The 143,053-nt window shown below is 47.4% G+C and overlaps 2 protein-coding genes and 2 long non-coding RNA genes across 12 annotated transcripts in view; 2 read left to right on the top strand and 2 right to left on the bottom strand.

Moving 5' to 3' along the window:
- The window catches only part of LOC132023591 (urea transporter 2), a 20,190-nt gene extending 925 nt beyond the window's left edge, over window positions 1-19,265 (bottom strand). Inside the window, exons 1-11 of the mRNA XM_059409571.1 lie at window positions 18,886-19,265; window positions 13,276-13,398; window positions 11,159-11,241; window positions 10,295-10,454; window positions 9,394-9,583; window positions 8,900-9,028; window positions 7,858-8,050; window positions 4,966-5,113; window positions 4,173-4,307; window positions 3,039-3,088; window positions 1-143 (exon numbers count right to left, since the gene is read on the bottom strand). The exon at window positions 1-143 is cut by the window's left edge and continues 925 nt beyond it. Coding sequence (XP_059265554.1) covers window positions 1-143; window positions 3,039-3,088; window positions 4,173-4,307; window positions 4,966-5,113; window positions 7,858-8,050; window positions 8,900-9,028; window positions 9,394-9,583; window positions 10,295-10,442 — 1,136 coding nt within the window. The 5' untranslated portion in view covers window positions 10,443-10,454; window positions 11,159-11,241; window positions 13,276-13,398; window positions 18,886-19,265. The remainder of the gene's footprint in view (window positions 144-3,038; window positions 3,089-4,172; window positions 4,308-4,965; window positions 5,114-7,857; window positions 8,051-8,899; window positions 9,029-9,393; window positions 9,584-10,294; window positions 10,455-11,158; window positions 11,242-13,275; window positions 13,399-18,885) is intronic.
- Window positions 19,266-27,410: 8,145 nt separating this feature from the next.
- On the bottom strand, window positions 27,411-51,958 carry LOC132023589 (urea transporter 2-like). The gene is made up of 10 exons (XM_059409570.1): window positions 51,706-51,958; window positions 51,353-51,537; window positions 46,413-46,593; window positions 45,248-45,437; window positions 40,536-40,664; window positions 36,318-36,510; window positions 32,025-32,172; window positions 30,830-30,964; window positions 29,048-29,097; window positions 27,411-28,549 (listed from the first exon to the last, which is right to left on the bottom strand). The coding sequence occupies exons 2-10, from the start codon at window positions 51,500-51,502 to the stop codon at window positions 28,367-28,369; spliced, it is 1,359 nt and encodes a 452-aa protein (XP_059265553.1). The 5' UTR covers window positions 51,503-51,537; window positions 51,706-51,958; the 3' UTR covers window positions 27,411-28,366.
- LOC132023592 (uncharacterized) lies at window positions 50,774-96,777 on the top strand. 9 transcript variants are annotated; one of them, XR_009405997.1, is made up of 11 exons: window positions 60,964-61,104; window positions 61,273-61,376; window positions 61,961-62,289; window positions 62,992-63,263; window positions 71,515-71,761; window positions 72,664-73,146; window positions 75,701-75,864; window positions 76,891-77,024; window positions 81,333-81,436; window positions 81,915-82,038; window positions 95,820-96,777. It is a non-coding gene; the product is annotated as an uncharacterized LOC132023592 (long non-coding RNA). The 9 variants fall into 9 exon arrangements; XR_009405993.1 differs by lacking the exon at window positions 81,915-82,038 and having other exon boundaries at window positions 95,820-96,776; XR_009405999.1 differs by lacking the exons at window positions 60,964-61,104; window positions 81,333-81,436; window positions 81,915-82,038; window positions 95,820-96,777 and adding exons at window positions 50,774-51,080; window positions 51,209-51,388 and having other exon boundaries at window positions 76,891-77,567.
- A 7,999-nt stretch (window positions 96,778-104,776) lies between these two features.
- On the top strand, window positions 104,777-108,627 carry LOC132023942 (uncharacterized). The gene is made up of 2 exons (XR_009406104.1): window positions 104,777-104,903; window positions 107,665-108,627. It is a non-coding gene; the product is annotated as an uncharacterized LOC132023942 (long non-coding RNA).
- The last annotated feature ends 34,426 nt before the right edge of the window (window positions 108,628-143,053 follow it).

The raw sequence follows: 143,053 nt of genomic DNA, 5'->3' as shown, positions 1-143,053 counted from the left end.
TGGGATAGGTAGTAGATGCGGTTGGCCTCCGGGTAGGTGACTTTGCTGAGCGGAAGCTTGTAGATGGCCGGGTTGTTGGTCGTCAGCAGCAGGAAGGTGAGCGCGGAGAGGCAGAAGGGCCAGGTGCATGGCGGCAGTCCAAACTGAGCAAGGGGTGGGGGTCACACAAGAGAAGCCTGGTTATATCACATGCTTGTGTCTGTTTCATCAGCCTTTACCAACCCCCTACAGCCCTAGGTATAGGACAGGAGGATTTGTGGGCAATAGTAGGAAGAATACTTAATTCTTAGCCAGTGTAAACACATGTCAGTGCTCTCCACCTGATTGCAACAGGTGGATGAGCATTCTTCAGAATGCAGCCACTGGAACCCTTTTATAATATGGCTTTATGGAGAAATCCTGTTTTGTCTTAGGCTGTCTGGCCAGGCTATTACTCCAACTCTAGGAATATGACCATTGTCTGCCTTCTCTCATAGCCCCTTTGAAGGAGTGGCTTTGGCAGCCATTTTGTAGTTCATGATCTTTTTCTCTTTGGTCACAGCTGATTAAACTAGAGCAAGTCACTTGACCCAAAGGCAGCTTCCACAGGCAGATGGCCTGGATATTGGATCCTTTTTTGAGAATTTGAACTAAGACAGACTGAGCACCTGGTCTGAAAAGACTGGAGAACCAACCAGTACTGGGTGGTCACTAGGGACTGTTTGCACTGCAGAAAGACAGAGGGAGATAGAACAGACATTTGGAAAAAGGCAGAGACGTGACGTCCTTGTCCCAGGGGCTGGAAGCAGAGGGCAGCCATCTCTCTTCTCAAGAGCTCTCCCACTCCCAGCTCCCCTTCTCATGGTGTTGACCTATTTTTTATTCCTCAGATGCCCTGAGCCTTTTTGCTATGCTTCCCCAATCTTCCTTGAGATCACTTGAGTGGAGAGCTCGCTGACAAGGAGCCTGCAGACTCAGCTATGAGGCAGAACAAATAATGTTCCCCCGACCCCCAACCTCACTTCATTATAAGCAGTAAAGACCTCAGGTAATACCGCGTGCCTACAATGTGTGTGTTCAAAGATGGCGCTCCCAGATGGGACTTGGGGAAGAACAATGGCAGCTAGAATGGCCTAAGAACACTCAGACATAATGAATTACACCCAATGAGTGTCCCCAAAGCCCTGCTCACACTACACAGTGTGTTTTGGGAGGCACCCCCTGAAGCCCCACAGTGGGAAAGGATGAAGGTCTAGAGTCCAACAGGCCCAGATCTATGTCTCAGCTCCAACCACCTTGTTAAAGGCATTTCAATGGTCTGAGACCTATTTCCTCAAGTCAAGTAGGGATAACCATGTCTATTCAGAGAGTTGGTACCTCATGCCTACTAAGGACCCCATAAATAGCCCTCAGCACGTGGCCATGACCGTCCAGCAGAGGGTGGCACTGTGGAAGACAGGCCGTGCATATGTGTGCTGGCCAGAAAGCAGAGGAACAGAGGAACATTTGTGGAGGGCTTGAAGGGGCTCAGAAATGTCACTCAACATTTTTATATCCCGTTCCTCAAGGAGATTAGAAATTCCTTCAGAGTGAGTAAATAGCCTGCCCTTTTTCGTATCCGGGAGAGTGATCGGCACAGTGTCTTAAACATTATAGGCACACGGAAAATAATCTCGATTAAAAAAAAAAGCGTGAATCGAGCAGCATAACTTCTAACGTCTCAGCACCACACAGAAGAAAGGGCCAGCCATCCCGTAAGCGCCCGCGTTCAGGAACAACAGCCCCGGTTTGACATCCCTTTAGGACCTTGCCCAAGGAGGGCACGTGACACCAGGTCACTGGCTGGACACTCAGGTGTAAGGACAGGCACACAGAGGATGTGAGAGCCAGGGGCGCCCAGAGCCGCCGAGCCCGTCCTCCGGGCGCTTGTGACCGTGCGCGCTTCTGGCGGCCGACTGTTCAGCCCCAGCTCTCACGCTCCCCACGGCCACGGCTGGCGCCCTCAGCGTTCCGCTCATTCAGCATTTCCTGAGCCCTGTTCTGTGCCGGGAGTGCAGTAGGTGCTAGAGATGAAGATGAGGACACGACCGGCCTCGGCTCGGAAGGAGCGCGCCGGCGGAAGGTCAAAGACGGAGAAGGGTACCGCGCTCGTCACCCGGCTGTGTGCCCAGTGTGGCCGGAGAGGCGCGGACACAACTGGCGGGGCCCAGAGGAGGATTGAGTCCACCAGGGGACATAGGATGGTATCAGAGAAGGCCAGTTCTCTTGCTTAGAAAATTCCTTCCTAGGCGAAGTTCAGCCTGCCCGGTTTCACTAAGGGTGAAGAAGGGATTCAGACAGGTGTGGCTCAAATGCCCACCGTCCTCCCCACTTTCAGGACTACTGGGACTTTTTCTGGTTGTTTTTATAAGATGTGCCCTTGAACCCTTATCCAAAAGGGGGAGGCATTGACTGCGGGCTGAACCCTGAGCCCTCTGCCCCAGGCTGTGGGCCCTAACCCAGGGTATGTGGGGGCTGGGGCTGGCCAGGCAGCTCCTCCCGAGTTGGACATCACGGCACACCAGGCCTCAGACAAACAGGGTTGCACGTGCTCATAGCCCCCAGCTCTGACTTCTATCAGGTACGGCTGGGGCTTGGATGCTTGTCTTCCCTGAAGGCTACCCTCACGACCCCCTCAGCACTCAGTTGCCAAGGGATGAACAAAGACATACACTGACCCATAAGCTAGTCGGGAACTTGATCTATACACACACACAAAAATTAAATAATAAAGATTTAAAACTAGATCTAGAGGATGAGGCCACAGAAAGAATTCAATTTAAGAGATAATGCTTATCCAATTGTCCTTCTGTGAGAAGCTCCCCTGGCCCAAAGCTAATCTGAATGGGCCAACAGTGGACATTTAAACTTCCACAGCCGAGCTCCTCCTGTCTGGCAGGTGCCGAGGCAGGCCGTGTGATCTCAGACGGGAGGGCAGAGCTGGGGAAGGGCTTCTGGAGGAGGGTCTCGCACTGGCTTCAGGGAGTGTTGTGGCACATTGTCAGGCCACGTCGACTCACCACAGACAGCACGTTGGCGAGGGCAGCGCCCAGGTAGGCCGCGAACAGTGCTGCGAAGAGAACCAAGAAACAGGCCAGTGATGAGCGGTGTCTCGAGATCAGTCCACACATCCCCCCGCCAAGACATGGAGGTCATAAATTCTATCTCTCCGAAAAAAAATGGAACTTGAGTTAGGATTCTGTGACTTGACAGCTTTGAAATGTCTTCAATTCCAGGCAAATGTCAGCACAGCAAAAACGGCAGATGAACTTTGTTAGGAAGGGCCAGAATGGAGCCGTTATGGTTCTCTTGGGTCCCACCACCTTGCATTCTAGCAAAGGAGCATTTAGCAGCATAAACCATAGATGAAAATTGTACTCAACGACCAAAGCACGTGGATTCCAGAACTCCCTGCTGGAATATTTCATCACAAGTCATTAACAGAATATGGATTTCCAGGGAGGAGCAGCACCCTGAAAGCATGAGGAAGACCATGGAGGCCCACTGCCTCGTCTCCCGGGCTCCGCCTGCAGAGGGCACGGCCAGGCTGGCCAGCTGGGAAGAGCCTGGTACTGGTCAGAGGTGAAAATGCACCAGTGGAATTGGGCTTTGCTTCTAAAGCCTGTTTCTCAACTGAAAACATCCCAGTTGTCCCTAGGATATTAACAACAGCAGACTTTTATTAGAGAGTCACTGAGTACCCCTACCCTTCAGCATTCCTGAAACACAAGCATTATTTGAAGATCCCATGATCAGTGTTTGGGTGCTTAAGGTTAATTACCATAACTGATGTAAATTGCCTAATTCTATACATAAAGATTAATTTGTGGAAGTGTTGCTCTGTTGGTTAGCTTCAGTCACCAGCCAGGAGAGCAGCCATCACAGAGACAGCTCACGGACAGCAACCAAACAACCACCATCTCAAAATTTGGTCTTCATACTGGCTGAGCACTTGTGTTCCATGAAAATAATTTTTACTGAGTGAATCATTCAGCAACCATTCAAAAAACGTTTTATATAAAACCCTTTTACCAAGCAAACAATCCTCCCATTTATCTTTGGAGGAGCCACAGAATTTTCAGGGCAGCTTTCCCAGCAGGGACAGGCATGGGTAGGGCGTGCAAGGTGCAGAGGGGTGTGGTGGTGGTCCCTACCGCAGGCGATGGCCAGGACATGCGTCTGCCAGGTCAGGACGTAGAACATGCCTCCGATGGCGATGCAGGCCAGCGTGCTGTTGAAGCCACACAGGCCGAAGTAGATGGAGTCCAAGGGCGTTGCTATAGTGAGGGCTATGAGAGAAGACAGGCATTGGTGTTGCGTTTGGGGGGTGCATCTCATGGGGCTCACCTGCCAGCCCTGAAAACCACACAGAGCTCAAAGCCCGGACCAGCCATTCTCTTAGGCATTTGTAGAAAAGATCTTATTCAGTGAAAAAAATAACTAAAAGGAACAAACGGCCATTGGGCCACATGAGTGCTAGTGGTGAAGCTGTTATGGGTAGAAGAGAGCTTTCAGAATAAGGACTCTCTGCAGTGCTTCTAAGCGATCCAAAGAAGTTCTTGTAAAAAAAGAGGGCTTTTCCTTCTTCACTGATATCTTAATGTTCTCTACTGGAGTATCATCCATCAAGATATGACGTAAGACACAAACATGCCTGGAATTGATTAACTTCTCTTAGGCTTTAAATTTATACTAAGGTGTAAATGGCTAACCACCAAAGACTTTCTGTTCTCTGTTTGCTGGAGGGCGGCTTTTGCTCAGAGAAATATGAGGGCACTGGCACCCGAAGTGGGGAAACAGGATATAATGAAAGGAGCAAAAGTTGGCAGGAATCAGCACAGGGCGGTGGGAGGGGATGGGTATTGAAGACGTGTCACCGTTGCCTTGGAGCTGACTCCAGATATTAACAACCTTATGGCTTTATTAAGGGGTAGTGGTGACACTAACCTGCTAACATCCCCACGGTGGAGCCGATGGCAGCATGCAAGCAAATGAGAGGTGACGAGATGAACAGTGCTATGAGGAAGATGCCTCCGGTCCAGGGGTTGTCGCAGCCGTAGACCTGGCCGATGCCTACAGGGATGGCTCTCAGAAGCTGCAGCGACAAAGATCACATGGGGTTGTAGGGTGAGACCAGAGACAGCTGGAACCTTGGCTGGAAAAGAGTTGTGCCAAAGCCTCTACACCAACATTTTACAACAGATTTCCAAGATACTTGTATCCAGATAGATGGGCTCTAGATGGAACACAAGCTTTTGTGTTTTAATCTGGAGTTCTTAAAGCAATAGGAGTTTATAGGATGTCAAGTTTCCTTTATTGAGGAAACTTAAAATATTTAGAAACCTGACTGTAAGATACTGAACTTAAAATATTTAGAAACATGAGTGTAAGATACTGAAGCCCCAGTGAAGAGAAACTAGAAACTTAAAATGAGGGTCTTATCCATTACAAAATTAAGAGATGCCTGATCCAAGTTGGTGTTTAAAAACTCTCTTGTAACTTTAAAAAAAAAAAAACAACCTAAAATTATGACTAGAAGGTTGAATATGCTATGAAAAGTGGTTGTTCGTGTTTCTGAGAATAAGGTGTCTGGGCTGTGGTCACGTGAGTCCGGCCTGGGTGAGCAGCTGGCCACACAGGAGAGTCCCCGAGGGGGTACGATCATGGTCTCTGCTCTTCTGGTTGATAAGCCAATGCAGTGGTGGCCAACAGATGAATACCTGGCTGTGTGAGGCCTCCATGTAGCTCAGGGGAGTGGGGCCTATCTGGGGAGGTGAGGTACTGGCTGAGGCAGGGTCCATGGCCAGCGGACGCTTGCACATGTGCTCTCGAGTTCGAGAAAAGGATCCTGGGCAGGCAGCCTTCCCCAGCAACTGGGGTTGGGTCCCATGGTTTGGAAGGTTGGCCAAAGGCCCTTGAGTTCAGAGGGCGCATAGGGGAGGGGTCTCCTTGCAGGGCACACGGGTTTGTCTCGCCCCTTGGGCTGGGAGCTGAGAAGAAGCAGAGTCCTGGGCCAGGGAGTGCATGTATTCCAGGGAGACAGCTTTTCTCTCAGCCCATTGCCTTCCGGGGAGATGCTGCCCCTGGAGGTGTGCAGAGATAGGCAGACACTGCAGGAGCCTGGGGTTGGCCTAAGGGGCCCTCCAGATGCAATCTCCCATGACCCCAGGAACGGAGACCAAGGTAGGGGCTCCGGCATTACCATGCGGGTGTGGACGGCAGGTGGGACAGTTCAATACAGAGCCCGTGGTGTGGGGTGGTGTAGACCAGCTGGTGACACCATCCAGGGAGCCCTCTGGGAGCCAGAAAGCAGAGGAACTCACGGGGCTTCGACCCTGTTGGGAGTTTTAGACCCTCCTTCCGACATTAACTTGACTTCTTAACACTTAGGGCTCTCATGAGTGATCAGAAAGATAAAACACATTAGTCATTATCATAATCCATTTAATTGGCTAGAGAGTTACTTTTTAAAAGGCAACCACCAAAGACCGAATTTTTCTTTCCTGGACCTTTGGGGTTCTAAAGTATTTGTTCAAGATTCCTTAATTGTTTTTCATTTCTACAAAATGTCTGGATATATTTTTCATTGAAAATGTGGCATAAAGAATGTATAATGTGCTCGTCTTGACTTCTCTAGCACCATGGCCCCATAGCTAGTTAAAGAGATCGTGCCTTTAAAACTGATCGACAGAGTAAGTACCAAGAAACAGGAGCCTATCGAGTAAATTGCCAACATTTTCTCACCTCTGGTTCATGAAGGTCCTCACATACACACACACAAATCAACAAGGATGAGGCCAATGCGATTATTTCTTTTCCTAAATAACGTTTCTTAGTGCAAACGCAGGGCCTTTCTACCATGCTGTCGTCTACTATGAAATGCTTTGAGAAATGACGCTTTGTTATTTCTGAAAGTTCTTTCAACAAGCCCAAATGGCTTTGTGGTTAAATGACAGTAAGAAAGTTCCAGGGATGCCTGGGTGGCTCAGTGGTTAAGCCTTCAGCTAAGGTCATGATCCCAGGGTCCTGGGATCGGGTCCTGCATCAGGCTCCTTGCTCAGCCAGGAGCCTGCTCCTCCCTCTGCCTGCTCTGCCTGCTGCTTCCCCTGCTTGCGCTCTCTATCTCTGACAAATAAATAAGATCTTAAAAAAAGAAAAGTTTCAGAGCAAGCCCCCAACCGGGGGGGGGGGTAGTCTAGTATAATGGAAAACAAGGAGAACCTCAGCGAAAATGTGTCTTGTTAATTATCTTGGCTAACATGCAGTAGGCCAGCATTACATACAATATACTTGAAAACATGTGAAAAGCTCTGCTATCTAGATGTTTCTTCGTGGAGAAACACCTGTGCTTTATGGTGTCACCATGCTTCAGAGAGGGAATGCAATTCACTCGGGGTGGCAACAGAGATGTCGTTTGCCCACAGGTGGTCGTATGAGGTGTGTGTCTTTCATGATTCAGTGAGGCGGATGGAAAATATGTAGCATAAGCTGGAGAAAATGGGAGAAAAGCATCAGAAAGACTTTTTTGAGAAGGAAGAAGGAAAGGAGCCAGGTGTAATCGTCAGGGGGCCAGAGTGCTGAACTTGACTCTGCACTTCACTGATTGGCTGTGTGACCTCAGGCCTCGGTTTCTGCCTCTGTGCTAGGACCTGTGGGACCAGAAACAGTCCTGTTAGCTCTTATAGAGAGGAAGGAAAAGGACGGTGGCCGAAGAGAGACTGCACGTGAGCCCCTTACGCTGTGTGATTGTTAATAGCCATTCCCCGTGGAGGACCCGTAAAGGCCACTTGAATGTCGCCTTTGGACAGATGCTGTCCTTCTGCCTTTCCCGACACCTACCAAGGGCACTTGGACCTCTGACCAGGTGATGTTGGGCGTGGAAGACGCAGGCTGCAGCAGCATCGTGGGGAAGAAGAGGTTGTAGTGGCCGGTGGCCGCCAGGTATAGGGTCACGGCGATGTTGAAGGGCAGCGTGAAGACCGGGAGGTCCCACTTGCTGAAGACGGTGCCCAGGGCACTGGAGAGGATGGGGCTGTGGCAGAAGCACAGGAGACTGTTCAGGAAGCTCCAGCTCTGACGCTAGGCCGAGCAGGAGCGCTTTCCTCAGGAAAAGCAGCCTGCCGGGTACGTTCTTGGAGCCTGGCCCGCCCTGCGCACGTCTTCCCCGGCCTCCATGGGCCTGGTGCACTGATAGGGTGGACAGGCTCAGCTTCAGAAAGAGGGCTTTCTGGGGCTTTCTGGAGGAAGACCTAAGGCAGAGAGCCACAGAAGCTCCTTGAAAAGTCCTACAGCTCCACTTTCAGGCATGAGGAGAGTGAGGGAGTGGCAGGGAGTGGAACAGTAGCCCCCCTTCCTTCTGTCAACAAATGTTTGCAGAGCAGCTGAGAGCACCGAGCCTCCTGGCCAGAGCGCCCCATGGCTGATTTCTGGAGGTGAAGGGGAGCCGAGCCCTGGCTCTCTGAGGGCTCTGCCCAGTGCTCCTTCAGTCTACATAGGAGGCTGTCTTGCGCAGGTCAGGGGGTCCCAAGGATGGGGGAAAGCTGGGTAGGGGGCAGCAGAAGGAAGAAGAAGTTTTCTAGAGACTGACAGGAGGCTATGGTATGGCTCTTCACCTACATATGGGCCTCAGTTCCTTTCTCTGTGCTCTGGCTGAGTAGGACCAGAAACCCTTTTACATCTTAAAAAAAAGCAGAGTGAAGGATGGTGGGTATGGAGATATTGTCCACAGACCACCTAGCACAGTGCTGTCACTGTAGGACATGACTCATTATTTCCAATGGATGTTTCTGATATGCCAGCTAAGCCAACGCCCCCGTAAATTTGAGTTTAGACAGACAGGGAGCTGGGGTGAGAAGGTTGGCAGCCCCAGGAGCAAACTTACCACGACATGGACATCACGATGACGGGGAGCAGAAGCCACCAGTAATAGCTGCCTTTGTCTGAGAACACGGCCATCAACAGCCCCACCAGCACCCCGTTGTAGCCATGGAGTCCTGCCATGATGGCAGACCTAGGGGGACAGAGGAGGGCTGGTGGAGTGGGGTCTTCCCAGGGCCTCCGGGGGGGGGGGGTACTGTCTCCTTGACTGCCCTTCTGACCCAGATTGTTCTCCACTGGGGCTCGTCTGCACACACCTCCCCACGGATGGCCCCCCTGGGAATGGGAAGGCAGGACATCAACCCTTCGGGTTCCCCTGGGCCATGTGGAGCTGTTACCGAGTAATGAGGGAGTGACTGTTGTCAGTTATGAGTGTCCGTAGTCTGAGGAGTTTCTGAGCTCGGAGGACAGCAGTGAGGGGATGGGAAGGTGGCACGGGGTCCCCGCAGGAAGTGACCTCTGACCTCATTCCCGGGCGCTCGGTGTCCCAGAACTTACCTGTCCTGGCTCAGGATGAGGGCTGTTAAAGTAGACACAACAGTGCCCAAGCAGCCCGAGATGGCCCACCAGGGGTTCTGGATGAAGAGGCCGAGCACGATGAGGATGCCGCTGAGGGGGTTGTTCACAAACATCACCTGGGACGTGCCCCGGAGGACCCAGTCGAGGAACTGGAACACTGGGGATTTGTCTGAAAGGCAGCCAGGGCAGGGAGTCAATGTTGGGGTGCATCGGGCCTGCACGGGACCTCGGTGGGTGGCTGGGGGGTGCGGGAAGTTTCGCTTCTGAAGTGGGTTCGCAGGGCGCCATGCCCTCCCGGCCCCTGCCACACAGCGGGGGGTAAGCCGAGAACCCAAGAGGGCATGTGAGGCCCAGAAAACTCTTCAGACCCATCGCCAGCTGGTTGTGGTCTTAATGTTGGTTTTCTCAAGGAGTGGGGGGATAAGGTACCCTGAGCTAGCTGTGCCCTGCGAGAATTTTCAAGGAGACCATCAGAAAATGCTCTTGCGGCACAGAGGGTGTCTAACCTGTGGGCTGGGCTCTGGGAGGCTTGTGAGAGAGAAGACTTAGTCCTCCCGAGAGCCATCCATAGGGCGGGCATTTTTAATTTAATTTTTTTTTAGAATGCCGATTCTAGAATCCCAGGCCTAAACTCCCAGTGGGATACGTGTGAGAGCACGGCCGCTTGGTTTGGAAATGAGGGCTCGCACGCTGACCCGTCCTCACATGCCAAGAGTCTGTGTGTCTGTGGTGACAACACCACTCTCATCCCAACAACACCCTCATCCCACAGACATGGCCTTTCCCTCAGTGTAATCTACCAAGGACCGTGTGCTTGGGGGGACGGTCGGAAGTGACACTCTAGGAGCAGGGTCACGGGCTTCGCTCACAGGACCTCTACCTTTAAGCCCCTCGCCGCACTCCTTCATCTCCCCTGTGATGTAACTGAGGGCTCTGCTGACCCTCTTCCCGCTGGCAGCCATGTGGCTCTGAATCCAGGAGGTCTTGGACGTGTTCGCTTCCACCTTTATCTCAGCGCTGTCCTCCATGGTGTCCAGATCCTGTTCGGGGGCAAGACAAGGAGCTCTCCCACATCCTGTGCTTCCCACGCTTAGAAGCCACATCTGCGCTTGCTCAGGGACCGAGCTAACGTTTTCATTTGGTACTTAGTGAATCATCTCTGTGTTTCCATAGACAGGAATAACTTTTATTTTGTCTGATGTGTTACTGCATTGACTACGGGCAACAACCCCGCAGTACGAGACAGTATTTATCCTCATCCTAAGGATGAGGGCTTGATCATGGGTGGAACTTCAAGGTCAAGGTCAAACAGTAGAACTGATATTTAACCACAGATCTTTAGGCTTTTTCTTTCAACTATGACTACCCTTATACCACATTCTTTCCAGAAGAAATCATTCCCCCCACCCCACCAGCATGTCTCGTCTTCAAATTTTAACTGTCCATAAAATTAAACATGTAAAGATTCTGTGTTTGAAAATTGGCACCAGCTTGTTTCCTAAATTCTTGAATGCTAGATTTAGGGGAAGACAGATAATAACTAATTCAAATCAAAGGACTATGAAATTCTATAAAGTAGACTATGAAAAACAGGCACTTTTATCCCAGGTAATAATGTTTCTGGATATATGAATTCAAAAAAACTGCCTACGTCAGAGGGCATCTTTTCCAGATGTCTGCTCCCTAATCTGCCGCAGCCTCCGTGGCTCAGGACCCTGCCCGAATTGGGCCACTCGTGACTCACCAGCAGCTCGACCGTGGGCTTCCGATACTGATAGGGACAAGGATCTTTGGTTTGTTTCTCCTGGTGGTCGCCTTTTCCAAACACTGGAGTTGAAGGAAAGCACATAATCAATTAGGACACCTCTAACCTGGCACATTAGCAGCAAATTTCTTGCAGCTGAGTTGATATATTCAGTATTTCCTATTCCACTTGAGGAAGCCCAGAACTACTGTGTCTTGCAGCCGGAAGGACCCATTTGATTTTTTACTGGTCAAGAACCCATTTGGGTAAAAAATGTACATCTGCATGTAAACAGGACATTTTACAGGAATTTAGGGAATTCAGAGACTTGACTGACCTTTAGTTAGGAGCCTCTGATTTAGCTCAATCCCTCTATTTTTTAGATGAGGCAATAGTGCCTTGGCCGTGATCCCCAAATCTAGGGTTCTTTCCTGCACAAACTTGTAAGTGTAGAAAGAAATACTCCTAAAGTATTAAGTTGCCTGAACCAGGTAAGGTTTGGGTTTGAATCTATGACTCCAACTGGATGACCTCAGGCTCTGTGGTCTCTTTTTTTGTATGTATATCTGGGAATTTCTGGTATTTTAGCAGCAACTGCTGGCTGGATTAAATGATGTCCACGTCATGCCTTGAAACAGATTTTGGCATGTTCTTGTAATTCTAGAAAACTCTTGTAAAGTTGCCATAAACATATTTTTGTTATTACCAGATAATTTATTTTTAAAGATGACCAATTTTAGTAGGGTTTTAGGCATCTTAAAAGACCTTTGGAAGTTTTGGTCTTGGTGCTTTGGTTCCCTCTGGTGGTCATGTGTGAGGATGGCAGGCTGGGCTCTGAACTGGTATTTTTAGGCTGGATTGGGCCTTCCCACAGCATTCATGAGGTTTAACAGTACCAACGCACTAGAAGGACGGCACTACGCTCCCATTTTTGAAGAGACAGGGGCTGCAAATACCTGTGTGATTGGGAAGCTACACAATGCAGGACAAATTAATTTTGGAAGCTTTGAAAGAAAGTGTAGAGCAAAGATCCCTCTAGATGCTGAAGCCAGTATGCATGGCGCCCCAGTGGACCCGCTGCTTGTGTGTGAAGCTTCCTGTGTCCCAAGCAGTCGTGCTCTCACACATATCCCACTGGGAGTTTAGGCCTGGGATTCTAGAATCGGCATTCTAAAAAACTGTTAACCTTTTGAGGAAAGCCTCACTTTCTTCTTGCCCTGCCGGTGACCTCTGACAAATACAAACCCCTGGGCCAGAGGGTCCCTTAGATGTCTCCATGTCCTCTCATGGATGTTTGTATGATGTTTTCCTACACCCCCAGGCCCGTTTCTCTGGGTTGGCCACTTTTGGTGAGAAACAAGGTTTAGATGAGCTGGAGCAAGAATTCAGGGCCACATCTTCTGGGAAGCATGGGGTGTTGTGAAAAGGACTCTCACTGGTCCTCCCTTACCTTGTCCCTTGCAGGCTGTGTGACTCTGGGAGAGGCGGTTCCCCTCTCTGAGACTCAAGGGGCAGAATGAGATTGCTCCTCTGCCCTGGCTCTTCACGTGGCTACTTTTGCCTCTGACTGGGGAGGACTCCTCGTGCGTCCCTCCTCTGCCCGACTCCTGCCACGCTTCCCCCCCTTGCTTATTTTGGCTCCCTCATGGCCTGTGGGAGCCACCTCCCTTCCATGGCTCTCCAGCTGTTTCCTTGGCCTTGACATCTTGACCACTGTGGGCGAGAAATTTCACCTCTAGTCTTGTAAGTGGACCAGTGGTTTGTGGGTTTGTGGTTTGACAAAAATTAGAATCTCATGGGGGGCTTTGGAATACCCTTATGCCTATCCAGGCTGCCCCTCAGATGAATTAGATTAGTGTCTCCAAGGATGGGACACAGGTGATTCCAATATGCAGTCAAATTAGAGACCTCCTGAGTTGGCTGCTTGTCCCAGTTCCAGCATCATGCCCCCCCAACCAGGCCATGGCTACGGTCAGAGGTTGGGTGTGATAAGAATGAGCCTGGCTCTTGTGGCTCTCCCTAACACCCTAGGAAGTAGGTACTGTAGGTACTGCTACTGTCCCCATCTAGAGATGAGTAAATTGAGGACCTGGGAGCGAAGGGAAGGCAGCACCCACCTTTGCTCCTCCTCCGAATGGACGACCACTCAATGTGGAACACACTCCTGGGCTTGGGGGGCCCGGCCTCTGAGCCCTCATGGGCCTTGGGGCTTGCTGTGGCTGGCTGCTCCCTACCGCCACCTAGCCAGGGGCAGAGCAAGACAGGTTAGTGCCTGCCCAGGTGCGCACCCGCTGAGAGCCAAGCAGGCGGAGTGGGGAAAAGTCACAAGCAGAAGCTGGAAAGGCGGGAGCTGCAGCTCTGAAGTAGCAGGTGGGAATCGCATTTGTGTCTGTGTCAAGCCTCCAGTTTCCCCATCCCCCACCACCTCGCTACTGGTAAAGCTTGCACTTCCTTTCCCCCCAGAAACTGTCACAGACACGTATACATGTTAAGAGAAAGATGAGCCCTATTTCTCCAGCAGAGAACTACTCGAAGACCTACTTGGCTGGCCCTGGCCAGTGTGGATGGCGGACCCTCGTTGGCCGCCGTTCCTGTGCATCAGCCTGTGCCCTGTCCTCCGTTTGGGGCAGGGAGTGTGTGTGCTGGGAGTCCTCGATGCTGGCTGCACCTTAGAACCACTGGGTATGTTAAAAGATGCCCGAACCCTATCCCAGACGAATTAAAAACATACAAGTTTTTAAATGCCCATCATGTTTAAAAGATGGCTCTGACATGCACCTTGGGCTGAGACCCACTGGCCCAGGTTCTTCCCACTCAAGATGTGGCCCCGGGACTGGGGGCACCAGGCTCATCTGAGAGCGTGTCACCAATGCAGAGTCTCAGGTTCCAGCCAGGCCGACGGAATCGGAGCTTGTATTTCAACCAGATTCCCCCAGGGCATGTTACTGTTTGAGTGTACCCCATCTATAGAGGTAAGGGTCCTCCTGGGGCTATGATCAGCTACAGTAAGCTCTCTGCTGGCCTTTATTATTTCAGATTTCCACACATGGGGAGAGCACGGCACATATCCCTCGGGACAGGGTTTCTCAAGGCAGGGCCCGAGAATGACGGTATCCAGTCATCTTGGTGCTTCCCTGCAGTGCGCGATCCAGTGTTCACCCCATGTCGATCCCGTGTTCACCCCATGTCGTGATGGTCCCTCAGGTACGCAGGTTTAACACTTCCTGCTCAGGGCTCTGGTGTACTCCGGAGCTTGAGGATCTAGCGGCTGCCTGGAACCATGGATAGGAATTACACTTGGGCATTGCTACCTGCACGAACTAGAAAACTGAGGTTCAGAATAGTTTCTGAAGCTTCCTAGATCCTGCCTGTGCAGTGGGCACTGGGCCGTAACTCCCTCGGCTGGAGGACCTCCCTGATCCCGAGCTTCAGAGACACCTGGAACATCAGCCTGCCCGCATACAGCCCTGCAGATGGGTTTTGTGCCGGGGACAGGGACTGAGAGGGTGGCACTCATCGTCCGACCCGGCGGGATATTCTGAGGGAACGCCAGTCTCAAGCGCCCTTCTGCCAGCTGGAAGGGCACCTCTGCTGGCCCGTCGCTTCTCGTTTCTCACACGCCGAGTGTCAGCTGCCCCAGCCACCCCTGGGCAGAGCGACATTCTGACGTTAGCCTCCTAGACTGAGAACTGCACAGAACTCCAAGATCACAGTCTACCTCCTGTGTCCTGAGAAATCAACTGAGTCACACGGCTTAGGAATCATGGCACAGCTGGGACTTGCTCCCAGGTCTCCTGACACCTGATTTGAGGCTCTGGAAATGGCAGGAGGCCTGGCTGTCCTTTCATGCTCTGGCCCATCACTGTTAGCTTCCCAGATGGGCTCCCTGCTCCGGGCCCGGGAAAGTGGGGGCATGGCCCATATTACTGTGTGTTCCTTGGGTCGATGTCCCAGCCGCAAAAAGCAAAAGCAAAAAGTATTTTTCTTTCCCTTGAACACTTTTTTGGAGGTGGCATCAAAGAGGGTCTGACATGGGGTCGGTCCCAGCTCTCCCGTGGGTATGACTGAAGTGGCCTCACCCGACATGCTGGGCCAAGAGTTGAGAAGGAAAAGTGGTAACAGCTGCTACCAAGGACACGAAATAAATTCACAAATTTCCCGTTTTTGAAAATACTTAAAGCAAGGATGTTAGCCATTTACGGCTACCTTTGGGACAGATTCTTAAGACTTTCCTAATGGAGAAAAGGCGATTTCAAGACTATCATGAACACATCTGTCAAATGTTCTAGAAATAAATATTCCACTGGTGTGGTGGGGAAAAAAGAAAGCGGCAGTAACTCTGGCCAGGAACCAGAGTCACTCATTTCCGCAGGCTGTTTTCACTGCCAGGCACGGCTCTCAGAAAGAAATACACAGACCCCCATCGGCAGCCCTTGCAAACTCAATCTACAGAATGATGGTGGATATTTTGGAGGGATACCCTCTATTTCTTCCTCATCTGGTTATGAAGATGAGGCAATGCTTGCAAAAGGCTCTGGAAAACAATTTTGCCAGGCTCACATGTCAGATCCCTTTCCAGAGAGGCCACTGCCCTCGGATGGCACATGGCCCTCCGCAGCAAGCAGGAGGGCTCACTGTCCCAGTGCACAACTGCCTGCACTGACTCTAAGCGCACCAAGTGTCAATTACGTGTTCTTGTCTGTCACCTTCACAGGACGGTGAGGCCCTTGGCAGCCCGGGTTATACCCCATTATCTTGGCTTCCCCAGCACCCAGCATAAGCCTGGTATTCTGTAGGCACTCAGAAGTATTTGCTGAATAAATTAATGAGGAATAATTATACTACACACTTTAGTTTCTGAATGGTATAAGGAACAGTCATTGGCTATTTCAGGGTCTGAGCTATTTTTAAGAATAATACATCTCATTGTCGTTAAATCCTTGATAAATATTGACATAAAGGTGAGAGCCTTTCATTGGTTGACAAAGGTAATGGCTGAGTCGAGTAGGGTTTTGCAGTTCACAGGATAAGAGCTGATTATTTTCAGGGGCACTTGGATAAAAGAAAGGGAGTTTACAGATGGTGATACAATGCTGGGCCATCTGTGACCGACCAACCAGAAACCCAGGAATCCTGCAAGAGTGGCTGGGAGAACTCAGTTAATGAGACAGAAGAAAACAGACCACTGAAGACAGAGATCTTGCTCCATGGGCTACGGGAACTACATATTACAAGGTCCGTTCTGTGTGGCCACTAATCCCTAAGCACTTTGGAGGTGGGGCTGGGTGTTCTACAGTCCAAGAGTGATTTTGTTCATTATAACTTAATTCCTTGGTTTCCTTGAACTTCTCTCGCCCTAACATCATGGCACACCTGGAAAACAGTGTGTGGCATGGTGCAGTGAACAGGTAATGTTGTTTATGGCCAGAGTGCCTGCTCCCATGGAGTTAGGGCCCACCAGGCCCACCTGGCTCCTTAGAACGCCAGTGAGGGCTCTGTGGGTCCAGCTTGGAGTGCGCTGTGGCCCATCGTTGGAAAGGCTCTGTCGTTGGTAGCCCATGGGTAGACTTAATGGCTGAGGAACTCCTTGGCCTGCCTGCATGGTGTAAGAGTCATGACTCTCCTTCTCTGATGAGCCTTATTAAGTAACCCAATGCATGTGGCTTCCCACTGCCATTTCAGGGGCATGGTCCCTGCTGTTGAGGACTGCCACCACCCTGTGTTTTTAAAGGCAGGGGTCCAGCGCCTTTCTTCCCACTGACTCACAGAAAGAAAGCCCAGTTACAAGGCACAGTATCTGCTCAGAAATGCGGCTCCGGGAGAATTGGGTCCCCTCGTACTCCTGCCTCTTCTGAGGTCAAACATACAGAAATAGTCAACTGTTCAAATCCCAGGGGTTAAAATAGATTTTGTAGAGGGTCCCACCTGCCAAATACAATTTTGAAACCTAGTCCATTTTCTTTGAAAGGAACTAAACCAAACCATGTATGACATCGTTCAGAAGAGGAAAACTGACCTAGTCCATCTTACTGAAAATCATTCTTTACTTGGACAGGCCCATGCTTAAATCCTTTCTGTAAGCTGTCTTTCTCAGGTTTGGAACAGATGTTACTGTCTCTTGCAGGTGGTTCGATGCCATCCATACACCGCTTGCAACGTCCAACATACGGAGCATCTGGAACCCACTATTAAGACCCATTTGTCATCCCCAAAAGAGTTGTCTTCCCCAAACCCCACTCCAAACCTACTTGTGTATCATTACATTTGTGACACCCAATAAAAGGCCAAGGAAAGTTCTGGGCCATTGTACACCAGCTCCTTCTCTGGTAGCATATTTCCATATTCCCTTTCCCTACATCCTCTTCCCTGCCCCCTTCCTCTCGATTATCTATGGCGAACATAGCTAATTAGTGATAGCCGTCTCTCCCAGTAAGTTCCCAAACAGCCTCAGACTCCTTCTTAACCCACTGCTCAGACAACCAAAACTAATTAGGTAGAGTTAGCATTTGAAAGTACACTTGAAAGTATCCCACCCTCTAGCCTTAAAGGAAGGTGTAGCCACTGTACACTTTGAGAGAAGGGATGTATCAAGGCCAAGGTGTAGCTTTCCAGCAGACACCAGGCCACAGGAACTTCAAGCCTCACGGGATAGCCTTTTCTCAGCAAGTTCACCAAAGATCCTTTGGTGCCAGTTTTGGAGGAGATCACATATCACACAAGGTTATCCAAGGAGATCACATACCATTAAAGGTCGTTCTCTGATCAGATAACTTGAATATCCTGGAATGTTCCAGAAACATCTACTCTCTGTAGCTACACAGAATCTGTCTACAGTAATCCAAGTTGGCTGTGTAAGAGAGGGGCGCCGAAGAGAAAGGTTGTTAAGCTGGTAGGTTAAGATGTTTGTAGATGCTCAGATAGTTTAGTTCTACTGGCACGTCTGAGGAAGGGGTTCAGGACCTGAGGGGAAAGGCGAAGATGCCTGGACCAGGTACCTCCACCTTGAAAGCAGCAGGTAATGATCCCTAGGAAGAAAGTTTTCAAATTCACTGCATTAGCCTCCCACAGGTCAACTCCACATGGTGCTGCCTTGGGAGCCATCCTGATGTCAGAGTTGTGGGTTACAAAGTTGTGGAAGGGATGACAAATAGTTTGAAGATTGACTCAGAGAACAGCTAGCATGGTAAGGGGATTTGAGGGCTGATGGATTAAGTTGGTTCCATCACCAGGTGAACAAGAAGAGCTCAGAGCTGTAAGTTAGGACCCCTGGACTTATGTCCAGGCTCTTTTATCACCTGGACAAGTCTTTGGATAAACCATGGCTTCCTTATCTACACGGAAAGGGCTTTGAACTGTATCTATTTAAGATACTGTATCTATTTATTTGGATCTATTTAAGATGTATCTATTTAAGGTTAGATATTATGATAGAGATATAGATAGATATAACGTATTAAGATACATTAAAATGTATCTATTTAAGAACCGTATATATTTAAGATAAGCTCTTCCAACTAGAAGCTTCCAGAATCTAAATTCTCTTTGGAGTTCTTAGTAATGCTCCCTGTTTTAGGATGAGCTTCCCCAGACACCACAGTGCAGCAGAAGAAACAGAAAAATATCAGCCTTTCTTTTTTTTTTCTCTTCCTCTGAAAAGTCAGATGGTCCATTGGCTGCGGGGAGTGAGGGGTCTCTGTGGTTCAAGTCTCCCCCGCAAGACCTCTTACCTGGGTTCCTTCTGACTTCCTGGAGGAAATCCACAGGGCTGGCTGGAGGAATCTAGATCATCGGGATGTAGGAAGAAGCTTCTTTCCAATTAGGTGGTGTTTCTGGTCCTCAACTCTGGATGTTGGACTGATCCCTAATCCCAAAGCCCTTCACTTCTTGGAGCTGTCCTGTCCATCTTCTTGCTGTAGGTTCACTTTGCATTCCCTGCCCCTATGCCTGGCACACGTCTTCCAGTTGAGAAAGGGTATCATGGAGGAAGAGGGAGAGGAAAGGCTATATGTTCTTTCTGCAGCTTGTTCTTACTCTGGCCTTCCTGACAGAAGATTCTTTCTACACTCCCTGAGGAAGACTGGCTCTGGCTACCATGGTTCCCCCACCTGGTTTGATCAGCAGGTTCCCTTTAAAGGGCCAGAGCCAGAGATCCTGTAGTAGGAGCTTCCCTGTCCTCCCTCAGCTACTCTTCTCATTAGAAATTCGCTCCAGCACTTGCCTTTAAAGCATCATCTAAGTGTTGTCTCCTCAGGGGGCCAATTTGCCTTTCAACCTCAATAAACTCCCTTAATTCCCTATACACACAGGGCACAGACTGGGGAACCCTTTTGCCATCTCCAAGGAAATTTCTGCACAGCCTGATACTAGATGTTGTCTTTCTGGTTCTGTGGAAATTTTCAGACCTTTCCTCCTTCTCACTTATGCTGACAGGGGTCCTGAGGACTCACCACTGGATCCTCTCCGAGCAAGAAGGGCATGACCTAACCACTGCCTACAGAAAGGACTTGAGGTCTATATATTAAGAAAGGCGACCCTCCCATATCTCATGGGGCTGTGGGGTCCGGTGGGCTGGGCCAGTTTGGGGGGGCAATCTAAACATGTTTTGTTTGGCTTTGTGGTATGAGGGGTCAAGCATCACTCCCCCGCCTTCAGTCAATCCCAGGTTTGTGTACTTTCCCCCATACACACATGCATGCACACATACACATCACACACTCATTGATGGGGTGTGAGGCAGCCTACCCAGGTTTAGAAACAAAACCTCACATTGAGGAAATAAGCTACACCTGAGTAGACAATCTCCCTACTGACGTCAAAGGCCCTCTTCCTACCATGCCAGGTGTTTCAGAACTGCCAAAGAGGGGACTTGATCACAGAGGTCCCTCTGAAGAAGGAAAGCAAACAACCAGGGGAGGAGCTGGGGGGCCCCACATTCCAGGGACAGGTGGAGCTGAGTAGAGATCAGTCCCCTGCACAGGGTCCTTACTTTGGTATTGCTAGTTCAGGGCCCATGGATGTCTGCCAACCACACTTTTCCTTGTCCCCCAGCAGGCAGCTCTTGGATCAGTTCTGCATGCCCTACCCCTTACCCTCTTGCCCTGGTCTTTCCTGAGGGTTCCTGAACTTCTTGCGGTGTGTTTCCTCCAGCCCCCAATCATCCATCTTCCCTGGAAGTGACAGGAAAGATGCCATCATGGAACCAGTTCGAAAAGACTGGAAATAAGTCTCCCTGACAAGTTCATATGCAGCCCAGGAGCCAGAGTAGACAAGTAGAGTGTCTTTGGTACACACCAAGGGTGGGGCAAGCACGTGTTGTCCTGGAAGAGAGAAGATCAAGATGGAATCTTGTCCCAGGTGAGTCTCACTGAAGGCTGCAGCTCATATAACAATGGCTCCCCAAGACCTCGGTCTATGCCTACAGATTATTTCCTTGAAGGCTCAGTCAGAATTCACTTCAGAAATGAGTTTTATTCACAGCCTCCTGGTTCCCTTCAACTTCACATTACCAGTCTTATAGAAGCAGGAGGGCTGCATTGACCACTGGGGAGGTGAGATTTCTCCAGAATTGGTCAGAGTTCAGGTGGAGTAAGTGCATGCTGGGCTAGATGTTCTCCAAAGAGCTATGGCGTCCTTTACTTCTGTTCCAGCAGCCTGATCAGCGGTATGAGGGGGCTGAGGACCCCTATTTATCAATTTATAGGGGGCAACAAACACTTTTCCAGCAATCCCTCATCTCCCTCCTTGGGGCCTTGCAATTTTAGTTTCATTAGGGACAGAAGTGTTCCCTATGGGTTCTTCTGTCTTCTCTGAATGGCAAGAGGTGTGAAAAGCCAGGCAAGGAAAAAAAAAAAAAAAACTCACATAAAAAGTGAATGCTTTTCAAGTTGCCAAATGAGAATGTGGTTTATTGAGTAGAAATCACACCCTCACTGAAACTGCCAACTCCTACCTAGTTTAGATTATAGTTGTCCCCAGACCCTCACAACCTTTACGACCCAAGGAAACAAAGCTTGGACTCATGTAAGAAGCACAAACAAACTGGGGCACATGGGTTTAATGTAACCAAAAATACAGGCCATGAAGGTTTGAGTTTCCAAATGGGAAGATCTTAAGAAAACTGACCCAAAGAAGAACTCCCTGAGAGGGGAGAGTGATAGAGGAGAGCCGTTCAAAGACAAGGCATGGTTGAGTGATGTTGGCACCTCAGGCTGCATCTTGTGTGGAAAGGGACGTTGAAAATTTTGGCAAACTGTAGGAAAAGCTGTAAAGGCAAGAGTGGTATGCTCTTACTACATTTGATCTCCATGTTATTAACTTTTTGCCACTTCTGTGATGCCTCCTTCCCATTCCTCCATAGGGATTCAGGGCCAGAGTATCAGTGAAACTAATGTTGGAAGAGAGAGGCTTGCTGGTCAGCTGGTCTACCCCCGGCCACAGCGAGCATTCCCAGCAGGCCTCTAGCCCTGGTCCCTGCACTGTTAGAACAGGGGACTCAGGGTCTCACAGGACTACTTCTCAGTCAACTTCCATTCTAGAAATGTGCTCTTCTCCACGGATTCCAAGTCTACCTGCTTATCAGTCCCACTTAGTTACTCTTGCTCTATCCTCCGAAGTACTACTGAGTAAGCTGACTTCTTCCACATGCTTACTCCACACAGCAGACAGCATTTACGGCTACCTTTCTTTCTTCAAGCCAAATATAACAGTGTCATCATCTTTCCTGATGAAACAAGGGGCTTCAGACCTCATTCACCCAGCTTGGCCTCACCTAGCATTTCCTCCATTGCCAAAGACTCTTTCAAGGTATGCTACCCATTTTTTTTTTTTTCTCTTTGTACTTTCCCCTCCTTTTTTATCTAACCTATTCTCAGAAATGACTCCTACAACTTAAGATGCAAATGATTGATCATGCTTACTGTGTTACCTTCCCAGCGCTGTTGACATTTTAACAGGTTCAAAGCCTTGAACTGAAAGGATGGCTGGGAATGTTTGGGTATCAGGTAACACATTTTAACAGGTTCAAAGCCTTGAACTGAAAGGATGGCTGGGAATGTTTGGGTATCAGGTAACGGCAAGATAGAGGATAAGAGACGAGGTACAGAAATCTTCCTGGGACCCTTAATGTCATGCTTGATACTTTTCCTAAACTGAAGACCAATCCAACCAGATAATTCACTCAAAATAATGAAACTGTGAACTTCCATGGTTCAGGCAATCTGTGCTGTTACCCCCTTCTTCACCTCAGGTGAGACTACTGGCCAGATGAATTCCCATAAAATGAATTCCTTGAAGGCAGAAACTAAGCTGATTCTTTCCTGGCCAAGCAGCGTCCTGAGTAACATGTTAACAGTTCCTCATACATGTCTTCTAGATGAATGAGTGAATGACGTCAGACAATAAGGCAAAGTTTCCAAGGGGCTGGCTCATGAAAATTGGCAAGTGGCCTTGGGCACAACAAAAGAATAATATAAACAGACATGGAGATTCAAGATTCAAAATCCCAAAGATTTTCTGAAATGAAACACATGATTTTTGAACTAAGAAATTCAAGTCATTTCTTGAATTGAAGAAAAGAAAGGTTACTGTTGGGATCTGAATTGGTGGCCTGGAAGATCAAATGGAGGAAGTATCTTAAAGCAAAGCAAAAATACAAATGGTAAAAATTGTGAAGGAAGCAAGCAACTTGGAGCAGAGGTCGAGGAGACTGAGTATGTGGATAACAGGCATTCCAGAGACAGAAGAAGGACAAGATGGAGGGAGAACCAAATGTTAGAAGAAAAGCTACTGAGCTGAAGAAAAACTTGAGTTTGCAGACTGAAAGGCAGGTCTGCTGAGACAAGACACACATTTAGGCTTGACTTAATAAAATTCCTGAAATCCACTGGAGAACATCTTATGATCTCTTAGAAAGAAAGAATATGCTATTTATAAAGGAAAAAGAATGAGATTGACATCAGTAATTTGTAACACCTGGAAGCCAGAGAATGGAAGGACAATGACTACAAACAGCTGAGGGAAAGTCTGTGGCCCAGGGATACTCCCCTGGCCAAAATGTCACTAACTTGCAAGGGAGAAACTTTGTGGATGTTCAGAGTCAGAGAGCATGTCCCCCATATTCTGTCATATAGTATTTGAACAAAATACTCAATACTCAAACAGGAATCTAAACAAGTACTAAATGAATCAGAACAAAGACCATGAAATAAGGGAAGGTGAAGAATAAAGGAATGGTGATGAAAGGTAACACGTCCACTCTACATAGTAAACTCCAAATGAACAATGATAGAATTACCAGGAATCTGGGGCACCGGGGCCACATAAGGATTTTGGCAAAAAAAATAAGAGGCAAGGGGAAAAAATTAAAAAATGATAAATAATCTCAGCAAGATCCAGGGGTGGGTAAAACTGGAGAAGTGAGTTGTGATAAAAGTAAAAGTGGGGGTTCTGGCGGGGGGAGAAGAGTGAATGTAGTATATAAGGCCTTTAGTTCCTCAGGGTGGGGAAGGAGCATCAGAGAAATGGGAACTCTTGTCACAGTAAACTATTGACATCTTGTTTTTATATGATAGAGAAACATACTTTTGATCATGAGTGTTGGGAGAGAAGCAGGACCAACTAGTGAAAGGGAAAAGAATGGTAGACTTCCAAAATAAACAAAGGGAAGAAGGAAAGAGGTAGTAGCATGATCATACTTGCAAAATGAAGAAAGTCAAAAGCCAAAGTAGTAATAGCTGATACACAGTAAAAAATAAAGCAAGGCGGAAGAAGTAAAACTAGCATATTGAAGGTTACACTAAATAGAAAGTGGCTAATTTACCTATTCAATTACAGAAACACTAAGATTAGTTTAAATATAAAACATTGCAAAATGCTATTCTTAAGAAAGATAGTTAAAAGAAAATGATAAAGGTTGAAACAAAGGGTTAAGAAAACATTAGGAAGAAAGTAGGTATGGCAACATTAAGACCAGATAAGTTGGAATGAGGTTAAAAGCATGAACAAGGATAAAATAGGTAGTATGTAATAGTAAAAGATAACATTAATGAAAAATCAATGATAGTCATTGTATAGGCACCAAACAATATAACTGATACATATATGAGACAAATGTTACAGAAATGCAAGAGAGTTTCATGAAACTCTACATTTATAGTTGTTGTTTTTTTGTTTTTTGTTTTTTGTTTTTGTTTTTGGTATGCTCCATGCTGGGCCCAGTGTGGCACTTGAACTCATGACCCTGAGATCAAGATCTGGGCTGAGATCGACAGACATTTAACCAAACTGAGTCACCCAGATGCCCCATAATTGAATTTTAATAAACCCTTTTCAGAATTAAGATCCCATAGACAAAAAAATAAGCACATAGAAGAATTGAATAAGGCAATGAACAAATCAATTTAATATGTATTTCCTTCAAATCAAAAGTTAGCACTTTGCATTTCCAAAATCGACCAAGTACTTGTCTACAAAGAAGAATTCATATAATTCTAAAATAAAAGTTTTACAGGCCATCCTCTCTGCTCATAATAAAACTAGATATAGAGAGTTAAAAATATAAAAGATCCCAAGTGCTAGAAACTAAGAAATCGCTCTTAAATAATTTTTGGGTCAAAGAGGAATCAAGACTAAAATTATAAACTATTCAAAACTGATCAAAGCAGAATACTTTATTCCCAAACCTATAGCACACAGCTATAGCTATACTCAGAGGAAAATTAATGGCCTTAAAATGCCTTTGTTGTTAAAGGAGAAAAATCTAAAATGAAGAAACTTTACATCAATTTTAAACATGAGGAAAAAGGAACATTTAAATTTGAGAAACCATGGGAAAAAACCCAGAAAAATAAATCGATAAAATAGAAAACAAACCAGAATTGTAGATAGCCAGTAAAATGGATGAGCCCATCACAAACTTGATTAAGGAAAAGAGAGAGCCAAATTCCATGAATAACAGTAGGGTAACAATGTTTTAAATCTAAAGAAAATGGATTATTCCCTAGGAAACAAACTGAAGTTTGATCAAAAAGTTAGAAAACTTGACTATGTCAGTTAACATAGTAGAGATTGAAATATGAGTCCAGATTGATGATTTGAAAGTACAGCAGGACAGCATCACTTCACGGCCGACAGCAGAACTCATCCATGGAGGAGAGCAGATGGAAATGGGTGGGGGGAGATGAAGTCAGAGGGAAGAAATGAGAAGATCTGGGGAGGGGACAGTGGAGAGAGGGAGAGGATGGTGTGATAGGGACAATTTCAGACGGTACCTCCTCTACTGCGCCCTGCTGCCCAACATATTCCTACTCTCTTTAATGACTATGTTCAGCCATATTTATGTTCAGCTACCATTTATACAACCAGGAGCTGCTATCCAGAGTCTGGGGGTGATTACAGCAAAACAACCAGGATTTGTACCCAAAAGCTCTTCTCCCTTCTCTCCTGGTGGTTCACTCCTGTGCAACCTCATGTTGGTGGTGTCTCTCTGGTTAAGATTCCTGCCCCTACATATCTATCCTACTCATCATTGGGATGGGAAGGCTCTGGTGAAGGCAGGACAGGGTCAGTCCAGGGAGCTCTCCAAACTGCCTACCACTATTTGGGCTACTTCAGAGGCCATCTGGGCATCTGTCCATGGCCCATGGGCAGGGTGAGCTGCACAGGGGTGACTTTTCTTAGAGGGGTGGGGATTTTCATTTCCGCCCCACCCTTGTCCATGCCCACAAGAGAGATGCAGCATCTGCTTGCCAGATTGGCTTAATAAGATTTGTTCTGCTCCAGAAGGAGCTTGTTTGACCACATTTGGGAAATACCATCGATTTTCTGCTTCTTAGCCCCAAAAGATGTTTTTTAAAAACACTTCCTTACTCCTGGACAACATCTCTTGGCAAGTGAATTCAGTGATTGACAATACTTCATCCAGGCAGTTCTTTCTTATTTCGAATTAGTAGATGTTTTCCTATTTTTACGTAAATATCTGGCCATCTTGATCATAATGCATTATAGAATTTCTAAGGCCCTGTGGTTTTTCCAGACTTGCTGGACATGCTTTTTCCTTTTCCTGAATCACTTAGCTTTTATCCATTTTTCTTCCCATGAATTTGGCAGCTGGCAACACAGTTAACATTTAATTTCTACAGGGATGGAAGTGGGAACTTGAGAGAAAAAAAGCAACCCAGACACCTGTGACCAAAGTGGGACCTTGTTAATGACAGAGACGTGGGGTGGGAAAGAAAGGGAGAGGAGAGAATCTTGTCCAAGTGAACGGAAAGGACTTTTTATATCCAGTTTTCCCGTCCTGGAAATCCAATATAAAGCATGGTTAAAATCCAGCTTCTGGGTGCCTGGGTGGCTCAGTCAGTTAAATGTCTGCCTTTAGCTCGGATCATGATCCCAGGGTCCTGGGGAGCCTGCTTTCCCCCTACTCCACCCTGCTTATGCTCTCTTGCTTTTTCTCTCTCTCAAATAAATAAAAATCTTTAAAACAAACAAACAAACCCCAGTTCCTGTCAGATCTACTTCTTGGGGTGGAGAGTCTCATGGGCTCAAAGGAAAGGAAAGTCGATTTCTGGGCACAGTTTGTCCATAATGAATGAATGGGGCATCTAGTTCTGTTAACTCTTATTAGAATATCTGGGGGAGGGGCATCCCCTCCCTTTTGGGTAATTGAGCCCTGTCTGGAAGGGCTGATGTCTCTGTTCTCCGCAGACCACCTGCCCTTCACACTCCCCTCTAAGCCCGGGGTGTAGGAGCCTCCCTGCACACTGCGTCTGCGCACTGAGCTCAGTTTTTCCTTCCTCTCATGGTGCTGCAGCTGCCCGCAGAGGTGGAAGCAGAGTGAGGGGCCTGGGGAGGGGTGGTTCCCAGACAGACACTGCTGGGGAAGGAGGGCCTGGTTGGAAATGGCGGCACCAGGTCAAGGAGCCTCGGAGCAGATCTTCCTGATTCTAGTCATACTAATCTCACCTTCCTAAAAATCTTCCACTGTTGTAAAGAACTTGGCAGCGTCCTTTGGACCTGTCCTCTGCCCACCAGCTCCGAACCGTTATTGTGGCGGGCATCTGTGTCTGGCATTGGCACACCTGGGCTTGTGGGCCGAATCTAGTTTCCTTGTTTCATCAAGTCTTGGAACACAACCATGCTCATTCACGTATATGTCATCTAAGGCTGTATTATGCTACAATGATGCAGGGGAGTCTTTGCTAAAGACACTGTAAGGCCTCCAGAACCCCAAATATTTACTTTTTGACCCTTTCCAAAAAAAGTTTGCTGAACCCTCATATACATATAAATGGAGACTGAATGTAAGTTAATGACTGTAATTGGGAAGTCGAGTTATGAACTTCATGGATAATTGTCCTTTTACTCAGGTTAACCATTTATTTCAAGTATCACAGAACCTCATAAAGCTTCCAACACCCACAGGCAAATAGGACAATGAGATACACTTCTCCAGCTTTTCACACGCTGAGCTCAGATACTTTTCTCAACTGGGAGCTCTGCACAAAGTTGCTGGTTTGACTTATACTGAGAAATGCTTATCCTTCATATTTTTATCCTTTATAATAAAAGCCATATATGGGATTCTCATTTTTATGAATTGTTTCCTGCTATGAGATATCATCTTGCCTGTCCTCTGACCACTGAATATTCGAGACTGCCTATTTAGACAGTCCCAGTGCTCTAACTGTCCCTGTTCTGATTTTAAAACTCTTATTAGGTAAAATTCCTCTCTCTTATGTGACACTGGGCATCCTCATCGGCCACTAAGTACCTTCAATTCTTGGCTTGTATCCCCTGAATTTCCCTGTATCCCCTGAATTCCCATCCGCTCTGGGTCTGCTTGGGAACCCCTCAGCAAATTCAGTGTTACAGCATCCATTATTCAGCTAAACATGCCATGAAGACCATCTTCCCAAAAGACTAAGGAGAAATGTTTTTGTTTGAAGACAATGACATTGAAAGCACACGCCTTACTTCTAACTCCACAAGCTCACGCCAACTTCCTCTAACGTTGTATGTGGATAGTTACGGCCACTTGGGCAGAGAGAGAAAAATCAGCATGAGGGAAAGGGAGATACAGGTGTGTTTGGTTCTAACAGGTGCCAGGAGAGCCATGGAAGGGGAGAGCTGCAGCCGGCTGACCCACAGCTGAGACCACAGGGAGCAGAGACTAGGTGCAGGCAAAGAGCGTTTCTGCCTAGAAGTGGGCTAGTCACCGCTGGGGGACTTCTCCTCTTCATTGCTCTTAACTTTTAGGTAGTAGATGCGGTTGGCCTCCGGGTAGGTGACTTTGCTGAGTGGGAGCTTATAGATGGCCGGGTTGTTGGTCGTCAGGAGCAGGAAGGTGAGGGTGGACAGGCAGAAGGCCCAGGTGCCGGGTGGCACACCAACCTAGAAGAAGAAACGCTAGGGTCTGAAAATGGTCCTAGGCTCCAGGGGCCCTGGGAGAGAAGGGTGTGTAGGATGTGAGGATGGGGATCCTTCTTCCCTAGTGATGACATTGGATTTTGGGTTCATAACATCCGAGGAGTTGGTCTAGGAGTTTGAGATGTTGGTACCTTAGGACACAGTCAGAATCTTTCAATGATGGAGTTGAAAATCAGCCTGGGGATCATTTCCCACATCCGGCCACACACAAACACCTCCATCCGTCCATCTAGGTTCTCCACTGCTGGCTGTATCACTTTCTGGTGCACACACAGCCAACCCCAACATACCTCAGAGGCACAGGCGTGCAATTGCCAGTCCTTCTCTGGACAAACCTGGATAAACCTTGACAGAGGCACTGGGTGGGTACGAGCCACCTAATGACCCAGGGTTCTTCCAGAAACTGCAAATGTCCTAAAGCCCTGGCTGGGGAGGGACATGTTTGGGAGAATCCAAACTTACCACCGACATGATGTTGGAGAGGGCTGCTCCCATGTATGCACAGAACAGGGCTGTGGAAAAACAAGGACCACAGAGTCAGCTTCCCAGGGTCTGCCCTCACACCTCCCCAAAGGCAGGGGTCCCGTCCTGTCTTCAGCAACCTCAGTGTCGGCAGCACACCCTGATATCTGGCATAGCTGCACAACATGGTTATGGTAGTTATCTATGTGGGTAGGTGTGGCCAATCTCCCGCCAGACTGTGTGTTCCCAGGGCAGTGATGAAAGCCTTCTAGCCCTCCCCCACTTCCACGGAGAGTCCGCATTTCCATGCATAGCGTCAAGGGTCAGTAAGCATCTTTTGCTTGTCCAAACTGACACTGGGGATGGTCTGGCCCAGCTGGGTGGCCGGATTATTATCTGTCTCAGGGTTGAGGGGTCAGATTATGTGAGCCCCCAATAAGTCCTCCCATCCAAGATTCTGAGCAGCTATGATAGACCTTGTTGGACCTGCACCAAGTCTCACCAAGGCTGGACCTTACTGGTCCATGATCTTGCCCTCAGGAGCCAGGCATCTGAGTTCACCCCAGGATGTGGCCCCTAGGACAGTGAGGGGAGCTCATCCACACCCCCGTGCCTTTGGACAACCTCCTTCTGCCCCTTCACCTTTGTTCTTTCTGTTCCTCTGTCCAGAACACCTTCTCCGCACCCCCTCTCCCCTATACCTCCCCAATTCCCATCCTGGAAGTGTTGAGATAAACCCCATCCTCCCCCTGAAGCCTTCCCAGATGGTTCTAGCCACAAGAATCTGCCACTTCTCTGAGGGCCAAAGGCAGTTACGGTCTTAGCCTCAAAATATCTGGCACTTTTGACTTGACAAATATTTACCAAGCCTACTGTCTCCCTGCTGGCTGCTGAGGGGAATACAAGGGACATGGACGTCATTTACAGACTCCACACATGAGTGGGGAGAAAAACAACAACAACGAAAATGTTCTTCTGCCCTTTACTGGTCTCTAGTTTTGCTTGTTAAAGTCCTGCTGTTTCCAGAGAATATAAGCAACTTCAGGGTGGGAAGGCTGGTGGGAAGATGGGGGCTGAATCTTGCTTCTGCCCTTGATCGATGTGTTCCATGCCAAGTTCACGAGCCCTTCTGGGCTTCATTCCCTCTGGCATAAAATGGGCTGACGACAATCTATGCCTGGTAGTGACCTTGGGAGGACTGAGCTCACATGGGTGCTGGGGTGCAGCTATAATAAGGCCTCTAGCCCATTTCCCTTGGGACAACACGCTGTTTACTCCATGGGAATCAAGCTCCCACAGTCTGATTTTCTGCAACCTCACTGCTCCCAAGCACGTCATCTCACTGGGTCTTTCCAACAATCCTTTCAGACACCACAGCCTTAACAGTTGTGTGATTACTTCTCTTCTGCTGGATGTGGCTTCATGAGGATGTGGTCACCATTGCATGTTCTGTGTTTAGCCTAGGGCCTAGCACTTAGTGGTGCTCTGTAATGGGTTGTGTGATGAAAATATATTACACCAGGACACTGACACTAGCACATGAGGAAATGCACGTGTGATATCCTTGTAAACTTCCAACACTGTTGTAATAGCAGTAAGCATGGTTGTGGCTCTATATGACAGAAGAGGAACCTCAAGGACCCTGGTATTGGGACCCAAGCCACAGGTCCTTGTATCCCTGCTGTTGAGTTCCGATTCGTGGCTCCATGGGTTTCACATAACCAAGTAGGGAGGGAAGGAACAGCAGAGTGACACGGCTGCCATCTTTCCCCAGATACCCACCACAGACGAGGGCCAGCAGGTGGGTCTGCCAGGTGAGCGCATAGAACATGCCCCCGATGGCGATGCAGGACAGGACACAGTTGTAGCTCCAGAGTCCCATGTAGATCGTCTTGAAGGGCGTGGCCACCGTCAGGGCTGTGGGACAAGGTGTGTTATTTCTGGCCAGTTCCTGGTCCCAGCACAAAGGCCACCTCATGGGTGGTGTCAGGTCTCAGGGTGGCCTCATCTTGCCATTATCCCCATCCTCCTCCTTCCTCCCAATGAAGAAGCCTCTACAAATGGCATCTGGTCTTTAGGAACCAGCAACCAGGAGACAGCCGTGGTTTCCAACCTGTGTTTTGGAGATTTCATACAGAGGTATGACTACTTCCAAGGTGAGGGGAGATCAAGGTGTTGGGATTCTAGGCCTTCCCCACTCCTTTGGCCACAGGAACTGCATTTTTAGCAAGAAAGCTTTCAGCTGAGAAAGGTCTGCTTCAAACAATTGGGGAAAAGTATGTATGTACACACATAGGCACAAGGAGATAGAGAAATATTACAGTGAGAGGGTAGAAGGCAAACAACAGGTGAATCAGGTAAAGAATGTATGGGGTGCTTTGTGTACCATTCTTCTTTTTGTAATTTTTTGATAAGTTTGAAGTTTTCAAAGAATTTTTTTAAGTTCTGCTTCCAAGATGTTTTTGACAAATATTGGAATGAGTCAACAGGATCCTGGTCCCATATGCCTAATTCCCATTTCTGGGGCTCTGCTGTCCATCTGGCCATATATAGGTGCGTGTACATACATACACATACATGTAGAAATGGTAAATCACATTTGTCAGATAGCAACACAAATTCTGAGGAATCATTTTCCTTTAGTTTCCTTGACATTTCGAAGAGTTGGGCCATTTATAGCCCTTGGTCTGCTACTGCTCTTCTCCTCTCTGAGCTCCCCTCCTGCCAGACACCAGCTCCCGGGGGCTCAGTAGCAGCCAATCAGGTCTTCGGCCCCTTGTGTCTCTCTACATATCCTGCTGTGGCAGTCTGCTCCCTTTGGAGATTCAAGAAAGGGAAGAACACATCCCTACCCTTGACATTGTTCACAAATGTCGGTGAAGATCATAGATCTAGAACATTTGCCACATGCAGGGATGGAATGACCTCGGGAAAATTATCCCAAAGCTCTCCCTGCAGAAAGAGGACTGTGTCCTACCTGCCAGCATCCCCAAGATGGAGCCAATGGCAGCATGCAGGCAGATGAGTGGCGAGGAGATGAACAGAGCCACCAGGAATACGCCGCCCGTCCAGGGATTGTCGCAGCCGTACACCTGGCCGACTCCGACGGGGATGGCTTGTAGCAGCTGCAAAGTCAACAGAATCGGGTCACTGGAGCGTGGGCACAAGCTGCAAAGACCAGGCTTTAGGGTCAGGATGGAGCCGTTCCTGGTGGGGCTAATGGGATGGAACCGGCCTGGGGCAGCGCCAGTACACCCACGGGTAAGAGAACTTGGGAGGAAGGACGCCAGCTGGAACAAATCGCTGTGCACTTCACCACCTAGCAGGCATCTGGCATCCCCCATGTGAAACAAGGCAGGGCCCCCCAACACAGGTGCTTCTGAGGGACACATGGCTTCTGCTCTGAGGGGAGAAACTTTGAGGGGACCAGAGGGCACCTCCTCTCTAGACTGCCATTGGAGGTTTGGGGGCACTAAGATATTTCCACTAGACTTTCTGAAATCCTACAAGTATTCCAGGAATATTGGAAACATTTTAGGTCATTTTGATGATTGCCTTAATCTAAGGTCTCCCAGCTCACTGAGAGCCAAGGCCAGGCTAAAGCCTCTGAACTTGACCCCTAGTCTACAGGTGGTTGCTGTAGGCTCAGTGCTACCTCGGGTGTTGTGGGGTTCTGGGAAGGAGGAGGGACTTCCCCTGCTCCAGGAGCCTCTAGCACTGCAGAAAGGTAACATGTGCAACCTTGGAAAACAGAACAAAGCCAACTTCCCTGAGCCTGAGAGTCCTCTGCTGGGGGTGGGTAGTGGTGGCAGTCAATGGAGATGGTTAGCTTGACAGCCTGGTGGCCCTTTTCTGCGCATGCTGAACCATCCCTATCCGAAAGAGGAGGGGAAGAAGGAAAGGAGGGAGACTGGCAGACGAGGCAGGGCGCTGGCCTGGGAGCTGCCTTCAGGGGCCTCTGCAGGAGCTCACGGCTTGATGGTGAATGTGTCACTTCTTCCTGCAGGGCTCTGGTGTCTACCTCTCTAATGGGAGGAGGCTGCCTTAGCAGATGATCTTCCAGCTTTAAAATTCTGCCGTCTCCACTCCATTACTAGGTGATGTGACCTCTTTGAGGGCGGGGCTTCTTTATGGCTGGGTGCACACTAGCCTCATATATGTGTACTGAGTGGCCCAGCAGTTCCCAAACCTGGCTGTGTGGTGGAATCATCTGGAGATGTTTTTTTTTTTTTTAACATATAATGTATTATTTGCGCCGGGGGTACAGGTCTGCGAATCATCAGGCTTATACATTTCACACTCACCATTGCACATGCCCTCCCCCGTGTCCCTCACCCGCCACCCTAACCCTCCCTCCCCCCAACAACCCTCAGTTTGTTTTCTGAGATTAAGAGTCTCTTATCACCTAGAGATGTTTAAAAAAAAAAAATGATGCCTGGCTCCTCCCCAACATTGTGACTTAACCGGTATGGGCCTGACCAGGGCCTCAGGAGATTATCACGGGCAATGAGTTTGGGGACCCCCGGGTTAGTTCCACATGACCTACTGCAGGTGCTGGGAGTTCATTGGACGTCTCCCTTGGGGTGGAATTTTGGACTTTGTAACAATCTGACTTAATTCTGGAGTCAGTCTGATTTCTTTAGAGGATAGTGTTTTGAGCTTTTAAGCGTTACCCATCCTGTGTCCAGATGGGTGGCCTTTCAGTCACCGAGGCCCATTTGGGCCAGAGCTTATAGCCCTGGGCCGACATGACAGCATGGGGGTGCAGCTTACTTAAGGGAGCCCCGAGAAAGCTTTGTGCACGTTCAGGGAACAGCTTCCAGCGGGGAAGGGGTTAGAAGTCTACTCAGTAACTGCTCTACGACTTCCCCACGTCTGAGGAATGCAGGAGGGGGTTCCAGCTCCCCCCTTCCCCCTGGGAACACAGGTTTGAAAGGCAAGCAGTCAAGAATGAGAGGAATGAGGGACAAGTAGCCTCCGAATGGAGCCCGAGTTCAGAAAGCTGCTTCCTCTGCCGGATGCCGGGATCCGCATTTTAGCTTGGTGAACTGTGGCCCCGGGACTGCCTCCCTCCCCCTCCACCTGCTTTCCAACACTCTGGGGTGAAGGTGGCAGTCGGGGTGCATGGAAATGTACTGAGCACCGGCCTCCTTCCTATCCCTACCCCGGACGCTTCTCCTGTAAAGACGACAGTTTGGATGAACAAAAAGGAAGTCATTCTCGTCATTATTTTAAAGAGAAGGAGGGAAGGGGTGTTGGGCTGTGGATGGTTTGGAAGAAAAGGAGCCGGGGGTCAGAGCAGTGGTGTGATGGGGAGCTTGGTTGGGGAGCTTGGATGGGGAGCTTGGATGGATTTGTGGATTTGTGGATGACGTGGATTGGTTGGCCTGCCACTTTCTAGTTACGGTGAAGATGAACAAGAGGCCCCTCTTGTCTGTGGCTCTCCCCCATCAGCGGTCCCCTTGCTGCCGGACTGCAGAGCCTCACAGTGTGTGGGGGGGGGGGGGGGGGGACGCCGGGGCCCTTCCCTTTGGCAGGGCCACTTGGAGCCCACCTCGTGGTTAGGGCTTAAGGACAGAAGGGTCTGTGTCTCTAAGGCAGTGTGCCTAACTCTCGGACGAGGACCACTGGCGATCCTATCAGAGTTAGGGTTTTGCCCCTGCTCCCATCTCTGCTGTTTTCCACAGCAGAGGCTGGGCTTTCCTTTGAAAACCGGCTCCGTGCTCCGGCCCCAGACAAAACTTTACAAAGACAACATCTTTAAAAAAGGTTTTTGTGTGGTTGGCAGCAGCATCTGCACGAGGGGTCTGGGAGTCTTTCCTGTCCCGAGAGGCTGCGGGTCAGAATGTAGCCCAGAGCCACGCTCCCCGCCCTGCCCTAGAAGCTGTGGTCCTGGAGCTGAGCCCCCCGGGGGTTTCAGTACATCTAGACTACAGTCAGTACATCTGGACAACAGGTTCGGCCGGGTGGTGAGGGCTCCGAAATCAGGTTGTCCCAACAGTACTGAAGACATGGGGTATGTCTGCAAGCATTCAAAAGGCAACCATGGAAAAGATATTCTGAATGACCCTAGAAAGTCAAGCCAGAACCAATGGGGGAAAGATGGATGGCGTTGGATTTTGGGGGAAGGTAGAGAACACTCCAGCACTTAGTAAAGACACCCAATGAGGGCCGGACTGCACGGGGAAGCAGAGGGTTCCCCTCACTGTTCCCCCTGGGCTCTGCAGCAGGCTGCCTGGGTTTTACGCTCGGGCACAAGCTGCAGTTTGACGCTGGGCAACGATTGGCTCTGCGCCTCTGTTTTCTCATCTGGGAATGAGGATAATGACAGTACTTACAGTATGGGGCTATCATGAGGGCTGGTTAGACGAGTTCAGAAGCCGAGGGCTTGGAACAGTGTCCGGTAAGTAATAAACCTGCCTTCGTGTGAGCGCTTAGCCTTCTCTATTGTGCATCGACAAGGCCAAAGGTTACAATTCTATATATTTAATCTTACGTTAGATTTTTGTGACATCTCTTTATCCCCAGTGTCTAGACATCAGTAGAATAAATAAATATGTACATTTATGATAGGTGGATGTAAAGCAGAGTTTCTCAACTTCAGTATTATGGCATTTGGGGCTGCGCAGTTCTTCATCGTGGGAAGAGCTGCCCTGTGCGTAGCAGGACATTTGACTGCATCCCTGGTTTCAACCTGCTCGATACCGGGAGCACCCCTCCCCCTAGTTTACACAGTTTAAAAAGTATCTGCAGACATTTGCCCTGCTCAGGAGGAAAAATCAGCCCTACTTGAGACCCACTGAGATGGAAAGTATGTGAAAATTCATCCCCATCTTTTACGGATAATATCTTTAAAATCCTAATTTTAAATATTCATTTTGGTGTCTTGCCCCTCCCCCCAGCCATTTAGTATTTCTCCCCGAACCCCAGTGCTGCATAGCATCAACTCGGCACTCGTCTGTGCACTTGTTTACTGTCTGTGTCCCCGTGGGGAGTGTGCACTGCAAAGGGGCAGAGAGGCTGTTGTCCTTTCAGTCCTCGTGGACTCCTCGTGTCCGATAATGTGCCGGCACATGTCGGGTCTTCAGTGAGGGTTTGGTGAAAGAGTATAGGGAGCTGGCATGGCCCTTCCCTGTCCTGCCCTTGTCCAGGGCCGTCATTTGGAGCTGCCTCTGGAGAAGCGGAGAGCCTGGGTAATCCACAGGCTGGTTACGGAGAAGCTGTATGATGGAAGCAGGGGTCCCAACTCAGCTGCCGCTGGGGAACTTACCAAGGGCATCTCCATCTCTGTCCAGGTGATGTTGGGCACTGAAGACATGGGCTCCACCAGCGTCGTGGGGAAGAAGAGGTTGTAGTGGCCGGTGGCTGCCAGGTACAGGGTCACCGCCATGTTGAAGGGCAGCGTGAAGACCGGGAGGTCCCACCTGCTGAAGATGGAATTCAAGGCACTGGAAAGAAGTGGGCTGAAGATGAGAGGGATAAAGGTTAATCTGTGCTCATCCTATCCTTAGGTTTATACCGTCTTGTTGGGTCTGGCCACAGTGCCACCCACTGTCCCCTCTCCTTGGCATGGCCATTCCCGACTCCTTTGAGACTCTAGTGGTCCAACTTATCTGGAACTGGGAATAAAGTGTTTGATTTAAGGTGACTCTTTGAGAAGCAACATTTTAAAGTGTTATAATTTGTTTTGAATAGAAACATTTATAAATTAAATATCTCCTTATTTCTTAAACCAAGAAAACCAAACAAAATGTCATCCTTAGAAATACCATGGATTGCCTTTGGATCATCAGGATGGACAGCAGCTACTCTCTTGGGCTGTGATAACATTGTAGAAGTCTGTCCTCGTGGGAGGCAGCTGCTACGGCACGTAGAGGTCATGTGCGGGCTTGGATTCAGCTCAGATGTTCTGAGCTACTCTGGAAGCCACCCCATGAAGACAGAACCTTCGGTGGTTTGTGTCCTCTCTCTTCTTGGCCTCTTCCTTGGGAAGAGCATGCATTTTGGAGGCAGACAGAGCTGGGTCCAAATCCTAACTATTACACTTACTGAGTGAGCAGCACCAGGCACTGAAGCTCCCTGAGCTGTACTTTCCTTCAAGGGACCAGCCACGGGAGACCCCTAACCCCCCGCATCTTCCACACACAGCAAGCTGCTGGACGAAACATGAAGGAGTCACGTGATCTGGCTGACTGGTCTCCCTTCACGACCATGAGTCTCCAATGGGCATTTAAGACTGCTTGAAAACCCCACCACACAGCTTTAGCAAATGAACTCTCCAGCTTGCTGAGACAAATATTTCACATTTTCTCCTTTTTCCTCAAAACTTCACTGCTTCCCTTTAGTTTCAGCATCTTGCTTTACTTCTTTGAAGGAACAGAAATGATGAGATGGGAAATGCTTCAATTTCCCAACCATGAGCTCCATACACTCCAATGGCCCGGCTCCCACACCTTCTTCCTCTCTGCCTTTGGCACATCATGAGAGTGTCCCTCCTTTATTTTGCCAATATATTTCAGGATCCAATCCATCTTCAAGACTTCAGTACTGCAGCTTCAGTCTCTCCTCTTTCTCTAGATCATTCTCGTAAGTCTAGAGCAGGCTTTAGTATCTTCTACCTGTAAACATTCTCCTCCTCTAACCCGATGTCCCCTTCAGAGAGTTTGCCCCAATTCTCCACCACCCTTCACAGCAGTTACTGCTCAAAAGATGGCTGTGCCCCGTCTTTCTACCCCCTTTCTTTTCTGAACCCATTCCAATCCTGTGTATGTTCTCCCCACGCCTCAGAAGTGGCTCTGGTCCAGTTCACCAATGACATCTATCCTGCCAAATCCATGGCCATTCCCTGCTCCTATCATTTGACAGCTGGACACTCCCAATGGGATTGAAACACTTTCTGTTTGTGCTACCACAACTCTGCCCTTTCTTAGCTTGCTTCTTGCTTCTCCCGCCACTCCTCATGACCTCTTCTTTGTGGTTATTCCCCACCTCTGCTAAAGGGCATCCAAATATTGGAAGATCCATCCTATGGCTCTGCCTTGGGTCTTCTCTTTCTTAATTTTACTTAATGTCTTGGGTCTTCTCTTTCTTAATTTTACTGGGTGATATCCTTGACTCCCAAGGACAAAATATCTTCCGTATGCTTCTGCCCTCCAATTCTTGACTGTATCACAAAGTTCTGGATTTGTACAACGACTTCGTAGATGTTATGTAGGACATCTACATAGATGTTCGTAGATGTTGCTTCGTCAACATCTCTCCTTGGAAGTCTACAGCCTAATATATCCGAAAGGACACTTGATTTGTGCCATTTCCCACCACCGACCTGTTTCCCTCTGTGTCTTGTCCATCAAGCCAGGTGCTTAGGTAGACTGAAGGAGTATAGGGAATCTTCTTTGCTTCCTACCCCCAGTACTCCGTAGCCTCCCAGCGAGTCCTATTGCCCACACCTTCCTTAAAATACACTCTAAGCCCAACCATTTCTCCCCGCATTCCTGTGTATCACCCTTGTCCAGACCATTCTCAATTCTCTGTGGGTTCCTGACGATGCTGCCAGCATCCACTCTTGTTCCAGTTAAAATCCTTTCTCTACATGGCATGAGTGATTTATTTAGATTTAAGTCATATCCTATCACATCTCTATTTAAAACAGCTTTAACTGCTTCCCATCACAGTTGTAATAAAAATCAAAAAGTTTGCTCGATCTTCAAAGCAAATGGGGTCTAGCTCTCGCTTCCTTCTGCCCTCGCCTCCTGCCACTCCTTCGTTCACTGGGCATGACCCACCCCCGCCCCCGACCCATGGTCTTGTTTCCTGAACACGGGCACTCCTCCAGTTGGGGTCTGCATCAGATCGTCAGAGGGCAGCTGCCTTTTATCATTTAGGTGAAATCGCCCCCGTTCCCTCTACATAGTGGCCTTCCCTGACCACTCACGTCTGGAATCACTGGACTCACTCTCTCTCCCGCTCACCCTGTTTTGCTTTCCTCATGGCACTAATCAAATCTTGACAAGATCTTTTTAATTAATTACTTGGGGACATTATTTCTATCCTTGTCAAGAAGAACATAGGCTCCAAGAGGATGGAGATCATCTCTTGTTCACAAGTATCCCCAGCATCTAGAATAGTCCCTGCACATAGCAGGCACTCAGCAAATATTTGTTGGCTAAATCTGGAAAATGGCACTACTGATGCCTACCTAATGGGCTGGATTTTGGGTTCTACACGATTAGATTAGTGAACACACTGGAATCACCGCAGAGTTGGGTCCTGGATGCTTTTTTGTCTGTTAAATTGGGGCATGGGGTTAGGGGTGGGGCACTGTAAACAGACGGCCACCGGGGACAGAGTGCCTGTGGAACTTGCTTAGAGATTTCATCTGTGTTGTTCTAACCCAAATGTGTGCGAATGAAGACAAGGTCTGCTACCCCAGACATAAGGGCAGGTGGGGGCATTGAAACCCCCGCAGAGATGGCTACTGTAGCTTTTTGTTCCAGTGGCTTCAGAAAGACAGAAACCCTAAGAAGAAACATAAATTGCCCAGAATGCTTAATGTAATTCATTTACAAGCACTACTAAAAAGTAATAACTCAGTACTTAAACTAAATTAAACTAACTGGTTTTAGTAATATCAGGAACCAAGGAAAGCCATGGACTTCTTAGAGATGTTAAAAATTAGTCAGCCTATCTCGGAGCCACAGGGTACAAACTGGAGGACGTGGGTCCCTTCAGGCTCCTGCCCTCTGGGGCTGGCAGGCCTTCAAGTCAACCCAGCCTCAGGCACCACAGAGCAGCGGAGAAGGGATGCGGTTGAGCTAAGGCCTAGCCCGCCCAGGCTCCCCACGAATACTGGTTCCCAAGACCCCTCCTCCTGACTTTTTTATTCCTTTGCAAAATGATGTGATTGCACAGCAGGATCTTGACTAATGCTTCTCGTTCAAAGCTTCTGTGCTTTCATTATAGACATTCTGCTCCAAGAGGGATCCTGTCCCAGGTGCGTTTTTAGCTTTTCTGTCTTGGTCAGGCCACGGTTTAGATGATTCCCATGTAGCCTGGAGGTTCTGGGTTCATCATCAAAAACTTTGTGAAAGTATGACCTGGGGCCAGTTACTTAACCTCTTCATGTCTTGGTCTTCCTTCCTGTAAACTGGGGACAATAGTAACCTCACCTGGCTTAGCTCTGTGCCTGGCTTGTAGGAAATCTGCAATAAATGTTAGCCTTTATTATTAAAACTATCATTCAAGGAAGATTATTAGCACTATAAAAAACCTGTGCTCATTGCTGCTCTAAAGGGTTCCTGTTATTCCAGAATAAAAAAATGATCTGCTGTATCGCAGCCACATTCGTGGATCTTCACTATGTCCTGTGGGACAAGCCAGTCTGACGAGGAAGCCCTGGGCTCCAGGGGGTCCAGGTCCCCGTCCAGGGGAAGACGTAAGCACCTCAGGGCCCCGTGGGTCTGTGAGCAGAAGGAATGAGATGTCTCACCAGGTCATGGCCGTGAAGGTCACAGGAAACAGAAGCCACCAGTAATAGTCCCACTTCTCAGAGAACACGGCCAGGAGCAGTCCTACCAGCAACCCATTGTACCCGTGGAGGCCGGAGGCGATGGCAGACCTGGGCAGAGGGGGAAGAGACAGTTTGCATTTTAATTTGGTGGTGCTTGTAGGGCCCCCTTGGGACTCCCAGGAAAAAGTCAGCTTACTCCTGATTCTGGGCAGTCTCGCGGCTGCCAGCACCTTCTTACACTGTCTTAACCAAAAGGCCGAGAAGCGATTGCCAGCACCTTCCTAGATACGCCCCTCCCCACAGACCCGATTACCCTTGCTGTTCTAGAATTAAGTCTTCTCACTGTGTCTGAGTTCGCCTCTTAGCTTCTCAGAGGGGTCTCGGACTGCTAAGTACAGTGGGGGATCTAACAGAAACCTGAGGTATGACACTGGGGATGGTGTGTGTGTGTGTGTGTGTGTGTGTGTGTGTGTGTACAGGAGACAGTGAGAAGGGAGGAAGAGAAAGAGGAGGAGAGAGTGCATTCTGACTGCACACTGCATTGTGTGAGCTGTACTTGTGACCTGCCCTCCCTCCGAGGACGACAGTGTGTCCCAGCGTGGAGGAGCTGAGCCCGCTGGGGCTGTGTCCGTGCCTCTCCACTCTGCAGGGCAGGGAGAGGCCCAGAGGAGGGGAGAAGCCGAGCCCGAGTCTATTCTCTCTTCGTTTCATCAGGGAAGTCTATGTGCACCTAAGCCTCTCTCCTGGATGCTAATGAACACTGCCCTTGATCCTCGCCATAGCTCTGCTGGCTGGGAGAAGGGAATGGGGTGACCGAGGGACCAGGCAAATCACCGCAAGACACCTGTCTGAGCTTGAGCCTTGTCTCTGTCCTTGACTGGAAGTTGCCCGCTGGAGCTCGTCTGACTGACAGCATTGTAATAACAGATACCAGTGTCTGTCTGGTGCACAGAGGGCTCTAGGCCCTGCCTAGTCGTGGAATGCACGTATGTGAATGCTAGAGTGAGTTCTTCACCGAGTGACCATGTGTGCCCAGCAGAGGCGTCTGGAAGCAGGAGCTCCCTGAGAGGGAGGGAGGGAGCTCTGGCGAGAGGAGGGCTCCTGCTGGGCAGAGGCCATGGCTTAGGTCTGGAAGGAAGGGAGCTTTCAGCTCTGCAGAGGCCAGGAGATCAGCTCAGCCGGATGGGGGAGAGTGCGAGCAGCTGGAGGGCGGGAGAGGACGTCATTGCGGAGTTGCCAACAAGAAAAGCCGAACACATGGCACTTGTGGGGGGACATTGCATGGGACATGGGACAGTAGGTGACCTTCTCCTGAGGCTATGAACGTATGGAGCAGCTGGAGACGGGCGGGGGTTGGGAGGGAAGACCACTGGCGCTCAGAATGTCCCCGGGACTAGAAAATCTATCTGAAAAGCAGAAACTCATGTTTGGGAAAAATACTTATTTTTAGATGTGTTTGCCTTTATCTACATTTTCCCATTTCTGTTTAGTGTTAGAATTTAGTACTTTTTTGGTTTTAATACCAGTTGCTTCAGGCAAACTGAGCAAAGACGCCTGGCCCCTCCTGGGAGCTGGCCTGTGGCCCTAGGGACAGAGTGTAGGGGGAACAGTGAAAACAAGGGAGTCCAGGGGAGACAAAAATCAGGGCCACATCCAAGGGCTCCCTCCACAGCTGCCCCTCCCTGGAGATGTCCCCTCTCAGAACACTCCTCTACCAAACCTTTGGTGGCTTCTGGGTTTGGTTGTCAAAAACGAAACCATTACCTCATGTCCCACTCTGACCATCAAAAACATTAAGGTAGGTTTAACCCCAAAGACAAAAAGGTCTTCATTAGGACCACGTTCCATCAGGACAGTGAGGCATTAGTGTTGCTGACCTTGATGAGTTCCTCTCTCTGAAGTGCAGTGTCTGGGCTAGAGGGGATAATGTAGCAGGGGTAAGGGGAGACGAGGGGCTAATGCAGGAGGTGGGGAGTAGGACCGGTGGACAGGAAGTAGGGGAGGTCATGGGAATGGGGGTAGGGGAGTAGGGCTGGTGGTGAGGGTCCGGGGTGGTTATGATTAGAACACGCAGCTGTGTCAGTGCTTTCTTGGTGAAGGCAGGGCTCCTTGGAAGGATGTGCATGTGAATACAGAGTAGGGCACCTGGACCTTTGACCTGATGGTGTAGAACACGGTGCTGACCTATCAGCAACTAAGCTGGGGTCTTTTCTAGGCACGGTAGTAGAATACGGAGCAGTCAAAAGGGACTTCCTGTCCTGAACGTGCTTAGAACATGGCCAGCGAGAGAAGCCTCAGAAAGCAATTAGAGAACCATCCCATATAGTTATTGGGGTATGTTCTGGGCTTGTCCAGTGAGAAAGGAGGGTTCAGAGAGCACTGAGGTAATCAGGGGTGGCTCCCTATAGGAGGGGGCTTGAAAAGATGGCAGGATTAGATAGGCAGAAGCGAAAGTGCTTGCCTGGGAAGAGTGGGATGCTGAGTGGGAGATGTGGGGGTACCCGGTGGAGAAAGCTTTGGAACACAAACTGGCACACAGTTGTCTTAGGGAAAAGTCTGGGAGGATTAGGCAGGCGTGGTGGGTGTGTCCGCTGCAATCCTGAGGTCCATGAAGCAGCTCTTTGAATGGCCTGGCAAGTTGACCAGTAGATTATGGTTGGGAAGAAGGTCAGAGAATCAGACTGTCAGCACAGGAAGGGACTCTGGCTCCTTGAAGGTGAGATAATAAGTCGCAGCTCTCACCGATGAGGACAATGGGGCCAGGAGGGGAAGCCCTAGCCCAAGGTCACATAGCTAAAGAGGCAGTGGGCTGGACAGAGTTCAAGTGAGTTTTACCAAACGGTGATGAAGCAGTGAGACGAGTTAATCCTGTCCGGGGCCCAGTTCTGTGCTAGCTGCCCGTGAGATGATAAGGAGAAATAGGGAAACTACTGGTTGAAAAAGAAACACAAAACCCTGGCTGGAGCCCATTTTTTATGTCACACACCAGATCTTCACCCTAAAGAATTCAGCCTCTCAGCATCCAATTTGGAACGGCCTCCTGGCTTGCTGGAATCAGCGTGGTCCCCCAAGGCCACCCGAGAGGTGCATGAATGGCTTCTCAAGGGAGACAAGTTGACTCACAGATTTGCCTTGGTGGCATCTAGATGTCGGGGGGAGCCTGAAGGAGGTGTGGTGATGGTCACCCCACAGTCTGCTCTGATTACACCCCACTCTCTGCGTTTACCAGGGAGTCTGTGGCCTTGCTGTCCCTGCTGTCTATGTGACCCGGAGAGCACTCACCTCAGCCTGGAAGATGCAGACCATGGGTCCCAGCTCGAGCCCTGCCACCCCCTGACTGGCACCCTGGGTAAGCGCCTGGCCTCTCCCTGCTGTCGTTCTCTTACTCGTGACGTGTGGACCCTCTTACCTTCACTTTCTGCCTTGGGCAGTGGCAGTGAGAATCTCATGAAACAAGGCATGACAGCGCTTCTCAATCTTTTTGACAGAAACCCACAGTAAGGAGGGAATATATTTGGTAGCATGACCTAGTTCTCTCTCTCTGTCCTTCCCCATACTTCCCCCACAAACACAACATGTCCCACATTAATGAAACAAAAATATTGCAAAGTATCTACTATATACGAAAGACTCTATTTTAATTTATTCTATTTTTTTAAAATTTTTAAATTTTTAAAAATTTCTTTTCAGTGTACCAGAATTCATTGTTTCTGCACCACACCCAGTGCTCCATGCCATCCATGCCCTCCTTAATACCCACCACCAGGCTCCCCCAACCTGCCAACCCCCGCCCCCTCAAAACTCTCAGACTGTTTGTTTTTCAGAGTCCATAGTCTCTCATGGTTCATCTCCCCCTCCTATTTCAATGATTTTAATTTTTTAAAATGCTGTTGACAATTAATTCATGATCCACAAATGAATGCATGACCCCCAGATTGAAAAACACTAAGAATGCGGGCAATCCCAAATGTCTCTGATCGTCAGGAGTACCCAGAAGGATATTGTTAAAAACACTCCTTCCCAGACACAGGGGGTGGGACTATCTGAGGGAACAGAAGTGGTTGGCTGAAGAACACACATTTCTTAACAGTCAGTCCAGGTGATTCCAGGCATCAGGAACGTTTGGGGCATGGGCCACAGTCTGAGGAAATGCTCCCCTTATATAAAATGCTACTTGTTCTTGTTCCTGAATTTTGTGGCCACCAGTATGGGGGTGGGGGGTGGTGCTACCTCCTGCCTCCACTCTGCGCTCTCTCTTCTCTCTCCCAGATCCCATATTTGCAGCTGAAATGTTGCCCTCTCTCATCGCCTACCAACACTCAGAGAGAGATGTCTGTCTTTTCTGAGCTCTCCAGTATATACGGTCTCTTATTATTCTGAGACATTTCTTGCCTCAACTAGACTGTAGGCTCCATGAGGGAAGAGCCTCTTAAGTGTTGCTCTGCATCTGCCTTCCAGGAAATGTTTCCAGAAGGATCTACAGTCAAAAGAATTCTAGTGCTGTCACTTACTTTAAGCACAGGAATAGTTTCATTCTGTTTAATTCTACAGAGAACTCCAGTGACTGGTTCAAAGTTGATCTTCGGGAGACTCTGGGCTGGCTGGTAGGATAAGGTTGGCTAATCACTCACGTAAAACACTTCTCTATCTGTCCACCTCAAGACCCTGCGACCACTGGGTCAGGGACCTACCTGTCCTGGTTCAAGGCGAGGGCAGTTAAGGTTGAGACCACTGCCCCTAGGCCCCCAGTAATTGTCCACCAGGGATTCTGGATCAGGAGTCCTATGAAGATGATGAGCCCGCTGAGAGGGTTGTTGACAAACATCACCTGGGCAGCCCCCCTCAGGACCCAGTCCGTGAACTGGATGGTCAGAGGCTTATCTGAAAGACAGCGGCAGAGCCATCAGCAGGGGCCAGCCTGTGCTTCCCTGCTGGACCACTGGCTGGTGCGCCAACCAAGGCAAACAGGGATGCACGGGGCCCGGACACTTCCTCTCCTTCGGCCTGGCCCCCAGCCCAAGGCTCTGAGTGGCGAGGCAATCAGTCCCCAGTGGGTGTTAGTTTTTGCCACACAGACTGAGGCACCGTGCTGAGACCAATTTAACGCCGTTCCAGCCTTCAGCTTGGTTGGCAAGGAAGCCTCGGGAGCATTCCAAGGGAAATTTATTGGTCCAAAGGAAGGGCTGAGGTGGGAAGGAAACTCTCTTGTTGTGTTGTGCTGTGTGGCTCAGGTGAGAGCTGGATCTGAGCAGCAAAGAAAGGAGTCTGGAGGAAAGGAGCCGGCAGGGAAATGCTTTGAGCCCGGCGCTGCAACTGCATTGAGCTAGGACCGGGCCAGGGGCAGGGGAGAAGCCAGGCCTGGAAGAGGGGATACATATCCTACCTCACTCTCGTTCGGTTTCCAGGACAGCCTCTACAGGTGTGGGTAGGGTGTGGTAGGAGGATAGGGGTGCTTATTGCAGTATTTAGTTGAGGGGCACTAGGACAAGAAAGACATTGAAAGGAAAGCACGAACCTTGGAACACGGGCGAAGGCCACATCCACATCTCCTCGGCACACGGTAATAGGTGTGGAACAAGGGAAGGAACGACTGGGGAATGGCTTATATGTTGCTAAGGTGGTTGTCTTGGACCTATTCCGTGTAGGGTTGAAGAATTTGCAAAGAACTAAAATCATTGAAATACATTTAACTCTGAAACCACGGAAATTCCAAGTTATTGGGCTACCTCAGACCTACACGCAGACAACTCGGCGGAAGCACGCCGACTGTGAGCTTTCTCGCACTGGGTGAGCGAGGCAGCAGCTTCGTCCAGCCAGGTCTCAGGGAGGCTGTTTCTTCCCCGGGTGTTTGCTTACCTTTCAGCCAGCTCCTGCACTCCTTCATCTCCCCTGTGAGATAGCCCACTGCTTGGAGGAGGCTGATGCCCCCCACGCCGGCAGAGCCTTGATGGGCTGCCCCGCTTTCTCTCCTTTTACTCCGTTCACTGGGTTTTTCCATTTTCACAATATGGCTGTCTTCATTGGATGGCCGGAGATCCTTTTAAGAGAAACCGTGACAAACGATCATACAATACAGCTTTCTGAGAGCAGGAGCTCTTGGGGATAGAGAAGCTTGTCAGCTGTTCTGATAAAGATAAATGATCATAAGACCCCTGTCCACTCTCTACTGCTGCCCAGGGTGTGCCGCACACAGGCCAGTCTTCCAGGACGACTACACATTCTTCACTGCAGGGTTTCGTAAACGTTTGCACTATGGATCCCTTCTGTCAGTTTGGCAAGACCCTGGACTTGTTTTCAGAATCGTGTTTGGAAATGAATAAAATAAATAGGATTGCAAAGAAAACCAGTTATATTTAAAAATAAAAAAGTCTGTGATAGACGTGCAGGTGCAGCCAATCCAATACCCGTTATAATTTTAGAGTAGCAATGAGTGAGGACATGGGGCCAGTACAGACCACATGTCAGGCCATAAGATAAATAAAGCATTTTTACAATAAAAAAAGTATAAATAAATTTAAAGGCATTGAAATCATACAAAGGATGTTCTCTCTCTTTTTAAAGATTTTATTTATTTGAGAGAGAGAGAGAGAGAGGGTCCAAGCAGGGGGAGCAGCAGAGGGAGAGGGAGAAGCAGGTTGTCTGCTATGCAGGGAGCTTGACTCAGGTATCCATCCCATGACCCTGGGGTCATGCAGTCAGACAGTTAACCAACTGAGCCACTCAGGCATCCCTATTCTCTCTCTTCTTTAAAGATTTTAATTTTAAGTAATCTCTACACAAAAGGGGCTTGAACCCACATCCTCAAATTCAAGAGTTGCACACTCTACCAACTAAGCTAGCCAGGTGCCCCCAAAGTATGTTCTTTGATCATGATGGTGTGAATTTAGAAATCAAAAGCAAAAGGAAATTTGGGAAATAATGTGGCAATTAATCCACGTGCTCCTAAATAATCAATGGATCAAAGAGGAAATCAGAAGAAAAATTAGAAAAATACTTTGAGATGAATGAAAACAAAACCACAATCTTTCAAAACTTATGAGATGCAGTTAAATCAGTATTTGAGGGATACTGTAGGTGTAAAGATCTATATGAAGAAAAGAAATATCCTGCATCGACAACCTAACCTTTTACTTTAAGAAAGTAGAAAAATAACAGTGAACTAAACCCAAAGCAAGTAGAAGGAAGGAAAAATAAACACTATCATGAAAATAGATGAAATAGAAAATAAAAACTATAGAAAATCCATGAAACTAAAAGACAGTTCTTTGCAAGGATCAGAATTGACCAACCTTTATTAGATTGACCAAGGGAAAAAGAGAAGATTGAAACTATCAGAATCAGAAATGAGAGAGGAGACATTACTACCAACCCTCAAGAAATAAAAAGGGTTATAAGAAAAAGGACTCTAAAGAAATGAATAATTGTATGCTAACAAATCAGATAACCTAGATGAACTGGATACATTCCTAGGTAGATAGGCACAAGTTATCAAACTGACTCAAGAAGAAACAGAAAATCTGAACTGACTTACAACAAAGTAAATGATTAAATTAGTAGAACAAAAACAAAAACAGCAAGCAAAACACTTCCCACAAAGAAAAACCCAAGTTCAGATGGCTTTACTTGTACATTTTGCCAAATCCTTAAAGAATTAATAGATCTCAAAAACTAGAAGAGAGGGCAATACTTTCTAGCACATTCTATGAGGCTAGTATTACCTTAACACCAAAGCCAGACAAAGACCTCACAAGAAAGGAAATTACAGATCAATCTGCTTTGTAAATACAGATGCAAAATCCTTGACAAAATACTACCAAACCAGATTCAGTAATATACAAAAATAATTATGGCCAAATGGGATTTATTCTCAGAATTCAAAACTATTTCAACATATAAAAATCCATAATTATTAATATTGATGAAGTGAAAGAAAAAACCCACATGATTATCTCAATAGACAGAGAAAAACCATTTGAAAAATTTAACAGCCCTTCCAGATAAAAACATTTAGCAAATAGGAATAGAAAGGAAATTCCTCAACTTAATTAAGGCTATTTACTAAAAACCCACAGCTTATATATAATGGTGATAGATGGGACACTTTCCCTTTAAGATCAGGAATGAGAGAAATGAGAGAAAGACGTTGGTTCTCATCACTTCTGTTCAACACTGTACTGCAAGTTCTAGCCAGAGCGATTAAGTAAGAAAAAAACAAACAAAAGGGACCCAGATTAGAGAGAAAGAATTTAAACCATCTCCATTTGTAGATGGCACATTCTGTTTTATGGAATCTTCTTAAAAAATCTATTTAAAAAATTCCAAAAGACTATTAAAATTAATAGACAAATTCAGCAAATTTGCTAGGTAGAAGATCAACATATAAAAACCAATTTTATTTTTATACAGAGGCAATAAACAATCCAAAAATATAATGAGGAAAATGATTCTATGATTGCATGAAAAAGAGTAAAATATTTTGGAATAAATTAAACAAAAAGGGCCTTGTATACTAAACTAAAGATATTGTATAAGTTTTTTTATACTAAAAACTACACAACATCAAAAGAAATTAAGGACTTAAATAAATGGAAATATATCCTGTGTCCATGGATTGGAAGACTTGTTAAAAATGTCAGTACTCCTTAAGCTGATCTATAGATTTAATACAATCCCTATCAAAACCCCAGTTGCCTTTCTTTTTCCTGCAGAATTTTAAAAGTCGGATCCTAAAGTAATATAGAATAGAAATGTAAGGGTCTCAGAATAAAGTAGCCTTGAAAAGGAAAATAAATTTGGAAGACTCACAGTCTTGATTTCAAAAGTTACTACAAAGCTATAATAATCAAGATAGTGTGGTGCTGGCATAAAGACAGACACATAAATCAGTTAAAGAAAGTTGAGAGATCAGAAGTAAATTCATGCACTACGGTCATGGGAATGCCAAAACAGTTTAATGGAGAATGGATAGCCTTTTCAATAAACGGTGCTGGGGCAGCTGGGTATCTATTTGCAGAAGATTGAAGTCAGACCCTCACTTGATACCATATTCAAAAACTAACTCAAAATGGTTGAAAGACGTACATGTGAGTGTTAAAATATAAAACTGTTAGAAGAACATCGGATGAAATCTTTGTGACCTTGCGTAAGAAAACGGTTTCTTAGATATGACACTAAATGCATAAGCAATCAAAGTCAATATAGATAAATCAGACTTAGAATCACAAACTTTGTGCTTCTAAGGACACGACCCAGACTGTGAAAAGACAGAGTGGGAGAAATTATTTGTGAATCATATAATGGGCAAGGGCCTAATATCCAGAATATATAAACAACTGTTACAACTCCACAATAAAAAGACAAACGACCCAACTGAAAAAATGGGCAAAGGACTTCAAAAGACATTTTTTCCCCTAAGAAGATATACAGGGGCGCCTGGGTGGCTCAGTGGGTTAAGCCGCTGCCTTCAGCTCAGGTCATGATCTCAGGGTCCTGGGATCGAGTCCCGCATCGGGCTCTCTGCTCAGCGGGGAGCCCGCTTCCCTCTCTCTCTCTGCCTGCCTCTCCATCTACTTGTGATTTCTCTCTGTCAAATAAATAAAATCTTTTAAAAAAAAAAAAAAAGGAAGAAGATATACAACTGGTCAGTAAGCACATGAAAAGATGCTCAACATCAGCTTGACATTAGGGAAATATAAATCAAAATCACAGTGAGATGTCAGTTCACATCCACCCAGGCCATTAATAAAAGGACAGTATCAAGTTTTGACAAGGAGGAGGAGGGACACGACGTGTACACTGCTGGGGAGAACCCACAGTGACCCAGGGACTCTGGAAAACGTGCTGGCAGCGCCTGAAAATGTTAAACGTAGAGTTACCATATGACCCAGGAATTCCACTTCTGGATGTATACCCAGGGAAAGAAAAATATGTATTTGCACAACACCTTTTACACAAATGCTCATGGTAGCGTTTTTTTGTAACAGGCAAAAAGTGGAAACACCCAAATGTCCAGCAACTGAGGAATGGGTAAATAAACTACAGTATACTCACACCATGAAATGTGGTTTGGCCATAAAAAGTAATGATGTACCGATTCGTGCTACGACAAGAATGCACCTGAAAATATTATGCTAAATGACAGAAGCATTTCACCAAAGCCCGTAAATTATATGATTCCACTTACACGAAATGTACCGAAGAGGCAACTCCACAGGGACAGAAAGCAGATGGGAGGTGACAGGTGTGGAGGAGGGAACGCAGAGTGATTGCTAATGAGTGTTTTGAGTTTCTTTTCGAGGTGATGAAAATATTCTGGAATTCACTGGTGGTGATGTTAGTGGACTTTGTAATTATGCTAAAAACCAGTGAAATGTATATTTTAAAGGGCTGAATTTTACGGTATATCGATTTTATCTCATTAAAAACAAAACTTTAGTGGTCCTGGGTCCCTCTCCACTGTATCAGTTCAGGGAGCATTAAAATTTGCCTTTGGACACAGGCCTGCCTTTGGGAGCCGATGATAAGGTAAGTCAAGGGAGCAGGTCTAAGCGGAAGGATGTGGGGGACTGGCTGGAAGACTGGTGCGTGAGTGTGTGCATTCCCTACTTGTCTTTAAAATCATGTTGCACACAGAACCCCATTTTCCATCGTAGGCCAAATAGGACCAAGCAGGGGTGTGAGCCTGTGCTGACTGGGGACAGAACATCGCCGGGCAGTTGCCCTTCCGTGCCATTATGCAGTGTGTGCCCACCCCGCTCCTTCTACCCGGGAGGCGTGCTGGGAGGGACTCTCCTCACCTTCTCTTCGGGCATCTCCAGGAGGGGCAGTGCCGGGTGTGTATCCTGGGGGCTTGAGGGCCAGCTCGGGTTGGTAAACTCTGACTCATAAAGTTTGCATCTGCTGGAAAGAGGCTCGGCCAGGAGAGGTCTGCTGTGAGTATCAGACATTTCCCTCCGGGGGTGGTTGCTCAGAGGTCCTGCAACTGGAGAGGAAAGGGGGACAAGGGTGAGTCAGGATGGGGCCCAAAGGAACTTGGCGGAGGCTGGATGGAGTTCTCCGGAGGCATGGGACCAAGCGCTGTTGCCAGGGGGGCTGGGGCCAGTCCTCCACCAGGGCGGTCCTCCCTTTCAACATGCCCCCATTCACCCACCTGCAGAGGACAGTCCTTTTCTGCTATGAAGTGTTCCCTGACCACGCAGTGGGAACAGATGCCTTTCTTTTTCTTCTGGTCACGGAGACATTTTTTCTCTACCTTTTCTATTATCCATTGTGCTGTTTTACTGTAGCCTTTGTAAGCCCACTTTCCCTTTGATAGCCACACATGGACCTGAGTCTTCCGATGGAGTGGGGCTCTAAGAGAAACCCATTTTCTTACTTGCTGTGGAGCTTAAATTGATTATGGATTATGGGCTACCTCCAGTCCCCTCCCCTCTTCCCTCTGCCCTCAGTGCTCTTTCTAGCACCTTCCTCCTCGTCCTTCCTCAGGAACAGTACTAAGGCAGCAGCCCTGGTATGATCCACTAGAAGCTGTGGGTGCCGGGCTGGAGGTCCCTCTGTGTGGGGCTCCCTCTCCCTTCGCTACCTGGACCAGAGCTCAGGCCATGACCAGCTTGTGGAGCAGCCTTTGCCCGCGGTTCTCAGTTTCCTGGTTCACTATGGCTGCCGCCTGATAGAGCTTGCTTCTTCCTACTCGGCCACCGTAGCTGTTCTCTTCTGCAGCCTCCTCCGGCTCAGGGATGTCTTCATTTACGTTACCGTTTCCTTGACAGGTGGATTTGGACCTGCACGGTCCCCTCTCAGTATGACCTAGAGTTTTCCCTACTGTTCCATGAGGCCTCCCCCGAGCTGCAAGACAGCATACCTTCGGACGGTGTTTGCAGATCCCTAACAGGGGTGCCAGCCTTCCTCATGCCCACCTCTGCAGACACTGCTAAGGGACTGCAGGTTTCTCTTCCAAAGCAGAGGAAGTCCCCTTCCTGGGCTTGCATGAGTGCCCTTTCCTGGGGTTATTTCCTACTCCCGATGGCAGGAATTCATGTTCTTCTGTTTCTTCCAGACCCCTCCCACTTTGCTGGTGCAGAAAGCCCTCTTCTTTGCGGCGTATACTATTCCCTCACTGCCCACTGCTAGGTTCCTGACTTCCTGGTCATTCACTCATTCAGTGAAGAATTTAGGGGCTCCCACGAGTCATCTTCATCTCCACTCCAATAATTTTCAGCAACATCAATGTCTGGACATTGACACTGACCTCACTGACCTCAACTCATCACTTCCTTCTCTGACTTTGCAGACCCTTGTCTTCCTCATCTCCAGGGACCTTCTCCACCTCTTCTTTTTAGCCACTGGTTCCCATAGCCACCACATGGACTTGACATCACACAAACCATGAAGTCTTAAAGGTCTGCTTCTCTCTCTAGACTTACAGCTCACCGGGTCAAGCATGCCGGCCCAGTGTTTTCACTTGCCAGAGACCTCCAGTCCCTCAGCTCCACCCACCCCATATCCTCCCTTGACTCCTCAACCAACTTAGACTTCACAGCCCATCATTTTTCTTCTCTCAACACCCTTGCTCTGCCTTCCCCACTCCCTCTCTCATGCTTCTCTCACGGTGAAATCCCGGCTGGGCTAAACCCTGCCCTCCAACGGGTCCAGGCTTTCATCAAGCCACTGAACAGTACCCCAGAAGAACCGTGTCCCTGGGCAGGCTGCCATCACGTTAGCTTTATGCTTACGTGGGTGGACTCTTGGCACTTCCCTTCCTGTCTCTGGCCAGCCCAGACCGGTTTCTGCTGCTGCTGCCCTTGTCGTAAGACCTCCACGTTGGCAAATCCAAGACAGGTTTTGGTTCTCATCTCATGAGACTGCTCAGGGTGTCCACACAGCTGACCGTCCCTCCTTGACACACTCTCCTCTTTTTGGCATTCATATCGGTCCCCTCTCTAGCTGCTCCTTCACACTATCCCTGGCTGACTCCTCATGTAAATATGAGCATTCGCCTGAGCTCTGTTCTGGACCATTTTCTCTTCACTGGTATTCCTCCCCAGCTGACGTCAGCCCTCACCATGGCTTTATCTTCCGTCTGTATACCTATGACTCCCAAATTGAATATTTCCCAGCCCAATTTTGAGCACTGGATTCACAGATTTAAGTGTCTTCTTTACACTTGTGTGTGGATGTTCCAGAAACAGCATAAAGTTAATGCAAGGAAACAGCTCCTAATATTTCCTTCTCAGATCCTGTCCCCCCGGAAAGGTGCCCATCCCAGGACAAGTCCTCTCTTCATTCCAAGATACTCCTTATAATACCCCTTCCTTCCTTCCTTCCCCCAGTAATTCTACCTCTAAAATACACCTGGGTGCCCACTGTCACCATTTGCCTGCCAATACTCCTCCCGATGCTCCAATAACTCCCAATGAGATACCCTACTTTTCAGATTTCTTCTCCACGCCCCAGGCCCATCAGTGCTGTCCTATCATTACTCCACGCCACTCATGTCTGTGCCTCCTTCAGTCCCTTTGATGGCTGCCAGTGGAAAAATAGGTCTAAAGCATGCACACAAGGCTCTGCATCACCGTGTTCCTGTTACGCTTGAGCCCATCCTGGGTCTCTCCTAACCCTTGTCTCTGAGCTCCACACTTGGCTCCTTTCAGTCCCTAGGTGTTGAGCACTTTCTACTTCGGGGTCTCTGCCAATGTTGGTCCGCCTTCCCAGGACTCTCCCTTGCTCTTTGCCTGGGACCGCCTTCCTTCAGGCATAGTCTCCATTACCACTCATCAGAGAGGCCTTCCTGGATTGGTCCCCTACATATTCTCCTGTTGCACACTCTCAAAGTACCCAGTGTGGTTCCTGATAGCATTTCTTTCTTTCTTTCTTTTTTTGCACCGTGCAATGATTGATTTATTTCTATACTGTCTATCTCCCCACCAGACCTTAAGATGCATGAGAACAATTCTTGGTTCAGTTTACTACTGTATCTCTAGCTCCCAACACAGGGTCTGGCACATAGTAGATGTTCAATGAATAAGTAGTTAAGTGAGGGAAGGAAAGGAGGAAGGAAGAAGAGGAGGCTACAGGCAATTGCTAGAGTGGGAAAACTTCCTTGCAGAACTCTATGAATCACTGTGGGTCTCAAGAGTCTTGAATGGTTTAAGAAGGGCAAGGGGCCACCCATCAGTCCTGCATGTTTGAGGCAGAGCTCTGCCATGTCCAGCACCCGTCCTCATTCCCAGGAGTTGCTCATTTAAACCATAGCTGATTTTAGGTGTGAGTTTGCAAACATCATTCAGATCCAACTCCTCTTTCTCACTGCCATTGCTCTGGAAGAGGGACCCCTCCTGTCTTTTGACCTCGCAGGTGGAGTTTCAGACTGTCCTGGAGGGGGCATGCTAGGAAGGTTTTGGAGAGGGAAAACCAGCGAGCTTGAGAACCAATGGGCTATCTCCCTCTGGTGGCCAAGAGGTGATACAGCATCCTGCTCTCTTGTTTTCGCTCATTGTTTCCAAGCCATCCTGATGAAAAGTGAGGGGCAATCAGATATCTGGACACAAGATCTGCATGACGCCATACATCTGGATGAACAGGAATGTTCTGGAAAGACCTAGGGTTAAATTCAGGGGCTGTGAATTACCTTTAAAAGTCCCGTGGAAAAGTAACTCTCACCCCCAAATGTATTTCATTAAATCTAAGAGGTTATCATGTGTAAGATGATCACCGTTTGGTGTAACATGAAGAAGACTGTGCTGCCAATCAAAATGGTCAGATGCAGACTGATTTGAGAAATGTTAAACTATGAGAACGATGCATATCATATAGTCAAGGAAATATTTTTTAGTGGTGGGACTCAAGTATACAGGAGCTGGAAATGGATATATTTTCTAGACATGAAACTTCACACACACACACACACACACACACACACGCACACACACATTTTTGATGCAGAGTTTATACATGATGAGTCCTTTAAGAACAGGGCCTTTATCTTGTTGATTTCTGTATTTGCATTGCCCAGCAGAGAACCTGACACATAATAAGCCCTCAATATGTGTTTAATGATTATGGAAAGAATGAATGATTGTACAAGGGACATACTCTCTAGAGACATCACCAAAAAGGTACTTTCTTCTCTACCTCTGAGTCTCTTCTGTATGCAGACAGCATTTACATTTCCAGATGGAGAAATTAACACCCAGGAAAGCAAAATGAGAATAATTTCTCACATGGATTTACCTCTCTGCACTTTCTAAAGGAAGCTTATCACCTTGCGATGGCAACCGGGAGCAGAGACCCAGGGAAACCAGCAACTTGCTGCAAAGTCAAGGTTAGACCTGGCTCCTCAGCCTGGGCTCCTCACCGTTCTGTTCCTCCAACTGCCTTGTAGGGCACGGCTGGGGGATGCAGCTGGGAGGGGTGGCTGCCCTGGAGCCTGGGTCCCGGCCTTTAGCCCAGTTCTATTTCATAAGCACACATAACCTCAGCAGGAACAACGTGATTGCATCTCCTCTGGGGAACACAGCGTTCCTCTGCCATGGGAATGTTTATCCTGTTCAACTGGGGGAATTTTGGCTTTGGGGTAGGACTGGGACGTGCAGCAAGAACGGCCTTGTAAAGAGAAGGTCGCCGTGTCTGGAAGGAGCACTGGCTGCAGAAGCTGCGATGCCCAGCCTTGCTCTCTCTCTGCTGCCGGGGGCTCCGTGGGCCTCTGTCTCTCCCTCTTCAAAGGGCAACGTGGGACTTTTAAGGCAGAGGAATTGCTGACTTGGTTTTTGGCACGTAGTGGGTGCTCCGTGATTTCCAGTTTCCTTTCTTCTTGTGCTCCCACATTGAAGGAAAGATGGCTCGAGCAGCCAGATGAAGTACAAGCTGGCTGTCCTGAAACAGAATGCCTTTCAAAAGTTTCCATAAGGCGTTGGCCACTTGTTAAAACTGGACGGTAGAATCCTTGCCTGAGCCACGTCCCGTCTGCAGGCGGCAGGCCTCAGAGCCCATTCCCAGCTCAGCGCTGAGCCAGTGCGTGAAACCAGCTTCCAAGAACACATAATTCTCTGCCTGGCGAGTGGACGCTCTCCTTGGCGGCCCGCGCCTCCTCTTCTCCCTCAGAAACACAGACGGACAGGGCTGTTGGATCAGCATCCTCTCTCTCCAAAAAGCCAAGTCTTGCGTGTTCCCACCAGGGGGCGCCCCAGACACGAACGCCTCCGTCTCTTTGTTGAGTACCTACTGTGTGCCCTTGGACTCCCGAGAAGCGTCGGAACCGCGGTACCGCACGCTCGCATTTGGGCCTGGGTGTTGGAGGCCAGGAGAGGGGAGCGAACGGAGTTTCAGCGCAGAGGGAAGGCCACGGCAGAGTGGACGCGGAGCCGGCTGTGGGAGTACAGCGCCGCTCTCAGGCGCAAAGGGACTGGGGCCCAGGCATTCACGTCGGGACTTTGGCTAAGCAAGCCAGAGCGAGGAGAACACTCTAGACTGAGGAGATGCCTAAGAAAACACATGCATGGTCTGTGCTGGGAAACCCCAGTTCTAGAGCCTGCTGGAACACAGGCAAGGGTGTCAGCAGGATGAGGGTAGGCGGTCCGAACCAAAGGGGGACGGGTTCTCAGTCCCTATATTTGGACCCCAATTCTTCTTCCAACATTTATTTATTTATTTATTTATTCCCTAACATTTAGAAACCATGGCTCTGATTCTATTGTACTAACTTTGAAATGCTCGCCCTGGCTCTTTTCTCTAAAAGACTATCTGTCCGTGGTAGCAAGGCCAGAGCATGCCCATGGTCAATGAGGAGGGGCTGTGTCCCCTCTAGCACATTCCTGATGTCAAGGGAGAGCAGGGACTGGTGACTGGAGGGGTTTCTTGAGTTGCTGGTGTGAATTAGTGCAGAGTCAAGGCTCCTCCCCTACCCCCATCCCCAGTGGCCTACTGGGTGTAAGTGTGCCAGAGAACGTGTCACCAAGGGCTGAGTCTAGAATGGGCTCATTGATGTCATCATCTATCCAGCTGAGTTTATGGAGGTCACAGCAGCTCGACAGAAGAAAATGTGATTAGCAGCTTTCCCAAAATAATTGCTGACTTAATTGTGCTTGAGATTTTGCAATTGATACAATTATGGAAAACTGTTTCCATATATTTCTACAACTTCAGGACCAAAAAAGATATTCTCTGCCTCTGTTCAACAATGAAGGAATCCACTTTTTAGTGCTTCTGACAGTTGGCCAGTGTCCCACAACCCCACGAGGTAGGCTGCTCTCATTGTGAATGTCTCTGTACTACAAACCCTTCGATCTATGGAGCTGACATCAGTGCCTGGGAGTTTTACCCAGTGCTGGTTCTAATTCTGTCCCTCCTATCTGCAGAGATAGATCTGTACTCCCTTTCCTACATAGGAGTGCTTCAGAGTTTGACCTAATCTTTCCTTCCAAGGAAAACTCTTGGTTTTCCTTGTTTGGCTCACCCAAAAAGGCCCCCAGACTCTCTGCCATCCTGCTAGTGGATCTCAGTGGGTCCACTTGCTAGTGGATTCCAGCAGGATCAGAGGCAGAGACATGAGTCTGCGAGGACCTTGCTGAGTCAGGCTGGGTCCCCAGGCCAGGGGTCTGCTGATCTCTGAGCCGAGTGGACAGCTGCTGAAAGGGGGGAAATCAGTTGTTTGGGGCCAAGTAGATGCTGAAATGGGGGCAGAACGGATCCAAGGATCGTAGCTCGGGGAGGCCCGAGAGGGGATGAGGCCAGGAGAGGCCTGGTCCCTTGACAGATAGGGCAGGGATCAGGGGAAGAGAGCGGCTACCAGCTGGGCTAAGGCGAGAGGCGCCTTTCTCAGAGCTGGCTTGTGTAAGACGTTGGCTGAGAGCTGCTTCTTATTAGGGGGCTCAGAGTTTTTCTTGGCAGTTCAGCCCAGCGAGTCTGATATGGGCTGAGAGGAGCCTGACTCACAGGGCCAGAGGTCAGGATGGCGGGAGAGGAGTCGGGGGGCAGCATAGTGTCTGCCGGGCCATCTGCAGTCTGTCAGGGAGACAGGCTGGTGGTCAGCGCCATGGGGGCTCTGTCTCTCTGGGTTCTTCTGAAAGGCCAGGGCCGGTGCCCGTAGCCAGGGACCTGACCAGCCCCTGGGTGGGGTTGGGGGAGGAGGCCGGACCTGCTTGGATTTCCTCCTTAGATCTTGGGCATCCTTGTGTTTGGAAGGGCATTCGGAGGGGGTCACCACGCCCTTCTCAGTGGACATTCTTTCAGTGGGATGACCCTTCGACACGGTGTAGAGTGAGCTCCTGCCTCACCACATCCCCAAACCAGCAATCACCGAGCTGTCAAATTTCACGTCAAGGGTCTCATCTACATGAGTCTATTTTGTCCCTCTCGGCCAGGCCCTTTCCTGCCCAGGTCAGCTCCTAGCTGGCCTCCCTGACTTCAGCTCCACAGTTCCTCTCCACCTTGCCACGGGTGATGGATGAATTACCTTAAAACATGACTTGGTCATGCCAGTGCTCAGAAAGCTTCCGAGATACTTTGTCTCCTGTCTGAGTGGCTTGCTACTGGAACTGGGTGATTACTGCTTTTATGTTTTTGTGTTTGTTTATGTTTTAAAATTTTATTTATTTTTAAGAATTATTAATTAATTAATTTGAGAGAGAGAGAGAGAGAGAGCACGCATGCGCATGTGAGGGTGCAAGGAAGAGCAGAGCGGGGAGGGGCAGAGGCAGTGGAAGAAAGAATCTCAAGCAGATTCCCAGCTGAGCGGAGCAGGATGTGGGACTCGAGCTCATGACCCGAGCCAAAACCAAGAGTCAGATGCTTAACCAACGGAGCTACCCAGCCAGGTACCCCTACATTTTTTTTTAAATAAAAATTTCAGGGGTGCCTGGGTGGATCGGTCATTTAAGCCTCTGCCTTCAGCTTAAATCATGATCCCAGGGTTCTGGGATCGAGTCCCACATCGGGCTCCCTACTCAGCGGGGAGCCTGCTTCTCCCTCTCCTTGTGCCTCTCCACCTGCTTGTGCCCTCTCTCTCTCTCTTTCTAATACACGAATAAAATCTTAAAAAAATAAAATAAAATAAAGGAAAAATTTCTAGGAGGACATTTTGACTCTGTAGGTGACTGCTTTGGGGGTGTCCCCAGAGGACACCTCGGCACTGGTTGGGGCTGCCTGGGGGGAAAAAAGGCAGCCGTGTTCTTGCTCTCCCACAGCTCTGCCTTGGGGTGACAGGGCCCCACCTGTGTGGGAACCACTCCCCCGCTTCTCTGTCCCACGTGCCCCTGCTCTGGGCAGGAAGCCCCCCTCTGGGCCCAGGGCTATCTCAGGCTCCATCTGTTTCCATGTGTGTCATTCTCCATTAGGGCCTGACCCTGCCCACATGCCCCAAGCTCTGTCGCTGGCGGAATGCCTTCCTGACCCTTGGGCCAGGCAGTCCTTGGGTCTACTTCCCACTGTAGTCATCAGACACTACGCAAACTCATGCACACTTGCACTCCCACATAAGTACACACACTCAGATATGTGCATGCACGCATACACTTATACACACTATACACACTCATGCTCGTACTCACACACACACGTGTATGTGTACACACACACAGGTACACATACTAACACACGCTCGTAATCACACACATACACACACGTGTTTGTGTACACACATGCTCATGCACACTATACACACTCATGCTCGTACTCACACACGTGTATATGTACACACATGCTCATACACATGCACACACAATGAATTCTGTGGATCTGGCACTGCTCTAACCCTTCATGCATATGGTGTTCCTTACTTTACAGAGTACTCCCCGGTCAAGAGCTGCATTTGTTTCCCAGAGTGATCCATGATGGGGAGAGAGGCAGGGGGTACATTTCTCATTTCACAGGCCCAGGGAAGGGAGTGCACTCAGGGGAGTCACATGGGGGGTGGACACAGTGGCTGGGACTGACCCGGCCTCCTAATTCTCAGGCCTGGGCTCTGTCCACAACAGTGTCACTGACTCCCTCGGCTGCAGGCCACAGGCTCTGCCCTGAGGACAGCTCACGTGGAACCCTGGGGGCCAGCGGGTTCTCCATTCTCCCTGGGGCCTGGCTTTATGCCGTTGAGGTTCCTGGTGTTTGGCTTTAATGTGGACAGACATATGCCTCCTTTCAGGACCTGAACGGTGGCATAAAGCTGGGACTTCGTGCTGTAACCTGGAGCCATATGCAGCCCGGGTCTTCCACTTGACAGGGACACAGTTCGTCCGCACTTGACCTCTCTAAGGACTTAGTCTGTTACATCCTTTAGGCCCTAGAGCTACTCCTTTCTTTTCAACAAAACCCTGATCATGTTTTCCCGGCACAGATGTTTATTTTCTAGAACTGACACCGATTAGAGCGGGGAGGCAGGGCTGTCCCTGAGAGGGTGTGGAAACTGGGATAGATCCCATCAGGCGCTGTCCCCGGAGCCTCTACTTCGGGTACATCTCAGAGTTAGGTGACATCCAAGGCCTTCTGGGAGACGGAGTGGAGGCGCTCTGAAGGGGCTGGAGTTGGTGTCGGGTGCCGTTCACGGGATGCTAAATCTCAGGTCGGAAGCACGAGCCCCGGGGGGCCCCAGGGCTAGGTTCTCCCTGCGCAGCCTCGGGGGGGGGGCCCGGAGACGGTGCGTCTCAGTGTTTTGTAACGGGCTTGGGAGGGGGAGGCAGGGCTTCCCCCAGTCACCTCCAGTCTTCAAAACTGACCTCGTTTTCTGCAGGTGCTGAACCTGCTTCGTCGCTGTTGTCATCTGGTTTGGTGGGAAAACAGTTGGGCCGGTAGGGGGCGCTGCTGTTCGCAGAGCACCTCTCCCTTCCCCTTCAGGTGAGCCCTCCTCCCTTTAAACCCCAAGGGCAGAGATTCTCATCCAGGACAGCGCAGGGCTGTCCTTCGCTAGGGCTCCTCCTCCAGGGAGTGTGACTTCCGTGGTCTGGGGTGCGACCTGGGCACTGGAAGCCTGAGGAGCTCTCTAGGTGATGCCGAGGGGCAGCCCGCGAAAGGCAGTGCCCCGGACCACTTCTCACTGCCTTGCTACGCAAAGGTACCTGTGGGCTGAGGACCAGCTGCATTTCCAAATGCAGGCTCTGGGCCCCTTTCTCAGAAGAGGAATCTGCATTTGAACAAGACCCTTAGGCGTGGGGGTCTGGGGGGCTAGTGCTCTTGCTGGGGGCCAGTGGCGGGGCGGCGGGGGGGGGGGGCTCTGGGTATGGAGAGCTATGATGGAGAAGGGAGCTGGAGTGTGCGAGGAGAGGGCCTGGGAACCATCTCCACTCATTTTAGAACTTTGGTTGAATGGTCAAAGCGTTCAGTAAACAAGTGAAACAGATTTAGATTTAGCAACAGCAAAACCAAAATGAAACCAAAGCTAGATTTACGACTTAAATATCGTTCACATTCTCTATCTCCAGACGAAAGGAGGTGGTGAGCGCCCCAGTCCTTTCCAGCACGTGCCCTGGCCTGTCGAAGCTATATCCCTGCTTCTCATGCACCCCGCGCTGGGTCCTAGCCACAGCGTGCTCCCGAGGAAGCTGGCTTGGACGGGCTGCTCGATTTCTGAAATAAAAACGGAGCACTTGTGGAAATGGAGGCTCATCCCATTGTTGAAAATACTTAAATCAAAAGCTCATGTTTGCCTTATAAATTCCTACAAGACCATAAAGAGGAGACACAGACGGGTCATGGCTGTGAATAGCCCCAAAGAGGACGGAAGCATGGACCTATGTTGGGGCGACTCAAGGTTAGGAGGCTTTAGCTACGACATGTCATGCAGCCCTGCTGGGAACTCCAGTGGGAACACTCGGGTGGGGGCCTGGGGGCTGCAGGAAGGAAGGGCACGAGTAAGAACATCCGCAATCAAACGGAGTTTGTGCCAATCAAAGAAGACAGAATAGAGAGCGCCCCCGCCTGGCCTGCAAGGGGACATCCCGTGGAGGTAGTGAGAAGAGGAACACAGCTGGGACTGGGAGAAAGGAACATGCAGAGGACAGGGAACCACAGGTAGACATAAGGGAAGGGGAGAAAACGCAGAGTCACAGCACAGTAGGAGGGCTGAAATGCTGGCTGGAAAGGATGTGCCAAGAAGGGATGGAGCTGGAGAGGAAGGGGGCTGGGGAGACAGATGGGAGCTCCTGAGCCTTTTGTCCATGCTCTGAAGGGGCCACAGCGTTCTAGCTGCCAGACTCTCTGACGAGGCCTCTCCCTCCTCCTCCCTCCTCGCATGAATCCTGTGAAGGATGGAGCAACAGCCTTCCCGGAGAAGAGGAAGCGAGGCGACCCATCACACAGCCCTGTGCGTGGCTCCTGGCGCGTCATCGGGGCTCAGAGAGAGCCAGCCCCTGGAACAGCTCCTTAAGAAGGAGAACCAGAGAGAGGCTGGCGTGGAAATGGGGACTTAATTCCAGCTTCATCTCACCCTTTCTTCTCCTTCATGCCTAACCAGATTTACCAAACGAGCTTGAAGAAGCCACTTGGGGTTATACCCGTTGATTGTTAAAGAATGTAGGCATTTGGCAAGTGGTCGAAGACATTTGCCAAGAAGCTTGTCCTCTGAACCCCTGCCGCTTGGCTGAGGTAATGGGAGAGATAAGTTGGCTATATTTAAGCAGCCAAGACTCTGCAGAGATGGAATCTGTCTGGACATCACTGGGAAAAAAATGGAGTTTGTTGTGAAATCTCTGAAGATGTGTTTTCTGGAGAGCATCTGAAAGGAAGGTGAGTGTAGATGAGCACCCCACTGGGATGGTCACAATGAGTGGAACCAAAAGCACAGCCTGGGGAGTCCACCCAGATTCTAGCTCCACCACCTACCATGGCACCACGTGGGGCACGGAGTCCTTCTCATCTGGGAGGCAGGATGGTGGTTACTACTTCATAAGGCAACACGCAGAGGGCTGAGCAGCCCACCACCTCGCATGTTGTAGGTGTCAACAAATGTCACTTTCTGCCTATGCCCTCCCGGTTTTTCTGGGGCTGTTCATAAGCTTGAAAGTCTCCAACTACCAGGAATTTAATGAGAGTGGATTTGCTGATGTAAATACTTAGAAATGTTGACCTTCCTAAAACACGAATAATGCGAATATTGTGCATTCAGTCAAATGTGTTTGTTGAGTACCTACTATGTGCCAGTCACTAGTCATTCAACAGTGAGCAAGCAAAAGCTCTTCTTGTCCTCATGGAAACAAAAAGGCACAATGTGAGTGTCCAGGGATAGGATCGCCCTGGTTCCACTGCAGGGGCCGGTAGGGAATGAAGCTGGAAATGAGGGGAGCATCTTTTGGTTGTCTCAGTGGCTGAGGGGTACAACTATTATTTACCGAGCGAAGGCCCGGGAGACTAAACATGCTGCAATACACAGGACAAGCCTATATGACAAGGGACAGTCCCCCACAAAATGCTCAGTGAGGAAAGCTGGTAGGCAAAGGATGAAAGAAGTCATGAAAACCAAAAACTTGCCTATTGGTAGAAAGATTTTCAATATCATTTTCCTAAGGTAAATTTTTAAGAGATCTTTGAATTGAATGTGAAGGAGTTGTGTGTCCTGTTTCTTTCTGTTTTTCAGCATTTATAGGCACATCCCTCTTCTTCTAGGCCTGTCCTTCCTTGTAATGATTTCTTTGTGGTGATGCTCCTTAGCCCCTCATGTCCAGAGCTGATACGACTGTGAAATAAGAAGTAGGATTTGACCAGGACTCCCAGACTTGTAGTGTTTTGCCTCTAGATGGGGTCCAGCCCTGGTTAGGGGTGAGGATGGGGATCAGAGATCAGGGAGCAGGCAAATGGCTCATCTGGGGATCCAACCCCATTGTCTTGGCTGCATTAATTCTACACCCTAACCCGCCAGGACAAGAGGCAAGTAGAGTATGCCTCTCAGAACTGATGACCCATTTCTAGCATCTTCAGGGGCGTTTGAGGTGCTAAGACATAAACACTTTTGGGGAAATGCCTTAAAATGAGATGACAATATCACCACCCAATAATCATATTCTTTTTATTTTAAGCCCTTCATTGTCATGTTTATAAAGTCATATGTAATTGCCGTAAAAATTTCAATTACTGAAGAGCACAGGAAGAATACAGAGGCTTCCTGACCCGTCCCAAATGCAGAAATGGCCATTACAGACACCTCTCTGCTCGTATTCCCAAGCAGCAAAGAGAAAACAGACAAAATTATTTTCTAGTAATAGGATCATGCCTTATGAGCTATTTGTTTTATTTTTCTTTTTTTGCTTTTGAGCTATTGATTTTTAAGGGAAAGTATCATATTTAATTTGGTATGACTTAAACAAAAGAAAAATGAATTAAAGTGAAGCCAGAGAAAGTGCCAAACTTCAGATAAATGTTAGTCATCACGGGAAATATTTTTAGTTTTTATAACCTTTTAAGGCTAAGAAAACAGAAAAACCATTAAAAAAATTAAGAACTTAGTATCTTTCAAAAAGCCTCCCAGGTTTCATATTGAGGTAGTACTCCTGCCACCTTACTAGAAAAATTAAAAAATTGGTTTTATTATGTTTTTATCAATTTTTACTAAATTTTAAAAAAGATTATTTACTTATTTGACAGAGAGAGAGTGAGAGATCACAAGTAGGCAAAGAGGCAGGCAGAGAGAGAGGGGGAAGCAGGCTCCCTGCCCAGCAGAGAGCCCAATGTGGGGCTCGATCCCTGGACCTTGGGATCATGACCTGAACCGTAGGCAGAGGCTCAACCCACTGAGCCACCCAGGTGCCCCAATTTTTACTAATTTTACTACTATTATTATTTTTGCTTTGTCAAGGTTTATACCATTTCATTCTATTCTTTAGTTATAATTCATAGTTGTTAGACATTTCTATTTCTATCTATAGAAAAAAGAATATATACATATTCATTCTTAAGTAGAAGTAGAAATATATATATATATATATACTCTACTCTTTTTTTTTTTTTTAAGATTTTATTTATTTATTTGACAGACAGAAATCACAAGTAGACGGAGAGGCAGGCAGAGAGAGAGGAGGAAGCAGGCTCCCTGCTGAGCAGAGAGCCCGATGTGGGACTCGATCCCAGGACGCTGGGATCATGACCTGAGCCGAAGGCAGCGGCTTAACCCACTGAGCCACCCAGGCGCCCCTATATACTCTACTCTTAAGTAGAGTATACATATATATATTTATACATATTTTATATAGGGTACACACACATATATATATGTATATATTTTATGTATATATATATATTTATATATATTTTATTCATCTTCATAAAAAGGAATTCATTGATTATCACTAATTCTTTTATTATGGTTTATATGTTCCCAAGTTCTTATTGTGGGTGACATTTTATGAGACACACACACAATACATAATTCATATACATGTATATTCACAGGGAAGCCTCCTAGATGCTTTCCCTCTTGAGCTACTTCATTTTGGGGAATGCTTGTATGCTGCTTAAAGGACAAAGCTATTCATTCGTCACGAATTTGCTGAGTGTCTAATGAGTGCACTCCAGAGCCTAAAATCTTGACATTGATGAAAATATCTCCAAGGATATCTCACAAAGTTGCATTGAGACATTCCAAGTCCTTTCCAAATCAGAGTGACATTACACAAAAGAGCTCATGTATGGGATTAGGCCATTATGAAGACGTGTGGCAGCCAGCTGCCACAGTGGCCCTTAGTGGCCCTTGCCTCCCCTGCTCACAGAGCTGACCTGTGTAACTGGCCAGAACTCACAGCAACGAGGCTCTGTGGCTTCTGAGACTGGGTTGTGAAAGCCATGGCCACTTGAGCCTGGCGCTCCTGGGTCACTGGAGCTGGGGGAGATGCTGCCATGGCATGATGACCCTCCAGCAGCCTTAGGAGCTCCTGGTGGCGAGTAACTGAGACCTCCTGGCAACAAGCACCATCAGCAAGCTAGCTGCACGACAGAGTCATCTTGAGAGCAGATCTTCCAGCTCTGCAGAAGCCTTCAGACTACAGCAGCCCCTTGACTGAGCCCCGTCTCATTAGAGACCCTAAGACAGAACCACCTAGCTGTGCTGCTCCCAGATTCCTGGCCAAAGACATTTTTGCTGCTGTTTTAAGTTGCTAAGTTTTGGGCAATTTGTTACACATCAGTAGATAACTAACACATTAGCCATTAATACCTCTTCAAGGATCTAATTAGCCAGTCTCTTAGCTTGTCCCCAAACACCAAATTTTTTATGGAGGGAAAAGCTCTTGGGGAGAAAGAAGGAATGGACACTTACTGATCACCTACTATGTGGTAGGTACCGTTACCTGTGTTATCTTAACTAATCCCCATAGCAACCATGTAGAATAGAGTAGGGGGCATCTTCTTACCCGTTTGGAGGTACCCTGCTGCCAAAATGAGGTGACAGTTCATATAAGAAAGATCTGCTGGTCTCACACTTTTGCAGGAAATCGGGTTCCTATTGATTGAGCGTCATGAGGCAGAAATGTCTCTTGGGTAGAAAAACTGGCTTGGCGTCAGCTGTGAAACAATCACGCACTAATTGAGGAATGTATATACCTCGCCCTGTGGTTCACTGTGTGGGGATACACCTGAGAAGTACCAATCAGCATTACCTTCAAGGAGGTTTAATGCAGAGACAACATTTAAAGGCGAGAACAGAATCAGAAAGCAAAGTAAGAAAGTACTGAAACAGTGAGTGTGTTTCATCATTAGATTACTTTGCTGTCCTTAGCAAGGACCTCTCATCTGCAAGTCTTGTGGCCTTAAAGGATGTGAAAGACACGACCTCCAGGGCTGAGGGCTGGTTAGACATGTAAAAACACCATAGGATGTATTATTTGGGAGGTTCCATGCTGGAACCCATAGCATGGCTTGCTCAATCCTTCTAGGGTACCATACTCTGCTCAAGAGGCTAGAAAGATAAAAATCAAATTTTTCAGCCTCCCTTGCAGCTTAGGTTTTAGAATAAAATCAGGCATTGTCAGTTAGAGGCATGTAGGCAAAATCCAGAAGGTACAAGTGAAACAGAAGTCTTGATCTTTCAGCTCTTCTTTTGTGGAAGCAAGGTCACGGACAGATGATGTTTTCTGCCCCTCGATGCTTAGCCACCAGCATTGTGGGATTTGAGGGGTGGGAGCTACAGGGACCTCATGAGTCTGGCTTCCCGATTCCTGGAATATCATGGTGGGTTCTTGAACTCCGTAGTTTCAGTTGTGGCCTTGGAAGTAGTAGTTCCCATGGTAGATCAGTTTCATAGTGTTTCGGGAGTCACTTCTGTCCCAACCTAGAAAGATCACTCCTCTAACTCTGCCTCAAATTTCCTGAGCCCCTAAATTCCTGTATTAAATCCCTTTCTCCTTAAAATACTTCTAGTGGCTTCTGCTTTCTGTACTAAACCCTGAGCAAAAGATGCCATAAGAAAGGAGATTAAGGCGGGCAAGAATTGCATGGAGCACAGGGTGTGGTGCATAAACACTGAAAAAGAAATAAAATTAAATTAAAAAAAAAAAAAAAGGGCGATTGCAGCAGGGGATAGGAGGGCAGGGGTAATTTGGAAGGAATTGTTGGAGGAGCTAATGTTTTAGCTTAAAGGAAGAAGGGTTTTAAATGGTCCAGAAGAAGAGATGAAGGCTTCCAAGCAGGAATGATGACAAGAGTCTGTTTCTCTTCCCCCCCAGTTGGTACCTCCCTATTGCCTTCTACCCTTCAGCAGGATGGGCTATGGGTTTAGTCAAGGCCTGGCCTTGAATGAATAGTCACTTGGAGTTTCTCTTTGCTGTCATGGAAAGTGTGGGATTTCAGCATGGGATTCAATACCCAGAACACAGAGTCTCATGGAACCCCCTCATGGCTCCTGCAAAGACAAATACATTTGGAGAAGCCAGTGCACTTCCTCTCCAGTGGCCTTCCTTCATCGCCCTGCTGGAAACCGTATGCTGCTGTGTGGGCTCCGCTCCTGATCACCTATCTCCCTGGGGGAGGATAAAACGGAGGGACCAGGTGTTCCCTGACATGGCAAATCAGAAGAAAAATCACTGTATCGGGAGTGAGGAGACCTGGGGTCTAAATTTAGCTCTGCTGCCTACCAGCTGTTTAACCTTGGGCAAGTTTAATGAATAACCGAAACTTCACTGTTTTGTGAATCTGCCCACCTTTCTCCATTTTAGAGGCTGCAGCCTTAATTCAGGCCATTATCCTTTCTCCTGCTCTACCTCCCGTGTACCCCTCTTGTGTATGCCCCACAACCCATTCTCCTTAGCGTGTTCAGAATAATCTTGCAAGAATGCAAATCAGGTCATATTGTCCCTTCTTCAAAAGACTCCTTCCCAGCTTCCCAGTGCTCCCATGATGCCCAAACTGCTAGGCAGGACTTCAAATCCGACTTGGTCTCAGTGGACCTCTCCACCCTCCTCTCTAGAAGATGCTGTTTCTTTAAAAAAAATTTAATTTAATTTTTCCAGTGTCCTAAAATTCACTGCTTATGCACCACACCCAGTGTTCCATGCAATACGTGCACCTCCATAATACTCACCACCAGGCTCACCCAACACCCTCCCCCCTCCCCTCCAAAACCCTCCGTTTGTTTCTCAGAGTCCACACTCTCTCATTGTTCATCTCCCCCTCTGATTTCCCCCAATTCACTGCTCTCCATCTCCCAATGTCCTCTGTGTTATTCCTTATGCTCCACAAATAAGTGAAACCATATGATAATTGATTCTCTCTGCTTGACTTATTTCACTCAGCATAATCTCCTCCAATCCTGTCCATGTTGATACAAAAGTTGGGTATTCACCCTTTCTGTTGGAGGCACAATACTCCATTGAATATATGGACCATATCTTTATCCATTCGTCTGTTGAAGGGCATCTTGGTTCTTTCCCCAGTTTGGTGAATGTGGCCATTGCTGCTGTGAACATTGGGGTACAGTTAGGCCTTCTTTTCACTACCTCTGTATCTTTGGGTTAAATACCCAGTAGTGCAATGGCAGGGTCACAGGGAAGCTCTATTTTTATTTTCTTAAGGAATCTCCACACTGTTCTCCAAAGAGGCTGCACCAACTTGCATTCCCACCAACAGTGTAAGAGGCTTCTCCTTTCTCCACATCCTCTCCAGCACTTGCTGTTTACTGTCTTGTTGATTTTGGCCATTCTGACTGGTGTAAGGTGGTATCTCAATGTGGTTTTGATTTGTATCTCCCTGATGGCTAGTGATGATGAACATCTTTTCATGTGCCTGTCAGCCATTTGTATGAAAGATGCTGTATTTTAAGGTGAACTAGAACCAGTGTTTCCTAAAGTGAGACATTCATCCTGAGGAATATGTCAGACACTCAGTCCACCGGGGTGTGGATAGAAAATACTAGACTCCTATGTATATTTTTATTTAAAAATTGAGATAAACTTAAGGCATTCTGGTTCAGCTTCTTTTGCAAGTTGTCATGTATCGTGTATGGATCTTGTGTCCTCTGGGTGAAGGTCAGTGTGGCAAAGGTCAGGAGGTTAGTGGCCACCTGTGCAGCCTCTAGAGTTAAACTTTCTGGATATGTGCTTTTTATTGGTTACTGGTATTATTATCACTTTGAAATAGAGCAGATTCCCATGGTACAAAAGGATATACACAAAACAGACACCTGGATTAACAAGATCCTTACAAAGAAACCTTGGAATATAAAGAAAGATTGACTAAAAAAGCCCAAATAAGTCACAGGAGGGTGCTGGGGTGATGCTTCCTCAGTTGTGCTTATGTTCCAATTCTTGCAGCCACATAAGAAAGTAAAGGCAGGGGCGCCTGGGTGGCTCAGTGGGTTAAGCCTCTGCCTTCGTCTCAGGTTATGATCCCAGGGTCCTGGGATCGAGCCCCACATTGGGCTCTCTGCTCAGCTGGAAGCCTGCTTCCTCCTCCCTGTCTCTGCCTGCTTTCTGCCTACTTGTGATCTCTGTCAGATAAATAGATGACATCTTAAAAAAAAAAAAAAAAAGTAAAGGCAATGACAATCGAATTAGCCATAACAAGAACTAGGCCCCCAAAATGTCCAAATTATGAAGTCTACTTTAAAAAGGATTTACATTTACTGTCATTAAAAATGACTCTCTGGGGACGCCTGGGTGGTTCAGTGGGTTAAGCAGCTGCCTTCAGTTCAGGTCATGATCCCAATGTCCTGGGATCGAGTCCCACGTCGGGCTCTTTGCTCAGCGGGGCGCCTGCTCCTCCCTCTGCCTCTGCCTGCCATTCTGTCTGCCTGTGCTCGCTCGCTCTCCCTCTCTCTCTCTCTGATAAATAAATAAAATCTTAAAAAAAAAAAAAAGGACTCTCTCTGTATTGTGCCTTGACATAATGGCTGATGTAAGTACATAAATATAATTTGTAATTAAATGCACTGGGGGTACTACTTAAAAGTATTCTTTCTGGTAGAACTGCACAATAAAGAAATTTGAAGACCCCCGAGCTAAGGACGGATTTGAGTCTAGATGGTGCAAGAACTTGCCCTAGATCTTACAATTGCCCTCTGGCCTAATGCAAGAATGTGAACTTCCTGGTTATTGATGCTTTTAATGCATTTATAAAGCAGAGTGGTTACTGTGCTGTGTATTTTCAGCGGGTTTTAAAGGAGGGAACTTTGAAATTTGGGAGTATTTTATCTGCAAAATCATTTGATCTAATATTACCTGATGTTTACTGAGAATAAGAAAAGGTCGCTATTAGATACATACACAATTTTGTCACCGATAGGATGTGTTATGGCAAACTCCACCATCATGATAATGAATTGTCTCCTGACATTAGGACCAATTGGCTTCCACACCAGTTGCATCATTAGAAGCCAGGAGCGATGCCCTTTTTGCTCCCGTCATTCTTGAGGTAATTTGTTTACCCCAGCCATCAGAACGCAGTCAATAAACAGCAGGGATTGACAAAGTGGCACGGTGCAGGCAACACGGAAAATTGGAAAAGTGAATTGTAGGTGGTGAGTGACTAGCAATAAATAATCAGCTTATTCCTGTTGCAGAAATGCCTATGACCAGGAGAAAATGTGACCAGTGAAAAATCTGAAATGGGCAAAAGTGGGCCACTTAATTCTGCATGAATACACTTGAGAGTGAATGTGTTCTGATTCTCCAAGCAAGATGGCTCTTCACAATACTTGGCTTTGTTAAAACCATGTCTGCTGATACTTGGACTCTCTCCAGTTACCTGGCATCTGAAATTATATCATTAGTGATTCACTCCTTTGAACCAAACACAGACCTCTTCAGGTATCCTTTTTTGAAGAACAAGCACCCTTGAAAAGGTTTAGCACAGTGAGTCCAAGATCCCTTCGTGTGACTTGATCTATGGAGTGACTGCCCCTGCAGGGAGAGCTCTGGAATGGTATCAAGGCTCCAGGCATCCTGGGGAGGGGCTGTAAGGTGGTGGTGGGGGCTGGGAAAGGGTGAGGCTTGAGAGAGGGGTAAAGGTACAGAAGGATGGTGCCAAAGGCCAGGTTGAACGGTTTCAGTTTAAACAAAGAAATGGATTTTAACTCTTTAGTTCAGGTCTAATACAGACCGCGTCAAACACTGAATTTATCATAACCCTCTGGACTTGGGAAGGCACCATATCTTTTAGAATTAATTCAGTATAATATAACACTCAAGGGAACCTCAAATAAATACAATTAACTTTTGTTTTTCGGTGAATGGGCCATCAGCTTGTTGGTGCCTGACAGGCAACTGGGGATGCAAATCAGCACTCCCTGGGCGGTCACACCCATTTTCTTACCAGTTACAGACCAACGAGATGGGAAGGTGAGTTTCTAGAAAGAATAGAAAAAATGCTCATCAGTGCACCAAATTGTTGTGATTAGGGACTACCTGTCATCCATCTTGCAGGATCGCATTTCTCACTGTTATTGTGGATGACTGAGTAGTGGCCGGTTTGAGGGAATCTTTTTGATGGTTTCATTTCTGATGTTCAGCTCCCTTCTTGTTTAGCAAGCGGCACATCTGATCAATATCCTCCCACCCCACGCACGACTGATTGATTTAGTAGATACAGTGGGAAAAAAAAAATCAAAGTAGTTCAACAAAAATGTATTTTTTTTTATGGAAGTTATTAGTCCGTCGCTAACTAAATTGATAGGTTACTTTTATCTTGATTTTTTTATTTTTGTTTTCAGAAGTAACAAGTTTAGCTGACTAAAAAGACCAGGTGTCTAATCGACTTGTGGTTGTGCTGACAGATATTTGATATGACATCAATTGACTAAACTGACGGGAATTTGAATGAGTTCAGTCAAAATGTTTGAATCCATCAACGGGGAGTGTCAACCGATTTTTGCTCTGGAGAAAGCACTCGAGCACCTGCATTTTACAACGAGGAAGTGCAAGACGTTTGGCCTCAAGAAATAAAAAGTGATCCAAGGGAAGACTTCTTTGAAAGAACCTGAGTGATGGTTTATGTCTTCTGATCACTTGCAAGAACCCGCGTTTGTTCGGGAAAGACCTACTTATGTGCCCATGACAGTTTCATGGTCTCCAGGGAAGGTGCAGGTAGCAGGGGTGATTCTGGGTAGATATGTTTTTCCTATTACACCAGAGACCTTATGCTAACTCTGTTCCTGGTGTTTCCAGAGCCAGACCATGGAGAAGCAGAGCAGTAGGTAAAAATGGTTTTCAGTTTTCCATAATCCGTGTTCCTGCCGCCCTGCCCTGCCTCAAGCTCCTTCTTCCACTGTCACCCTCCCTGCATCAGAGGGTTCAACTCTCCTACTGTCCCTCTCTGGGGCCAAGAGTCTCCAGTGCCCGCAAGGAATAAGTGACAAATCCCACCACTCATGAAGCCTCCCCTAGACAGATGACATTCGTCAGGGACCAACATTTAGTCAGACTCTTGCTTTGTACTAGGCACTGTGCTGAGCACTTTACACATGTTCCTAAACCATGGACCATCTTATCCTCTATGGCCTTTTGACAGTTCTTGAAATAACTGTCTTGGCTGAAGTTGAGAGCTGACATTCTGGCAAATTCCTGGATGTGTCTGGCTTGCTGTGGGCAGTGATCCAGGCTCCCCTATCCCCGAGAGATAGGGGTCCCCGAGAGATAGGGGCCGTTGGGCATCACCCACAGCGAATCAGCCACGCACACCCCCAGTCGGCCAAAGTTATCGCTGCAGCCAACGCAAAGGCTCTGACTCTTCGATCTTCCATCCAGTCTTGCCCAAACAGAAACTTCTCTAAGACAAAAGGAAAGCTCCTGAACTTGTGACATGCCATTCTAGTTCAGCAGAAGAGACCTAAAAATTGAGGATCAGCAAGGCGTTTTCTCACCTTACTACAGATTTGGGTCCTTTAAGTCAATGCTTATCTGATAAGCTCAGTTGAGGAAAGACATGCAGGCTTTTTTTTTTTTTTTTTTTTTTAAGATTTATGTATTTATTTGAGAGAGAGAGTGAGAGAGAGTGCATGAGTAGGGATGGAGGGAGAGGCAAGCAGGCTCCCTACAGACCACCCCAGGCAGGGCTTGATCTTCTGACTCTGAGATCATGACCTAGAAACCAAGGGTCAGAAGCTAAACTGACTGAGCCCCCCAGGCGCCCTGTCATGCAGACTCTTGATGACTTCATTTAGCAAACATTTGCTCAGTGGTGCAGATGTCAGACTGGGCAGGGGGAGTCCTGGATCACTAAGGGACACAGCCCTGTGGACTACACACATCAGAACAAAACTCCATTGTAATTAAGATGATGAAAATAGGACATCTTTTAGAAACCTGAATGGCAAACTGATTCAGCCTTGTCCCTTTCTTACTGTGTGGCCACAGAGCAGTTTCATTATAAAACACATACACGGTCCTTCCTGGATGTTCAGGGTCAGGGTCAGTTGCCTACAGAGGGGTGGGGAGAAGGAGATGGTTGAGAGCTCCAGTTCTGGTCATGCTCTCCTACTTGTCTTTTATTTTATTTATTTATTTTAAATATTTTTATTTATTTATTTGTCAGAGAGAGAGCGAGAGAAAGCAAGCGCAAGCAGGGGCAGTGGCAGGCAGAGGAGAAGCAGGCTCCCCATGGAGCAAGGAGACCAACATGGGGCTTGATCCCCAGACCCTGGAACCATGACCTGAGCTGAAGGCAGACACTCAACTGGCGGAGCCACCCAAGCATCCCTCCCACCTGTCTGTTATATGTGAGATGACACTGGTGCTTCTCTATAAATGTACCTGTATCACTCTGAATTGTTTCTTTATAGTACCTCCATGTGGCAGGTTGGGCTAAAGCTCCGAGAGGCTGAGTGACTTGCCCAAAGCCACAGAGCCAGTTAGCATGAGTCAACACGATGGTGCAGGTTGGGGCACGCATTCTCTTTTGCCTTTTATACCAGGCCATGTGGTCCTGTGCTGATCACCCAGGGGGTGGCTGCTGGCTTTGGTGGAATGAAGGACAGCATAGGGAAAAGGTAAAGAATGAGGCTCTGGAGCCAGATTCAGGAGTGTGAGGCTTAGTTTTCCTCTACATCCTGGCACCATGACTTTAAGCTAATTACAGGGCCCGAGTTCTCCTGCCTGTAAGATTAGGACGGTGCTACCATCTACCCAGAGTTGGCTTTATGGGCATGTGACCTGTGCAACTGTATATAGTCTTGTGCTTAAAAGGGCCCCAGACTTGGGGTGTGATGCTATAGAATCATCATCTTGAAATTCTTAATAATTCAAATATGTTCAGCTGTTCAAAAATCTTCTATTTGTGTTTTGTAAGTGAAGTTTGATAGGATGGTGGACCACGAACACGGGAGGCTTAGATCCTTGACTTACAGTCAGTCCTGCCTCCTGCTGCTTCTCCTGTTCTCAACTGCTTTTTGGTGCCTAGGGCCTCTCCCCCCTGGGCCCTCACGTGGGGACTCCTTTACCCTCTGTGCTCAGGTGTGCACAGGTGTGGGGAGGGGCGGGGTTACGTGACATCCTAGTCCTTTCCTGGTACTGAGCGAAACCTGGCCCAGAGGTTGCAGTCCCTCGGGGGGGGGGGGGGGGGCCCCCCTCACGGGGGGGGGGGGGGGGGGGGCGGGGGGGGGGGGGGGGGAGAGGGCCCCAGCCCTCCTTGAGGGGGGGGGGGTGGGGGGGCTCCCTACTCCCATCAAGAATGATCTGCCCTCTTCCTAACTCCTGACAAGGGCCTTTAAATCTGGCCAGGTGTTGAGAGGTAACTACTTTTGCAATCGTCAGAGCAGGCTGGGGCCAGGGCTGTGGCAGGCATCTCGCTGAACCCAACTGGAAGGAAGCAGGGGGATCGTCATGTGGTCACATCCGCTGTGATTCAGCTCATTTCCAGCATGATAATGAATTCAAGAACGAGCTTCTGAAATGAACTCTCCATCAGGAGGGAGGCGGTAATTGTGCGGGTTATTAGCGATTACTCCTGGATGGGGGTTAGGGGGTGTGAGCAATAGAATTAAATGAATTTCCTTTGAAAGTTCTGCTGTGCAAAGTAAGAGATATAAATGCTACATTATGTGTTTAAAATACCTCCTGGGTTTGGTTTATAGACTTGTTTATATTTATATATTTATTTGAATGTTTATGGCTTTCTCTCTGTCATTTCATGTTGGTATCTCCATACTCATTATGGTTTTATGGCCGCTTTTTGGAAATCAGTGGCTGCACACACCAGCACATGATTTGATGAGAGAAGGAGATCCAGAAAGGAAAACAAGTTTAATATTGTAGTTGGGGCGGGGGAAGAGCCTTCCCCTAGGGTCAGAAAGTTGAAAATGAAGCTTGAGGTCTGCACACTTTAGTTAGAATCTTGGGGAGTCTTTGCTTAGAAGGCAGCCGAGAGATGGTCAAGTTCTGCACTCCCCTTGGAAAGATGAGAAGTCAGAAGCCTTGAGAAGCTGGGACACTGATCGCAGGTCTCACAGCTTCTTGTTCAGGGGTAAGGACGGGGACCCAGGTATCCTGATGTCCCCTGCTGCTCCAGACCCACCTTCTTCCCCTCCTATACACAGGGACACTTCTCTACTGGGCATAGCACATGCTGGGCCTTGAGCCCATGATACTTTTAAGGGCCCACAATATTGCTTTAATTCCTTTTAAAATCAAAAGGAAAAAAACCCACATATAATCCAGGCTGCATTATATTCATCTCAATACCAATGCAGTCATAAAATATGATTTTTAATATTTTTTTATGGAGAAAGGGACCTATGAAAGCCGAGTGCCTAGGGTCCCCACAAGTCATAACACGCCCCTGCCAATACCAACCACCCAAGAGAGCTGTGGGAGAAATATGGGGGTTGGGGGCCATCCATCGACTCCCCCCACCCCACCTGAAGCAAAGAGGTTCTGCTCCCTCCCCATCCCCACTCCTCTTAAGCCCCCACATCTCAGATGTCTTTTTGTCTATCTCTCCACAGGGAGACCATTTCAAACAGGAAAGAGGAAGCTCTGAGTAACACCTTCTGATGGGTGGAGAGTGACAGAGATGACCGACACCAGGGAAGTACACACTGAACAGCGAGTCCTCGCTGACTCCCATTTTGATCAGAAGGTGCGTGAGGATGTTCCGAGTCTCCGGGTTTCCATGGTACTTGTGAGCCGCAAAGGCAGGGGGAAGGTGTGGGTGACCCACTTAGGAAAAAAGGTTCCACCGGGTAAAAGGTCAGATGTGCTGGGTGTCTCCTCAGGGGCTGCACCTCCTCAGACACGACCAGCCCGGGAGGCTCCCCAGTCTTAGTAAAAGAGACTCACTCACTGCTATGGACTGAACGCTTGCATCCCCCGAACCCAAATGTCGACACCTACCCCCCAGTGTGATGGTATTAGGAGTGGGATCTTTGCGGGGTGGTTATGTCATGAGAGAGCAGACCTCCCAAAGGGGATGAGTGCCCTTGACAGAGACCCCAGAGAGAGCTCCACTGCCCATCCCACCATGTGATGACTCAGCCAAAGACAACGGTCTAGGAACCAGGAAGTGGGTCTTCCCCAGACACCGGATCTGGGACACCTTGATCTTGGACTTCCCAGCCTCCAGAACTGTGAGAAATAAATGCCTGCGGTTTATGAGCCACCCAGTCAACAACAATGGTTTTTGTTACAGCGGCCGGAATGGACCAAGACACCCAGCCAGATGCTCAGGGTGGTCTTTCTCTCATATCCCACACCCCAATGCACCAACAATTCCCATTAGCTCCACCTCTACATTACATCTGGAATTGGCCTTTCTCCTTGCCTTCATCCATCATGGCAGAACCCAAGGGAGCAGCAAATGTCTCCTTGTATATGTGTCCCGGCTTCCTCCTGTGCCTGCATCGGTACAGCCTAAGGAGTCTTTTGTGTAGCACGAGTCCCTTCTCTCCTGAAGACCTCTCCATAGACTGCCCAGCTCATGTAGACACAAGCCAAAGTCCTTCTGCTTCCACTTGGCCTCCACAACCTGACTTCTGGCTCCTTCCCTGACACCATCTCTTCCCCTACCTAGAGCATGCTAAACCCACTCCTGCTCCAGGACCTTTGCACATGCCACTCACGCTATGTAGACACCCTCTCCTGCTTAGTCACAGCTCCTCAGGCATTCTCCAGACACCTCTCAATTGTAGCACACACACTACCCTCTACCCCACTGACTTTCCACCTCTTTTACCTGTGACTTTCCTTGGCATGTTACCACCACCTGACAGTCTAAAAAAACCCCCATTTGGGTGCCTGGGTGGCTCAGTCAGTTAAGTGTCTGCCTTGGTTTAGATCATGATTTCAGGGTCCTAGGATTGAGTCCTGCAATGGGCTCCCTGCTCAGTGGGGAGTCTGCTTCTTCCTCTTCTCTGCCCCTCCCTCCTGCTCATGCGTGCTCTCTCTCTTTCAAATAAATAAAAACTTAAAAAAAAAAAAACCCACAAAAACCCACCCTCATTAATTTCCTAACCTTCCCTCCCACTTGGATGTGAAGCCCCTTGAGGGTAGGAACCCTATTTTACTGTCAAGTCTCTAGGCTTATAACCGATCTCATGTTCAAACAGTATTTGCTGAATAAATGAAAGTCTGGGGCTGTAAAGTAGTTTGTTCTTTAAAACTGTCTGAACATCTGTCTGTATGGGCAGGTTTCCTATTTTTATCCCAGATTTGGATCCTCAGATCTTGGTGATTTCTCTTTCCGCCCCTGCTGAGGTCCACCCCTCATTGCATTCCAGAAACAGCCAGGTGGCTGTTCTCCTGGCTCTTCCTCCTGTTGCTCACAGAGGGTCCTCCTGAGATGTGCTTGGGACTGTCCCTGCTGAGGGTCCTTGGGAGGCTCCCTGCAGCCTCAGATCAGCATCCAGCCCCGCTTCTCACCCTGTCTGCCTTACCCTCTTGGTGGGACTGTCTTGTGCTTTTTTTTTTAGTTCCTGAAACAGGCCCCAATTCCTCAGGCCGTAACTTTTGTATACCATACTTTATCATGACAGTGGGATGGCTCAAAACAGTTCTCAAACTGGAAGACAGGGAAGGGAGAGGGAGAAGAAGAAACTAATCCCTTCTCCCTAGAAGAAGGAACCCTCCCTAGTAAGTTTTGGATGGAACTATAGGCAGAGGAAGAACGTAGGAGCCAAGCAAATGGAGGGGTGCTGGGGAAACCCCACTGGTGCCTTCCACCCACGAACCCAGCCAGCATTTGCAGGACACATATCGTGAGCACTACAGATGTCAGGATGGGTGCTGCCGGAGAGAGGTGCGATGCTCAGTTGGAGGTGGGGACAGAGGATAGGCGGGTAGTTCTGTCCCAGAGTGGAGTATCCCCATGAAGAGGGAGAGGGAGCCCAGAGCAGGAGCTTCCCTCACTGGGGGAGCCAGTCTTCAATGAGGAGGCAGAGACACATGTGAACGTCAGAGGAGAACGTGGGCCTTGCTGTGGAGGTGGGCAGTGTGGTTAGTTCCAGGAGCCATGGAAGCACACAGACAAGGCCAGATGCCACTTGGGAGGAGCCTGTGGTTCAACAGGATCCCTGTGGGCAGCTGCTGAAGGAGTCTCGGTCCCCAAAGAGTGAGACCAGGTATGGAGCTTAGAGATACCTCTCCTGGCAATGAGGGTTTGGATGCAGGGAGAGCAGGTAGGAGGCCATTGCAGGCACCTGCTGGAGAAGTGACGAACAGGGAGAAGCCATGCAGGCACCTGTCTTGGAGACCCGTTCGAGGTTTCGATGGGGTTGGCTGTCAGCTCACGGGCCATTCCTGGGCAACTAGGACACTGGAGAATGGCACGAGAGCAGGAGGCTTCTGGAGGTGGTGGGGGGGGGCCTGATGGTAGAGGAGGTGCGGGCTGAGTGGTGGGAGGACAGAGCGGTTGAGATGGGCAGTTTTGTGGACCAGTGTGACTGAGCTGTGGTCCCCAGCTACTCAAGTACCCACGCAGGTGCTGGTATACAGGTCCTTGGTAGAGGTGATCACAGTCCACCATGGATCGGTTGATCTATGATCCTAGATGATCCTAGATGATCAATCACTTGAAAGGCCTACCTACAAGCAGACCTGAAGCTTTCCTAAGAAAAGAAGTCATTCTACCTGCGGACAGCAGCTTCACCCTGTGCCTGAGAGTTCCAGCTCGCTACGGAGTCGGAACTGCCAAGCCAATCCCCATAATCACATAAGCCAATTTCTTGCAATAAATCTCTTTATATATTATATATTATCTCCTACTGGTTCCACTTTTCCGGTTGACCCCCTACGATACAACAGCTGTGATGGAACCAAGCCCAGCCCCTTGTCTGTCCCACTTTGGGTGAGGGTGCTTCTCCCCCTGCCTCCTTTTTTAGGAGCCTTGTGGAGTTGCAAGAGCAAAGCAGAATCTGTTTAGGGAAGGGCATTTCATGACCACCCATTCCCTGTGCGCACACAGATACAAGCACCCATAATTATAGGACTGGATTCTTGCTTCCCGGGGACACCCACACCCACCCAGCCCCATGTGCCTCACTTTACAAGACACCCCCTCTCTCTTGCCCAACCCCCGGGGAACTCCCTTTGGGCTCAACTCATCATAGGAGAATCCCCACGGCCATGTCTTTCCCTTTTCGTTCTGTCTCCCTGTTCCCCAGTAAGGGTCTGAAATACACGCACAGTGTTTTTAATGAAGACCCCGCTCTATCTGCACATGCCTCCATTAACCAAAGTCAACCTCAGGAGTCCTGGGGGTGAGATCAATTCTGCTCCAGATAGCCGTGCCAACTTCCACGGCTTCCGATAGTATTTCAAACCTATCAAGAGCACTTGGCAAGCCAAACATTTCCACATGGTTGACACACATTAATTAATTTAGCCTCATGCCACCATAGCGAGACCGGCGAGGGCGACTGGAGAGCACAGATAGAGTTTACGGGAGGGGGACAGGTTCCCCGTGAACAGGGGAGGGGGGACCTTCCAGAGCAGATGCTTTCCTCCCATCCGCAATGGGTGGTTGTCTTTTTCTTGGATGGAAACTGCACCACTCAGCGGGAGAGCCTCCATGAAGCACGAGCCCTGAGATCCGGTTTCCGCAGCGTCTTCATGATCGTCCGGGGGCAAAAGCTCCTTAATGAGTATGCTCGGGGCAGCCCACTTGGTCTGGTATCGGCTCCCAAGGACAAAGTCAGGCAAACTGAACAAGATGCTGCCTGCGAGGCTGAGGAGTGTGTAACATTGGGGCGGGGGAGGAGGGGAAGGCCAGAGGGAGAGAGGAGCCCAGAGCCGGCACTAACCGCACATTGACTCTGTGCCAGGAAACCCCGTGCGGGTCCTCCTCAGCCTCACCCTCACGGCAGCCCGGCTAGGTAACCAGCGCTACTTTCTTACAAAAGGTGAAACTGAGGCTCTGCCTGGCTGTAAAGTCTTTGCTGTTTCCTGTATATAGGACCTCTCTCACGTGGAAGGGAGAATTCAACTACCAAGCTTGAAGGAGGCAGTGACACTCAGTGGGGACAGTACCTGGTTCTGGCCCCCACCCGCTAACCTCAGGTAATTCGTTCGATGTCTGTGTGTCTCAGTGTAGGTAATGGGTAAATGGACAGACAGTAGTTTTGTGCAGGGGCAAAAGTGTGGCATTTGAGATCAGACTGCCTTGTATTCTAGAATCTACTATCTCCCAGCTTTTTTTTTTTTTTTTTTAATAAAAAAATCTGTAATACCTATCTTAGAGGGTTACTGATGAAATGAGGTATTGTATCCAAAGTGATTAGTGTAGGACTAGGCACATTGTTCAATGCAAAATAAATGTTAACTATTATTAATTATACATGATGACTCTTTGGAGATCGTTTTTTTTCCAGCTCATTTTAAATGAGCTCTGCTTTTTGCATAACATCATGCTTGGTACTGTAATAGGTGTGCAAACACACTGAAAGGTTGTAAAGCATACTATTATTTTCATATGCAAGGAAATATTTTATTTTATTTTTAAATTATTTTTTAAAAAAAGATTTGATTTATTTGACAGGAAGAGAGTGAGAATTCAAGCAGGGGGAGCAGCAGAGGGCAAGGTGGAAGCAGACTCCCCGCTGAGCAAGAAGCCCAATGTGGGGCTCGATCCCAGGACCCTGGGATCCTGACCTGAGCTGAAGGTAGATGTTTTTAACTCACTGAGCCACCCAGGTGCCACATGCAAGGAAATAGTTTAAAAAGCTGGTTGCACAAGTAGATAACACTGTTGAGGAGACAGGTGAGTCAATGAGGTGGTCAGATTTTAAGGATAAATACAGAAAGGTTTCACAGAAGATTAGAAGTGTAGGCAGGGTTTGGAAAGAGGAAAGGGCTATGCTTTGGAGAAAGAAGTGTTCATTTCTGGAGAGTAGATAAAGTCACACAGAAGAGGGAGGAAGCTGTGGGTTTGTGTGCATGCGTGTGCGTTTGTGTGTGTGTGTGTGTGTGTCTGCACCTGGGTATGTGTTTGTGTGCCTGTATGGTTACGTGCACATCTAGGTGTATGTGTCTCTGTGTGTGCATATGTGTGTCTATGTGTGCATCTGGAGATGTGTGTCTATTTGTTGTGTGTGTGTATGTGTGCATGTGTGTACCTGTGTCGCTATACCTGTGTGTGTGTGTGACGCAGGGGGGATGTTGGGTGGTTGCCTGGATGGAGTCTGTTCTGGGGAGACATGACCATTGCCCAGGATGGAATCAGGGTAACAGTGTGCCATAAGGTCCGTGTGTGGGCGCCTCATTTTTGTAGCAAGACTTAGGCTGTCAGGTTCTTGGCTTGTTGCCTAGAGTTCCAGAACTGAGCACTAGATGACATCTGGTTCAGCCTCCAGTCTATCAGGCTAGTTTTTATAAGGAAGGGACTAGTAAGGTGCCAAGGGTTGTATGGGCCTGTGTCACTGAGCCCACCATTTTGGGTGCTCCCCTCTGTCCCGCCACCTTCTGTCAGCAGAGGTAGCAATTGGTCCAGGAGAGAAAGGAAAGGAGGGTGTCAGGGGACAAGAAAGGGACCTGCAGAACCTTGCAATCCTCACAACAAAACAAGGACCAAAGAAAGCTTGTTGAACAAGCCGTGAGGTTAGTAGAGAAAACCGCAGCGCCCTTTTCTGAACGGATGAGGACTGTGCACTCTGCTTTTCCCCCATCCTGTGCCACAGTCACCTTGAACCTTGTATCTGATGTCCAGTATTCTCTGACATGTCTTATACTTAAAACTCCCATTGCTATAGTTAGTACCATTCCTAACTTGGCACCCTTGCGTCACCCAGCCTGGTACCCTGTTCTTGAGTCGTCTATACTGTGGGGCTTCTCAAACGTCCCCTCTACCAGCAAATAACCCATCTGCATGCAATAACCCTTCCTTTGACCCCTTCAGGCCCTGAATCTGTTCCAACCCTGCACCCATGCGGCTTATTCTGGTATTCAAGGTCCTCATTTAAATCACATTTTAAGAAAGAAACATCACTAAGTACTTCATTTGTTGAGAAACTACCCCCACCCCCCGCCCCTGACCAATGCCTCTCCACTGGTCATAGTCCCAAAACATTTACTGAAGGAGTGTAGGAGTAAGATGTCCTGAAGGCTGTGGTCTTAACACTGTGTGTGCATAGCTAGCCTCTTGTTTTCACTTAAGTCCACTGCTGAAAAATCAATAAAAATAGCAAAGTTTTCCAAAAATCCTTTTGTTTGTCCTTTGCATAAGATTGAGGAAATGCCTAGTCACCACATCTAAGAAGAGCATTTTCAGCATTTCAGTGTTATTAACGCGATCATTCCTGGGGACGGCTGGGGGGTGATGTTGGACATAATAGGAACGTTAAGCCCGGCTCACCCCCAGCCAACTTCTGTTGCCACCACTGGCTTGGTACCCACTGGTGTCTTCTGTTCTATATTTGCACAATTTGGTACAGGCGTCACTAGCCACGTGCGGACCCTGGGCACTTGAGGTATGGCTAGTTCAAATGGGGACATGCCGTGAATGTAAAACACACACCGAATTTCAAAGACTTTGTACAAGAAAAAGGATGTAAAAGATATCATTAATTATTTTTAATGTTGATTACATGTCAAAATGACACTAGTTTGAATATTAGGCTAAATTAAAGAAATTATTAAAATTAATTAAACTTGCTATTTTTTTATTTTTTAAATGTAATATATTTTAAGATGGTTGACTTTTTAAAACTTTTTCTTTTTACTAAAAATTTAAAATTATGTATGTGATACAAATTGGTGGCTTGTTTTACATTTCTTCTGGAAAGCCCTGGTCTAGAACCCTGAATCTTCAGTTGTTCGATAATACAGGTTCCAAGTCCCTTGCAGAGATTGGGGAACAGAGCTGGGGAGTGTCTGATTCATTAACAACAGTCACTCAAAGGAATGGCGTCACTTTACTGTCCACCTCCTCTGTGCCCAGCCCTTATAAGGAATGATGTTTTAGTAACATTAAAGGCCACAGGGCTTGATAGTCTGAAACCCAGATCCGGGGAGCTAGGGATGTGAGCCCAGCTCTGTGGGGCTGGGTGTCTATGGGGCTTCCCTGTCCCTCTCCAGGCCCTTTGCCTCACCCTGTCAGAGGGAGCCAGACCAAAGAGGCCAGGGGTCAAATGCTGCCCCCTTCTGCTCTTAAATGCCTGTTTCTCTTGGCTGCACCAGGCCTTCAGAGCCGCCAGGAACACGATACGGTGTGTTTTGGCTGTGAAGCAGAGCCCTGGGGACTAGGCTCCCGCCTTCCAGTCTCGGGGCTCAGGCAGCCTGCTTGGCGACTTTGGGGAACCAGCCTTCTCCATCTGCTTCCCAAGATGTAGATGGGGACCAGGAATAGGGCAGCTGGGTTCGTGGGAGACCTATGTTTATGGTGCTCAGCCTCCCACTGGAAAGGAAATGGGTTCTGTCTGATATCCTGATGTGCGGTACTGGCCACAAGGACAACAGAGCATTTAGATGGGCAGACGGCTGGCTGAATTTTTATTTACCATACAGGCTTTTGTAGACTCAAGGATGGGGATGGGAAGGAAGGATTGAAAGGTCTTGTGCAATCCTCTCACTTTCCACGTCAGACACATGGAACCAGGAAGATTAAATGTCTGTCCAGAGTCCCCAGCAAGAAGGTGGGAACTGCCACACTGGCCAGTTCCTTCTGGTCAGCAGCCTTCTCGCTGGGATGTAAGAGGGGCACTGGTGTCGACTGTTCCTGGCCCCAGTGATCAGCATATACTTGCGACAGCACCTGCTAGGGACGTAGACAGACTGGGACTCTCTGGAACTGTGGCAGCTGGCTGGTGTCAGCTGCTGCACAGATTTCAATCCCAGGGCTTCTTGTGGCCCCCAAAACTGTGTACCTTCCAGGACTCCCAGTGGAATCTAGTGTCTCTACTGGTGGCAGGAGGGCTAGCCTGGGCCACAGCCGAGAAATTGAGGAAATGTCTTTGACCCTTCCAGCTGCCTTCTTATGGGGGCCTGTTTTGGTGGAGGCAAGCAATCAGGTAAATATCCTTCAGCCTCGCCACTCAGAGTCTGCTCCGTGGACTGCTGCAGTGCCCGCAGGCTTGTTAGAGATGTGGAACCTCAGGCTCCTTCACAGACCAACTAAGAACGGTTGGGGAAGGCGGTGGGTAGTGAGAGAGCTCAGGCTCTAGAGCCTGACTGTTGAGATTCAAATACTGGCTCAGTCACTTAGGTCAGTTATGCAGTCTTAGTTGGCTGTGAGACTTTGGGCAGTTTACCTTAGTTTTCTCATCTGCAAAATGGGGATAATGGTGTCACTACACCATAGGGTTGTTGTTAGAGTGGAATCACTCAACTCATGCCAAGTTCTGGGAACAGTGTCTTGGCATACTCTAAGCACTCAATCACAGTCAGCTTTTATTCTCATCCTCTTCCATGTACGACACTGGCCCTGGCAGCTAGGAAAGAGATGCCGGGACTGGGTGACATTCCTATTTCAGGGACCACTGCGTGGATGACAGGTGGGCCAAGACATTCTGTGTGCCCTTTCCAGTCCAGGGGTCCAGACTAGGGTGCCAAGACATGTGGGGAAGGAGGGCCCCACTTGGCTTCCTGCAAGGCGAACTCTGCACATACATGTGAGCTCCTGCAATTGCCATGTCCTGTGGAGGTTTCCAGAAAACAAAACCAATGAACCTCCAGGGAGCCCTCACCCTGCTCTGTTTGAAAATAAACATGCAATAGTTTTATGATGTGAATTACAGTCCAATAGGAAATGAACTTAGAGTGTCCAACTTCTTTAGGATAGACTGTTTCAGAGCTGGGGGGAGCCCCGGCCTATGAGTTCATGCAAAAAACCACGTTGTCAGCAGCTCTGATCTGGGGCAGACGGACTGAAGGTCTCTGCCTTGTTTATCCACGGAAGTGGCATGCTTTGGTGGAAAGAACTAAACTGGGATTCAGGAGCTCTGAGTTAACTTTCAGTGTGCTGGGCCTTGGGTGAGTGAGTCAGTCTCTCTCCTACTGCCCTCGGGCCCCCAGCTCCGAAACAAGGGCTGGAGAGTAATTACCCTCTGGAGACGGCAGGGGTCTGCTGTGCTCTGGAGCAATGATCGCAGCAGGGGAAGGGGACCACAGTCGGAAGCTCGGCACCTTGATGGGGAGAGGAATCGCAGTGGCCACCTCCCTTTCTGGGGACTGTCAAACCCGGAGAAAGCCTGGTGCTGCCCGGGTCTGAAGGAGGCTTCTGCCCACACCCAGAAATCTGCCAGCTCTTCCAAATTCCCAGCGCAAATTCTGCGCTTTCCTCAATAGGGCCTCCTGCCTCCCAGCCCTGCCCCAGCCTTGCCGCTTCCCCCTTCTTCGGCAAGTTAACCGAATTCTCTCTTCGTGGACAGTTCAATGGAAAGTTCGTCTGAAACGACAGTATATCATATTTCATGAATTTAATAGGGTTTTCATGATTTTACCAAGTGCCTCCACCAGACACTCGCAGCTGGAGGCGGCTCAGCAGGAGGCTGAAGTCCTGCATCTGGGTTTTTCAACTCTTGCCAAAATCCATTGAATTTGATCCGGAATGACTATGAATCTTTGGAATGTACAGTCCCTTTTCTCTTGCCTTATCCAAATAAAAAAAGGGGAGGGGGGAGAGGAGGGTGGTGCGGGGAAATGTCCTATGAGAATTCCATATGGAAACACTAAGCGTGCATTATAAAGGATTTCCTATAAACAAAATGGCAGTCAGAGATGTTGGACCCTCACCATGTTGAAAACAAAGGGCCCTTGTGTGTGTGTGTGTGTGTGTGTGCGTGTGCGCGCGCACTTTAAAACATGTACATGTATTCATTCGGGGTACCTGGCAGCCCCCTTCTTCTCTCTAGCTAACACTCCCTTTCCCTCTTCCCCACCCCCAAAACTAGCCCCAAACTCCTAACAAGAACAAACTTTAATCGTTCTGCGCAGTAAATCCCCTACAAATAAATATCCAGGGCAACTTCAAACGCGCTAAATTGGAAGCACATGGGAAGAACGGCACGGTCCTGGCCGAGGCCGCAGAGCTGTAATTTACTATTATGATCGGCCATAAATGTGGGCCATAATGAGCAGAGTTTGGGTTTCCCTTCTGTGTATCAGAAAACTGCAGGCTTAAGTTTCTTCACATTCCTTTTTCTCTTTCCCTTTGCTTTTTTCGGTCATCAAACTTCACGTTTAACACCCTCCAACCCTCGCCTGAATGGAAAAGGGCAACCACAATCTGAATAGACTTTCTTCTTCCTTTAACCTCTCCCTGCCGCTCCCCTGCTGCAAACCGTGCATGACTATCCTGTCTTTCCCTCTGCTGTAAAAGAATTATGGTTTTGGGTTTATAGGGTTTAAAAAAAAATGTGTTCTGTCACCAGAATGGGAGAAATGAGGCTAAACCACCTCTGGGTCCTCTAATGGTTTTATCACAGAATTACAGCAGGAATGGGCTGGCAGGAACCTGGCGAGGTCATGAATTCCATCCCCCTGCCTCCACACTGCTTTATCTACAGCACCGAGGTCCATAGGTATCCGCCTTCTCCCCAGGGATCACCCAGAGAGGAGTTCTTGCAACACCCTCTAGCAAGGATCTCAATCTCACGATGCAGGAAGTCTCTCCAAGTCCAACGGAAGTCACGTGCCTTAAGGCCATTTCTCCTTATTCCATCCTGGGGGATGGCAGACTTGTTGATGTCATCCTTTAGGATGACTTTATTGGGGAGAATGCCTCCAGCCAAGTGGGTGGGAGAAACTCTAGTTTCAAAGGGAAGGAACCCGAAACCAAGATCCCTGTGCTCAGAATTACTGAATGCCAGACTCAAAGGCCATCCAGTCCAACTGCCTCTGTGAGTCTGGGATCTGTGAACAGTACCCCTGCCTGGCTGACTTCCAGTCTGGACCCAGATCCTTCCGGGACCCGAGAGTCCACCATCTCCCCCGTCTGTTCCCTCTACTTTCAGAAAGCCCTCAATATCGGAAAGTTGCCTCTCCTACTGAGCCCAGATCCACACTCCATTCCTCCCTTTTGCTGGTCCTCATTCTGTTCTCAGGCCCTACATGGAAGAATGTAAATCCCTCTGAATGACAGTCATATCATGATCATATTTACGTGCTATCATTATTATGTTCATATCATATCATTATAACCACATACCATTATCATATTCTTCCCTACATTTCCCTTTATACGGATTAAAAAACAACAACCCAGCTTTTTAACTCCCTGCCCACTTCAATATATGGTCTGGACCACTCAGTGTTCTTGGCCTTGCTCGTTCTACCTACAAAATGGGGATAATACTGCCATTCACTCCTACTGTCTAGAATGGCTGCAAAGATTGCAAAGCAGCGTGGTTCGATCCCCTCTGCATTTTGTCCTCAGCACCAGCACAGTCCTAGCATCGGCTGGTGATGGTGGGGAGCACCCCTGGGGGCTGAGCTTCACTATCTGCCCCTGCCTTTCCTGGCGCTGTGGGCCCTGGGTCAGCTCCTTCACCTCTCTTCTTTCTTCCTCGGGAAAATCACAGAGCTGGAATAAATGACTTCCAAGACCCCTTTTAGCTCAATAGGCTCATGAAGGCAAGTGTTCACGCCAACTGGTGCCAAAGCCCTGGAAGCTTTTTTTGGAAGATCTTACTGCCCTCTGCTCATCTATCAGCTAGTGGCAACAGCGCACTAGACTGGGGCAAAGGAGGCGTGGCTTGTGCCTGCTGGGAGCCTACCTTCTGGTTCAGGAGCCAAGAAATACACAGAGAACAGAATCTGAGGATGGAGAACCATGTACTCCGAAGGGTATCCTGGAAGAAGGTTCTTTCTCATTCCCAGGGTTGACACACTGGGTATGGGGCAGTATGTGGCAAGCATTACCAGTAACAGCAATGAGTTTGTGAGTGCATAATTAAAAAGATAAAGCAGAATAAAGATTTTTTCCTATAATGTCATTCCCACCATGCACATTCTCCTATAGGTCCTTAAAGTGGTCAATACAGGAGCAACATTATAGCTGGCATTTTAGGTCCCTCCTAATCCCTGCCTGCCCCCCACTCCTACCTTTGGGAGCCCCATTCAGCTTGCAGGTGGCAGTTGCCAAAGGCTGCAAACCACTGACTCACATGACTAGACTGAAGGATGGAGGACGGAACCTGTGAGCTCTAATGGAAGACCGGGGCCTCAAATGGTGCAGTCCCCCGGGGAGTGGGGGAGGGCCTGGTTGGAGCCCCCATTGTGCATCACCTGGGCTATTGCCACGGCCTGCCATTCTGCCTCCACTCTTGTTCCCCTACAGAATATTCTCCACCCAGAAGGCAGAACGAGTGTTTGAAAACACAAATTAGATCACGTTGCTTCTCGGCTCTGGATCTTTCAATCCTTTTCCATCACACTGGGAATACAATATGATCTACCAAGGCCTCCATGGTCTATGAGAATCAGCTTCTAGCTGTTTCTATCATCTAACTTCCCACCTCCTCTCCTTTCATGTTCTACTCTTACTTGCACTAACATTCTCGTGTTCCTTGGACAAGCCAGGCACACTCCTGCCTCAGGGCCTTTCACACTGGTTGGTCCCAGATGCGTGACTCATTCCCTTACACTGAGGTCATTCTCAAGGCCTAGAGCAGCACTCCCTGCCCTTCTCTCCCCCAGCCTATTTCACTTTTTCATAGTACTTATTACCACTTGACAGCGTATTATATACTTATTAGCGTATTTGTTTTTGCTTGCCTGTGTCACATGAGAAAAGAGAACTATGCCTTGTCTGCCTCCTTATTTCCAACATACTACATAAGTACGTGTTGAATGAATAAGTGAGCGAATGAATGAAGTCTTATTTTTCCCAGTGAGAGATGTCATAGGGAAAGCCTTGAACCAGCATGAAGTGTGAGATAGGGTATAGCCAGTTGCTGTTCAGGAGGAGGCAGTCCAGGGACTCACATTCAAACCAGGGACTGTGCTGATGGGCTATCAGAGCATCTCCTGAAAATGGCTCATGGGGAGGGAGAAGGGACAGGAGAAGTCAGGGGCATCTCAGTGCAGTGGGAGTGGCGTCAGGATTGGAGCAGACACTAGGAATGGGAGGCTGGGGCTCACCAGATGGAGAGCACCCTGACTGTTTCACTTCTGTTCCCTGGGTTCAGAGCTCCAGGAGGACCAAGCTGTGTGTACCTCAAAAGGGGAAAAGGTAATTTGGGTATGCCCGTGAATAAGAAGTTTTCTAGAATCCTGGCTATCAATCCCTTTGTTTCAAGTGTTGATTTTTATCGATAGGAAGTTGTAATCTTTGAATGTTGGAGCTGGAATGGTGTTCATTCATTCATTCATTCATTCATTCATTCTTTCTTTCTTTCTTTCAACTAATATTTGTTGAATACCTGCTACGTGCTGTTTTAGGCATGGAAAACATACCCAGTTAAGAAACCAGACACGATTTCCTTCTTTTTATGGAACTTATATTCTAGAGAATGGAGATAAACATCAAAATACATAAATAAAAGTATGCTGGGAGAGTGAAATTACTACGAGGGAAACAAAACAGGGGAGGGGGTTTCAACTTAAATATGGGCCTCATGGAAAGGTGTTAGCTGAGGGCCATGGGGGACCACAAAAAGGTCATTGTGACTGAAGCCTCGAGAAAGGGGAGAGAAGGAGGAGATGGTGCTAGAGAGCTGGGGTGGGGGCAGTTTGACTCTGGGGGAGGGAGGAGGCCATGGAGCTTGGAACATAAGCTAAATCATGTCATCCATGATTTAGCTTATGTTGGTCACTTAAATGGGCCCTTTCATTCTAGTGATAGGGAAAAGGCCCAGAGAGGTAACATGACTTGCACACAGCCTATTTCTGACAGATCCAAGAAAAGAACCCTTGTTTTCTGGTTTCCAGTCTGCATGTCTTGCTAAGGTCTGCAGCTTTTGAATTCAATATCCCAGCATTTAGCATTTTTCCAGAGCATTTTCATCAGCATCATTTTGTTGTATCAGAAGCCTACCACCAAATTCTCAATGTCGGATTACAGAAGGATAAAACAAGCTGTAGCGATTGTGGGATTTTCTGATAGTCCCGAAGAGCTGAGCTGGAACCCATGACTTCTGATGCCCAGGTCACTGCCTGGAGAGTTGCAGACTCTCCTTTCAAAAATGAAGGCCTTACATTCTCCTCCCTGAGGCTTCTGGGCAGCAGCCTACCTCCCCCATTAATCAACAGGTGAATTTCTGACCACTTCCTATCCACATTTAGCTTCCGAGAAGTCCAGCTTCATTATCTGCGCACCCACACTCCTAGCAGTCACGTGATGGGAGGAGCAGTCGGTGGGGGGTGGTGGATGCAATTTCTGATCCTAAATTGGCATGTGGAGCAGAGGGAAAATTCCACCTGGGTATTCACTGGCTGCCTTCAATCTTAAACTTTGAAAGCTGGAAAGAAAGTGTAGTAATGAGTAAGTGCTCAGGATCCTGAGAGAGCAGCCATATGGGCCGGAGCCGCAACAGACCTTCTCTGAAATTAACCTAGCCCATGGGAGAAGCACTGTTTCTGCCTAAAGTTGTAAAAAGGCAACAGCATTCAAAAAATCATGGACAACATCCTAAAAATGACAGATGTTCACGTCACAATGTCTCTGTGTGGCTCTCACTCTGATTGGGCTTGGGCTGTCCCATACTGGGTGTCACTAACCACATGCAATCAGTCCCAGGGGAGATGTCCTGCAGTGTAAAGTACACCCTGGCATTTCAAAGATTAAATATGAAACCAGCAATGTAAAATAGCTCATTAATAATCTTTTGTAACTGAGTGGCCCTGTTGGTTGACGTCTGACTCGCGATTTCAGCTCAGGTCAAGATCTTAGGGTCGTGAGATGGAGCCTGGAGTCAGGCTCCTAAACAGAGTCTGCTTGAGATTCTCTCTCTCCCTCTCCTTCTGCTCCTCCCCACTCCTGCTCTCTCTCAAATAAATCTCTGGTAGGGATTAGATGTTAAAGTAATATTCTGGATATACTGAGCTAAAACATTAAGATTAATTTTGGCTATTTCTTTTTACAGTTTTGGTGGGACTAGAACATTTAAAAATTACATATATGGCTTGCATTCGGTAGTGGGTGGGAACCATTTGGCTCATGAGATCCAACTGTGTACCCTTCTCCCCAACTCTGTGTCTAGTGAGTTCACATTGGTAGCTTGTGATCAGTCATGGTACGGGTTTTTACACCATGGTAATTGGCAAGTATTTCATATTAAGGCCCCCTTTTTTTTCTTTTCTTTCTTTTTTTTTTTTTTTTTGGAGGGCTGGTTTATCAACATGCCACTCTTCATATTGTATTTCTCAGTTCCATTCTGGATGTTTTGTTTCCTAAGGTTTATCTTTAGGGTGTGCTGGTTGAGTATGGGAGCTTGTGTGCTTTCTCCTGTCTCTTTCCCCTAGTGCCTATATTATTTCATTCATCCACAATCATTGAATAAGTACTAGGTATAAGGTACTGGTTTAGACTACAAAGACTTATGATGACTAAATCACATTCAGGCTCTTGGGGTGCTTAGGATCTAGTGGGAGGGACAGTGGGGATAGAAGTTGAAGCAAGCCATCATGGCAGTGGTGAAGGTGGGACCTAGTGTGTAGGACAGTCTGTAATGTCTGGATGGGGGTGAGAAGCATGAAAGGGTTCAGAAAGGAAGGGCTATTTGCACTGGGTTTCTAAGGATGAATAGGAGTTTGTCAGGAGAGATTCTGGGAAAGATCATTCCAGGTGGGATGGGGTAAGCACAGCATGGGAGACAGGAAAGAGGAGTAATGTTAAATGGGACGGGAAGATGATTTTGGAACACAGGAGGCTTTGTATAACATGCTAAAAAGCCTCACACATATTTTCTCTTCTCCTCCCATTCTCCAGTATCTCTTTCCAGCAATGGAGAATTGGAATGGAAAGCATTTAACTTTTCTAGCCTCATCTCTCAGGGTCCAGAGATTCCATGCAGGAGACAAGGCCCTGGTGGGTGGTGAGGAGATCCGACTGGAAACCCCACCCTCAAGGGCCAGGAGGGAGGTAGACTCAGACACGTCATGTGTGGAGACTGAGGGGTTCTGTTTAGTCATTTGAAATGCTCCTAGGGAGTGGGTAGCTTCAGAGTTTCCAGAGATTTGTGTATTGGAGATGCACAGTGAAGATGAAGTAAAATCTCTGCTCCTTGGTGCCAGTGGCAGGGTGGGAATGGCATGGGGAACAGAAAAGGGTGGTAGAAAGAGCACATTGCTAGCGGCTTGTATGTGACCTGGGAAAATCATCCCCTCTCTGGACCTCTGTTTCCTCATCTCTAAACTGAGCAAGTTGGACTCAATTCTCTGTGTTTTAATATTTATTATATTTATATTTATTGGTTATTTATATTTATATTTATTGGTTACCTTACATTTTCTTTTAATTTTTAAACAATGAATGAATTTATTTTGAACTGATGTGGGCTTTGATCAGTATGACGAATGGTTAGTAGCACACAGTGAAATATAAAAACCTTTCTCATCTTTGTACTTTATGCCCCTGTTCTGATATGACTGGCAATACTAAGACTGGAAGTCTGGAATTTCTAATCCTGGAGCAAAGGGATGTGTACACTTTCCTGGCATCTCTGGCTCCATATCATTTCCTTTCTAATTAGTTGGGGGCTGTCTGAGTCTGTTCTGTGATCAGGGATTATACTATTTGGTGCCAGAGGTAGAGACTGGGTTACCCGGACCAGATGTCCATGGTGAACCCTTTCGTTCATCATCTCTATGGCCAGGGGATTCTCGTTGCTTCTTGAATCAGTGGGACAAGAACAAAAGTCTTCTGAACTGGATGCTATCTTGCTATAATATGGGATCATCTCCCTTTTTATCTATAGCTCCCTCTTTGGGTCAATCATTCTGCCCACATCTATCAGTAAGTGCTTCTAAATGACATCTTTCGTCCTGCTTTTTTTCTTCTCTGCCCTAGAGCCAGCTGTGGTTTTTGGGGCAGAGTGAACACACGATTCCACTGGGTCAGTGGGGTCTCAGCTGTGTTTCTGCAGCTTCACTACTCCCCGTCATCCTCCAGGCTGTCCCCCAAGACTCTTTGCCTCACCTTGATGAATCTGATCAGCACAGCTCCAGAGACACCTATGGTTTCCTTCCTGCCATCTCAGTTTTTCAAGACTGGAAGTTCTTTCTTTGTTTCCCTTAGTCTCTAGCCTGTACACCTGTGAAGCATGTGCACACACTGGCGGTGGATCCTCCTCAGTCTCTCCTGTATGTTGTCTTCCAGAACAGGCAGGAAGTCGGGGAGTGCAGGGATCTCCTAGGTGGGGGAGCGAGATGAGACCGCTGCCTGCCCACAAATGGACTGAGCGACACTGGATATGGTATTTCACCTCTCAGGCAGCCTCAACTGTTTTGTCTATAAGGTGGAATAACACTGCCTGTCCTCTTTCATCCCTGGAGTTGGACCTCTCCTGGGACAGCCTGACACGTGTATGGTGACTAAACAATGAACTGCACGGTGGCAGGGTCCTACAGCTCACAGCACTGAGATCACACTTCCTCTCCTCAACCCCTGCCATTTAAGGGGGTCCTGGAGGTTATTCTGACTCCAACACCATGTCTGGAATTTTGGCTGGGAAATGTGGTGCTAACAGAGGGGCAACTGGATTTATTAACTTTCAACTCTAAGGCTTCTGAGTTGTAAGGAATGGGGGAGGGTGCCCATTGGCCCTTAAGGATAGGTTGCAGAGACTCTATTATGGGAGGTGTGCTGGTTTTAAAATGTGCACACAAATTCTTTGCCACCCTTCTGACGAAAGCTAGAGTCCAATTCTCCTCCTCTTGATTATGGGCTGGCCTTAATGACTTGCTTCTTACAAATAGAAAGTGACAGATGATACTGCATGACTTTGGAAGCTAGCTCATAAAAGGCAATGTTAATGTCTACCTGGCTCTGTATGGCTTTCGACACAGGCTTTTGGGGCCCTGAGCTACCTACCATGTGTATTAACCATGTTTTTTTATTTTCTGTATTTTGATGCTTGACATCTGGAAGCTTGCTGACCGCGGAGGGATTGCCCTCCTCAGGATTAGCGAATTCCTAGAGATGGCAAACACCTCACCTGGGAGTGCAAACTAACCGATACTGGGCCCATACCCCAACTGCCTCTTTTAATGGGCTCTCACATTCTGGGCCACTATCTACCTGCTCTCATCATCCTAGGGCCGGGTACCAGAAAACTAAGAGGCACCTTCTATGCCCCAGAGCCTACAGAAATTATTCAAACTAGTCAATCCAAAGGCTGCATACTCTGCCTCACCTGTCCCTTCCCACAGAAATACAATACAGGCTCTCCTTTCCTACCCCCTGACCAACACTGGTGCTTCCCCATGTGGCTCTCCGCGGCATGCCGTGCCCCTTCTTTTTAAGATTTGTCAGTATAACAAACTATCTTTTCAATGGTAATTTCTCTAGATCCACTGGCCTCACCATACTATATAATAATACAACCTGTATTTTGAAACACTATGTGAGAAGTCTGGTTACCCTGCGGCCGCCATGCTGGAGAGACTGTAGGGAGAAATGGTGGAGAGAGGAAGGGATGCCCGAGGAACCCCAGCTGTTAAAGCCTTCCCAGCCCAAGTGCTGGATATGTGAGGGAGCCTTTGAGAAGACTCCTGCTCAAGCCACCTTCTGACTGCAACCTCACGGACGATCCCAAGCCAGAACCCCAGCCAGCCCTATAACTATAAGAGAGGATCTGATTAAATTACTCTTGTTTTGTAACACTGCTCAGATGTTTTGTTAGAAAAACAGGTATCTGAAATAAAAAGGTGATCAAAGTGAATGGTTCTGCTGATTATATTCCTCTTCCCTTTGACAGCCAAGTTCCTGCTCATGCCTTTTTAGGATCATTCAATTCCCGAAATTTGAAATTCCTCCAGTTCTAGCAAGATGCCGTCAATTGCCCTCACCCCCACCTCTTCGCGCCAGTAATATCCCTCTTACATTGCCTCGAAGAAAACATCTCAAACGATTTAGAAATATTTCTAGGGGCACCAGGATGAAATTTGGAGCTCAGCATGGTCAATCAGGAAAAAAAAAAAAAAAAAAAAAAAAGGAGGGAGATGGAGAGAAGTCGGGGGTAAAGAAAGAAAACAAGACAAACTAGGCTTTCAAAGAAAATTGAGGATCTGGAGAGCCTTCAACTATTTTGATTTATAGTTAAACATTTCTTGAGATTGAAGTCTTGATTAGCCCAGTCCTCTCAAGTTCTGCCTTAGCCCTGATTTATGGGAAAGCCAGGCCCGAGCAAAATGAAAGCAAAATGAGGTATTCTTTAAAATTACCTTGGAGCACTTGAAGGAGGGCACAAGTGCTAACGTGGAGATTAAAAGGGAAGTGATGAGATGAGTTTCTGAAGCCCTAGATCTGCGGATGCCTGGCGGTGTGGGGAGGGGGGCGGGTGAAGGATGGGCTGCAGTCTCGGCCGGTGAGACCCCTGCGGGACACTTTGTTTGGTTTGGCTTGCCAGAGACCAGGCTCTCCAGCAAAGGGTGGTTCTGTGAGCCCAGGCTGGCATTTTGATTCAGGGACTTTTCCATCACCAACTGCAAGGGAGAAACTTCTAACATGGAGAGAATGATAGGGGTGTGGAGGGAGGGGGCTGGCTGGCAGTGGATTGGGATAGTAGAATCCACACTTGTGGTGGTTTGGGGGCTGAATCATTGTTAGGTAAGGCAAGAGGAGTGCCTGATCCAGCTCCCTACTCTGATTGTCTTCTAGCCATGTTTTCCACATGGACAGAAGAGTCATGGGACCAAGAAGATGTGCTCACCTCAAGCCCATTGCCCTCTTCTAGATTTCACTGTTCCTGGGATCCATAATTCCCTGACATAATGGCTCCAAGCTCACTTCCAGGGGCTGCGTGGACCTCCTCCTTGGTCCATCCCTCTGAGGACAGAATGCCTCCCAAGATCTGAAGGGTGGCCAAGTGGTGGCTATTTACAGGGGTCTGTGGAGGCGCTTGGACACATTGTCTGGGATGTTCACACGCATGAGCATAAGGCCTTTAATATGTGGGTGGAGCCAAGGGTGGAAAGAGAAGAGGTATATGGCAGAGGCTGGAGCCTACACATCCCTAGGCCTCCAGGTTTGGTACAGAAAACTGAGAATACTGAGAATTTTAAATTGAAACTTGGCTTTCTAGGTTGATATAAAAGTATATCTATCAATGGAGGAGGAGGGAACATATTGTATCTGACAGTTGTTATCTTTATTTATAACTCTTACATATGTAGCCATATGGCACATGTGGGCCTCCATATGTACTCCCGCCATGATCCTCCAAATATTAGGAGAGGTCTGTGCAAAGGGCAGGGGCAGAGTGTGCTGTTGGTCTGCTGTGTCAGCTGCAGGGAACTTGGGCTTTCTGCAGCCTTATCCCTGAGGGTGGGATCGTACTGTTTTCAACTTTAACTTCTCTCACACCGCCCCCACCCCATATCCCACCCCAGCTTGAGAGTCAACAAGGGCTGTTCTCACCTACAGGAAGAGTCCTGATGACTTCTGGGAACATTCTGGGCCCAATCTACTGCCTTAACCCTACCTCCCATTTCTCTTCTTCCTCTCCATGAACCGTCTGTGTGGTAGCATAAACCTCTTCACTGCTCCTACCTACTCTCCTCTGCCCGGCTCCTCCCTCCCTCTCTCTGTCTCTCTTTCACAAGTAAGCAGTTTCCTTCCTCTCAGTTTACTCATGATGCTTATATTTTCTCAAGTACATTTCCTCCTCTTCTACACCCATCCAAACTCAACCCATTTTTAAAGATTTAGTTCACATTGAATTTCTTAATTAATTAATTAATTAATTCAATGACTAATCAGTGAAACTCTGGCATATACCAATTCCTGGATTATAGCCATCTGGACACTTTTTTTCTTCTCTAACTCACCCTCTTCTTGATCTTTCCAATTTTTACTTCATATAACATCTTTGCTTCCAAATTTTAACAAAATTTCAATGTTGTTTTCTTATAAATTGTATATGTAAACTGGAGGACATATTCTTGTGAGCACAAGCTCTTCATTGGGCCATTTGCATATCCCATTAATTGGCCAGCAGTGTTTAACAGTGTTGACCCACTGGTGGAGTGATAGGCAGATTGATGGAGGAACCAAATGATTTGCCGCCAAACCCCCTTCCTTCTTAAGGAATTTGCAGAGAGCTTGGGTGGTCTGGGTTCAAGTCTCTCCTTGCCATTTTTTCCTTTTTATCATTCCACTGAATTATTTCTAATCCATTTTGCATCTATCATGCCTGAATTTATTTCAACCCCTTTGAACATATTGATATTTTGGCTTGAAGTATTAATAACAGTGATTTATTTACTACAAATTTGAGTTTTTATTTGTAATTTATACCAAATTACCCCTATAGACAAGCATGTGTTGAAATAAATAGGTTAAGTCATTTATTATTTCTTATTATTTCCATATGACTTCAGTTTGCTTTTCTAACATCTGTTAGGCCTGAAGTCTGTTTCTGTCTTAGGAAATAGCTTTTATTAGAATGGAGGTCCTCAAAAACGTGTTGCCTGAGCCAGTACCATCAGCATCACCTGGAAACTTGCTAGAAATGTGATTATCAGGACCTGGCCCAGATCTACTATTTGAACAAGACTTCTAAGTGATTCTGATGCATTAGCCAATGTTTGAGAACCACTCTATTAGTTGAAAGAACACTGAGTCGGTAGGGTAGACCTTGAATTTTTGCTCTAGCTCTATTGTTAAAAGGCTGTCTGACTCACCCTGTGTCTTAGGTTCCTCGTGCCAGTTCTGTCTGTCTTGGTGTCTTTGGGGATAAGATGAACGATTCTCCTTTTAGGTTTTTGTTTGTTTGTTTTTGTTTGTTTCTTTTTTTGTATTTTACAGGTGACATGGTGAAAATAACACTATTTACTTCACAAGGTTGTTCTAAAGACAAAATAATTGAAGTTTTTATTTTAGTAAAAATAATAAAGATCAAACAATTCATTGCATGCACATTCTTACAGGATTATCTTTCAAATCTCAACATTCTCAAGGGAGCCCAAGTTCTCATTATTTTACTTTGGCTCACACAGCAAGGAGTTTTGGTTTCTACCACATGTAAGAGTTACAGCTCGTTGGGAAATGCACACACACACATACTCATGCATGTATTTGAAGGGTCCTAAACAATGTTACTTGCAATAGACAATAAATTCAGGAGAGGAAGCAGCTTTTGAGAGCTGTGGTGGTCACACAGACATGTGTGCCTATCAAAGATGCTTTCTGAGTGGAGACATAAAGATTGGCTATGGAGAGACAGATGGGGGTAAGGGCACTTCTGATCAGCCCCAGTAAGTGCCCGGATTCAATATGCACACTACGATAAGCGTGCAGAGGGGGGCAGTGGGTACACCAACTACCAGCAGTTGGGTGTGTGCAGAGAGATACAGTGGAAGAACATTTGAATGGGAATTTGAGGCCAATTGTTGAGGATCTTGATGGTAGGCAAAGGAAACTGGAAACTCTGAGTGAGAAAACTAGCATAGCAGGTCACTTGTCAGGATAGACCTGATGAGTGCTGGGGCATCTGATCACATACTTTCAGGAAAGAGGACAGAAGCCTGAGGCCTGAACCCTTGAAACCTATCTTGGGAACTGCCTTGGCTGGCTCAATGGAGCCAGTCTGAATGCATATGTATTAATTAACTCCTAATAGCTTTAAAGACTAGGTCAGCCACAAAGTTTCAGATACCCTAGAGAGCAAAGGAATCAAGTTCATCATAGTAGTAGTTCACAATCCTCACTACATAGCATCACTGGAGAGCTTTAAAAAATCCCTATCTGGACCCTACCTCATGGATCTTGAGTTAGTTGGTCTAGGGTGGGGTCTGTGCACTGTTATGTTTAAAAGCTCTCCAGGTGATTCTGATGTGCAGCCGATGCTCTGAACCATGGCCCCTGGGTCTAGCATATATAACTGTAGGTCTCAGACAATGTCTGATCAACCCCAACAACTTGTAACATATCATGCTCAAGGAGGACATGTTTCTGTTGTCTCAGACATCAGTTGTCTCTGATTTTTGGTGGCTCTTCAAATAATGCAGCAGATTGCCATGGTCTTGGCAGGCTGGGGAGTCTGGCAGACACGAGTGATCTTGGCTGGCGTTATCAAAAAATATGGACCCAGAAAAGAAAACACAGGGTGAGGTGGAGCAGTGGGAAGGACTCTGGGTAGGACGTCTGAAGAATTCTACACAACACCAGTAAGGAGTCAGGAACTACAGATCAAGACTGCAATTGTAAAAACATTGTCTGACTTCCTAGACTTTATAACCATCACATGTTTATTTGTTATACTTCCTTCTGTAGCTCCACAGAAACTGAACCAGTAAATCTTTGGAAATGAAAAACGATGGCAGACTTGTTGTCAGGGCCTGAAAGGAAAACTGGAGGGCTTTGTGGCACAGTTTCTTGGAGGGAAGCAACTCTCAGGCCAGGCATGAGTAGGAAGAGTTTTTGAGAGAAAAGAAAACATGGCTGCCCGGAAGAGAGCCAGGAATCTCTTGTGGCTCTATTGTGCTTCAAAGTACAACTAACCCATCACCCGGCACACAATAAACGTATTAAATTTATAATTAAGCCACCACAGGCAAACATGTCGAAATGACATGTGTTCTAGTCCTGGCCTCCATTCCTTTGGGGTTGTGTGTCCTTGAACATCTTCTTTATTCATCTAGTGTTCCTTCTCCAAGTAGGATAAATTGTAACCTAATTTTCAGTCTTCAGGAAGTGCCCCAGAGGCATGGGCAAATGAACTGATAAACTTAAAAGAGTCTAGGATTAGAGGTTAAAGTGACATGCCTTTGATGACATCATTCCCCAAATCTCAAGTTTCAGCTTAAAAATTCATATGTGATGTGCATTCATTCACTCATCAAAATTTTACTGAGTGTCAATGACATGCATTGCACTACCCTAGAAACTTGGGATTCAACAAGGAACAAGCAAAAAATAAAGAAGACCCTTGTCTTGTGTTTTTTCTTTTCTAGTGGAGAGAGACACAATAAACTATAATTTATCTGTTTGTTTAATATAAAAATGAGGAAACATTATTTACAAGTTCAAATTCCTTAACACCCCATCGGCCCTTGCTTCATAATCCTGGTGTCACGTGAGGCTCCAGGAGGAGGTGCACGGTCCAGGGCCCTGATTGCCATGGTATACTGCCAAAGGCATGTGGTCACACATGGCAGAACTAAGAGAAAGAACATCATGAGGATCGAGGAAAGAGATGGAAGTTACTTGGTTGGGAGACTTCAATATACTGTGGAAACAGAAAGGATGAGTATGAGTTTGAAGAATTATATTCCAAGTTACGAGAGGATATGGTAGACTTGAGCCTGTGAGCGATGGATTCTCTAAACTTCTGTCTTACTCTCATGTGACCTTCCGACCCCAGTATGTGGGTACATGGGGGCATGAGATGGTTTTTAAGTCAGATGCTGCCCGGTCTGCTTTGGGAGATGAGAGGAAGGACCTGGGCCACGCGGCTTTAATATCCACCGTAATCCAGAAAGCGCTTCCTTTCAGGGTGAGGGCGGTTGAGTGGGGAGACTACAGACTAGGTCTTCAAGAACATGTGAACTGTCATAGATCCTTAGAGCCAAAGGGTAGCCCAGAGTGGTTGAGTGGCAGGTTCATGGTCACATAACTCATCTGGGGTGGGGCTGGAATGGGAAAAGAGAGCTGTTCTCCTAATTTCCTCTCTGTTAAGATAACTGCTCACCAGGAGCACCTGGGTGGCTCAGTGGGTTAAGCCGCTGCCTTCTGCTCAGGTCATGATCTCAGGGTCCTGGGATTGAGTCCCGCATCGGGCTCTCTGCTCAGCAGGGAGCCTGCTTCCTCCTCTCTCTCTCTGCCTGCCTCTCTGCCTACTTGTGATCTCTGTCAAATAAATAAATAAAATTAAATTAAAAAAAAGATAACTGCTCACCAGTCCATATCAACGCCTTGCCAGCTGGTACCCCTCAGAGCACACACTTGCTATTGGCTGACAGATAAGTTTTTCCTGCTTATCTGGAACAAATCAATACGGTCCCAGTTCTTCACTCTTGACCCCACTATGTTTTAGCACAGAAAAGAATGATGAGAAAGAATCAGTAATGTTGCGGTCTGAAAGGCCACTGCAGGGCTTTTGGTCAAACTCTTGATTAGGGGTGGCGGTGGGTGGGCTACAGACTATAGCCTGAAGAAGGGACGTAGCTGGTTCAGGTCACAGGGCTAGCTGATGGCTGGGGTGGAAACTCGGGACTCCTGACTTCCATGCCAGGGCTCCGTCTCTCACTGTCATTGAAAGCAGATATTGGTGTGGACCAGCAGTCCTGACAGACAGATTATTTAATGAGCCAAATTATTTTATCATAATGGCATGAACATTTCATAGTAAATCAGGTCCATTGTCACTACAGAACACCTAATTACCCACATGGAGTCCAGCTAGGGTGAACTTTCCTCTTGAAATCGCTGTTTCATAGAATATTGATTTCCTAGATACATTGTGAGATGGCTAACGTTGGCCAGGGATGACATATAAAGTCCGGACTGAATATATCTTGATGTGCTTTTCATAGCATCTGATCCCTAAATCCTGCCTTTTATTTTGTAAGGAGGAAGCGCACAGGAGCCTCCAAAGGAATAAAGAAGTACAGGGTTGGTATATTAATGAATCATTTAGAATAAGGGGTTGGCTCAAGGTTAAGAGATGATTTTTATTTCGAGTGCGGATGCATTTGAGAGCATTCGTAGGCTGTTGATAAGGAACAAGTGGAGAGGGAGGTACAAACACGAGAGGGGAGGTGGACCACTCAGGGGTGATGCATCTGAGTTGGTAGGGTGATTGGATTCAGACTCTCAGACTGGAGATAAGGATGAGTGAGGAAGGAAATAAATAGAAGACTGAAGATGTGTGATGAGAGGCAGTTGGGATGAAGGGAAGGGGTCGTGAGGGGTGCAGAAGCAGCCCAATGTCCTCCTAACTAAAGAAATGTGGGAAGAGCAATTGAGGCTGGAATGGGTTATCACCCAATGTTCAAGGAGAAATGGAGAAGTGGGGATTTCCTCCCATCCCCCTCAACCTAACTTCAGTCCTACTCAGTCTCCTGCACGTGTTCTCAGACCACGCCACTTTACAGTAAATTCCTCTTCTTTTAGTGTATCTGGGTTTACCACCAAATCCATAACATTCAGAATACGGCTACCCATGGTCTTGTATGATAATCATTTTGTCCAAGACCTACATATCTTGTGTCTCTGTATCAGTCAGTGTAGGTTAGGTTGTGCTGTAGTAACCTTCACCCCAACCACCACCGCCGCCACCCCCTCCCCCCCGAATCTCTGAGGATTAAGGCAATCTAGGTTTATTTCTTGCACATACTAAATGTCTCACTCCGTGTATGAGGCTGAGGGTTGGGCTCTGCTCAGCACTGTCCCACAGGGACTCAGGCTGACAATGGAGCTGCTTTCTGAAGTAGCCGGTCCTCACGGCAAATATGAAAGAATGCTTTGTGAGGTCTTGCCATAGCAATTAGATGTTCCGGGTTAGAAGGAACATGACAGTTTTGCTCACAGCTCATTGGCCAGAACCATTCTTGCGACACTACCCAGGCCCAATGAGTAGGAAATGTAATCCTACCATGTGCCTTGAATGGGGACGGGTGATAAATATTTAGCCAACAGGGCCAATAACTACCACCCTCCTCCAGTCGGACAGCATGCTCTCCAAAGTCAAGACCAGATGGAGCCTCCTGCTTCTCTAGCAGCCATGGCGCTGGTCACAAGACAGCAATGTGCTGGCTGTGCCCACAGAGTTCACCAATTAGCCCAGTCCCGCAGCCCCAGGCCACAAACCTCATGAGGCAGACAAGGCAGGGAGTGGGGGAGGCAAGGTCCTGCTGGGGGTAGCCGTGGAAGTGAAGATCCCAAGGAAGTAAGAAGCAAGCAGTAGGGAACAGAAAGGAGGCTGCTCACGGGGATGGGGCACTGATGCTGCTGTCCGGAGGGGGTCAGTCCTTGTAGTTCTGGGCATGTCCACGAGCAGCTGAAAGAGGGGGTTAGGATAGACCCACAGCCTTGCTGGTTTGAGTGCTGCGAACTGGGTGTAAGAACACTAGGAAGAACAGCCTGGGTCAATTCGGAGACTGAGGGCCAGGCTGGGAGACACCACAGCCGTCCTTCTCCACAGCTTCACAGGCTTCCGAAAATCCTGGGGGTGGATCTGTTATTTATGAAATGATCTGCACTTGCTTGCTTTCTTTTTTTTAAAAAAAAATCTTTTTTAATAGGCTTCTTCTTGAGGTAACTGACCATTTTGCCTTTGAACCCAAGGACCCCCCAGCGAAGTGATCCGCCAAGGTGGAGGCCCAGAGAGGCAGGCCGCTCGCTCCAGGAAGGGCGGCTGACGACGCGGAGTCCTGCCTCCTTCTCACTCCTCGGCGGGCCTTGCGGTCACCTGGCTGACTCCAGACTAAGGTTAGCTTTTTCGGAAATAGAGTGAAAACAAACTCAGGCTTCTGAATTAATGAGCACTCTGACTCCTTCCCAAGTTTGAAGGTGTCCTAGACATAGAATAAGATAGAGAAGCCTCCCTCGGCTCAAAGACAACAGCCCCAAAGGGCTGTCCTGCCAGCTTGATCTGTCTCAGCCAGGGTCCCTTTAAGATGCGAGGTAGGGAGGTCATATGCAGGCCAGTGGAAGTTTCCACACTCTGTGTGTCTGGGCCAGCGTCTCTATCTCTGCTGGGGAAGGGTGGGCCCTGTTCCCACAGGCCTGAGATTTATGACTTCAGTCTGGGAGGCGGGCGTTGGCCTTTACTTCTCGGCACGAACAATGGTAAACAGTGATGAAGAACATTTGGAACTGGTAGCCTTCAGCCTGTGTCAGGCTAACTCTCTAGTCCTCTCTCTCCTTGTGCACACTCGTGTGCATGCAGGCGTGCGCACACACGCGCGCGTGCGCACACACACGCACACACACGCACACACACGCACGCACACGCACGCACACGCACGCACACGCACACACACGCACACACACGCACGCACGTTTTGTAACCCTTGCATCTTACCCCCAGTCCTCACCGGCTCCACTCATAAACCTGACCTCTGAGCAGAACCGAAGTGCCTCAGCCGGCACCACCTAGCAGTCATCTGTTGGAGGAGACAGATCTCCTGCCCCCAGCATTCTTCCTCTAACACACAGAAACGCTAAGGGGCAAAGCTATACTCATAGCAGGTCTACGTGGAGCCTCCATGGGAATGAAAGATCAGTAGCTGACCAGCTGAAGCCGTAACTGTCGGTCGCGGGACAGCGACAGGGAAGGAAGTCTGGCTGGATCAGGGAGGCGGTGATGTGTGCATGTGTGTGTGTCTGTGTGCCTGTGTGTGAGTGTACGTGTTGCGGGTGACAGCAGGGAGAGGGCTGCCGTCAGCTTCTGTTTAGAGGATTTTTCAGCGGTTGCATGTTGGAGTGCTCTGGTGAGGGTCCTGTGCTTACGGGAGAACAATCCCACTTTCCTCCACGGAAGGCAGTAGAGCACAGTGGTTAAGACACAGTCTCTGAAATCAGACTCTGAGTCTAAATCCTGGCCCTGCTGCTTCTCCCTGTGTGACTTGGGCAAACTCCTGCACTTCTTCTGAGCCTCAGTTTCCTTGTATATAAAATGGGCAAGACTAGGGGCGCCTTGGTGGCTCAGTTGGTTGTGTCTGCCTTTGGCTCTGGTCAGGGCCTCAGGGTCCTGGGATCGAGTTCCGCGTTGGGCTTCCTGATCAGTGGGGAGTCTGCTTCTACCTCTCCCTCTGCTCTCTTAAATAAATAAACAAACTCTTAAAAAAAAAAAAAAACAAAACAACAACAAAACCAAAATGGGCGTGACTGGAACACTGGCATGGTAGAACTGAGCTTGCTGTGTGCCTCCCACACGGCCGGAAATCTGAAGTCCCTCTTCTTCCTCTCTGATGTTCTATCTGAACTGAGGTTTGGGTTGTTCCATATTCTTGTTTCCTCACCTGCAGCAATGCAAAAGCCATCTAGAACTCCATCTAGAACAACTCCTTCTGGGACAGAAATGACCTGTACCTGCTTGTTTCCTCAGAGAAGCCATGCAGAAACCCACCTCGACTCTGCTACTGAGGAAAGAGACACATGTCCCCTGAACCCTTCTCCCCGTCTGGCACCCAGGGCCTGTGGCTTTACATGGGGACAGAGCTGGGGAGAAGGAGTCAGGGTAAAAGGACAAGGTGACTTTCTTCTCTTCTGAGTCAGGACTGGCTAGGTGATGGATAGTAACAGAGTGACCCGAGGAGGAGGCAGGTTCTTCTGCCTGGAAGGGCACACTGTCCAGGGAGAGCCAGGTCAGGCCGCACTGATACGGTGCAGCAGAGGGGGCTGCGTGTGATGTGGGGGAGAACCTCTTGCACGTCGTGTCGAGAGGCCCGGGCGTGGGTGACTCACTGCAGAACTGGGCAAGCCGCCCTCCCTATCTGAGACTCGATGTCCTCCTCACTTGTCAGACTGATGCCTGCCATGATGCCAGGTCCTTCTCCCACACTCTTCCTGCTGACCCGTTCCTTTCCTCCCCGTACACACTCATGCACCCATGCGTGCTCACAGAGAGGCACACTTGTGTATACACAGTGTGCCACAAGGGCAGGTGCACAGGGTGCTCCTTCTCAGCCATCCGAATCACACCCAGTTCACGTTCTACCTCCTGCCTCCCTGGCCTTCCTGTTCCATCCTGGCCCCCACTCTCCCGAGCTTCCATGGCAGCCCAGCACAAGGTCTCTCTTGAACTCCCTTGTTGGCTTTGGGTGGTGTGGAGCTTTGCCCAATTTTGCTCTCCAGGTGCCCAGCGCGTCCCTGGCAGCCCCAGGTTCTAGGTCCTGTCCCTCCGCCCCCCGCCATGGCTGCTGTGGTGCACAGATGTGAATTTTCTGCACCATTGATGCCATGTCAGCTTCAAGGCCTTCCTTGGCATGGTGCTGCGTGGTCACATGTTTGCACATAGGTGGTGAATGCTATTTTAGCTTGATCTGCTAATACCTCCGTTTCTCTCACCTCTGGCGCACTGCCTGTCACACTTCGCTGTTTGGTGGCATCGGAGTGGCAATTTGGAAGCAAGCTATGGAGCAGCTGAGTTGGGGCTGTTTGGTTTGGGTTGAGAGAGATGTACTTAATGTGACATCGAGTTCCTTCTCTGTGTATTTCACTACTGCATGTTGTCCCCATGGAGCAGCAGCTCCCAGGGGCACCCTGCTGCCTACTGCCAAGAGGCATTCTGGGTCGTGCCACAAAGAGCCACCAGAAGTGTACGGAGAGCCTAGTGCATGTGTCCCATGGTGTCCGGCGCCGGAAGTACATCGACAGTGGAAGACAAGCAAGGTCTGAAACGTACAGGGCCAGAAGCGAGATGGTGGGGAATTCCTCCAACCATCAGGCAGGTGAAGCTGTAAGCAGAGACTGTGTTCTCATCCCTGCCTAGTCAAAATGGAACTTCTCTCTTGCCAGGAATACACTCCATCAGGCAAAGTAATACAATTACAAACGCACTATTCATTTTGTTTCTTTTTTGATGAGCATTACCGACATGGAATTTATCAGAACTCCCATGTTTCAATGTCTTGCTGATTTGACAGGAAATACTGACATTGACAGAGATAACAGAAAACTCATTATACACCACCGCAATGAGGACATCGATGACAATCTGGTTATAAGTTTCATAAATTCAAAGAGTATTTTAGATTTGTCACTGTAAATGAGAAGTTGAAACGCCTTGAAATCTTATAGCTCTTCTATGAAAGATACTTGACAGAGGTTTTCCCAAAGTTGATAACAATCCTGAAAATTCACATGGCATTACCAGTGACAAATTGTGAGACTCAGAGAAACCTTTCCAAACCGTGAATAATAAAATACAAAATTGGATCAACTTGTTAGAGGAGAGACTGAATTATCTTTGTATTCTCTCTATAAAAATGATATTGAAAAATGATAGTCATTTAAAGAGATGATCAAAGAGTTTGCAGCAAAAAAAAAAAAAAAGTAGGAAGAAGAGTATTATGGATGTGTGTCAGAAAATCATTCTTGATTTTGTGGTGTTTGGAATTTGCCAGTGTTTCATAAGTTGTAATTTGTTGTGATTTCTTTTGTATCTGTAAATGGAATTTCACTTTCAAACATAGTTTTATACTTGGAACTTTGAATTCTTTTTCTTTGCCAGGGTCCTCTAAATTGAAAAAGCTGGGTCTGCCCTGTGGACTCCTCAGCCCCTACAGGGAGCTCCTTTGGCCTGTGGCTGTCAGTGGAGGTTCCAGATGTGGGGGCAGGGTGTGGGGGCACTGACTAGAGCACCCACCCTGGACCAGTGGGTGATGTGGATCTGGCTGACATCACACATCCGTGGAGACCACCTGACTCTTATTCTAAAAGGGGCAAAAATTCTGTCACGCCGACGATGAGGGGCACAGACCTTTCCACCAACAGTCTCGTCAGGGCCTGGCTGGGCCCTGCCAGCCCCCCTGCATTTCCTTTTAATAAAATTTAATGTTTTCATTTTCAAAGACCTAGAAAATCCAAACACTTTTTAAAAGCCCCGAGGAACTATAAAAATTAATAGCACAGGGATAATTTCTTTTTCAGTGGCGACTCAATTAAACCTGCCAAAGTCAGACAGTGTGATTTAAACGCACCGCTTGCAGAGAGACCCGAGCAAAGCAGGCAAACATGGAATGAACAATAATATTTACCAATTACCCTCTTGGATGTTTCCCACCTGGCCCCTTCCCCCCCGGGAGAATTTTTTCCTTCCCTCCCTCCTCTCTAGGGGCCAGAGGTCAGCATCCCTAATTGTTTTCTCCTTGAATGGTCACATTGCTATCAACAAGTGACTAAACTTCTTCTCTGCTCAGGGTAGTGGAAAAATACCACCCGGGCTGGCTGCCCAGGGCAACAGGCCATGTGGACATCATCCTGACTATGGGGCTGAACTCAGCTTTGAAAATGGAAGAATGGCTCCCGGCTCATCTCAGCCAGGCGCTCCAGCCAGACTAGACATCTCACATTCCACACTTAGTCCTGCCCCAGGGCACTTGCTCCTGCCATTACCCCTGCCAGGAATGCCCTCTCTCCTGTTCACTGAACGATTACCATGGAACACTTAAATCTTACGTTTTGTTTGAGACCCCTATCAAGATCAAGTTCTCTTAAGAAACCTTCCCTGATAAAATGCATAGCCTTGTAGATTTCCCAGTCAATCCCCTTGCCTTCAACTTCTCTTTCCTGAGTCAACTGCACAGGATTTCTGAACTCATCTGGGCTGTCTGGGCACTCATTATCCTGGCCTAGAGCTTTCAACAGGCTTATCCCTCCTTCGACTGGAAGCTCCTCCGAGGCAGGAACTCCCCTGGATGTATCCTTTACTCGTTGCATTTAGCTGGGTGTGTTGCAGTAGTGGAGGCTTAAAACTTGCACTTGGACTAGAGTGGAGAGCCTCCGCAGTTTCTCTACGACAAGGGAGTGAAATATGTACCTCAGGAAATGGTACGAGGGTTTCCACGCCCCATTGTTTGCATAGAAAAAATTTTTTAAAAAAACCACTTAAGTTACAAAAGATAAAAAAGACCTGAGCTAAATGTCCATCAGCAGGGAATGGACAAAGAGAATATGGAATAGAATGGCACGCTCTGGAGCAGTTAAAATAAAGGAAATGGAGTGGAATTCTCAGTATGTAGAGATTCCCGGAACAGGAGGGTTGACTGAGGAAGGCGAACTCCAGAACAGTGTTTGTTGAGATATAACTTAGGAAGATTCAGTGCCACATAAACCGATACTACACAGCATTTTATGGGTCCACATGAACATATCCATGTGTGAACACATGGGGGAGAAAGAAAGACATGCTGTTCTTGCCAGGGGTTGCCTCTGGGGAGGGAGAAGAGGGGATGGGGAAGATACGTCATCATGGATTTTTTATTTTTTTCTCATAAAAATCTGAAGCAAATAAGAAGATGCTAACATTTGCTAATTCTGCTTGAGGAGTTCACAGGTGTCTGTGGGGTAGGGGCTGGCAGAATGTCCACCTCCTGGGTTCCCCCTCCTCCGGCCCACCCTGTACCCCATTTCCCAGCCTCCTCTGTGGCTGTTCTGTGACCTCCGTCAGGTGGGTGGCAGTGATAAGAGAGTGCCTCTAGGCCTGGCTGCTGAGCACCTACTGACCTGGCCTTGGTCAGTAGCCCTGGAAGTAGCCAAAGCAGCCATTAATTTTGCTGTCACCCTCCCCTGGAGCTTCCCAGGATTAAGCTAGACTGTAGGGAACAGGAAGAGCCAAGTCCAGGCAACTTGCACTGCACGCAGGATGACAGCTGGTGGCCTGCACGGGCACTTCGCCCTTGGCTCCCTTTAGCCAGACTCCTCACGGTCCCCGACCACACACGCTCATGTCTGATCGGCTCCCCAGTAGGGATGTCCCCATACGGCGCTCGTGTCTGATCAGCTTCCCACTAGGGATGTCCCCGTATGGTGTTCTGCTTTTACAGCACGTACTCAACCATCGGGTCCTCTTGCCTGGCTCAGGCTGCCATCCCGGTGACGCCGCAGCCCCTTATGCCAGCCTATTCCCAGAACTCTGTCTGTACTGCTTGTTTTGGCTGTAGCCACACAATGCCCGGCACTGTTGCTTGTATCTCTGTGACAGAGACCACGCCTTACCATTGTGTCACTCTGTCAGGGAAAGACCTAAATGGACTTCTTCTGGGCTAAGCAGCGTGTGTAGGGGGAATACCAAAGTCTAACCTGGTGCCCTCTGTGAGTCTGACGGGTTTTTCCAGAGTTGGGGTAGAAGAGACCCTCGCTGGAGAGGGGTGGGGCAAGCAGGCCCGTGCCCCCATGCCGCAGAAAGCTTGGCATGGAAGCTCCCTACAAGGGGCTGTTGGGGGGAGGGCTCTGAACCCAGGGCTCAGTCTCATTCTCATGGCAGATGAAAATGAGCTCCAGCCGGGATGTCTTAACGTCGCTCGTTTCCCTTCTGGTTCCTCTGTAGGGACTCCAGATAAGATCCCACAGAATGCAGTGGTGTTTATTTCAGAGGCAGCGGGGAAGGTGGGGAAGACATCAGGCAGCAGCATCCTTTCCCTGAGGCTTATGGGTAGAAGGGAGGTGGTGGCACAGGAGCCTAGGATGAAGAGATCCTAGAGGCAGGGATGGGGTCCTCGTCTGTGGTGTGCAGACCTTCTGGCCTTAGCCAAAGCCATTTCACCTCCCTGAGACTCGGTTTTCTTATTTTTAGAAAAGGGATGCTACAACTTTGCTGCGCTGCTGATGTCCCAATGAAAAAATATGTGAAAGCGTTTCTCAACCCTTGAGTGCTATACAAAGACACAGATCACTGTGGCTGACATATCAGACGCCAGGCAGAGGCAGGCCCGTGAGCATGAAGAGGCTAATGAACTAGTGAGCTAATGAGCTAGGGAGGGGGCAAATACTCTCAGGGGGTCTGGAGGACCAGGCCATGGACTCGTGGGCAGAGGTGCTCCTAACCATTCCCGTCTGCTCCCGAGAAACAAACTCACAGCCCAGGGCGATCTCCCAGAGGATGGGCCGTCCTGCTCAGGGTCATGGCTTTCCACGGCCACCTCCTCTGAAACTGCACTTAGTACTCCTGCTTCCGCCGTCCCGCAGATGGGAAGCTTACTGCTATCTGCGCGGGGTCAGATGAGTGACATGAGACAAGGCTGCTCAGAGCGGGGTGAGCTCCCTTGCAGGCCAGGAGGGTCCTCAGGGATTCAAGGGACGGCACTGAACTGGCCTTGAGGATGAGCAGGATGTGGTGAAAGTCAGCCACAGGAGCAACAGGGCAAAGAGCGCTGGGGAAAAGCAAACTCACGCGGTGGCTGGGAACATAGGAAACGGGGCAGAAAGGTAGATGATGGTCCGAGGGAATTATCCATAACGACGCAGTCTTTATACCTGAAGTCCTTGTGAGCATCTACGAGTGCCCACCTTGTGCTGGGCCAGGGACAACCAGACTGGCTTTGCCCATGTCACTCTTGGAAGTACCCAAATCTCAGGCATGGGGTGAAGTCCCTCTTCGAGCCAACTGGGAGTTGCGGGGAGGGCATCCTCATGGGGCTACACTCATGTGGGTCTAAGGATGGTCTCTCCTAAGTGCCTTATCTGCTTCAGGAGGGTGAGAGTCCCTAGGCAGGATTAATCAAGTGGGCCAGGCCCCGTGTGCCGCAGAGAGAGAGAACAGGCAAGAGTAGGAGAGGAAACCCTAGAGGGGGGACGCTTGCTCACGACCCTAGGCCTAACAGGTGAGGACTCCAACATATCTTAGGAAGGCAGGGACTTCTCCTGGGCACCATGCATGTGCTGAAAACCTGGGAACTGAGACCCTGAGAGAGAGAGAGTGTTGAGGATATGTCGGGGGTGCAAGAGGAGAGTGTGTCAAACCCAGCTGCTCTGGGCTCTTTCCGAATGCCCTTTCCTTAGGAAGTTCAGGAGTGCAGAGGCACCCGGGACCCAAGCCGCAGGTGTGCCAAGGCGGAAAGGAAATGCAAATGTAGACACTGGGGCCCAGTAGCCTGGCTGCAGCATGCGCCCCCTTTAAGAAAGTCAGTGCCCAGGGGACATCCACAGCAGGGCGGCAGGGGCTGGAGGGCACCTACTCCGGGAGCTCTGAGGGCAGAGGGAATGAGGGGAACGGGGAAGGTGTCAGGGGACAGTGAGAAAGGGCACAAGACAGCAGGCGTCCTGGGCGGGAAAGGTTCAGCTCTTTGGGCGGTGCTCCCATGAGGGCAGAGGTGAGAATTACAGGACACTGGTGTCTTAACACCGAGGGCTGTTCTGTGAGCGAAGGAACCGTCTGCACTGGGCTTGCCTGCTCTTTCTGGAGCGCATGTCTCGAGCGCGGGGCCTGACGCCATATGCCAACACAGCCGAAAGCTGGCCACACTCGGGCTCACAGAAACCTCATTTTGGGCTTACTGGAGCACGTGGGGAATGCTTTCTTTGGTAAGAGTACTCGGGAGTATTCTCATATGCATACACTTTTCATACTCAATATTGGCCAATGGAGAAGGGCAGTGTGCTCTCGGGAGCAGGAGAGTAACACAGACGTCCCCCTCCCTGGGCGCTCCAGCAGAACGCTTAGCAGAAGCGATGGCCTACGTCATTCTTGGCATGCACACTCAGCTCCTCCTGAATCGGGCTACACACAGATTGCATATAAGGTCGTATGTAAATACATAAAATTGTATTGCATAAATAGAAATGCAGAATTCCAAGTAGCATCCAAGAAGGCACGGCATGGATTCTCTCCTCTTATGTGGTCGGGGGGCTATTGTCTTCATTTTAACAAAGAGGAAACCAAGACATAGAAAGATTAAGTAAATTGGCCAAGGTCACTTGGCTGAGAGGTGGCTGAGGCAGGCCTTGAACCCAGGGCCGCTCGAAGGTTTTAGCTTCTATGTTCCATGGGAGGGAGGGAAACACAGGCAGAAGGGGTTCCTGTCAGAGACACCATGGGGAAGTTCTACCTTAGGGCTGGGATGCGTGAGGTTCCTTCCACCTTTGCAGGCCTCGAGGGTTTTCAGGCAAACACTAAAACATATGCCGAGTTGGGCTCCAGCCACTACACCCCTCAGCAATGCCAAGAATGGGATACCGCGGAGGCAGAGCAACAAGCAGGAAGGCAAGGCTGGCTCAAGTTTGTTTAAACCCTCCTCACTCCTTGTTCTCTTTGCCAATTGTTCCTGCTGTCCCTCGAAGGGTACCTAGGTCCTGGGGACCCAGCAGCGGATCTGTCTTAACGACGGAATGCTAAACAGCTCAAAGGAGAAGACAGGAGTGGGAAGCCTCACATCCACCTCCTCATTTCCACTGGCCCATGACAAAATAAATCCCCCTCATCCTGGAGAGATCGAGAGATGCTCTCATTTTTGGTGGTACGGAAAATGCCTATTTTGAGTTCGAAGGTCAGTATATGAATCCTCACCAGCTGGAAAGATTCTGTTGAGCACTTCTTCCTGTAGATCGTATTAGGAAGTCCTCTTGTCTTAGAAGCAGACTCTTTGATTTTCCAAATCTAGCTCTGTTCCACTACTGAATATTCTTCTTCGAACCATGAAATGCTGCCTTCTCCTTCTCCATGGAGTGTGATATACCCCCTCAGAAAATCATGCCACCCTCTTCTGCTGCCCTCACAGTTGAGAATCACTGGTCCTGTGTAATGGCTACAGCTGAGAAACCAGAGATATGAATTAATTTGGTCCCAGTCACAACCTGGCTTATTTTGTTGCTTCGATTCAGTGCCATTCAACAAGTATTTATTGAGCAATTACTATGTGCCTTGGATCTCAAAGGTAGCAGGTGCACCTACATTTTCAAATCCATCTTAGGAGAAGGGACCCCTTGACCAAAGAAAGGACTGAATGTTTTTACTGGGAGAATTTAGGTACTAGTAGGGTACATTCTTTTAGTTGGGAATCTTCCAGATACCACTATAATCTCACACTGTGCACAAAATCTGCTCATTCAGTGCAAAAGGGGGCAGTCCTGCATGGGTGCCCAGCTTTGAAGATGGCAAAGATAAGGAGGATTAGACCTCTCCCTAATGTAATACCATTTCCCTGCTGCCCCTCTCTTGTCAACACCCTCTTCTCCCTCGATTTGGCCTTATACCCTGCCTGCTGTGTTCTTTGTTGTCCCACCAAGTTGGGCAGAAGGGTGCCTCCCCCTTTATTTCCTCCCACTCCTGCCCCCCCCAACCCGTTTCTTCCCAGCACAAAGTTCCATTCTTCATTAATGCTGTTTTAAAGCCAGCATGGAGCTGTTTTCCAGATGTGGCCATGCGCAGACAGTAATTGTGCTCTGTGATCCCTTCCAGCTGCTTCCATAGCTTGCCAACAACCCCCTCCCACCCCCACCTTGCAGCCCCAGGAGTCCATGTTTGGGGGCTGCAAATTAGGGCAAGCATTGTAAAATGATCGTGTGCTACACACGGCCTTCCCCGCAAGAATTATGGACTTTATAACTGAGCTAATTGGCATTAGGTCTTGCCTGAAAGGTCAACAGAGTGGCAGAGAAACAGGATCTTTGTAAATTGATCGGCTGGTTCCCCTGTGTCCCCCCAACTCTCTCTCTCCTTTTGAAATATGGCTTACCTGCCTTGAAGAATTGCTGACTCTTGTAAATTACTGCTTTGACTGTGTGGGACTGTGACACATTGTTTCACATCACGTGGAAGGTGGTGCGGATGTTGAAGGGGTGCATAATTATACCCTGGAAATTCTTCTGCCATGCTACTAGCTTCAGCCTTTATGCACCTTGGTGAAGTAAGCAGGGCATTGTAATGCTCCTGACCTTCAACTCAAGCATCAAGCATGATTTATCCAAAGGTAACATACAGACTCTCAGGATTATTTATTTATTTATTCAATTTCTCCAAATACATGAGTTCCTTACAGATGATCCTTTCTTAAATGGGAACACTTGTATGGTGCTTTCTTTTTTTTTTTTCATTCCACACATTCTTATTGAGCTTAGTAGTGGCAGGGTTCAAGACTGACTTTAGTAGGAGGGACAAGAAGTTGTCTTTCTGGAATCTGAGATGTTATGTTTTTATCTATACTTTGTGCCGGTCTTTCTGCTCAGGATGAATTGAAGCCTTATGGTTTCAAAATGTCTGTCCTCTGGTGCTCACTCTTTGGGGTTCAGCACTGGAAGTCCTTGTTAAAACACGTATGGTATCTGGGAGAAGTAATGCATCAAATTTGTGGTTCCTACCCCCTTCCCTCTTGTTCTTCGTGAGGCACCCTTGAGAATCTAATGAAAGTTGACCTTGCACCGCACACACTCACACATATTTTGCCTACAATTTAGGGCTATTCTTGGATCTTCCAAATCCCCGCTATGGATCAACTCCAAGTTATGAATCCCCGCTCAGTTATCATTGCCCACTGACACTCTCGCTCACGTGGGCTTATTCGACCCCTTCTAGCAGAGAGACCTACGGGAACAAGTCCTGTGCTGGCCAATATAATGGGAAAAGTGAGAGAAGCAACATTTCAGCCACCTGGTTTTGGGCCACAATGCAAGGAAGGGCCTGAAAATCATCTCCTTACTAAGCAGTCTGCAGACCAAATAATGCAATTCGCACACATCCCTGTGCAACTTTAAAAAAAAAAATGTATGTAAATCCCATGGAGATGTAAACATGGTGGGTTCATTTAAAATCATTTAGAAACATGGACATGGAGTGGTTGTCTAATCAAGAGATACAAAAATGGTAACTGTTATCACGCTGGGAGGTTAGTTAGTGCAAAAAGGAGATATGAGCTCGGAAGTTTGGGAGCCCTTAGTCTACTCTGTTGGTGGTGTAGGTCACCATCCCCGCTCACCGTGATTGCTACCGCGGTCTGAGCAAGTTTCTCCCTTATGTCCTGCCCCTAACACTGTGGCCAGGGCGCTCCCTCCCAAATGTCAGGTCTCCGAGGTTTAACCCCTCCAGTGGCTTCCATCCACTCCAAGTCCAGCCAAACCCCTGCCGTGGCCTCCTGCCCTGGCCTCCTCTACTATTACTCTCCCCTTTGCTCACATTACCCCAGGCCCTGCTCTTCCTCAAACACGTTGGTCAAGCTACTCCCTCATACCTTTGGTGTCGCTGTTCCTCTCCGCCCACAGTGCACCTGTCCCAGGTGTTCTGGTGGCTGGACTCCTTCCCCTTCCAGGTCGCCGCTCATGCTGTACCCTTGCTCCTGACCCTATCTAGCACAGCCACCACCTGCCCCAGTACTCCTGATCCTTCTTCCCTGCTGGATTTCACCCCACAGGCTCCGGCAACACCTGACTTCATATTTACTTTTGTCTGCGGCTCCCCACCAGAATATCAGCCCCTGGAGAACAGAACCTTTGTCTGGGGTGCCCACTGCTGCATCTAACAACAATAGATATTTTCCTGTCGGTGAGCTCCAGGCCCTCAGACCCCATCTGCTACGGCTCTGTGCTTTGAGCATTGCACTGCAGCTTTGCCTTAAGAGGTTTTCACAAGTTCAGAGCAGTCCTGGGTATTGGGGAGTTGAAATTATTTTTACCCATGTGCAGCTGAAATAGCCATCTGCCATCACACCGCCCAATTCCCCACTGTGTTTAAAATCCATCTGGAGTTCTTTCTTTCTTTATTTTTTTTAATTATCCATATTAAAAAAAATCAGTGTCTTGGTACAAAAGAAGGTGCCGTGTTTTCATGTCTTTTCTGCCCATGGCAGAACCTGTCCTAGGGTACAGGAATAGATTTAGGGCTACTCATTGATTGTTTCAAGCTGTACAGGTTAATTATTGCTTCTAGGTTCATGGTTGTTTCTTGTTCTAGGGATGTTTATCTTCCTGCACCTAAGGGCAATTCAAAGCCCAGCTCATGTCCCCTCTTCCATGAAGCCTTCCTGATGACTCTAGCCCTCTCTTCTCTGACATCATCATGGTGGTAAGAGGCAGCTCCTTAGAACTGAGTCCTTACTTTTCTTCTGTTCTCCTCAGCTGTGCTGGCCTTGTACTTCTCAGTTCTGTGACAACTGAGAGTGTATTTTATGTTGATCTTGCAACTGCCATAGAACCCAGTCTGGGAGGGACTTTAATAAACTCTTGGAATGCCTTCGGACTGCTTCTTTTCCTTCAAGGCTCCTCAGATCCTTTTTGGAACAGCTCAGATTTTCACCACACTTGGACTCATATAGTGTCAATTAAATCATCCGAATTCAATATAGTGCACAGCCTTCTCCTGCTTTGCCACAGCTCTCCATGCGCTCTGGATTGTGGGGCTAGTATCTCATATCCCATTGCCTACATAACTGCCAGCTCAAGGAGATGCTCAGTGAGTAATTCTGGTTTAAATTAAGATGGCAGTGATGATGGAAACATTCAATTAATACACATCTGTTAGGATGCTAGTAAGTGCAGGTCCCTTGGCAGGTGCTGGGGATTGAGTAATGAATAAATAATCATTCCTACCTTCAAAGAGCTCACAGTCTAGTGAAGGAGATAGATGATGGAAGGGGGTGGTATACGACTCTTTTCATTTCAAGAGGAGAAAGCAATGAACTCTTTATGGGATTTAAAAATCTTCGACACTTGAACTTGAAGTTTCAGGAAGAGGAAGCACAAAGGCATGGAAATGGTGGATTCAGGAAGCAGCTGTCGTTCTGAGCGGCTGGGGCACAGGAGGTGTGGGTGGTGCTGAGAGGTCAGCCTGGGAAGGTCAGAGGGTAAGGGCAGGGAGCCCTGTGTCTGCTAGACACGCCCTTCCCTGGTCTCCAGGGTCACTTACTCCAACTGCAACGCGTGCATTTACCTAAACTCTCTGGCAATGGGGTCTGTGGGTTTGTCCTCCTCAGCGTGAAGTTGGACTTCCTTTGATTCACCTTAAATTGTGGGTTGGAGTTCTGTGGGCTGGATATCCTTCAAGCTCCCCCGACTGCCCTCAGTCCAGTGACGTGCCCTTTATTAAAAACAAGACACATACAGACAAGCATTTGGAAAACGGGCATCTGGGGATCCATTTATTACTTTCCTGACTTTGGACAATTTCTTTAACTACCCTGAGCCTTAGTCTTTTCACTTGAAAAAAAGAAAGTAACACCAGGCCCACCTACTTCATTGGGCGGTTATGAAGCTCAGCTCTAATATAACAATCGATGTAAAAGTGTCTCGGAACGCGTAAAACTCTGCACAAAGCAAGGGCTTATTACCCTGACGGAAGGAGACAGCCGCTCCTTCCTCCCAAGAAGACTCCCTTGCCAGGCGGCACAGACGTCAGTGGGGTCCCTTGGTCTCCCATGGCAACTCGCCTCATCCTCCCACCGGCGTTCCTGCCTCCGTAGAAGGAGGCACTTGCTCATTAGGCGTAACGAATTACCCACGCTCCACTGGGGTGGGGATGGAAAGCTGTGAGGTGGAATGGATTTCTTCCCTCTGCTTCCCTCCCTCTCCCTCTTCCTGTTCACAAGTGTCTCCTGTCTGCGGAAGGCAGGGCCCAGGCCACACAGAGGTGGTGTGTGAGGTTTGAGACGGCAGCTGCTCCAGGCTTCCTCCCAGGGCTTCCCCCGCGTGGCTGGCTCTGGCCCCCGCATGCCAGCAACACGTCCGAAAGTCTGAGGCACCCGAGGTTCTCAGCCCCACGTGCCCACTGGGGTTAGAGCAGGACGAACCGGAAGCCACGTTCCTATTTCTTTAGCGGCCCATCTAGAGAATGGTGAAGGAGCCTTTTATGGTCATGTTTCCAGCCCTGGTCCATTATATACTTCCATGCAAACAGCAACACAAACCCCAGATCCTGGAAGGGAAGCAGAGGGCACAGGCTGTGCCAAGGCAGACGGCAGAGAGGCAGTCATGTGGGACAAGAGCACTGCTCTCTACACTCTGGGGCCCCTCCTCACCTTCACTAGGGCCCTCGGGGCCTTTGCAACACCCATTGCTGAAGCCCCAGCACCCTATGCCTGGGCTCCATCTGGGTCACCAGCAGGTTGCCTCAGATTGTCACGTGATGAGGCTGAAGCTCTGTTCCCACTTTAGGCGGTACCGTCCACCTAAGCCTCTGCTTGTGTGCCTTGAGCGTGTGCAGCTGGGGGTGAACCCTGATCCCAGCACGCTCTGAAGCAGTGATTCTTCTACCTGCTTCTTCTACTGCTTGTCTTGCCCCATCAAAAATCATTTTTCCTGTGGCCCATTCCCCAGGGTCTTATTCCTCATAGAAGGAAATGTTGTTCACATGCTACTGGGAGAAGCTCATGGGCTTTTGACAACCTGGGGCCCCATCGTCAGCCTGGAGGTCGGGGTGATTTTTCTCTTTTTGGAGAACTCCCACTGGCCACCTAGCCCTGCACTCATGACTCTTGGATCCCTGTCTGGTTGTTCTGACTTTGACAATCTTACCTCCTACAGATTACAGAATGTCTGGACACCTGAAATTAACTGAGCACCAGGCTGACCCCTTGGAAGATTCTTAATAATTTTGAATAACTGGTTAGTGGGAAAAGACTCTAGTTACTGGGTTACCAAGTCTCACTGGAGTCTGTGATACTATTCCCTGTGTGCCTCTCAGTTCTATCCTTCTCAATCGACCCCAGGCCTACCCTTTTCCTCCAAGTCTTTCTCATTATCCACCTGGTATGACGCCCTCTGTTCTCCAAAGTTGCTCTTCTCTAAGAAGTCTTCCTGGGCCAGATCAACACACAGTGGGTTGCTGTTTCCTTCCTTAATTTAAATTCCTCACAGTTACATATGTATTTTACCAGGCACGTTCATGGAGGTCTTCTTATTTTATTATCTCATAGATGATAGACATTGTCATCCCCATTGTAAATGGAGGGTTGAGGAGACTAAATGAGCCCATTGTCACCGGGCTGTCAGCAGAAGGCCCAGGAGGGGTAGGGCAGGGACTCAGACAGCAGTTCCTGCATGTCAAGCTAAGGGCTGTACCAGTTACAGCACAGGCTGTGGGACTGCGGCATCTGTGAGGGCTTGTGGGCATTCCCACTGTCTGGCTAAGTTTATGCCAGAGCAGCTTGCTTCCCATTCCACAGCTCTGTCTTGGCTGAAAATACCCAAGAAGTCAGGAGAGGAATTACTGCAGGATGAGGCAGACTAGGAGAGGATTGGAGGCAAGGGGCATTTCAGAGACAGAGTCAGGCTTTAAATTTCCCCAAAATGATTCTCTATGAATGGTATCTGGCCCTCCAACGTTCAAACCAATGGGTTTCTAAATATGATGAAGATGAGAAACAAGCCCTTCATGCCTCTTAAGCCAAAATCAATATTATTTTTTTTTCTTTTGCTTCCCTCAGATGGCAATCTTCTTGGCTTGATGCAGTAGCCAGGTAGATGAACTAAGTATCAGACCAGGGTGCTCTGGTAGCTGCCCTTACCTGGGAAAAAAAGAAGCCCTGGGCTTCCTGGCCTGAACCCTAGTTAGAAAGGTGTTAGAAAGCACCTCTTGCTCAGGTAGGTTCAAAGGGATCCAGGGACCACGATGGGAAATGGATTAGTTTCTGGGGTAAGAAGGCTGGACATGGATGGGTGTCTTCCTTATGCCTCTAGCCCGCAGCCACAGCAAGCAGCCTGCAGAAAGGAAGGAAGATCCACGTGGATCTTCCTATGAGGACATCTAGAAGCTTCCAGGAGAACAAATAAAACGAACAGCTATCTTGGAGAGCTTACAATGTGCCAGGCACTGTGCAAAGTGTTTATGTAGATGATCACAGTTTTATCTTTATCAAAATCCCCTGAGGCGTATTCTATTATGATTCCCATTGTAGAGATGGGGGAATTGAGGCATAGTGGTTAGGTGATGTGCTTAAAGAAATCAGCTAGTCAAGGGCGGATCTGAAATGAGTCTAGATTCAGTCCGGCTTAACTATTAAGCTCTTTGGCCTTTAGGGCTCAGAAAAGATTCTTTCGTAAAAGAACCCATGCACAGGCTCCCTTCCGATAGCAAGAGCTCCTCTGTTCCTGGGACATGGACTGCTACTTCTAGAGTCTGCATCAGAGGTAGAGTCAACATAAGGCAAAGAAAAGTAAAGGCATGTGTACTTTTAGAGATTCAGTTCGATTTGGTTTGCTTCGATGTGATTCGACTCCATTCAATTCAGTTCCCACATATTCAGCATAATTTGTGTGTCAAACAGTTTTCTTTGTCTTGGGGATTCTCAAATGAAGCTGAGTCAACCCAGAAATAATTTCAAAAGCCTTAAATGTCTGGCTAATCTAACTCAGCAATTCTTTTTCTAGGGGATTATTCTAAGAAGACAATCTTGACTGTATGGGAATATTAGCTACGAAGATGCTCCTCTTTGTTAAACAGTAAAAAAGCAACATAAATCTCTCAGGGATAGGGAACACGCATTAGATGTATCTAACACAGCCCCGACAAGATCTAGCGACACAGTCCTGTGGGCTGGAGGGAAACCAGTTAGTGCTGTGTCTTTAGATGCACAAGGAATGTGCCAAAGGTCCCCAAACTTTGTCTCAGTAATATTTTTACAGCACTCTAAGCCAAAATAGATGGCACGTATTTAGGTTTATTAAGTATGTAGGTCCAAATAAGCTGGTAAGTCTTTATTTCCTGACAACTTAGTAGCTGTTTGAAAAAATTTTTTACAGATAAGTTGAAAGAAAAAAATATATTTAGTTCATTCTTAAATAATAATTATTTATTAATAGAATATGTGCACCTGTTGGCCATTGTACAATTAGTCAAACCTTGGAATCAGGATATATCCTTGGATATATCCCCTCATTTCCTGTTCCACACTGATTTTTGTATGGTACTTTCTTTTTGCTTGAAGATTTTATTTATTTGAGAGAGAGAGCAAGCATGAGCATGGGGAAGGACAGATGGAAAAGCAGATTCCCTGCTGAGCAGGAAGCCCGATGTGGGACTTGATCTCAGGAACCTGAGATCTTGACCTGAGCTGATGGAAGATGCTTAACTGACTGAGCCACCAGGTGCCCCTGCTACTTTCTTTTTAATACAACAACTAATGAAAACCCAGTTTTGCAAAGATATGATGATACCATATATATATAGCATGATATAATACTGAATCTCTGAATTCCCTCAAGCTGGTAGTTTGTGTAGTATCTGACAGTTCTGAGGATAATGGTGTGTTCTTTGATAATTAAAAATACCTTGTACTACCCTTGTGGGTTCACTGTGGCACCCTGGAGTTCCTTGACACACAGTTTGGAAATTGTGAACATGTGTTTAATTTTCCCTTTTGGCTTAGCTTTTGATAGACATATGAGTACAAGAAAAATTTCACTTTTCTCTTGACTGTAGAAAAGAAAATCAGCCTATGAGTCTGATAAATAGCAACTGACCCTTAACATTAGTTTCAGGGATGCCAAAGGGCATGGTGGGGACTGAGGCAAAGAGAGAACACAAGCTCCATCTAAAGAAATCAGCTTCCACACAGCTCCCCCTATGCAGCCTGATGGGAATGTGATATTACCATTTTTTAAAGAAAAGTAGAAATTATGGACTTTTATGTGAAGCCTCCTAATATTCAGATACTGGCAACTAATTCTAACATTCTTTTTAAAGATTTTATTTATTCTTTTGAAAGACAGCACGAGAGAGAGAGACAGAGAGAGAGAGCAAGGATGAGCAGGCAGAGGGAGAGGGAGTAGCACACTCACCACTGAGCACAGAGGGAGAGGCAGGGGTGGATCGCAGGACCCTGAGATCATGACCTGAGCCAAAGGGAGACACTTAATTGACTGAGCCCTTCAAGAGTCTCTAACATATCCTTTATAAATGTTGGGTAGGTCAACACTATGGTATGCATAAAAGGCTTGTCTCTGGGTAGTGGTGTTCCACTTGAGAGTCGCTGAGTTTGCGACCCATAGTAAGTTATTATGTGACTGCTAAAAATGACATTTCTGATAAACATCACATGCTTATGTGTTCATGTATCATGTTCATGATAATTAGAAAAAGGTAAAAAAAAATGATCATTTTCATATGGATAGTTAGAAGACTAAAAGGATATATAACCAGATGGATAAACTGGTTTTGCTGGGAAGGGAATCATGGAAGGTTAAAGCTTTTTTTTTCTTTTTCTTTTTGCTCTTCTGTCTTTTCTAAGTTATTTTTACCGTAGCCATATATTGTATCCAAAATTTTGTTTTGTTTGTGTTCATTTTAAAAAAGAAGCTTAGAGCAATTACCATGAGAAAGCCACTATTAGGCACAAATACAAATATAGATCAAAGTCGTATGAGTCATACAGAAGCTTATTAATGAATGGGAGACAGACATCACATTTACTAGTCATACACAGTAATTGACGAAACAAGGAGAGTTCCATGATTATATCTCAGTGGCAATAATTCAGGAAGAGAATTGGAGGGTACCATGGCCTGCTCAGAAGCCTTCACAGAGGAGATGAGATGAGCAGGGCCATGATTTAGGGAGATGGAAAAGAAAAGAGAAGATGTTCCAGATGTGGCCAATACTCACAGAACTAAACCTGTTTTCTGAAATCAGAGAATCTTAAATTAGAAGGGGTCCTCAAAATCACCTAGTCCTTGTACTTCCAAAGGGCAAGTCTATACCACCGGTAGATGCAAGATGACAGCAGGACATCCATGGATGGACGCTGAATTGTTTTGATGTATATGTTTTGATTTTTATATATTTATTTTGATGTGCAGCTAGTTATAGGGACACCTCATTGTATTGTGCTTTACTTTATTGTACTCCTCAGATACAGCATTTTTTTTTTTTTTTACAAATTGGAGCTACGTGGCAGCCCTGCATTAAGCAAGTCTATACGTGCCAGTTTTCCAACTGTATTCGCTCACTTTGTGTCTCTGTTCCATTTTGGTAATTCTCGCAATATAGCAAATTATTATCATATTATACATTATCCTACTTGTTATAGTGTAGTCACATGGACATATGCTCATGACCTATTAAGTAAAAACAGAAATCATGGTACCATTTTAATAAAAGCTTCTTATGGAGAGTAAGAAGACTAAAAGGATAGGTTATTATTATATTTGTCATGGTGATCTGTGATTGGTGATTGTACCTCTCTGAAAACTCAGATGACTGTTAGCATTTTGTAGCCAAAGTATTTTTAAATTAAAGCATGTACATTTTTTATACATAATGCTATTGCACACTTAATAGACTACAGTATATTGTAAACATAGCTTTTATGTCCACTGGGAAACCAAAACATTTATTTGACTTATTGTATTGTAATATTTGTTTTATTGCAATGGTCAGGAATGAAACCCACAATATTTCTAAAGTATGTCTGGATGTATATAATGTAAAATTAATAATAGTATTTTAAAATATATTAAAGACATCATATATGTGTATGTATTTCTATGTATCTATCTTTCAACTTTATAAAAACCTGCTACTGTAGGTATTATCTAGGAGAAGGCTAATTTTTTAAAAATTGTCAATTTAAAAACAAATATTAAACAATGTTAAATAATAGAGAACAATTACATATTAAGCAAGTCTTAGCTAATATTAAATAAACAACACCCCGGGGGTCTAGGGCCACATCCAACCTCCGAGGGCAGTACAGTGAGCTAATAGCTGATGCTGATCAGCCTAGCCTCCCTGTCACCGCAGAAACCCCACTTTCATGTTTTTACATTTGTTACGAAACCCTGCAGTGTCATGCCCTACCTCTGTAGAAAGGAGGAGTTTTGAGTTAAACCTCTAGGGTACCTTCTAGATCTACTAGACAATACTTCCCTGATTCTATGAGACCTAGTAATGTAAGTCAGTGGGAAAATGGAATTCAATTTTTACTTGCTATTTCAAGAATTCTTTTTTTTCTTGTATAACATAAGATACATCTTTTTGGATACTATTATTGTTTATCTGCTGTAGGAAGTTCATGGAAAACAAAGAAAATACACAAATCACTCAGAAGCTTCCCATTGCACATTACTTTCTGCATCTTAAATCCAACCTCCTCATTTCTCTGTTCTTTCACCAAATTCCACTCTAATACCCTTTGCGCTTGAGACATTGGCATTGCTGGGTTAGCGCGATTCTGCTTCCCTTGCCCATCCTTCAGAAGAAGCAGTCCTTGGTGACAATATTTTGGCCTGGACCATCGACTCTGGGTTCCCATGGGGCTTCCAGAGTCACTCACGGCAGTTGTCAGCCATGCCCTCTGAGATTTCTGAGCCCATAGAGACTAGAAAGTTATTATTAAGCAGAGAAATACACGTTTGTGATAGTCCTGGAAGCTATTTCAGGCAACTGAGCTGAAAACCTAAGTGAGGCTTTCTGACTGCTGATGCCTGGGGGACCCAAAGCAAAAGCCCCTTTTCTCTTTTATCTAACAAGCCTCTAGGATAAATGCACCTTATAATGTTTGTCAAAGGAATTAGTCTGCTCTCAGGAAGAGGTCTCTGCTTTTGAACATTATTAATTCACTTAACAGAAAAAAAGTACCCATTTTGTGTAAGACCCTGTTCTGCATGCTGGGGACACAGCAGTGTGGCGCCCTTGCTTCCTGTCCATATGGAGATTACACTTCAGGAAGCCTTAGCCATAGGCAAAGCAGACAGCCTGATGACCTCACGCTGATGACCTCACACAGTCCCACCCGGCTCTGTGCCCACTGCCAATTCGCTCCCCTTCTTTCAGATTTGAAAACCTCGATCTTATTTTATCCATAAGGCATGGACATCTGAAAGCTACTCGACAGCGTTAGATCAAGCTCTTCAGTCAGTCACTGTCTCAGGTTTGGAGTGACCTCTATCTATTTACATACGAACCAACATTTAAGGCCCAAGTAAACCTCTTCTGTATTAGAAGCTCTGAGAAAACCTGTCCTTCCTTAGCTTCCCCACAGCCATTCTTTATCTGAGCAGCTAATCTGGTGCCTGGAAGCCTGTCCCTCAGAGCTGGATGACTTGACTGCGGTGGGCACCTGATCCCGGCAGCCTATCTCCAGGCTGGCCAGGTGCTTCCAAGCAGGTCTTGGTTTGAGAGATTTGCTTAAAGGGCACTGTGACTTCAGTGGGCCAAACTGATCTCCGAATTGGGCTTTTAGGGCTGTTGATAGTGGAAGCAGATGAGAGCTAGGGACACACAGACACACACACACAGCTGCATTGTGGGAGAGGCAGAGCTCTGGCAAGAAGACCATAGACTCCCGCTGTCAAGGGACACAAAACACCCTCACTCTCAGAATGGCCCTGGATCTCAAAGGTCTTTGATCCCCATTGGTACTGTTGTCCCTCGAGGAGGCCTCACCGTGCTTGAGGGATTCTGAGCTCCAGTTCCTTCTAAACCAAAGGGCTGACATGAGATGCTTCTCCTTCTCCTCTGGCCCCATCCCTTCCCTCTTGTCATCTTCCCCATGTGCTCTCTCTTGCCTCTCTGGACTACCACCCTACAAAATTCCTGATTCTCAGTTTCTTAATCCCACTAACTTGTAAAGTGTGGGCCAAGTGCTCAGCCCTGTGCCAGGTGCCGAAGGGGAGAAGAAAGGAAGTCAGACGTCCGGTCCCTGGTGCACAGGGAGCCCTGTGGCTGGCAGGACAGCTAATACCTGTGAGCACGACCAGGCCTAGCAACTCACTGAGCCGGCCTCTGACTACCCCTGAACGCGCTGTGTTTGGGGTGGATGTCCACGAAGCCAGGGGAGGCCTTTGGGCACTGGGGGAGGTCAGAAAATGGTGCTGAACTGGAAAAGATTGGGGAGATCATCCCAGCTCCGGAGCCCGGCATGAGCAGATGTCTGAGGAAGGGAAAGAAGCTAGCTGGTCAAGGGGGCCAGAAGGGGAGTCCAGATGCGGACCAGGGGGCTGGAGACTGCTTCACCCTGCGGGCCTTACCTTGCCATGAAATCTGGGGACACAAAAATGGGTGTGCCAGCCAACCTACCCTCTCCATCACCTCATCAGGCATGAATTACCCAGGATTTAAGGGGGGGAAAAAAAAAAGGAAAAGAAAAAAAAAGGAAAGGCCTCATTACGTGGTTGGAAATCCTCATACCAGAGATAAAATTTTATGCGTTGCCTATTGCTCAGCACCCCATATTTTTGACACTCCCTGTTTCACATACAGTATTTTAAATACATGAGACACAGACATTACTGTGTTTTTATTTTTTTACCCTTTCATTTTTTTTTCTTTCTGTCATGGCTTAGTGGGTAGCTCTGAAGTTTTTAATACTGAAGGGCCCATTTCATGTTATTTATTACCCTGCTTGCGTGAAAGCTGAGGCCTATAAATCGTCAACACAGGCCATCTAATTCCAGCAATGGCAGGGCTTCGTCACATGTAATTAAAAGATCCCAAAGCCATTGGAATGTAATGGATTTGGAAATGACACCACGGGGGCACGGGGAGCAGACCCAGGAAGAGGCAGCCGTATTTCAAAGGCTCTCCTGCATGGTCTGGGATCGATGGGGCTGCCTGGCTGGCCTCCAGCAAGGCTGGCTGCCACGGGGATAGAGGCAGAGTCTCGATTTGATCTCACCCTCAGCTCGGAGACCATTCCAGTTCCCACCTGTGCAGAGATGCACCCAGCTCTTGGCCTAGCAGACTCCCTCTGCCTGGCCTGCTGAGGTGCCCCCTCTGTTGGCAGAGAGCATCCATGTCCTGACAGGAGGGTTTCTAGAAGCAAGGGAGGCACTGCAATGCACAGACAGTACGCCAGCCCAGGACAGGTGGGATGGTCTTGGGTCCACCTTCCCCACAAGTCCAACTGTCCTCTCATTCTTGCTCTCCAACAGTCTCCCTGAAACGGTTTCCACCTATTCTAGGCAGGGTTGCCCGTCAATGGCTCCAAGTTCCGTAGTGAAGTTTCCTCGGATGCCCACATCTACCCAGAGTCCCCTGTCTCTTCTTGTGAGCCCCCGGGGCACCCTGTCTGCCCAGCGGTGGGAGAAGATGACGCATGGAGAGGGTTTGTTTGCCTGGCTGCCTCATCACCCCTGACAGCTCCTCAGGGACCAGGGTTGCATTTAGGCTGTCTTTGACCCCGGTGGCTTTACACAGACAGGCCTGCTGCATGGGAGGTGGTCACCAGGATGGGGCAGGAAGGAAGACAGAGAGGGGAAGAAAGGACAAAAGAAGGAAAAAAGGAAGCGGAAGGGGTCTTTGGTGATCTCTCTGTCTCATGGCTTTAAATAATAAGGTAACCAGAATCCAAGATGACCACAGTGATCTCCCCTCCTGCTAGCCACATCGCTGTACAACCCCCGCCCCTAATGCACTGGGGTTAGTGTTTGTGACTCATGGCAGGAATCTGGAGTGTGGTAAGTTTCTTTGGAGATTAGGTTATAAAAAAGACTGCAGCTTCTTCTTTTTCCCTCCCCTTCCCTCTCAAATTTCTTGTTCTGGGACAGTAAGCCACCATGTTGTATGAGCCCCACCTATAGGCAGGCCCAAGTGTCAGGGAACTGAAGCCTCTGGCTAGCAGCCTGACTGCAGTCCCACTAAGCTGCTCCTAGATTCTTGACCTTGGAAGTCATGGGACTAAATGAAGGTGCTTTTCGGTTGCTAAGTTATTTGGAGATAAAATTGTGGCAGATGTAATTAACTAAGTTAAGATGCGGTCATACTGGAAAAGTATGACCTTAATCCAATAAGACTAACTATCCTGTTAAGAAGAAGGGACACACATGGAAAATCACATGTGAGGACAGAGGCAGAGATTGAAGTGATGTATCTCTAAGTCTAAGAGTGCCAAGGATTGCTGGCCATCACTAGAAGCTAGGAGAGAGGCATGGAATGGATTCTTTCTCAGAGCCCCAGAAGGAACTCACTGTGCCAACACCTGGATTTCAAGGTTTAGCTTCCAAAACTGAGAGAAAAACTTTCTGCTGTTTTAATCTACCTAGTTTGTATTTCTTTGTTATGGAAGTTCTAGGATACCAACACACACTCCATACCCTCGTCAAGATCATCCCAGTCCTGCCTTCTCTCAGCACTAACAGACATTAGAACACACGGTCTTTGATTTGCCACGGTCTTTCTCTCTCACACACAATATAATGAATCTCACGTACTTCAAGAAGCCCTCTTGGACAGCCTGCAAAGAAAGAGGTCAACGTTCTTAGCATTCCAGTATTTAAAGATTAAACTCTAGAATGTATGGTTTCTTTACTCATATTTAATATGTATTCTTTTTTTTTTTTTAAAGATTTTATTTATTTATTTGACAGAGAGAAATCACAAGTAGATGGAGAGGCAGGCAGAGAGAGAGGGAAGCAGGCTCCCTGCTGAGCAGAGAGCCCGATGTGGGGCTCGATCCCAGGACCCTGGGATCACGACCCGAGCCGAAGGCAGCGGCTTAACCCACTGAGCCACCCAGGCGCCCCTAATATGTATTCTATTGGCTTGGGGAAACATAGCCCGTCCCTCTTATCCATTTTTCTGAACTGCTCATTCATTGCCATGTTGTCACTCTGATTAAACGTCATCAAATGATAAGAAATGGATAGGTTTCCTTCATTGCCCATAGTTATAAGTCCAGCTGTGGTAAAGAAGAAAAGGCATTCATGCTGGTTGATATAAACTGTTTGGTAAGTGGGTTCTGGTTTTCTCAATTCTTTTCTATTTTACAAATGAGGAAACTGAGGCCCAGGCAGGAAAAGTGACCCCTCAACGATGAAGAGCCACCAAATGTTTCCATTTTGCCTCCAGATAGGACTGGCTAACACTAGGGCTTTTGCTTAAAGTCAAGCAGTTAGAGATATATGCCCTTGTGTACTCATTGCTAACCACAGATCAAGATCTAGGTTCAAATCCTAGGCCCATCGTTGTTTGTACAATTGTGGGCAAGTTATTGAACCTCCCTAAGGTTCAGACTCCTCATCTGAGAAACAAAGGTGGAAATACCAACCTCACAGTGTGGTAAGGGGGATTCAGTGAGAATGTCACAAAGGAACTGAGCCTATGTACTTGGCAATCCAACGAATCTTCATTTCTTAACTTTTATTCCCATCACATAAACTGCAGACTAGAAAAAGGTAGAAACAAATTACATTTTCAACAAAATCTGGGTCTATTTGTCACATTCAGCTTAAGTTGGAAAAGTTGTCAGAAATACTGGAAGTGTGTAAAATAACCTATCCCAGCCTTGTCACTAATAGCAAGTGTTATATAGTGCTAGCAAGATCCTTCATCAGCAAACAAAGGCCCAGTGATGTTCACTAAACTTGACTCAGTATAAAAAGAAAATGGGAACCTGACATTTTGGAAAGATTTCCAAAAGCCAGAGCAGAAACAGGAAGAGCTTTCTGGTTGCCTCTTGGTGAAGGATCAGGTATCAGAGCAGATGGGAAAGTAGGCAAGGATTACAGACATGGACCAGACCTGGGGTCTCATTAACCAGCTAGTTCACTTAACCAGAGTGCCTCATTTCCTGAGAATTCCAGAGAGCTGAGATTTTACAATATAGTAATGTTTGGAGAATATATATATATTTTTATCCTGTCAATGGTTGCAAAGATGCCCTGCGGTGCCAGACACATAGGGCTGAGAATAAGGGTGCCAGGATTTAGGAACCAGCTCTGCCATTAACTGACCATGAACTAGCCAGTTTGCCTGTCTATCTCAGGTCACCCTTTAGCTAATGCAAGGTAGGAATAATGATCTCTGAGTCTCCTAAATCTGTAATTTTACATGCTTCTGCTCCATTTTCAACCCTTCGTCCAGATCACACATCCTCCATGTAGGCCCTATTTCTCCCTTGCTTGACTTTTTTTTTTTTTTTTTAAGATTTTATTTATTTGACAGAGAACACAAGTAGACAGAGGCAGGCAGATAGAGAGGAAGGCTCTCTGCTGAGCAGAGAGCCCGATGTGGGACTCCATCCCAGGACCCTGAGATCATGACCCGAGCCGAAGGCAGTGGCCTAACCCACTGAGCCACCCAGGCGCCCACTTGCTTGACTTTGAACAGTTATTTGTAAAATGAAAAAGTTGGACCAGATGAACTCCAAAGTTCCTCTGACACTTGAAATGCTTTTTCAATATTTTTAATATGTTTGTGGCCGCATATCTTAAGGAACATTAGAGTTCGTCTAGTCCAACTCTCCCATTTTACAGATACTTAAAAGTACGTGTAAACAACATGAACATTTTTACTATTATTAATTAATTAATCAACTAAAGGGTTAAATTTACGAGGTCTTCATCACAAGTGTTTGAGGTGAAATAAAATGCAGAAGCTCAACAAGCTGTATTAGGTGTTATAGACCTAACAAGCTGTATTAGGTGTTATAGAATGTTTGTGTCTTTCCCAAAACTCCTATGTTGGAATCCTAACCCCCAATGTGATGGTATTAGGAGGTGTGGCCTTTGGGAGGTGACTGGGTCCTGAGGGTGAAGCCCTCATGAAGGGGACGAGTGCTTTTATAAGAGGAGACACAAGAGAGATGATCTTTCTGCCCCAATAAGAAGATGCCGATCTGTAAACCAGGAAGAGGGCTTTCATCAAGAACCCAAATGTGCTGGCCTTCTGATGTTGGACTTTGGCCTCCAGATGTGTGAGAAATAAATGATTGTTGTTGAGCACCCCAGTCTATGGTACTCTATTACAGTAGCTTGAACTGACTAAGACTCATGTATGATGAAAAAAACCACTGGGCTTGAGTTTTAATTCTGACTCACCCTGCATTGCTATCCTGAGTAAGTCAACAGACCTCTCTGGACTTCTCTCTCTCTCTCTCTTTTATTCCTATCTATAAATTTGGATGTTTGAACTAGTTTAGTTATTCTTTGGGCCTCAGTACTCTATTTCTGAGACTTGCCACCGAGCTCTAGAATTATCCCTTCAACATCAGAAGGTCTCATAAAGGGATAATGTACAGAGAGGAGTAGAGAGTGGAATCATAGAAGGAACACATGCAAAGTGAACTCTGAAGGTCTCTCCCAGCTCCAGAGTTGCAGCTTTACTTCCTTAGACTCCAAGTACATCCCAGAGCAAAGGCACAATCTCACTGCACCTGAATGGGTGTGAGGCCCCAAAGCCCATGGCAGCTCAAGACCCTAAACAAAGGTGTTTCTTCCCTTTCTACCTTCTTCCTGATTTGGGTTCTTGAGCCTGGCATGTTTCGCTTTATGAAACTGTTGAGCCAGATTTAGTTACTAGAAAAAGTGGGGCTCAAATGCAAACCCCTGGGTGAGATTAGCTCATGACTCTACCTTGCCACCTGGCATCATTTGCTCTCTCTTGAAACCAGTCTTTGCCCTTGGCCTCTGGACTTTAAACAAAAGGAATGTGATTTCTAAAGAGCCTTCCCCCACCAGAAGCAATGCTACCATCAAACACATTAACTCACATAGACTTTGAAATTGATCACATAAAAATGAGTGGAGCCCCCACTTTTCAAAGGGCATATATGAGCCTGAAATGATTCCAGCTTTGTAGAAGCTTCCACATAGCAGAATACTTGAAGTTCTTCTGGTTGCAGTTACCCTGAATGCTTTATCTCACCACGGATAATGCCCTAATGCTATTCCAACACCACAGTTATTCAGAGGCCAGACCAGGAGCAGCTTGGACTCTGCATCCTGTGTGCAAGAACAAAACCCTTCAAAACTACTGACCTAGATTCTCACAGAATTTTTGAGGTGAGTAAAGTCCAAGTACCTTTCTCCTCAGACTGTCATGCAGCCCTTTGTTGACTCCTTTCAACACACGATTTCAACACACTTAGTCACGGATGTTGCCAAGGCTTACGGAAGACTAGATATGGAGAATCACAACTGCAAAGGGTTATGAGAGGCACTGGCATGAGGAAGAAGTAAGACTGACAGTGTAGGATGAAAAAGAAAAACATTTTAGACCCAACATGAAAACACAGCAATAGACAGTTTTATATCAGGGCAAGTAGCCTCACATAACTCAGGAACTCATGAGAATTTTCACTGTTTAATCATGGGTTATGGAGAAGAAGCTACATTCAACTTCAGCATCTCCTTTACATAAGAGTAGGGAGGAAATAATCTTTGTTAGGAAAATTGCCAACAAAAATTGTCCTCCCTGCCAAATGGTTATTATTGATGAGATTCATCTGAGCTCAGGAACTCTGATTTGTACCTCTGTATCCCCAGTATCTGGCACACTCCCTAGTACACAGCAGGCGCTCAATAAACACTTGATGAATGAAAAGAAGGCATGTTTTGAAGGGTTGTGTTTTTTAATTTCTGAAAAATTCACTTATGTACAATATCATGCCTTCCAATGATTCACTGAACAAAAATCTTTGTGGAAAACCTACCAACCAGGGAGGCAGGGTCTTCCTTCTCAGAGAATAGTGCTGGATCAATGACAGCCCCTTGCAGCAGTGAGTGTGTGAACCATCATGATGCTTGGCTCTAAAGGTTGGGCAAAGTTTGGGACCCTGGAAGACCCTATTTGGAGAAATTAAAGGCTATAGAGAAATCCATTCTGAACACTCTTTTATTTGAAACCCTCAGACACAAGACAGGTCCCCACCAAAGAGCTTTGAAGAGGTAATCCCACATAGGATTGGTATGCTGAAGAGTACACAAGAGATGGGTCTTTCGTTCCACCCTCCTACACCTTGGGCTCTTTTGTTAAATCAAAGCTACTTTTCTCTTGGCTGATTAGCTCCAATTCAATCTTAAGTCTTGGACCTCAATACGACAAGGCTAAAGATTTCGGAGAGAGAGAGAGAGAGAGAGTGTCATAAGCTAGGGACTGATATCTGGGTTAAACTTCAGGAAATCAATTCATTCATATTAAGTGGTGTCTCATGTGCCCAGCACATTAAGTCTAAGTTTTAACTAGAAAGGGGCCAAAGAAAAAGAAGACTTACACCTTTCCTTATAGAAAACCATCTAAGGGCTAAGGTAGTACCAGCTTGGGTTGGAGGAGGTACAACCTGTGCCTCTTGGATTGGCCCCAACGCCCATAGTTCCTCATATAGGGTTATATACTTAATATCTGTGTAGATATATGGCCCAATAACCAGGGATAAGTGGGTTGTGGTGTGATGTTTGTTTTTTTCCAGAAATCTTTCACTGCACAAGGTTAAATATGTGTTTTGACTATGTTCATCCTCCCACTGCTGATTTTCAGCTATATATTCTGCCTGACAACAATAAAACAATAATTTGTTTTCATGATTATGTGAGTCAAAAATTTAGGCAGGGATTGATTGCCTGGGCAACTCTTTTGCACCCTGATATCAGCTGGAGTCACTCAACTGTTTGCTAGATAGGAAGGTGCACGAAAGCTTCACTCTCACATCTGGTGTCTTGGTTTTCCTTCAAGTGGTCTCTTTCTCTCCATGGAAGAAAGAGTAACAGGTGATTATTGGCATCTAATCATTCAGAAGTCTAGCCCAAGGTTCTTTACAGCATGGTTTCCCCAGAAAAGGGTTTCATAGCTTCCCCAGAAAGAAGAAAAGTAGAAGCTTCTAGTCTGAGCCTGGCATTGACACAGGGTCATGTTCACCTCAGTTTATTGGTCAAAGAAAGTTCCTAGGTCAGCCTGAGAGGAGGTGGAATAGCGTCCCCTTCTTGGTGGAAGAAGTACATGGGGAGAGGCAGAATAGATGGCAGCCGCCCTTGGATGCTATCTAGTGAAGACTGGAGTCTTTGTATTCCAATGAGTTGAACAGATTTTAGGCTGTTGTAACTTGGGTGGCAGGACCAGAGCTTGCCCTTTTTTGTATCCCCAGTGTTTTCCATGGCTCTGGTTTAGAATGAATCCATCAGGTTTGATGGAACCAAATGTGGGGTGTGAGTATGTTTTAACTGGGAGCAGAGGAATGGAATTCTTATTGGCTGGGTGATTAAATCACATACACAACTGTATGTGATTTATGACCTGTGTGGTAAACGCTTCTGGTCAGTGTGGATGCTACAGGTTCTCAGCCCAGGTAAGGAGGTTAGTATGATCCCAAGACGTTAGGCTGTCAGTGGGCCTTTTATAAGCAATGTGGATTTTGAAGTCCAATTGGAAACTATAGGGATGATAATGAAAGGTTAATGGTGTCTTCCAATGGCTACCTATGTGCTTAAATTTAGAACAATCCTGTTCCTTTCAGATACTTTTGGGGAGGAATTCCACAATGGTTTTGAAATGAGAATATCTTCGCATATAAACAGAGAGACTGAGGAAGTTTATCTGCACACACACACACACACACACAGTTTCCTGCCTTAATCATAGGACAGTGTTCGCTGGAGGTATTGTCAAGATTCCACCTAAGTAGACTTCTTTTCTTGGAGAGAGCTGTTAATTTGGTCACAAGAGTAGCTTTCTAGGAGAGAAGTTGGTTACCAACTGTAATCACTCATATTTGTGCATCAATTGGCACCTGTTCAAAACACTTTCAAATATATTATTGCGTTTAATCCTCACAATCCTATGATATATATATGTTACCTCCATTTTATAGTTGAAAAAAACAGAGAGAGCAAGTGATTTGCTCATGAGGACACAGCTGTTAGGTGGGTCCCGGCTAGAGCTGAACCTGGAGCTCTGCCATGTCCTTTCTATATCACAGATCCATAATGACTTAGGTTTATATTTTTTCTCTAAATGTAGCTTTTCTTCTTGTGTAAAATTTAAATAGGTTATAGTATGAATTAGGTAATCTATGTTATTCCATACTGCTAATTTTAGGGGCAACCTTGTCTTGCTTTTCTCTCAAGTTATTTCCTACCACATCACCAAACATCTATATCGAATGCATCAAATCTGCATTTGATTTCATCTATTTCATCTACAACAAATAAAACATCTGTAGGGGTGTGCTGTTAAGATTTTCAAGATGTAAAATGGGATCATGAAGGTGACTTTACTCTTAATCATCTCATGTCTTGGATCTGCCAGCATTGTCTCATAAGCTGAGAAGTGCCATCTAAGGACTCAGATCTACTGCTCAACAGAATCTCAAGAAATCTGCCACCCCAGGACAGAAAGCCAAGCTTTCTTTTCTTGGAGGATTCTTAGAAAAAGATACTGGGAGATCTCAGCTCTGTCATCACCAGCTGTGTGACCCTAGGCCAGACAGGCTCCTTTTGGGCCTTAGTTTCCTGACCTATAAAATGAACGCTTTGGTAGATTATCTCTGAGATCCTTACAATGCTTATATTTTATGATTATAACTTTCCACTCTTATCTACCCAGCAGCCATTATTCTGATTTTGAAGAATCTTCCTGTTCAATTCCTTCTTCTTTAATTACATTTCCTCTACTGGTGCTCTGTGTGAGGTCGTGGTAAATTTCATAGCAGCTCCCTTCTGGCCTATAAAGTCCCTGTTCCAGATTATCATAAAAGATTGAGAAAATTAAAATCCACCTCCCCTTACCCTGGCCGATAAGGCCTTTGTAATCTTGCTCCACTCTGCCTGTCCACAATGTAATTCCCTTTCCTCTTCTGCAGGAACTTCCTGTTGTAGCTAAGACACATATTCTATCCACCTCCCCTTCTTAATAGCTCAGTGATCTAAGATTATACACCCTGGGATTCTTCGCTACCTACCACTTTCACTCCAATATTGCTGCATTTGGATCTATTGCCTTCCCTTTACTGGATTTTCTGATTATTTATTTATTTATCTATCATTATTTATTTATTTATTTATTTATTTAATCTTTCCAAGTAAATTACAAGCTACTTGTTAATTCCAAGTAAATTTCCAAGTAAATTACAAGCTACTTGGCGCAAATACTGTGTGATGCCTCCTTCTGCATCCCCACAGCACCCAGCACAGTGCATCTGGGTCTGTTGATAGGTGGGGTTGTCTATGGGCTGGGAAAGCTTGTTCCCCAGTTAGGCACTAGAATTAGGAATGAAAGTCTCACTGCAGTATAAAAGCATCCTGTCAAAGACTGCTGGTCACATTACACAAGATTCTCTCCGATTGCACTAGCAAAGAGGATTTTTTTTTTATTCTCTTTGGCTGGACAGGGAATCCCAGTGACTACAGACCATGAGGGGTCACTGTTGGGAAGAGAATGGTTGTGCAGGCTCAGCTAAGCTACAGCGAAGACCCTCCCTGCACAACCCAAATATTTACAGCTGTGACATTAGTTCATTCTCTTGAAGCTATCTTTCAGGTGAGAAAGAATGTCTCTATGCCTTCTGCCTTTTTCTTCATTTAACCAAGTGAACTGATGCTTTTATTGACCATTTAGTATTTTTAATTCCTTTTGCTTACAAATATCCTTTGAGCCAGTGAATTCATTTTGATGGGGCTTGTTGTGATATTCAAAGGGCCCAAGGTGCACCCTGAATTCCATGGTGGCTCTGAGGACAGTGAGAAACAAGGTGGTCACCATCAGCTGCATTAAGAATGGCACACCTGCCATTAACTGAAATTTGCACAATTGGAAATATGGAGTAGCTGTTGCATTGGGGGTGTTCATGGGCCAGAGTACATCTAGAACAGTATTAGAAAATACATTCCTGGTCTTAGGAGTCTCATCTAAAACGTGAAAATAATTCTTGAGCAGATTTACAAAATGCTAATTGGAATGCACAGCAAATAGGTCAGTTAAGTTTGTGAACATTTTGAAATTATCATGGGTGATATAAGCATATTTTTATTCCTAGTGTTTAATAAAAACCATTTCTGTGTTTGGGCCAAGGGCTTTGGCACATGCTCAGTGCAAGTCAAAGGATTAATAACCAGTAATAAAGAGAAATTGAGCCAAGGAATATCTAAGCTGCATATCTCTAGGGAGCTTGGAAGTGGTAGAAGGGACATTCCTCAAGACATGAAGGGTGGACTGCACCAGTGTCACTATAATCAATCATTCACTGCAAGCCCAATCTACTAGACCTTTCCCAGGAGAAAGGGCCAGGGCTGATCCCATGAAATCCTTGCTTCATTTGCTTATTTCTATGATTAACTGCAAGTAATTCTGTTTGCTTCATTACCAATAGAAACCACTTAAAGAATTCCCAGATAGGTGGGAGGGAGAATTTTAAAGGATGGGCAGAGACAGAAGACAGGCTACTTTATAGCATTTCACCTGATAATAGAGGAGCTCCTCTATTTCTGTCTCTGTCTCTGTCTCCATCTCTGTCTCTGTCTCTCTCTCTCTCTCTCTCTCTCACACACACACACACACACACACACACAGTCATCTACTTTGGGATGTCTAAATTATTTCATCTTTGGTGACCATGTGTGGTCAGAAGATGGGTGGAGGCCTCCTGAATTTATTCTATCAGAAATCTCACTGAATTTTGAAGAAAGCTTTCCTTTAACTTTATGTGCCAGGGTCAAGAAAGAAGAAAGAGGTCTCTAATCTCAAGGTTGGACTGGTTGGGGAGAGGGAAAGCAAAATGTGGGGAAAAGCCTTTCAGTTTCAGAATGAGGAGAAAGGACATTAGTCATACTATCCAGATCCCTATTATTTTTTTATGATTTTGAGCATTTTATAGGGGGGATGGGCAAAATGGGGAAAGGAGATTAAAAGGTACAAACTTCCAGTTGGGGATGCAATGTACAACAAAGGGAAAATGATTAATAATATGCAACAACTTTGTATGGTGACAGATGGTGGCTAGATTCACAGTGGTGATCACTTCGCAATGTATATAAATGTTGAATCACTATGTTGTACACCTGAAACTAATATAATATTGTATGTCAGCTATACTTCAATTTAATTTTTTTACACATATCTTTTAATTGGATCATTGAAATATTCTGTATGGTAAGACTGGGTTCATTGCTCTTAGCTTAAAATAGAAAATTCTGACATTCAGATGAATAAATCAAGTTGTTTGCCCAAATACACCTCATGGGCGCCAGGCAGCCTTGTACCAGAAACTTGCTTCTTTGATGCCATGCATTGCTCTAAGTCAGACAGCATGACCCTGTGACAGGTGCTGCAGCTCTGGGAGTTTCTGGGAAACCAGATGGGGTAAACAGACAGAATCTGAGACCAGGTTCTTTTCCTGGTTCTGTTACATACTTAGACAAGGCGCTCACTGGCTTTCTCAGCTCAGGATTCACCATCTGTTCATTGGTAATGGTGATGGGGTGGGAACAATCATGTCTACTCTGTGACTCTCGGGGAAGGTGTAGGGATCCGTGGGCACCTCTTCCTGGGATAGGCACTTCTCCCATTTGTTTTCTCATTTGATCCTGACAATAGCACTTTGAAGTAAATATTATCTCTATTTTATACAGGAAAGCCTAAAACTCAGAGAGGTTAAGTAACTTGCTCAAGGTATGTGGTTTTGTAAGTGACAGAAGTTAGGATTCCAACCCGAGTCTCACGATATCCTTACTGTGCAGAGCACCCTAATATGGGATCATGGCTGTGGTAGTTCTTTAGATGTATAAAAAGTTATCCTAACATGAGAGGAACTGGTTGGTGTTTTGACAAGTATCTAAAGTCTAGAGCAAGCTGTGAGGGGACCAGGCTGAGGCAGTGGGGACCCAGAGCTCTCTAATAATTATGGCAAAGCTGGACACAGCCTCCGACCTCCTCAGTCATCTGATCCATCTATTTTGAATGTTCTAAATTTATTCACTATTTTTTATTAAACAAGTATCTACTGAGCCCCACCAATGGTCAGGCCCTATGCCTAAAACTGGTGTGGCAGTGGGGAGACAGGGGCATAGGAGGCCATCCCAGAAGATATGACAGGGGCACTCAGAGAAGAAAAACAGAAGAACTGGAGGAACTTGGTATCTAGAAGAAGCACAGAGCACAAGGTGATGGAGGAGCAGAGAGCTGCAGGGCTAGAGAGGCAGGAAGTGACCGAAGGGATGTCCAAGCGCAGGCAAAATGGCCGAAGCAAGGCATTTCCCACCGAATCTTAGCAACTAGCCTGGACATTGCCAGGAATGTCCCAATAGGTAAGATTGAAGACAGACAGAATTCATGGATGCAGAAGCCAAGGCTCACCCGGCCTGTCCCCGATGGGGTCATCCAAGAAAATGAGCCTTCTTGATGACTCGGAGAAGGGAATGCTTTTGCATCCTGAAGAACCAGCTAGAAAGGCAGTTATATGCTCTCCTTCCACTTTAGAAATGACAAGCAACAAGGCGAGTGTCTTCAGAGAGACCATGTGGAGTTGGTTGCCTCCTCTGGCCTGTGAGCCGCCATGCTGCCCTCAGCTGCCATGAGGTGGGTCAAGCTCTGGCAGCCGTTCTGGGAGACCCTGACGAGGGCGCCTTCCCGCATGCCTCTGTCTGGCCTCACACACTACAGAGTGCTCAGGGGGAGGTCCTGCTATAGAGTCTGGCTGCAATCAGGGTATGTGAAACCTGGAGCCAGCAAATAGAGTATTTTGGGCCCTCCCTCACTGCCTTGCTCTTGCCCCGCTGGTTTCAGGAATGTTCTTCCAGTTTCCACATTCAAATCAGACTCTCTCAGGATAGAGTCTTCCTGTTTTTCATGGTGACTGACACTGATCTAGGCATGGAGTAGGTGTTATTGGTTAGCTGAAGGAGGGCCAACTGGTGCTGTTGGAGAACAACAGCAGTGGGGATTTGCAGAGAGAGCCGCTCTGAGTGTTAAGCTTCATGTAGAGTCACAGAGTCATGGAATGCAGGAGCTGGCTGGGTCATGGTGCCTCCAACCCCATTTCACAGACGGAGAGATGGGGGGGCCAGAGAAGGTAGGTGATTCATAAAGGGCTTAGAAGAGTTAGGTCTGCACCTGTGTGCCTACTTTCTGGGCCACTGTTCTTGCCACTAAGACATCGCTCATCTCCTCTCCAAATGAGCCCCGAGCTAAGAAGAAGAAGAATGAAATGCCAAAGTTTTACAAATGTTTGCAACCTGCTTACTGTCCCAAGTGCCAGCTGAAGAACTGAGGCCGGGGGCCTTGCCAGCTGTGGGTGATCAGGCTGCTCTGAGCTTCTTCTGAGTCTTGTCCAACCTCCCATCTCTCTTCAGGTCCAGCTGGGTTGGTCCCACAGTGGGTCAAGGGCAGACCCCTCTTAATGCCTTTGTCTTCTCTTCTTCCCACCTGATTCAAGCCCTGCCAGGTCTTCAAGGCCCAGTTGTGTTCAGTGCAATGTAATTCAATCCAACAGACATTTATTGAGGGCCTCATGTATACAAGGCATTGTGTAGCCAGACATTTACTGGGGGTGTCGAGGACACTAAGTGAATAAAACACATTTTCTGTTCGCGACTCAAGGGGAAGATAGATCTGTAAACAATCAAGACCCACAGCTCAAGGCTGAGAGTACTAGTAATAAAGATCATTTATTGAACACTCACAAATTCCCGGACTCCGTCCCAGGCACTTTATATTTGTTACTGCCAATCCTTCCAAGGCCAAGAAAGATAGGTGTTAGATGCAGCCCAGTACCTTCAAAAGAGCTCCAGTTTTGTAACCAGTCTCAAGGCTAAATTCCTACTCCATTCTACCAGTTATGTGTCTTTGGGCAAGTTATTTAACTTCTCTGCATCTTTCATCTGCAAAATGAAGAAAACAAAACCTCCATAGGGTTTGAGGATTCAATGATCAAATGCACACAAAAGACCTAGTGTTTGTTGGGAAAGTGCTTGGCAAATGCGACCGGAGGCCCAGATGTTCCAGGACAAGTGGGACACCTGTGAAGGAAGACCTGGATGGAGCCAGATGTGGACTGTGGCAAGTCATGGGCAGGAGACATCATTTGACCTGGGTCTCTAAAGACAGGGAGGAATTGTTGGGTTCAAGAATGGTGGCCACCGAAGGGCTCTGGTTGCTGCTGCCCCAAGTGATGTATCTTTGTGATGCTTCCCTACCCTGCCGGGTGTCTGCCCTGGATTATCCAGACCCAGTGTCATACTGGGAGGCTATAGGGAATTTCTGGGCATTTATGCCCCAATTATTTATTTTATCCCGTCTTCAACTGATTATCAGCTATAATCCTCACCAGCTTACAAGTGGAGAGCCCTGAGTTCCCATTATCAGCCTGCTGCAGATTAAGTACGGGGTTCTGCTTAGACCCTTGGACTACTCCTGACTTGAACCCTAAATGGACCAGATTTTTGGGCTGCATGTGTACAAAGCCAGTGTGCTGTGCATTGGCATTGAGTGGCACTGGGAACCTTAAGCAATCCAGATTGTCTAAACGAGGTGTCCTTTAAAATGTCTTCTGACTTCCACTGCCCAAGGCAACGGA

This window comes from Mustela nigripes, chromosome 8, assembly GCF_022355385.1.
Source record: "Mustela nigripes isolate SB6536 chromosome 8, MUSNIG.SB6536, whole genome shotgun sequence".
Classification (NCBI taxonomy): Eukaryota; Metazoa; Chordata; class Mammalia; order Carnivora; family Mustelidae; genus Mustela; species Mustela nigripes.
Note: the sequence above shows the minus strand (reverse complement) of the source record. Positions and strands in the feature narration are given on the sequence as shown.

Bases quoted from the DNA above. Each gene is read 5' to 3' on its own strand.
- LOC132023589 (XM_059409570.1), bottom strand. From the start codon at position 51,502: ATGTCTGATACTCACAGCAGACCTCTCCTGGCCGAGCCTCTTTCCAGC. The intron at 45,438-46,412 runs GTAAGCAAACAC...GCTGTCTTTCAG, and splicing joins GTGCAGGAGCTGGCTGAAAG to ATAAGCCTCTGACCATCCAG. The intron at 29,098-30,829 runs GTGGGTATCTGG...GTTTTTCCACAG, and splicing joins CCTGCTGGCCCTCGTCTGTG to CCCTGTTCTGTGCATACATG.